This window comes from Corythoichthys intestinalis, chromosome 13 (genome assembly GCF_030265065.1).
Source record: "Corythoichthys intestinalis isolate RoL2023-P3 chromosome 13, ASM3026506v1, whole genome shotgun sequence".
In the NCBI taxonomy this organism is placed as follows: domain Eukaryota; kingdom Metazoa; phylum Chordata; class Actinopteri; order Syngnathiformes; family Syngnathidae; genus Corythoichthys; species Corythoichthys intestinalis.
Window position 1 is genome coordinate 27896512 of NC_080407.1, and position 144179 is coordinate 28040690.

At 40.7% G+C, this 144179-nt stretch overlaps 5 protein-coding genes across 8 annotated transcripts in view; 2 read left to right on the forward strand and 3 right to left on the reverse strand.

The window, feature by feature from the left end:
• Positions 1-10790: 10790 nt before the first annotated feature.
• Positions 10791-55517, forward strand: LOC130927912 (zinc finger and SCAN domain-containing protein 2-like). Of its 3 annotated transcripts, XM_057854034.1 has the most exons (4): positions 10793-15539; positions 27311-27688; positions 30383-30433; positions 30507-30888. In XM_057854034.1, the coding sequence occupies exons 1-3, from the start codon at positions 15533-15535 to the stop codon at positions 30385-30387; spliced, it is 390 nt and encodes a 129-aa protein (XP_057710017.1). In that variant the 5' UTR covers positions 10793-15532; the 3' UTR covers positions 30388-30433; positions 30507-30888. The 3 variants fall into 3 exon arrangements, with proteins under 3 accessions (XP_057710015.1, XP_057710016.1, XP_057710017.1); XM_057854032.1 differs by lacking the exons at positions 30383-30433; positions 30507-30888 and adding an exon at positions 42016-55517 and having other exon boundaries at positions 10791-15539; XM_057854033.1 differs by lacking the exon at positions 30383-30433 and having other exon boundaries at positions 10791-15539.
• LOC130927913 (uncharacterized) lies at positions 19902-21807 on the reverse strand. Its single transcript, XM_057854035.1, has 2 exons — positions 21464-21807; positions 19902-21383 (listed from the first exon to the last, which is right to left on the reverse strand). The coding sequence occupies exons 1-2, from the start codon at positions 21480-21482 to the stop codon at positions 20482-20484; spliced, it is 921 nt and encodes a 306-aa protein (XP_057710018.1). The 5' UTR covers positions 21483-21807; the 3' UTR covers positions 19902-20481.
• Positions 55518-56740: 1223 nt separating the features above from the next.
• On the forward strand, positions 56741-79613 carry LOC130927900 (gastrula zinc finger protein XlCGF26.1-like). Its single transcript, XM_057854012.1, has 2 exons — positions 56741-57620; positions 72430-79613. Exons 1-2 carry the CDS (start codon positions 57587-57589, stop codon positions 74175-74177), a joined length of 1782 nt encoding a protein of 593 aa, XP_057709995.1. The 5' UTR covers positions 56741-57586; the 3' UTR covers positions 74178-79613.
• Positions 79614-112093: 32480 nt separating this feature from the next.
• On the reverse strand, positions 112094-115388 carry LOC130927894 (uncharacterized protein K02A2.6-like). The gene has a single exon (XM_057854002.1). The coding sequence runs from the start codon at positions 114969-114971 to the stop codon at positions 112098-112100; it is 2874 nt and encodes a 957-aa protein (XP_057709985.1). The 5' UTR covers positions 114972-115388; the 3' UTR covers positions 112094-112097.
• A 13135-nt stretch (positions 115389-128523) lies between these two features.
• LOC130927906 (zinc finger protein OZF-like) overlaps positions 128524-144179 on the reverse strand; it is a 37912-nt gene continuing 22256 nt past the window's right edge. The window contains exons 1-3 of one of the 2 annotated variants that reach the window (XR_009066541.1): positions 140888-144179; positions 140712-140795; positions 128524-134459 (exon numbers count right to left, since the gene is read on the reverse strand). The exon at positions 140888-144179 is cut by the window's right edge and continues 1199 nt beyond it. Coding sequence is in view for 1 of the 2 variants with exons in the window: in XM_057854022.1 (XP_057710005.1) it covers positions 133132-134459; positions 140712-140795 (1412 nt within the window). In the remaining variant the exon portion in view is untranslated. The remainder of the gene's footprint in view (positions 134460-140711; positions 140796-140887) is intronic. The other variant, XM_057854022.1, reaches the window with a different exon arrangement.

Here is a 144179-nt window from a genome sequence, read left to right on the forward strand (position 1 = left end):
TCATCACACTGGAACTGAAACTATTTACAAGTTCTTCCACTGGAGCTATTGTAGGGGTTAATGGTGAGGCATAGGCCTGTGTGAATAACGCACAAGTGTTATCACTTATGTAACGCTTCCTAATCACCTCTGTTTCCCTTTTCAGAGGATGGACAGGGGTGGTCATTTTAAACATAATGCAGTAATGATCAGACAGAGCAACATCATTCACTGTGACCTCAGAGATGTTAAGACCTTTGGATATTATTAAATCCAGTATGTGCCCTCTGTTATGTGTTGGAACTGTGACATGCTGAGATAAACCAAATGTATCCAAAATATTTAAAAGCTCTATAGCACATCCTTCTTCAGGATTATCAACATGAATGTTAAAGTCACCCACTAGAACAACACAATCAAAGTCCATGCAGACAGAAGACAGCATTTTGGTAAACTCATCAAAAAACATTGTGTTATACTTTGGTGGTCTGTAAAGTGTTACCAAGGCAGCTCTGCAAGGGCTTTTTAGCTGAATGACAATATATTCAAAGGAATCAAACTGACCACATGAAATATTTGTGCATTGGAAACTGTCCCTGATCAGACTGGCAACCCCACCTCCTTTCTTATGGGTTCTTGGCGCACTAAAGAAATTAAAGTTTGTGGGGGTTGCCTCAATCAGAACTGTCGAGCTCTTATCTTTATCTAACCAAGTTTCTGTTAGGAACATCATGTCAAGGTTATGTTTGCTGATAAAATCATTAATTAAGAAAGATTTGCCAGCTAAAGATCTTATATTTAGCAGAGCCAATTGGAGATGCCAGACTGGATTCACTGGTGAGTTTTGGGAATGACATACTATGCTTAACAGGTTGGCAGAGTTGATTGAACGTTTTTTATTTCTCACCAATCTAGCCCTTTTTGTGTTGTTTATCACCACTGGGATTGTTGAGCATACAGACTGTACTCCATAGGGCCCCGGCTTTTGCTGGGACAGAACAGTCTTTGTAATGTTGTCACAGCCTGGACCCGGTGCATATCATATTGGTGTCGCAAACATGGCTTCCTCCATAGAAGGATAATACCGTGTAGTTCCAGAGTTGTAGTGCTTTGGCTTTGCCCCGAGAGAATTCCAGGGGAGGCTGGTTGGTTTGTTGCCATCTTCCCCTGGCACCTGTCGGGTGTGACAGGTACAGGGTGGAAGCGAAGACATGAACTTGAGGAGATCAAGAGACTGGTTAACCTTGCTATTTAGATCCATGGAGTCCAGACCAGGTTGACTCATTATTCCATCCAAACTAAGTCGTCGGCGGGGTGGCTTCCGGGACTGTGGGGATTTAGGCCTTGATGAGGCCTTAGCCTGACTGAGTCGGCGGAGTGGTGGCGTCTTGGAGTGTGAGGATTTGGTGCTGGATGGGGCCTTATCCTGGAGTCGGCGGCGTAGTGGCGTCTTGGAGTGTGAGGATTTGGGGCTGGATGGGGCCTTATCCTGGAGTCGGCGGCGTGTTGGCGTCTTGGAGTGTGAGGATTTGAGGCTGGATGGGGCCTCGTCAGCAGAGGATTGCACGGTCAGGTGGTTCTCCTCCTGTTGAGCTGATGGAGCCGCTTCTTGGGTCTCGTCTGAAGGAGGTCGATCACCTGCTACCAGGGTCTCCTCCCGTTGAGGCAGTGGAGCCTCAGCAGAGGGTTGGTCACAGCCTGGCAGTGCTGGCTTAGTCACTTCTCCTTCAGCGATTGTAGGCTCCATTTTTGGAGGAGACGATCCTGCGTGCTCACCAGCCTCAATGTTTATCAGATGTTTTGGGACAGCTTGCCTCCTTTCCTCGAGATAAGCAGACTGTCTGTGCCTCAAGAGATAAAACATGCTGCTGCTTAGTAACCGCACTCCTGACTTATTTAGGTGAAGGCCATCATTTTTAAAGAGATGCCTGCGCCCTGAAAATATGTTGAAATTGTCAATGAAGTACATCGATTGTCCAGCGCATGTAGCTTTGAGCCATTTGTTGAGCATCATCACTCTGATGAAACTTTCATCCCCCAGCCTGGGCACGGGTATGGGTCCACTGAAAAACACCTCAGTATTTAAAGTACTGACTTTGTTTATCAGTTCAGTGAAGTCTTGCTTTAAAAGCTCTGATTTTTGCTTCACAATATCGAGTGCTCCTGTGTGTATTATCAGAGTAGTGGCTGTTGGATGCTGAGCAGCAATGCTCAGGATACTAGCTGTGATATCAGACACAGTTGCTTTATTAAAACAACATACTTTGGTATTGTTGCTACAAAAGTGTTTTATCCCATTCACAGCAATGTCGCCCACTATCAGAGTGCGGGGCCCAGTGGGTCGCTTTCTCTGTAGCCTGTTAGCACATGCATTAGCATCGTACCTCTCTTTCGAGCTGGGTGTTCCAACTTTCCCGGGTTCAGGAGTCTCGGAGAGTGGCGTAAATCTATTTTCCAGTAGAATTCCAGCAGCTTGAGGCACTTTGCTTTGACCCTTTGTTGTTGCCTTGATCTGTGATAATTTATTTTCTGGTGCCGGAGTAGATGACGCAGTTTTCTGCAGAGGTGGCCATTTCTTTTCATCGTCAATCTGCCAGTGCTGGGTTCTGCCAGGGTCCCGTTGAGTCTCGATGGTGTTTGTTTGCATTCTGTGGGTCCGCTCCCACTCGCTGTTTTGGGAGATCGGCAGAGTGGTTTCATTCCCAAGTTGTCCATTTACCTCCATATTCACTTCAAGCCGGTAGATTTTTGTTTCCAGTACTGCTATCTTCTGGAGCAGTTTGTGGTAATCATCCATTGACAGGGGAGGCATGTTGCTACTTAGCTTCCGTTAGCCGAATTCCTCAGTTCCAGTCGCGATAAGGCAGACTTGTGTTCCAGTAACGACAAAAAAGCACTTTAAAAGGCTCAAAAATGCTCAAAAAGCCTTTGTTTCAATATAAACAAGATTAAAAGAAAATCCCAAGACTTGCTGAGTAATTTAGAGGTGATTAAAAATGATTAAAAAGATGATTGAAGCTTGAGAAGCAGGAGCAAAGCAGAGAGACGTCTGCACAGTAGTGAAGCAGCAGGACATTGAACACGCACAAAAAATGGGGGGGGGCTACTTCGCGGTTTTCACTTATTGCGGCGGGTTCTGGTCCCCATTAACCGCGAAAAACGAGGGATCCCTGTATTTCTGAAAAGCTTTAAGAAGCAGGACTCATTCCCACCACTCGTCGGGCCGGTGTTGTGCCGACACCGGCTGTCAGCTCAAATCCAAGCCGAAAATAACGCGTCTCCGGCGGACGACGGGAGCGATGTGAGGCGCCACCTCCATCCGAGAGCATGCCGCTTAATTTGACTCAACAGTGTGTTTCTTCGTTTATATTACCGCTAAATACACAAGCTTGACGCCAATTTAATGGGAGCTATTTTTTTTCATGGGAGATTTGGCTAGCTCTGACAGTGTTCAACGCAAGCTGCAACGAATGGCAGTAACTTTTTTATATCGCAAAATGTGAAAACGATTGAAACCATTAACCATTACTCACCAAATTCAATCTGCTGGCAAATACAGGCAAGTGTGTATGCTGCGCTCTGGTCTGCCCCGGTGTGGATAAGGCCTGCTTTTTGTTTTCGCAGCTATGCAATGCCACCCAAAGGCTCTCCGAGCACTCCATGTACAATAAGGAGTGCGCGCGTTTGGAATAATGGAACGCACCTTGGGCCGATGATTGGTTCTCGTCAGCGAAGCATCTAGAAGGATTTGCTGACTGTCCAAGTGTGACATTTTTTAAAGAACCGATTTCTTAAGTGCTCAGTTTACGTACTAAGTTAATCACATGATGATAATAATAATGTAACGTTGATAATAGTCAACCGTTTTATCAGATTGAAATTCTTTATTTGTGGAAACTTATTGACAACACGACTGCTATCTGCCGCAGCCAACGCACATATCTCCACCGCCAGAACAAACGTAAACACGGAAGGCACGTCCCTCGCTCTCCCGCACCTCCCTCACCCCTCTACGTCATGCGGTGCATTCAGGAACACATGCTAACACCCTCGCCACATTATAACTCGATTCGTTACAATAATAATAATTAAATAAAACCTCCCGACCCCCCCCTCCTCCTCCCAAAAAGAATTTCTCCTCGGATCTACGCAATTCACGTAGGTCGCCATTTTTGACTTCAAAACGGCGAATTTCGCCGAAAGGTGAGAGATTTTCATGCCTGTATATTTTCAAAAGAAAAATCACTTCAATCAAAAATAAAAAAAGATTTAAGTCGTAGAAAAAAAGGTTTGAATGTGAAAAAATATTTGAGACTCACTTCATTTTTCATTGAAACTGTTTTCTTTGATCGGAGCAATCTTTTTTGTGTTTGAGCCATATTGTGGGTAGGACATTTGTGTCTAAATCATTCAATCCCAATAAACGTTGCTTCAATCAAACACATTTTTAATCAAAGAAAAAAAACTTTTGCAAAAATATTTTTTTTAAATATTTTTTTATTTGAAATATATATAAATATATTTTTATTGACGTGTCACTTTTTTTTGAAAAGCAAAAGGTTTTAAACTTTTTTTTTTTTAAAGTGGAAAAAGTTTTGAACGTTTTTTTTTTTTTGAAGTGGAAAAAGTTTTGAAGGCACATTTTTTTTATTGAATCATTTTGACACAAAGAGCCAACTTCCATGCTACTTCCGACATGTTTGAGTGGCTGGTGACTAAGCCAATGGCATAAAAGCAGGAAGTAAAAATAATGGCACTGCTACGGGGGTGTGACAACGGTGAGTGCCCGCGATGGTACAGTGCCCTGTCGCGGGGAACACGGGGAACTTCACCCGCTGCCCTGATATGACGGTTGGCAATCGGGGTCCAACCGCAGTGTCGCGACGCGCCGGTACGGGGATGGTCGGCCAGTGGCCTGACACTAGCCTGCCCAGTAAGCGACTGGACTACCGGCGAGTCACTGGCGTCCGCGCTTTGAGCCCCATCGGGAGCCCCGTCGCTTCAGCATTGAATGGGTGTTGTGTTACCCGCGGGCTGTCCACTCGACAGCCGGCCTCCGCGGCTGGGTGGTGATATCGGGGTCCACCAGTGTGCCGCGACGGCACCGTACCATCACGGGCACTCACCGATGTCACACCCCCGTAGCGGTGCCCTACTTTCGGCTAGACTCCATCAGAGTCCGATGGCTGGATGGAGCCCTGGTGGCCATTATTCTTACTTCCTGCTTTTATGCCATTGGCGTAGTCACCTGTCACTAAAACATGTTGGAAGTAGCGTTGAAGTTGGCTCTTTGTGTCAAAATGATTCAATCAAAAAAAGTGCCTTCAAAACTTTTTCCACTTCAAAAAAAAAGTGTGCTCAAAACTTTTTCCACTTTTAAAAGAAAAGTTTAAAACTTTTTGCTTTTCAAAAAAACTGACACGTAATTAAAAAAATTGCAAAAGGTTTTTTTTCTTTGATTAAAAATGTTTTTGATTGAAGCAACTTTTCTTGGGATTGAATGATTTTGACACATTGTCCTACCCATAATAAGGCTCAAACACAAAAAGGATTGCTTCGATCAAAGAAAACAGTTTCAATGAAAAATGAAGTGTTCAAATGCGAATTTCTGAGTCTCAAATATTTTCTCACATTCAAACCTTTTTTTCTACAATTGAATTTTTAAAATTTTTGATTAAAGTGATTTTTCTTTTGAAAATATATATATATTTTTTTGTTTGAAGCAACTTATTTTTTGATTGAATAATAGAGACACAAATGTCCTAGCCAAAATGTGGTCCAAACGCAAAATTACATTACTTCAATCAAAAAGTTGTTTCAATCAAAAAAAAAACTTGACTAAGTTAAAAAAAATCAATTAAAGAAAAATAGTTTTCAAATACATTTTTTTTTGTTTCAGATTTATTTTTGCATTCAAACACATTTTTTTTTTTTTTTTTTTTTGATTGAAGTGACCTTTTCTTCGATTGAAAATATATATTTTGATTGAAGCAACTTTTTATTTGATTGAAGGAACTTTTTTTTTGATTGAATAATAAAGACACAAATCTACCTCCATGAAAAAGCAGCACACATTTCTTGTTTCTATGCGAGGGCGGGTATAGACCCTACCCACCGATGTCACAAAATCACGTGATCGCTGTATTGTTCCGCCCACTTGTCCGTCATTTTGTGTCTGTATTATCAATGGTCTCAATTGATCGAGCAATTTATAATGCATTTCATGGAAGACCCGGTGCTTTCGGATGACGTAAACTCACTTGATGCGTTGCATAAAAGGCGTTATGTGGAAAAGCTTCAGTTTATCCATTCGCCAGATCCATATTTGATGCCTAAATCGATGTTTTTCGACCCGCTGTCTCTGCTAGCTACCCTGATATTTACAACTATCTTGTCCACACAAAATCAGCCTATTCTCACGAAAGTTTGAAAAACTTTAAGAGCTTGAAGGCTTATAAATACTTCGTTGCTGGTTGGGTGAAACAGGTCCTCGTCCACGAAAATTCGGCAGGAATCTATCTTGTGCTTGGAAAGGTGAGTTACGAAATTTTCAATTCAAAATCTTTTGTTCTTGCTAACATCCACTGTCAAGTCTAATGTATTTCATGTCATTTGTCAATGGAGCTAGGGCTTTTAATGTTTATATGGTTTAGCGATAGCACTCTCACTACATACATACGTGTATGTTGTCGGCGATTAGCCTAGCAATGATCTTAATTGTGGTTGTCAGCCCAAAACCCTCTAAATATATATTAAATGCATCTTACCAGATATAAAATGACTACTACATAATCTGTGGTAATCGTTTGGAGCCCAGTTTTCTCGTCGAATTGCAGCAGCCCATCTCGCTCTCTCCTCTCCGGGTCTCTCGGAATCCGGTAGAACTTCAAGTCTCTCCGTCTGTCTTCTCTGTTATTGCAACCGACCGCCACACACGCCTTCACCATTTTGATAATTAATGTTAACGAGCAGAAAAACACGCCGTAAATAGGAGGAATGTACGTAGCCGTAACAGGTAAACACGATGTGTTGACGGACAATTGGGCGGCACCAGTCAGGAGGGCGGAGTTGTGACGTCACGTGGGGTCTATATAATAGTGACGGGATCTGTCGTTCACTTGAGTAAACGAATCCATTCCGGTTCGTTCAGTAAAAAGATTCGTTCAAACGAATCGTTCAACGAATCGTTCGCCCCCCTCATCTCCCTCCCTGCCCAAATGAATCGTTCGGTTAGTGAACGGGAAGTGACGTTGCCGAACGAATCACCAAAGACCGCTTCGCAGTATAACTGAACGGGAAGTGACATTGCTTGGTCCCTCCCTCTCTTGCACATTGACCACTCGTCGTAGTTTCAGAAATGAGTGACAGGCGATATCATTCTGCTTTCACAGACAGCCTCGTCTCCCTGCCGCTGCTGCAAAAGCGAGGGAGAACTTCCGCGTCGTCTGTCCTAGTTCTATGGGCTCAAAGTCATGGCTCGTGCTTGCATTTCGATTTACGACACGGTTAAACATTTTCCTTTTGAGGGGGAAGTGGGGGTTTGGGGTCGGGGGCGCACGGACTTTCTTTAGCATGATCTTGCTCACATATACAATGCTGCTGCAGTGCTGCTACCAGCCAACGCGGCATGCTTGCTGTCACGAAAATAAAAATAAATCGAAAGTTTAATTTCTAAATATGGAATGACCAACACATCATATTTACCTCTCGCTCTGTTGTATTTTTGTTTTTTATTATTAAGATGATCGTATTGAATTTTTGCACTGGTATTAATAAATAAAATAATCCGGTCAGCTCCCCTGTCGTCCCCGCATCTCAGATCGTCAAATGCTGACGAGAAATAATTGTTTGCTCTTTATGATGTCGCCTTTCTACTCTCATTAGTCTGTTAAGAAAAATGTAGACATATTGCGACATCTCCCGTGTCCGTGCGCTTTGTTTTTGGGTGCTTGAGTAGCACATGATGGACGGATTGACATAATTTGTCAAACCAACCGACACCCTCTGACACGAAAAAAAAATAAAACACTCGGAAAAAATTGACATGTATATACAGTTTCATTGCAAATCAGTATTATGGTGATCATACTAAATATTCTTTTTTTTCTGTGCACATATGAGGTAAATATCGCTGCCATGAAGCCTCCATATAGTGACAGTTCTCTGCCCGCTTCACTGCCGTCACGCGACCGCAGCTCAGCTTTTGCTTGCCTCGTAGCTACGCATGTTTTAAATTACTGTAAATTTGATAGTATATAGTCATAGGTACAGTCCCGAGTTTGTTGAGAAAAGTAGAACACTAAACCATGCTCGCTAGATTTGTGTGGTGTTTTTGTCTGTTTGAGCAGCATTTGATAGGCTCCACGTTAACAAATATGTGACAAAGTCATTTCCTTTCATTTTATGACTCGTACACCGCATAGTCATTACTGGAAAGTCAAGTTAGCAGCAAGCTAGGTCAGGAACCGGAGGACCGAATCACTGAACGGGAAGTGACAAAACTCAGTCTTTCCCCCCTGCCTGCACGCTGGCTGCTTATTGGCCACACGTGGTAATGAGTGACAGACGCCTTGATTCTGTTTCCGCTCCCTCCCCTGCCCGCGATGAAGCTGGCGTCTGATTGGTCGTGTGCAATGTCAGAAGACGCTGCCGCTTGCTCAACGCCCTCCCACGCAGCGAACAAGCGCCACCAACTAGTGACGAGATTTGTCGTTCACTTGAGTAAACGAATCCATTCCAGTTCGTTCAGTAAAAAGATTCGTTCAAACAAATCGTTCAACGAATCGTTCGCCCCCCTCACCTCCCTCCCCGCCCAAACGAATCGTTCGGTTACTGAACGGGAAGTGACGTTGCCGAACGAATCACCAAAGACCGCTTCGCAGTATAACTGAACGGGAAGTGACATTCTTGGTCCCTCCCTCTCTTCCACATTGACCACTCGTCGTAGTTTCAGAAATGAGTGACAGGCTGTATCATTCTGCTTTCACAGACAGCCTCGTCTCCCTCCTGCTGCTGCAAAAGCGAGGGAGAACTTCCGCGTCGTCTGTCCTAGTTCTATGGGCTCAAAGTCATGGCTCGTGCTTGCATTTCGATTTAGGACACGGTTAAACATTTTCCTTTTGTGAGGGGAGTAGGGGGCGGGGGCGCACGGACTTTCTTTAGCAGGTTCTTGATCACACATACAATCACATATACAGCATGTTTGCTGTCACGAAAATAAAAATACATCGAAAGTTTAATTTCTGAATATGGAACGACCAACACATCATATTTACATCTCGCTCTGTTGTTTTAGTATTAAGATGATCGTGTTGAATTTTTGCACTGGTATTAATAAATAAAATAATCCGGTCAGCTCCCCTGTCGTCCCCGCATCTCAGATCGTTAAATGCTGACGAGAAATAATTGTTTGCTCTTTACGATGTCGCCTTTCTACTCTCATTAGTCTGTGAAGAAAAATGTAGACATATTGCGACATCTCCCGTGTCCGCGTGCTTTGTTTTTGGGCGTTTGAGTAGCACATGATGGACGGATTGACATAATTTGTCAAACCAACCAACACCTGACACGAAAAAAAAAAAAAAAAAAAAAAAAACACTCGGAAAAAAATTACATGTATATACAGTTTCATTGCAAATCAGTATTATGGTGATCATATTGTTTTTTTGCACTGGTATTAATAAATAAAATAATCCGGTCAGCTCCCCTGTCGTCCCCGCATCTCAGATCGTCAAATGCTGACGAGAAATAATTGTTAGCGCTTTACGATGTCGCCTTTCTACTCTCATTAGTCTGTTAAGAAAAATGTAGACATATTGCGACATCTCCCGTGTCTGCATGCGTTGTTTTGGGCGCTTGGGTAGCACATTGACATAATTTGTCAAACAAACCAACACCCGACACGCTGACACGAAAAAAAAATAAAACACTCGGGAAAAAATTGACATGTATATACAGTTTCATTGCAAATCAGTATTATGGTGATCATACAAAATATTTTTTTCTGTGCACATATGAGGTAAATATCGCTGCCATGAAGCCTCCATATAGTGACAGTCACGCGACCGCAGCTCAGCTTTTGCTTGCCTCGTAGCTACCCGTGTTTTAAATTACTGTAAATTTGATAGTATGTCGTCATAGGCAGTCACGAGTTTGTTGAGAAAAGTACTACTCTAAACAATGCTCGCTAGATTTGTGTGGTGTTTTTGTCTGTTTGAGCAGCATTTGATAGGCTCCACGTTAACAAATATGTGACAAAGTCATTTCCTTTCATTTTCTGATTCGTTCACCGCATAGTCATTACTGGAAAATCAAGTTAGCAGCAAGCTAGGTCAGGAACCGGAGGACCGAGTCACTGAACGGGAAGTGACAAAACTCAGTCTTGCCCCCCTGCCTGCACGCTGGCTGCTTATTGGCCACACGTGGACGTGAGTGACAAACGCCCTGATTCTGTTTCCGCTCCCTCCCCTGCCCGCGATGAGGCTGGCGTCTGATTGGTCGTGTGCGATGTCAGGAGACGCTGCCGCTTGCTCAACGCCCTCCCACGCAGCGAACAAGCACCACCTTCATAGAACGAATCAGTGCAGATGATGATTAGTTGGGTCTCGTTCACCAAAACAATTCGTTCAAAAAGAACGAGTCGTTCGCGACCGATACAACACTACCACCAACTTCATTGAACGAATCAGTGCAGATGGTGATTAGTTCGGTCTCGGTCACCCAAACAATTCGTTCAAAAAGAACGAATCGTTCGCGACCGATACAACACTACTATATAATGTCCCTGTCATTACCCGATCGTGACGGGTGCATCGATTGTGACGGTTGCTACTGCGCACGCCCAGATCGACGCCATTTTCTCCCGAGCGATGACGGGAGATATAGACATATATGTGAGAGACTCAATGATCGAAATACATTTAAAATGTATTTTTTTTAATCGGTAGGGCATCTGAGGTACACCCTGATCCAAGCAATTCATGTGTACACAAAAAGAAAACCTTAAGACTTTATTTAATCATGAATAAATCTTAGGCAAGCCGCGATTGGTTCTGCGCATGCGCGTAGAGCACCGCCCCCACTTGAGTCACGATGCCGCAAGAGTGATTTATGTGGTAGATTCTGACATAAAAAAATATTAATCAACCTAAAGACATCGAAGAATAGTGAATTTTTATGTCTGAATCTCTTGCGTTTATAAGCGTAAAGCCTTTGAAGGAAGTGACGTGATGCAGTCACGTGAGAGACGGTCGCGATCGGGTAGCTATCTGCGCATGCGCGTTAAAGTTCTTCGTTTGTTTTTTTTTTTTATTAATCGCGAATTTTAGTGCATACTGCCATCTACTGTATAAAAATGTACATCATCTACAGTTTGCCTCCACCCTTATCTGTGTATCAATATAGTAATAATAATTCTTTAAAAGAATTGAAAAAGTGCTTCCCTTACATACTTAAATGTCTTCCCCTCCCCTCCCCTCACCCCCAGTAACCCCTTCAGAGACCATTCACGCTGGTTAAATTTAAAAGAAAAACTTTAAACCTTACGGACTTTGTTATAACATACGTTTCTCAATGGTATTACAAATAGAAATTGTTATTGTAATAATGTACGAAGGCTTCAGAGTCCTAGATTTATATGGTGAGTATAGTTTAGTCCTTAACAGTAACAATTAAAAAGAGCCTCTATTTTGACTTTTTTATATTTAGTATATATACAAAATTTTGTTAAAGCCCATGCTTTGATTTAATTCTGCAGCTAAATCCAACAATAAAATGTTTTTGTTTTGTATATATTTTGGTATATTCGTAGTTTCATGTAATTTGCTGTGATTATAAAAAACAAAACATTATCACTGTCAAATTTATTGTTGTAATATTTCGACCATTTTATAAGGATTCAAGGATTTTTATTGTCTCATCAGTTCACATTTACATGTTAATGGTGAGAAATTAGAACTCAGGTCCCGTTTTAAAAGCAAATATAAATGCAGAGTGAGTATAAAAGAGCAAAATTGTAAGGTGCATACAAAAATAACAAGCAAGAAAGACAAAAACGCTGGATAGAAGTATAAAAATATGTAACTACTAAAACAATTTAGCAGTTGGCTGACTTGAGCTTGTTAGGGGCTAAGATGTGCGTGAGGTATATAGACATGATCATAGTAGTCCAGTAATATTGGGGGTCTACGGAGCATGGCAAGAGTTCAACAGTCTGACAGCTTTAGGGAAGAACAACAGAAAATTTATGACAACACTGAAAACTATGTGGCAGTCATTCTTTAGTCCAAAATACATAATACAAACCTACAAATGCATAAATATAATTAGAAATACTCTTGAGGATAAACAGTAGAGAAGGTGAATAAACAAATAAAAGCTGTAAGGTGACATTTATTGCTGTATTAAATTTAGGGGGAAAAAAAAAGTTTCATAGGAAAGCATCCAATGATTATGCCGTAGATTGAAGAAAACAAAATGCCTTAAGCTGAAACAGTTTTAATGTGCATGTGTAGAACAAACTCAAACAAAAACATTACAGTTTAATGCATTGGACAGCAGGAACAACTGCAGTATCCTGTAGGTGTTTCCTCCTCGCAGTAAAACGCCGTTACTTTACCCCTTTTCTCCTCTCCAACAAATCCTATAAAAGAACATAAAAACACTGAGAAATACCGTTTCCAAGCACTGTGGCTTTTCCACCATGTCTATGCTTTGTTGAGATATTAAGTGTCTCTAATGACACCAAGATAAGCTTACACAGTGCAACTCACCTCGTGGGGATTGTTTGAACTGCTCCCCATACCCATGGCAGATCTCAATGGTGTACATGTTGTAATACTCTCTCCTAAATTCTGCACAGAACCTGCTCCATGTCCAGACACCTGTGGGATAAAAAAAAAATCACATTTACATATATAGCTTGTAGACAAATGTGACAACAGCACAAAAAAAGTACATGTCATTGCATTTTACTGAAGTACTTACTGTTAAGCCATTTAAAATGTGGCCGTCTTCTGAAGGAGTCTGGAGAACCAAGGTCTCTGATTCTGGACCACACAAGCGCCAATGTGCATATAGCACGGTCACCTTCCCGAAGGACAACTTTTTCATGTATGTTGGCAGTCAATACTTCTGGCAACTGTAATATAGGTGAGCCGACAATGAAAAAGTATCAAATTTATTAAAAAACAAACGTTTAAAATGTAATTGGCTTCTCATGACAATTACTAAACTCCCTGCGCAATACTGCCTCATTGGGCCCTGTCTCTAATTATAATTACTAGTATAGCAGTTATGTCCTCAATTTAGATCAAAGGAAATTATGTCCAGGATTAGGCAGCTGTCAGTGTCATCCTCAACCTTTCAAAGAAGACATAATTTACACATGACATGCAGGTGAACGTTATGACCAGGTAAGCAATCAATTGCAGTGATGACCATTCCCCTTATCAACATTGATTGATTATCTTGTAGTTTTCTTTTACCTGTCTGATTGAAGTTTAGTAAGATATAGAGGGGGTTGCCTTTGGAACCCTGAAGACAGGCTGTAGAGATCCCTGAAGAAGAGGGGACGCTTTCTCTGTCCAGAAGGCAAATCTGTGCCCATGCCTTTAAAAAGAAATGCAAATAAATCCATGCCCAATACCTCCCAATGTTCTTTGACACAAGTGTCACAAAATGAAAAACAGACCACCAAAAAGGCTTTAAAAATGTGACAATATTTGATAATTTTTCAGAAATTAAAAAAAAAAAAAAAAAATTATTTACAATATTTCTACAATTCTGAAAAGGAGGATGGTCTAATATCGTAATGTCTGTTGAGAAGTGAAAACAATCCATTTGTGCTTCAATATAAATCATTACTTTAGATGAAATAAATTTCATGTAACGCTTCTGATTTAACTTAGTTGCTCAATTAAGGCATTTACCCATTCATTGATGTCCTGAATCATTGTTGGCCAATAGAAGCTAGAAATGGCCTCGACGCCGCTCTAGTTCCCAGAGTTATTTTGACACTCCATGAGGATAGTCTGCTTCCCCTTTGACTTGATGACCAGGCGCATATATTTCATTGGGGGGTCTTTTATCTGTTGGACGAAAATTAAAAAAGCAAAGAGATTCTTAAAATTCAGTAGATTAAAATGACCACCACCTGACAGAGATCAATAATAATAAATAAATAAAACTCAGCTCTGGACCTTCTCCCACCTGACATTCACAACAGTTTCACTTATTTTTATTATAACATCTCATATCTTTCTCATTTTCTACTTAAAAAACAAAAATAGAAAAAGTGCCTCTTTTTTTCAATGATTTCAATATCTTTATAAATAGTTTATGGAGCTGCGTTTTTTAAATGGCATAAAAAATAGTTACTTGGCCTATAAAGGATTAAAAAAACGTAGAGGCTCATATATTCATGACCCTCTTTTCAGACCTATAACACAAATTGCCAGTATAACATCAGTTTTACTTACCTTTAACAATGAAATCACGCACCATTCGTCGAATCTTACGGCGCCCACTTGAGTAGTTGGAAGCGTTCCGTCGACCAGGTACCTTGGAAGATGCTAGGTATCCACATTCATCTTCTCGGATCACTCGAAGTATCTATTAAGACATATTCAAGCATTTCATGCTACTCGAAGATAGCGGCGTACACACACGCATAAAAAACCCTCAATGTCCGAGCCTAACGCATAAATCTATATCTCCCGTCATCCCTCGGGAGAAAATGGCGTTGATCTGCGCGTGCGCAGTAGCAAACCGTCACAATCGATGCACCCGTCACGATCGGGTAATGACAGTCCCACTTCGGCTTTACTTCCGCTTTACGATGCGACGTCACGGTCTAAAAATAGCATGCGTGCGGTGCACCATTGGATATGAATTGTAGGATGAGATACATTTTGAAAACTGCGTGAACGGTAAATTTTGGGGGTGTCATTCGGAAGATTCCCTTCGTTGCACAAGAATTCCTGTCATTTTGGTATTTGAACGGTGCCTATGGACTGTGCGGGGCGCCGAGAAACGCCTTTAAAAAAAAAAAAAGAAAAAAAAAAAGAATAACGTTGATGGTTGCTTTTGCATTACATGCAAAGCTACCATGACCATTGTTCAATGAGGTCCATCAAAAGCAGCGTTCCTGTTTCATGTTGGACGATGAAAAAATGCTTATAAAAATAAAATATGCGGTGTCGTATACGTGTACGTCATGCGTCATGACGTAGACGATGTGAGTGGCCGGGGGAGGATTTCCCGTCCGATTGCTTAGCAAGATATTCCATTTTTCATCTCTGCTTTGCCCCACGACGGAATGTAATCTGCTGAAAGGTGGCAGAAAATTTCGCACACACCAAGAATCCGTTTAATCTTGCTTCTGCTCTGAGTCGTTTGGGTGCACGTTTAAACTTCGGAGAGGGGATGGAGAGGGAGAGGAGAGGAACTTCGAGGCCTGCTTAGGTTAGCCTAGCCGTATTTAGCCGCTACAAAGGGAACAAACACCGCGCCTGGGATTGACACGTCGCCGAGTAAACGAACATCAAGTCCCAAAATGTCAGGTGAGTAAGTTGACATTTGACTCAATGGTCTCGCAAATGATATACATTACAACTGGAATGTTTAAAGACACAAAATGTATGACTAGCGTTGGCGTTGGCTCTCGACCTCGTACCTTCAACGCCGCGCATTCTTTTTCTGTTCTGGAGGCTTTAAACGGAGTCGACAGACATACTGAGAGTCTCAGGTTGCGGTCAAACAACAAACACATGTTTTAATGAATGAGGCACACACATTACAGCATACGACTCCAATGTATACAGAACATTTTACAATCTAGTGGGCACAGTTCTGGGGGATGTCTTGTGACTTCCCCTGATTAGATGAACAAAGACTTAAGTAGACTGAGGGGGGTTCATGTTACACCTTCATGGTCTTCAAAGGACTAAAATAAATGAGCTTACTCTTATGACAACAAATGGTATATATATGTTAAAACTAACCAGAATGTGAATGTATGATTGCTTTGACTAAGAATAAAAGTACATTAGGTAAAAGGTACATTATGCATACAAGTAAACATATAAATGTAAGGACATAACACAAGTGGTGTCACGGAGCACACCATTTGTGGTCTTTATTCTATCTGTACTGTTTTTGTTTTTTAATGTGACGTGGAGTACTTGAATTAAATTATTCTCATGTAACAATTCTGCATGTTTACTAGGGCTGTCCCAAACGACTAATTTCCTCCCGATTAGTCAGCCGACTATTTTTACGATTAGTTGACTAATCTAATATATATATATATATATATATATATATATATATATATATATATATATATATACATATATATATATATATTTTACTACTTTATTAATGAAAATTTTGTTGAAGCTTATTAATTAACAAAAAACATTTTGGAACACCTAAATTCTTTATTAACGTTTAAATAAATAACATAAATATCAATAATAAATCACAAACAATGACGTCAAATGCTGCTGGCATTAACTAGTGCAAAAAAAATGTAAACGGAAACACTAAGGGCCCAAGTACAACAGATGCATGACCGTTGCGGTTCCGGTCCGACTCCGGTATAAAAAGCGCCACAGCCAATCCGTTCCCATTATATCCTATTGTTCAACGTATACTGGCCGCGTCAGTGCTCCGGATTGACTGCGAACCATCTCCGGCGTGCCGCATGCCCGCCAGATGGTGTAGGCTATTTTCTATTTTTACCGGACACGCATCCGACAAAATGGGCGGAGCTGGGCCTGGACGTAACAGCCCAGTTGCATATTCACGGTTTAAACACCAGCGAACATGGACGAAGAACGTTTCATCATGGAGGTGGAAAGTCACAAAGTGATATACGATGCAGCAGATCGTTATTATAAGGACAGCATTAAAAAGCGAAGCTGCAAGGTGTCCTACTATGTGTGTTTTTCAATGATATCAAACACACGACGTGCTGACAACTTTGAGCGGGGAAAAAAAAAAAGCAGCGTCTCTGGAAGTGCTGCACTGCAGAAATTCTCGTGCCCGGCGCACATAAAATGTCTGTTTGTATACAGAGTCGAGGGGGAAAAGTACGAAAGAGAATAGAGACACCCACAAGTTTCGACCTGGTGGTCTATTCGCGATGTTTCTCTTTCTTTCCTACATTTTACTTGACTTAGAAAAACCAACAGTTTGCGCTGGGCACAGGAATCTGCAGTGTTGAGTAGAGCTGGGAATCTCTGGGCACCTAACGATTCGATTACGATTACGATTCAGAGGCTCCGATTCGATTATAAAACGATTATTGATGCACCCCCCTCCTTTTTTTTTCTCTCTTTTTTTTTTTTTTAAAAAATGTTTTGTACATTATTTCCAAAATTGTTCAAAAATACTCTCAGGCTAAACCACACTACTATTTCAGTATCAAGTTAAGATAGAGCAGTAAACAAATATACAAAAATAACATTAAATAAAAAACTCCAGTCCCCATTCTGTATCAGCAGCTTTAAACTACATTCAGTTAATTTAATGTTGTGAATCAACCGTTAAATTTGTTAAAATTGCTCCCGTTATTCCATAATTTCCCTTTTGTCTACTTTCAACATGTGAAAGTTTTAAAACTATTTTAAAGATAGATTCAAGTCAATATTTTACCGATTTAGGAGTATTTTAGATAAAAAGTTAATTAGGTTTGCTTGGAAGGTTCGCTACAACAGCCTTGCAGGGAAGTGTACTGCTTTAAGATGGCGGCCGTTTATAACGCCCGCATCTTAGCTTTTTGTAGATGTGCTGCTAACACTACCAAATCTATATTGTATCTAGTCCTATATAAATGATATCCACCGAAACATTACATGGATGTACTTGTAGCAGCTTTTCGGCAGCAGTCAGGTATGTTGTTGTGTTTTTTTATCTCGTTGCATGAGTTGAGCTAGAGCCGTGAGTTGAGCATTGGCATTACCCGAGGGGCCGGGTAATGGGAAGCATGATGTTTAGCTACTCTCGCTCCGTTCCGTCCCGAAGACCGCGCGGCGCGCTGAGTGTTGTGTACTTCCGCTTTACTTCGCATATTTCAATAATCGGAATTTGGATGTTTGTGAATCGTTCTCGAATCTTCCACGGCCGAATCGCGAATAATCTAAGAATCGGAAATTTTGCACACCTCTAGTGTTGAGATTGCCTGGTACACCAGACTCACCGCTGCTCCAGCTATTGAGTCTGGCCACCATTCAGCGGATACAATTTCCAGGGCGGAGCAAGCCACAGCAAACAGACAGCGGAGTGGACCAAAGCATCGACGGGCAGACGTGACGTTAGTAAAACGACGAGGGCAGGACGAGGGACTTGCGCGCGGAAGTAAACATACGAGGAGAGCGGAGTTTATTCAACATGGCTAGCGCGAGACAGACTGTTGTCAATGACTCGTGTCGATGTGTTTTTGGTAATTTAAAACTGATTTTACCGTGGATTGGAACGTATTCTCGGCTCTCCTGTTCACCATCTGTGTTGTTGTGGAGACTACTTCCGACGCGCAAGAGTGACGTTGCTCGTTAAGAACACGTCACGCAAATACACGAATCTGATTTGTCGATTGATTTTGTACCTGCTCGAGAGGCCGTTAATGGGCTGGTTCCCAGACTTTTCTCTCAGTGTTTGAAAAATACAGGGAGAACAGTCTGGCCGTGCCAGGCAAGTGTTGAGACACCAATTCCAAGTACGCTGTTTTTTTAGCTCGTGTAGTATATAATTCGCTATCCATTTTATAAATATTGCAGATTATTTAACAGTTGTTTATAACAGCTCTATGAGATGTTATGTGCCATAATTTTTAAATGTGCACAAAGATATAAACCCACCGACACAACCAAGGGCATAATAGAGCCCCGCCCCCTTCCCCCCACACACGGAGCCCTGATCTCAACATGATGCAGTCAATCTGGAATTAAGAGACAGACATAACTAAAATATCAATATGCAAAGAAAAAATGTGGTCTCTCTCTGCTTCTCTGATGAGTATAGACTCTGTGTGCTTTTCGTTGTTTTAAATGGCACATTATAGCACGCGATCACGCGAGCGCTCAAGATGAACGGAGTTGGCGGACTGCAGCCGTGCCAGCCGGTATGATTTGCCTGATTTTGACGTGCTGCGTGGCACGCAGTCAACACTGAACCGGACCGGAACCGCAACGATCATGTATCTGGTGTACTTGGGCCCTAAGACCACCTCTTTAACAGGAGTCAAAACAATTCTTACTCTTTTTGTGGTATGTCATTGTCTATATTGTTCTAAATGTTAAAATGAATTGCAATGTCCCAGACAACCATTTTCAGAATACTTTGTGTGTGAGTTCAGATGCTCTTTCTGGTGCGCATTCCGCATTTTTTTTGGGGGGGGGGACTGTTCAACTTTTGTTTGTTTTAACCTGAAAATAGATAAAGTAGAGGGCACACCGAAATATTACCACAATTATTTTGAATGAGAGGCACACATACTCACAGTAACAAAAATTAAATATATAGTATTAATTTTATAGCATATGTATATACACAATGGTACTTTATAATATAAAGCAACTAACATTAGTGCAGTCATGGATTACAGTAAGCAGGCCATTGCTGTTTCCATATATATTTTTATTATGTTATGTATATACAGGATATATGTATATATTTTCCCCAAGTGGGAGCTTACATGATCCTAATAAATGTAATAATTAAAAAAAAAAAAAAATATATATATATATATATATATATATAATTGTATAATATATACCGGTATATTAATTATTGTATTAAATAAAAATGCATGTTGATACGACGCACATAAAGGTAACTTCCATTTTAAAAAACATCGTTAGAAAGTTGTTTGGACTTACAATCCACTAGCTTGTTGTTTCTTGTTGTCTTCAAAAATTACACTTGGGTGACGGCGCTTCAAGTGTTCGTTCATAGCCGACGTTAGGGTGGTCCTTATATTGGGTCAAAATTTTTTGGGGGGAAATGTTCAACTCTCACCCCCTCAATGTGTTAGGAAATAAAAAAAAGTAAACTGTGCAAATTTTCAAAGTAATTATGCAATATTTTGAGGTTGCTCACAGCCTTTGAAATTTCCAAAATGTTCGTATTTTTAGAAATTTTACCGTTATCGGTTATTTTGGAAAAAATGCTTTCAATTTCTTTATTATCAACTGAATGTAGTGAAACTTCACAATGCATACACCAGATACAAATCTAAAAATTAAAGCATAATACAAACAACACATGGTTACATGTATATTTGTGGAATCGTAAACCTAATTTGCAACCGCCTTATGATTACAGTCATTGTTACAGAATACCGCTGGTGTCCTCAGGTTCACAGCTAGTGCAAAACTGTGAGGAGTGCTTCAAAACAAGAAACAAATTGATTTGAACCAAACTATTGTCAAGATATTTTGACTGATTAATAAACTAAAATGTATGGCAACATACGAAAGGTTCACTATCAGTGACTGATGATTATTTATTGATTTCACTAGTCTGGAGCAGTATGGCCTTTTTTGCATCGGGGAAGCTCTTCCTGTGGTCCTGTACGACTTGCAGCGAGTATTGTTTCTGTTCCTCATCATTAGTTAACAAAGGATTGTACTCTTCGATGAGTGCCACTCCCCTTTCAGCTAAATCGTTAACAACCTTCAGACTGTGCACGATGGAAGATGCTGCCTTGAAGTCGTCTCGGGAGTCCCATGTTTCTGGTTCAGCCTGGAGAAATTCTGCAGCTATGTCCAAATTTGTGAAGAAAATCTTGGTGTTTCGGTTCACACACCCCACAAGGGACATTTCCTGGATGGACTTCTTGGCAGCTTGTATGCGCTTTGGACCTTTTGGCAAACTATCAGAAGCAGATCCTTCCTCCAACATAGCTTCCACCATGGCTCTCTTTGTATCATTGGTTACTGCTGGGTCGAAGAGGGCCAACGCTACCAACTCTTCACTTAAATACCAAAGGTGTCCTGAAAACTTACTGACTGCAGCTTTGGAAATTGCTGGGTTGATGTCCTCATACATCTTCAAACTTTGCAAAAACCACAGATCATGACGAGGAGCAGAGACGGCATCAGGAGCAGTGAACCAGACTCGTACGTACAATGGGACGATGAACACACAAACATCACGAATGCCTTTGTTTTCATGAGCAGTGAGCTTGAACTGTTCTCGAAATAGATAAATCTTGAGAGCATACAATGCCTTCGCCATCCAGCGTGCGTGATGTATAGCTCCAGGAATCCTGAAATGAACACCACGAGGAGGACTACCGCCGAGAAAAATTATGACGAGTTCCAGGAGCTCTCTGTAATCATCTCTTGGTTGAAAACAGTTGAGGTGTTTCATGACAAAATCAGTGGTATCATCTTTGATGTCTGCAATCAAATCATTATCATCAGTTGTCACAGCCGGCCTGAAATCTGTGCGGTCAATGTACTCCCAGTGCTTCTGAAACCTTTTGAAAATCTTAACATCAGGACCAGAGGTTGGACCCACTGGAATCACATGCTGGGGCAGAATAGCACTCGTCATCACTATCACCTTCTGTGTTGTCTTCGGAACCAGTCAGTGACGCTAGCTCATTCGTCATGGATTCCTGACTGGATAAAACCACTGAATGTGACAAACATGAATCAATATTAATTCACGGCTGTGTTTTTAAGAATAGCCAAGTCAATTTCAACATAAATGTATGATACAAAATACCATAATCTGGCACACAATACATCTTACAAAACTCAAAAATACGGAAAAACGACAATATCTGCCGTTTTTTAAACGTCTTGAGCAACCTCTAAATATTCTCTAATCTCCCCAAAAATTTTTCCTAATTATTTTTACATTGATTGTAACATGTTGGTGGGGTGATAGCATGAGTATTTGAAAGTTGAAAAATAAGGACCACCCTAGCCGACGTGCTACCATGGTATGCGAGCTCAGCTTAGCAAAGAGTACACACCGTGGCACCCCCCATATCTTCCTTGAAATAATTCCAGGCTCTGGCTATTCTGGTCCGCTTTTTTCGCTTTATGCCACTTTCACGTGTCACCAATTCTGCCCTTTTTGGTAATAGGCGGTGTTTTCAACTCCTCGCCGTACTGAGGAGTGAACCGGCGATTCACTTGGCTTGTTGTCGTCGGTCCGTCCGATTTCCTCCTCAGGAAGGCGGCGGCGTATATAAAAACATCGAGAGGCGTCGGATGGCTCTTAAAACCAAAATGTGAGGGACGCAGCAACTGAAGTCCGCGCTACCCGCACACTTTCCCAACTCACCGATCTGGCTCCCTCTCTCTCGCTCGCCCACTTTCTTCCTCTTTGCTCAATCTGACAATGCCGGTCACATTGAAATAACAGCGGCCCCCTTGGGGGTGCCAGTAACAACCGCTTGCATTGCGAGCGCCCGCCATTCTAAACTTTATCCGCATGTAATTTTTTTTTTAACCCGTCATACCCTGTTGACGGTATGTTTTGCCCGTCGACGCTTTTACGTCATCGATGACGTTGACAACGTCGACTAGTCGGGACACCTCTAATGTTTACCAATCGAAAAATGGAGAAACGACCTTTCAGTAACGTCCGATCATAGTTGCTGGACACAAATCTGTAAAAATACATTTAAAACGAAATAGAATAGCAATCTGCAATTTATCCAATTTAAAATACTGCATGGATGGCATACAACTCAATTTAAAAAGTACAAAATGGGCTTTCCCAATCCACTAAATGTCCAAACTTTCAGAAAATACTCCAGATACATATTTGCATGGTATTTGGCAGTGTGAACCTGTATGACAGCTATGGCTGCGGGAAACGAAGAAACGCTCATCCCTTTCGAACTGCAGGATTCCACTGTCTTCAAATCTTTGTCTGTTTGGCGATCTTAATGCTGTTAATTTATCATGTAGTCAAATTCATCTGCTTCTGTCGTCTTTAACGATAGCTGAAAACCAAAAACAATCTTGCTAAATTGGAAAAATGAACAAAACATTAACACGAACTAATGGCTAAATTTAGTCATGGAACATATAACACTAGAGCAAATATCTGCAAAACAAATTGTACAACTACGAATAACAATGGTCAACATTGGCCAAAATGCTGAAGCTAGATTAAGGATTCTTTCTTTCATGTGAAGTAGCCACATACAAAAGTGGCTCAGATCAGATTTGAAATGGTCCACTACTATGCGACTTGTCCCGTTCAGATCGTCAAGTTAAAGCAGTAATGTGAAGTAATTTCATAACATGCCAAATAGGGTCACAATTAAAGTAATTAAACATTGTCCAACAAATAAAGCATGAAAAAATAATTTATATGTTGTATATTTGAGGAAATAATCGCGTTTCCGAAGTTCGAGCCTGAAAGGGGACGAACCCGGAAGTGATACGTCACGCCGGGAACAGCGATGGCAGCTCCATACATACGGCCGCCATACAAAGCCCTTCAAATAATAATTCAAACAGCGATATAAGTGATAGATCGAGGGCAAGGGAGGAAATCCAAGTTTTTGAAGAGTTGGAGGAAGAAGAGGAGGTTGGAATTTTATGTTGGACCTAACATGTATTAGCCAGACGCTAATCAGGATGCAAACAATGTGCCTAGACTACCTGACATGGAATGGATACAAGACCCATTGAGATTACAAGATTGTTAAGATATAGGCTGTTATTATTTTCATGATTTGAAGATGCAGGCATTGGCACATAATTTTATGCTTTTGTCTATCTGATGACATTGTTAAAAAAAAAAAAAAAATCAGACTTCATGTTCATTTTGGCAGATCCTGCAGCTCTCGTGCATATAAAATAATAATATAAAAACGTTGGGGGGGAAAGAAGAGTCGTTGATGGCTTTCTCCACTTTATTGTGGCAACAATAAGAAAACAAAATAATAGCGGACTGCCGCCACATTCGACCGCAAAGTTTTACTTCTCGCTGATCTCCTCCTCGCCTCCTACTACTCCAGCGTCTCTTAAACGGATCGTGCATAGTGTCTTGTTATGAGCTTTTTGTTTACAAACGTATCGAACAAACGACGTGCTGACAACTTTGTTTCTTTGTTAACACATGGAGCTAACCGTACAACACGGTTCGGGGCTGAAGTGGCGTCTAATGGCGTGAGGAAATGTAGTTTTTCACACAAGCGAACAGATTTCAAAGCACCACTTCAGTGTTGTCCCGAGACTACATTTCCCATGATTCACTGCGTGACCTGCGCGCTCGCTGATTCGCTGCCAAACATTAAAAGCAACTTGTCACCTGTCAGCGTCTCCGTAAAACACAAACTAGAAGGCTATCAAGCGATCACCGTGAAAGAAACGCCGAACTGTAAAAATGCAATGCAATGCTTGAAGCATGAAGGTGGATACATAATCCAAATACAAATAAATGTTCACAAACTCACCGGCGGTGTGTGTCTCTTACTGCAACATGACCGTGAATTACCGCGACGCCGACCCGCTTATGTGCACATCCACACCCCTTTCCCGATTGACAGTGGATTAACCCTTTCGGACAAGATCGTAGATGACGCACAATTTGAACACGCTTAACCTAGCGAACGCAACAACAGTTGGCAACTCTGCTTTGACAAAGTCATCAGTCATCTATCCAAAAATCACACTTACTTTTTGGCAAATCCTTGATCATAAGCAGACCGGTTAAGGAAGCAGGCATCTTCGAAGTGTTTGCAGCAGAGAACACTACTCGATGATGGCGTGAAATTCATTCACTTCGTGCGAACGAAAGATGTGTCATTTACGTGCCCTGTTATCCTTTGGCCACTCATACAACTTTTCGTTTGAGTGAGAACAAAACATCGCCACACACCGCCGCGGCATCTTACCGAGAAGCAATGCAACAAACAATACTGTTCTATGGCGGACTTCCCTCGCACTTCTCGGTGTGACGTAATTTCCGAAGATTGCCGAAGAAAAGCATTTTCGTTGTCAAGGGCGTTGCTATGGGTTAAACAAAGAATCTGGAAGGGTTGTGTTAAAAAAAATAACGAAAATATGCTTATAACTGTTTGGCCATTGATATTATTCAAAAACATGGTTGGCCAACCTTACTTCACATTACTGCTTTAATGCTTTACTCCAGTCGGGAAAAAAATCGGATTTGTGCATTAACAAATGCGGTATTAACCTAGCCTTTTTGTTCATTTTAGGGCATTTTCAGGTCACTTTCTGTTGAGTTTGGGTCACTGCCTATTAGGCATGTGCCGGTATGATATTTTGTCGGCATGATAACCGTGAGCAAAAATACCGCGGTATCACGGTATCACGGTATTGCAATTATAGCTCCAAAAAATTTTGAGATGTATGGGTTAAAAAAAATAACTTTTTTTCCATTAAACAGGATTTTTTTTTTTCCAGACCATAGTTGAAAATTGGAACATGAATATATTGTTAAAATAAATAAATTATCCATTAAAAAAATATTTTAAATAACATTAAACTAAATATAACTTGTAGACTATACTCACAACCAGAGCTCAAGTTGCTCAAGATTAAAGCAAGAACAAAATAATTTCTATAAAAAAGTAAAAACACTTCTGAATAAAATTTTTAAAAAATTTATACTGCATGACTTTTTTTTTTTTAGGGTGGAAAAGCTTAAGTGAAGTTTCGCCATTTTCAGCCACAGTGTCAACTCTAGTCTACATGATGTCATGCGTTTGTGTTAAAAAGAACATAAAGAATTCATAAGTTAAAAATGTATAAGTTACTTAAAATGTCAATATTGTTGTGGAAAGGTTTCATCTAAAAAAATTAAAAAACATTGTGAGTGAGACCTCTCCTTGATCCAGCGAACGTGGATTTGTGCTTAGGGCAAGATCATCTTTCACAATTAGCGATCTTTGACGGTATCACTTTTTCCCCTTCATTCAAGCGAATCAAGCTTGTTTTCTCACTCTGCGGCTGTCACACTCAACGAAGTTGCTCTCCCAACTAAGCCTAGGCTAACATTCATCTTTGTAAGCTTTTAGTTAGTTTGTATATTGAATTTGAAAGGAAAATGTGTGTTTTGTTTTTGGCGAACTTTTCCATGGTGCTAATCTGTTGAAGCTACTCACATGGAAAAATCTAATTGTACAACCATTTTAAATGTATTCGTTTTTTATATTACACTTACCACGATTTGAGAGCTCAATAAATTGAAGAACAGTACGCCTTATATTTGGAGTATTTGTTTTTGGGTTAGCTAGCTGGCTGGCTAGCCGATAGCGTCACTTTCACACACAGCAACAAACTGGAGGGGGTGAGCGCTGCTGCGCCAAGCCGCTTCTGGCTGCATTTTTGACACAAGAAAAATAGCGAATACCGTACTACGGTCTGACGGAAAATTTTTGTGGTTTTAAAACTGCGACGTTTTCACACCACGGTAAACCGTGAAACCGGTAACCGGCACATGGCTACTGCCTATTCACTTGGGGACATTCATGGGTCACTTACTGTCCTGTAACCCAAAATCAACAGGACGTGACCCATAAATGCCCCAAAATCTTAAAAAAAAAAAAAAAAAAAAAAAAAAAAAAGTGACTAAAAATCAACAGCAAATGGCCTGAAATGCACCCAGATTAAACTCATTGATTGCCATAGACATCCAATCCGTTTGAAGTGGCATTCGCTGCCACCCTCCCAGTTAAAATGGATTGGACATCTACTAGTGATAAACTCACAGCAGAAGGATGACAATAGATTGCTTTCCTGTTTATTAATGGTTAATTATTATTTCTCTGTGTATTATTTCATAGAATATCCTAGAATGATTTTCTGACCAATGTATCGATAATTGTCGTATTGCCGTATCGTGAGATTATCGTTATCTTTAGCTTTGCATCACGTATCGCTATCGTACCTTGAGGTTCCCACCCCTAATGTGTAGGAATGCATTAATATTAATAATTAGGGATGTTCTGATTGCGTATTTATGCACCTGAGTCCGCGTCACCTGATTTTGAGAATGTGCCAATACAGAGTCCAGAATAGGGTGAAAAGGATCGGGATTTTAATTAGAAAATAATTTTTTTCTGCTTTATGCTTGTACAGCGCCACAGCTTCTTAAGGTCCCTGCTGCCAAACATTCAGCTTGCGTTTAGTCCTGAAAGTTAACGATGATTGACAGTTTTGTAGCTTTGATCTCGCCAGAGAACCTTGGTAGCTCAACAACAAGATACAAATAAATACAAAATCGTCACGGAGGAATATTTCTGAAGCGGTAAATATTTCAGGGACAGAATATGGCAAATGAAGAAATAAAATTTGGCCTATGTGTGATTATGGTCTCGGTCTTGCAGATGTCAGTCAAACAAATCGTCCTAAAAGCCAGGAGTCTACTCGCATGGAAGAAGAGGAGGAGGAAGCATCGCTATACGTCAAGAAGATGGTGGAAAAATTCGTCCACATTAAAGAGGAGCCGGAGGAGTATTTCATCAGAGTGGAGAACCCCCACATTTTGGAGCAGCAGCAACCTCATCCCCTCAAAAAGGAGGAGGAGGACCCTCCATATGTTAAAGTGGTGGTAGTAGACATCCCCAAGTGGATTGGTGACCCCTTGATGGGTGAAGATAGTGGTCCGAATGAAGCCAGCAGCAGCAGTTCAAAAGGATTCCAAGCAGACTACCTCTTTGCTCGACCATCAGAGAGTGACGACTTCACATCACACTCGCTGTTCCGTGAGTATCTCATAACTCACTTTGGAAGGAGCGCCGGCTCTTTCTGAAGAAGAAGTAGCCGGAACTGTCATTTGGTGGCATTCGTTCAGTCCGTTTAGTCTTTAAGCGATAGTGTGTCCAATCCGTGTTGTTTGACGATATGACTGACTCATTTTGACGTCGGCACATCAGCGTGACTTAAAGGTGCAACACATGTACATCCAAACTTAGAAAACTGAAGCATGTGTAGAAGAGCTGTCCCGACAAGTTGACATCATCGATGACGTAAATGTGTCGACTTGCACAACATCCCGTCGACGGTTAATGAAGGGTTAAAAAAATACATGCGTGGAAAGGGGAATGTAGGGCGCTCGGTATGCAAGCGGGGAAAGCGGCACAAAGCTAAAAAAGCGCACTGGAGTGGCCAAAACGTGAACTTATTTCAATGAAACAAAGGAGGGTACACTGTTGTGCCCTGTCTCTTCAATGCCAACCTTGCACACCAGGCTGCACGTGGGCTGTGAATCAACGCCTAAAGCGCCGTCACCCAGTTGTAATTTTGGAAGACAACAGGAGACAACAAGCTGGCAGATCGTTGTCCATCTAACTAACTAACGACATGTTTTATTGAAGTTGCTAAGCCTGTAGCGATATGCAATGAGTCCATTTATCGCGCGGTAAATACAAATGAGGGCGGTAATTTTCATGGCTGCATTTTATCACCGCGTGGGTGCGTGCATACATTTGTGCGTGCGCGTACTGTAGATAACATATGAGACTCCAGTTCATTTCACAGATGTTTATTGGTCATCAACACGCCGTATACGTAAAGTTCAGATATACAATATATCAAACACTGTAAATGTTAGCATTGCGACAGTGAGGCTAATGGGGAATAAAGACAACCTACTTTAGCTTGCTATAAATCATTGGCAGTGTTCTCCAGAATACAAACTTGCGTTTAAAAGGTGACACTTCAAACATGAAAATTAGCTGGTTAACAGCATTTGCAAATGAAAAAAAAAGGTAAAAATAGGCCTGTCGCGATAACAAATTTTACTGGGCGATAAATTATCCACATAATTATTGCGATATGCGATATTTGTGCCCCCCCCCCCCCCCCATTTTTTTTAAAAAACCGATTTACAATGGCACAGTGAGAATACAGTATATATTAATAGATCAAGTACACCCATTTACACGCAACAAATGTTTACTCTTAAATTCAAAAATACTTTTTAAGAAATAACAACGAAAAACAATAGACCATGTAAAAGACAATATTAATACCGCACAGAAACACATAATAAAATGTTTTTTTTCAAGAAAAAAGTAAAATTGCACTTACTGTAATAACTCAAGCATTTAGGCACAGAGGTATAAAGTTGTAGTAACAGTAATTGCACTTCAACAACAGAGAAGAAATAGAGTAATTAAGTAGCAGTAACAAAAATTTGGCTTCAATAAGTATCAAATAACATTAAACATAGGTAAAACGGTCTCGTTTCTTCAGCGATGTAGCGGACTTCACTTTCTGTGAGGGAACGCTTGTTTTGTGCGGTGTGGTTTGTATTTCTCACATCAAGAGAACACCTCTAATTGTCAATTGACGTGAGCAGTGAAAACTGAAGAGGGTGATAGTGTTTCAACTTTCAAATGAGCATGTAGATTTATTCTGTTGGCCATCTTTGTTGAAACAACCTCTAAACACATTTAGCAGACTGGTTCGCTCTTTTTGGTTGCCATTTTTATTTGGTTTCAAATCAAAATTTTCCCACACCGAGGCTGTAGTGTTTTCCGTCCATTTTCGTATTCCTGACATCGCTCGCTCATTGCTATGCGCCGACAGTGCACTTGGCCCCGCCTCCCTCCATTGAATGATGGTCACTCAAACTAAATGTATAAAACGAACATACCCAGAAGTCAATAAAACGGAGCAAGTCGTCATCGCAGTATGTTGCGTAGTTGGCAAAAGGAAGCCGAACTTTGAACAGCAAGTCTCAGCCACACATCTGCCGCATGCACGTGAGGCACGCACGCACGCACGCACGCACGCACATGCACGCGAGGCGATAAATAGCAGCGGGAAAATTACAGCCTTCATTTTTATATACCACGCGATAAATGGAATTATTGCATATTGCGACGGGCTTAGGTAAAAATTACTGTTACTAAAAAAATCACTATTACTATTATTATTATTTGGCACTATTTGCATATATTGGCTATATATACTATATTGGCATTATTTGGCATTATTTATTACTATTAGTAAATTACTATTACTGACACCACATTCACTGACGAAAAATGCGTTTTTTGTGAAGCTTACGGTTAGCGGTTTAGCGAACGTACATCCGGTGAACATTTCAAAATATAAGCATGTCATGTTCGTCATATAAACAACGACTTCTGGAGTAAATCCCACATACTTCAGAATTCAGATTCTACACTAAGAATAGCTTTAAACTGACACTCTTTATGAAAAATCTGATTAGCAATGAATAATTATAATAATACTAGAGCTGTCCCAACTAGTTGACGTTGTCGATGTCATCGATGACGTAAATGCGTCGACAGGCAAAACATACCGTCGACGGGTAAAAAAAATTACAAGCGGATAAAGTTTAGAATGACGGGCGCTCGCGATGTAAGCGGTTGTTAGTGGCACCCCTAAGGGGGCCGCTGTTATTTCAATGTGACCGGCATTGTCAGATTGAGCAAAGAGGAAGAAAGTGGGCGAGCGAGAGAGAGGGAGCCAGATCGGTGAGTTGGGAAAGTGGGCGGGTAGCGCGGAGTTCAGTTGCTGCATCCCTCACGTTTTTGTTTTGGTCAATAGACAAATCCATCCATAAAGAGCCATCCGACGCCCCTCGATGTTATTATGCACGCCGCCGCCTTCCTGAGGAGGAAATCGGACGCACCGACAAGGAGCCAAGTGAATCGCCGGTTCACTCTTCACTACGGCAAGGAGTTAAAAACACCACCAATTACCAAAAAGGGCAGAATTGGTGACACTTGACAGTGGCATAAAGCGAAAAAAGCGGACCAGAATAGCCAGAGCCTGGAATTATTTCAAGGAAAATATGGAGGGTGCCACAGTGTGTACTCTTTGCTAAGCTGAGCTCGCAAACCACGGTCGCACGTCGGCTATGAACGAACACTTGAAGCGCCGTCACCCAGTATAATTTTCGAAGACAACAAGAAACGACAAGCTAGCAGATTGTAAGTCCATACAACTTTCTAACAATGTTTTTTTAAAATGGAAGTTACCTTTATGTGCGTCGTATCAACGTGCATTTTTATTTCATACACTAATTAATTTATATATTATATAATTTTATATATATATATATATATATATATATGTTTTTTTTATTTTTTTTATTATTATTAAATTTATTAGGTTCATGGAAGTTCCAACTTGGGGAAAATATATACATATATCCTGTATATACATAATAAAAATATATATGGAAACAGCACTGGCCTGCTTACTGTAATCCATGACTGCACTAATGTTAGTTACTTTATGTTATAAATAGAGCTGAAATGAATACTCGAGCTTAAAAACTGATCCGAGTAATTTTATTCACCTCGAGTAATCGTTTATTTGGACAGCTCTAAGCATCACGTTTTGCTCGGACTACTTTTAATGCGGGACAACGCTCTGATGTCACGTGCGTAGAGGAAGAAGCAAAAAAAAAAAAAAACTTACTGCAGCCGACAACCGCTACAAACGAGGCGGACGTTGCTAAATACTAGCCCGCACTTGCTACGTTAGTTGCAGGTAGCGTTTGATGAGTCTCATAGAGATCACATGTATGTTGAACTAGATGCACAATGACAGACTAGGCCGCGTCTGGGCAGCGTTAGCAAACAGCCGCCATCTTAAAGCAGTAGAGCGCTAAGCGCTAATAAAGAGCGCTAAGCGCTAATATATAAGATTAACGTTACTGTCACTACTAGCTCACTTTACGTTAGCCCTGCGGAGGGCTAGGTTTCAATTAATTAAGACCACTTTCGATGCGTGGCTAACGTGTCTTACATACAGGCTTTAACATAACATAGCGTTGTGGAGTGATGAGGGTGTCAAATAAAAACTCAATAATGCTAACTGTCAATTTTAGCTCAGTAGTCATTGCTGGATAAAACACCAAGTAGCACTAGTCCCTGATGTGCTCCAATACAGCCTGTATCATACATTTATTTTGAACAGTGTAAAAACTCAAAATCCGATCAGGACTTACAGTTTAGACTAACTTAAAACTTAACTAGAACTTAAAAATGGCTTGACACAAATAGAAATTCAGTTGAAAAACGTGGGGAAAATCCTAACTTTTAAGTGATGTGTGTTATCAAGCGTAAAGGCATTTTTAGGTGTATATATATATATTATATATATATACTTTTTAAAAATAAGATCTAAAGGTTTTTTGAGTGAAAGCAGTGAATTAGTCTTTTTTAAAAAAAATTCTAGTTACATCTGAGATGCAATTGTTGGCTGTTTTCAACAATATACATCAAAAATAAAGACATTGGTTGACTGAAAATGATAAAATATCTTGTTTTCTCATGTATATCAAATAATTGCTCTTCACCTAAAAATATATTTGTTTTATCCGATTACTCGATTAATCGATAGAATTTTCAGTCGATTACTCGATTACTAAAATATTCGATAGCTGCAGCCCTAGTTATAAAGTATCATTGTGTATATACGATTACTCGATTAATCGATAGAATTTTCAGTCGATTACTCGATTACTAAAATATTCGATAGCTGCAGCCCTAGTTATAAAGTATCATTGTGTATATACTAGGGCTGCAGTTGTCGAATATTTTAGTAATCGAGTAATCAACTGAAAAGTATCGATTAATCGAGTAATCGGATAAAACATTTTTTTTTAGGTACGAAGAAATTATACATATAGATGAGAAAACAAGACATTTCATGTAATATTGAACCATTTTCAGTCAATGTCTTTATTTTCGATGTACATTGTTGAAAACAGCCAACAATTGCATCTCAAATGTGACACAAAAAAAAAGACTAATTCACTGCTTTCACTCCAAAAACGTTTAGATCTTATAAAAAAAAAAAAAAAAAATGTATATATATATATATATATATATATATATATATATATATATATATATATATATATATATATATATATATATATTAGGGCTGTCAAACGATTAAAAATTTTAATCGAGTTAATTACAGCTTAAAAATTAATTAATCGTCATTAATCGCAATTAATCGCAATTCAAACCATCTATATAATATGCCATATTTTTCTGTAAATTATTGTTGGAATGGAAAGATAAGACGCAAGATGGATATATATATATATATATATATATATATTCAGCATACTTAAGGACTGTATTTGTTTATTATTACAATAAATCAACAAGATGGCATTAACATTATTAACATTCTGTTAAAGTGATCCATGGATAGAAAGACTTGTAGTTCTTTATGAAAAATGTTAGTACAAATTATAGAAATTTTATATTAAAACCCCTCTTAATGTTTTCGTTTTAACAAAATTTGTAAAAATTTTCAATCAAAAAATAAACTTGTAGCCCGCCATTGTTGATGGCAATAATTACTTACACTATAAAATCAGTCGCACCCAAGCGCCAGCAGAGGGCAGCAAAACTCCGCAAAACACAATTAACAAGTGGGCCTTTCACTCCTGTCATTTAAATCTGTCTGAGCTGGGCCAAGTTCTTACCTAAAAATGTCTTGATAACACACATGGCTTAAAAGTTAGGTGTTTTTTCTACGTGTTTCAGTTGAATTTCCACTTGTGTCAAGCTATAAATTCTAGTTAAGTTTAAGTTAGTCTAAACTGTAAGTCCTGATAGGATTTTGAGGTTTTGCAGTGTTCAAAATAAATGCTGTGCTGTATTGGAGCACATTAGGCACCAGTGCTACTTGGTGTTTTATCCAGCAATGACTACTGAGCTAAAATTGACAGTTAGCATTATTATGTTTTTATTTTACACCCTAATCACTTTACAGCGCTGTTTTCACAGATTAAATAAAGCCTGTATGACAGTGGTCATAATGAATAGAAACCTAGCCCTCCGCAGGGATAACGTTACGTGAGTGAGTGAAAGTAATGTTTATCTTATTTATGAGCGCCGAGAAGTGTACTGCTTTAAGATGGCGGCTGTTTCATTAACGGCGCCGAGTCGGTCATTTCGCATCTAGTTCCACGTACGTGAAATATCTATGACACGCATCAGACGCTACCTGCTAGGCTGCTACCACCATAGCAACATTTGGGCGTAGTTTTTAGCAACGTCGGCGAAGTTTGTAACGGCAGTCGGCTGCAGTAAAGTATTTTTTTAAATTGCTTTTTCCTCTATGCACGTGACGTCAGCGCGTTGTCCCGCATTAAAAGTAGTCCGGGCAAAACGTGATGCTTAGAGCTGGCAAAAATAAAAGATTCCTCGAAGTGAATAAAATTACCCGGATCAGTTTTTAAACTCGAGTTACTCGAGTTGCTCGAGTATTCGTTTCAGTATGAGGGGCCGTACAAGACATTTTTCATTCTGGCCCTCTCACACACATACATTCTCCTTTCACATACATATATATTCACTCTCACACACATTCTCCTCTCACATGCATACATTCTCCTTTCACATTCATACATTTTTACTTTCACATTCATACATTTTCACTCTTACATTCATACATTTTCACTCTCACATTCATACATTTTCACTCTCACATTCATACATTTTCACTCTCACATTCATACATTTTCACTCTCACATTCATACATTTTCACTCTCACATTCATACATTTTCACTCTCACATTCATACATTTTCACTCTCACATTCATACATTTTTACTCTCACATTCATACATTTTTACTCTCACATTCATACATTTTTACTCTCACATGCATACTTTTTCACTCTCACATGCATACTTTTTCACTCTAACATTTATACATTTTTACTTTAACATTTATACATTTTTACTTTAACATTTATACATTTTTACTTTTACATTTATACATTTTCACTCTCACATTTATACATTTTTACTTTCACGTTTATTCATTTTCTCTCTCACGTTTATACATTTTCACTCTTATATTCATACATGTTTACTCTCACATTCACACATTTTTAGTCTGTGAAATGTATGTTTGTATAAATAAAATATATGTGTATAAAAGTGAATATATATGTATGTGAGGATTGAAAGTATGTATGAACGAGAGAGGAGAATGTATGTATGTATGAGTGAAAGTATAGTGAAAACGGAAGGAGTCTAGTTGAAACGGAAGCCAGCTCTGATTGACTAGCTCTGACTGGTAAGCTCTGATTGGCTGAGAACCTGACGCGGGTTACTGTTCATAAAATAACTAAGGGTCAGCTTGGAAAAGGACGCACAATCACTTCGGCAAGCAGTTGGACTTTTGCAAAACATTTTGTCGACCCCAGAAACTAACTTCTTTGGCTTCCTGTCTCGAGCGGCGGCAAAGGACACAATCAACTGCACCCAACAGTGCTAATTATGACGCAGTTGAAAGTGAAATCAGAGACATTTTTAGACCGAGCAACTCTCGAACCTCTTCAACTGTCCAAGCGGAAGCTAATATGACCCGCTCCCAGACTACTGCGGTCAAGCCACCCTCCACTCGTAAAAACGAAGTCAAGCTAGCCGCCCCTCATTTAGATCATTGTTTGCATTGTGTGCATTATGGTACCGCAACGCGCTGACTTCATAATGGAACGGGGTGGCTTCACAGCGCAAGTCCCCCGGTGGCTTCACAGCGCTAGTCCCTTTATTGAAAAAAATAAATATGAATAAATAAAAAACGGGAAGCCATCCAAGAACGGGTCCACTTGAGAGAGGCACTCGAGCACCCCGAGACCCAAACTAAAGTATTATGATATAAAAAATAATTTAGGAATTCCGAGTAATACTACTTAGAAAATTGCTAGTTATTTCTGTCATTTACCCTTATTTCAAATTTTAATTTAAAAATATCTGGCTGATATCCCGGGATGGGTCCACTTCTGAGGTATACTAGACCAGGGGTCTCCAACCCAGTCCTCAAGGCCCACTGTGGGTCCTGGTTTTTGTTCCAGCCGATCCAGCAGAGACAGTTGAACCAATGAGGCTTCTGCTAAAACAAGCCACACCTGACTGCAATCAACTGATTGCACTTGTAAAACACCAGATTGGGGAAAAAGTGTTGTCATGGTGTTTGGTAGGAATGAAATCCTGCACCCACAGTGGGCCTTTGTGGAATAGGTTGGGGACCCCTGTACTAGACCACCCCAAGACTCGAACTAAAGTACTCTGATGAAATTCTGATGTATCATTTCAAAATAAAAGTACTTTGAAAATTGCCCATTTTAGCTGTCATTTCGCCTGATTTCAAAAATTGATTAAAAAAAAAATCTGGTTGATATCCTGGGACGGTTCCACTTCTGAGGTATACTAGACGACCCCAAGACTCGAACTAAAGTACTCTGATAAAATTCTGATGTATCATTTCAAAATAAAAGTACTTTGAAAATTGCCGATTTTAGCTGTCATTTCGCCTGATTTCAAAAATTGATTTAAAAAAATCTGGCTGATATCCCGGGACGGTTCCACTTCTGGGGTATACTAGACTACCCCAAGTAATGAACTAAAGTACTCAGATAAAATTCTGATGTATTATTTCAAAATAAAAGTACTTTGAAAAATAAACGTGAAATTAAAATAAATGTATGAATGTGAGAGTGAAAATGTATAAATGTGAGAGTGAAAATGTATAAATGTGAAAGTAAAAATGTATGAATGTGAAAGTAAAAATGTATGAATGAGAGAGTGAGAATGTATGAATGAGAGAGTGAGAATGTATGAATGTGAAAGTGAAAATGTATGAATGTGAGAGTGAAAATGTATGGATGTGAAAGGAGAATGTATGCATGTGAGAGGAGAATGTATGTGTGTGAGAGGGCCAGAATGAAAAATGTCTTGTACGGCCCCTCATATTTCAGCTCTAGTATATACACATAGTAGTATACTATAAAATTAATACTATATAATTTTTGTTACTGTGAGTATGTGTGCCTCTCATTCAAAATAATTGTGGTAATATTTCAGTGTGCCCTCTACTTTATCTATTTTTAGGTTGAAACAAATAAAAGTTGAACAGTTTTTCCCCTCCCCACACCAGAAAAAGCATCTGAACTCACACACAAAGTATTCTAAAAATGGTTGTCCGGGACATTGCAATTCAGTTTAACATTTAGAACAATATAGACAATGACCAGGGGTGCACATAATTTTTTTGCCCAGGTTCTCAGAGGAGGACCTGGAGATGTGACTTGGTCCTCATTGAGTTTGAGAGCCAACCCGCCTGATGCGATAAATTTATGACAAGCTTTACTTAGAGCCAATTAACTTTAATTAATTATATTAACAATTAATGCTTGATTAACATCAACTGGCACAACAAAATTGCCATTACTTTGAAATGTAAAGAAATAAAAAGCACCAATTCAAAATAAAGGGCATTATGCGGCTCCCACATTAACTCCAAGCCTTTTTAAAAGTGGGATGTCCTCCTCATAAGACCTCATTGAACGTGCATGTTTAGCTTTGTAAAATGCGAGCAAAAACACGTTTGTCAGCGCATGTCGCTGTTCATTACCTTTATTCCGCCACTTGTCCATAGGGCGAGCGGGGTCCTGTTTGACATCGATAGTTTGCTTAATTGCCACATGCTCTCTGTTTTTTTCGTGCTTTTCAAAGTTTGGATGGCTGAAATTCTTTGACCCTACATAAAATGCGCTGCTCTTATCGGCGACATTGGGATTCTCACAGCACATTTTGTACCGCATTTCCGTGCGAGCATCATTTGCTTTTAGCCATGGTACCTCCTACTTTTCAGCAAAAGTCCTTTTTTTCGGTAGCTCCGGTGACGTCTCTGTCGTCTGTCTGTCTTTTGACGGGGGTGGGGGAACACGGAAGTAATTACTCAGTGTGGCCTGCCTCTTTGACATTTTGAGAAGTTATTTTCTCGTGTCCGCCGCAAATACGGTGGTCAGCCATCGGTACGCAAAAGCGTATGGAAGTCGTTGAGGGCCAGCGCGTTTGTCTACGTCCGGTACGCATGCACGCATGCGTACCACTTATGTGCACCCCTGACAATGACATACCACAAAAGAGTAAGAATTGTTTTGACTCCTGTTAAAGAGGTGAAGTCTCAGTGTTTCGGTTTTCATTTTTTTGCACTAGTTAATGCCAGCAGCATTTGACGTCATTGTTTGTGAATTATTATTATTTATGTTATTTATTTATACGTTAATAAAGAATTTAGGTGTTTCAATTTTTTTTTTTGTTAATTAATAAGCTTCAACAAAATTTTCATTAATAAAGTAGTTAAAAAAAAAAAAAAATAGTCGACTAATCGTAAAAATAGTCGGCTGACTAATCGGATGGAAATTAGTCGTTCGGGACAGCCCTAAATGTTACTATTATTTATTGTAGTATATCATAATATTAGTGCTAGATATTTTTTTAGGAATTGTTTTGAATCATGTTGGAAAGGCGAAGTCAGTGTTCTGAATCTGTTTACATTCCACTTTTTAACACTAGTCAATACTATTAGCATTTGAACTCATTATTTATTTGTTATTTATTGTTTTTATTTACGTGTTGTACTTAAAGAATTTAAGTGTTCCAAAATGTTTTTGTTAATTAATAAGCGTCAACAAATGTCATTGCTAAATAAGTGGTTGTTACTGGCACCCCCAAGGGGTCCGCTGTTATTTCAGTGTGACCGGCGTTGTCAGATTGAGCAAAGAGGAAGAAAGTAGGCGAGCGAGAGAGAGGGAGCGTGTGGCTTCATCCTCCACGTTTTTGTTTTGGTCAATAAATGTATCCATAAAGAGCCATCCGACGCCTCTCTGTGTTTTTATGCACGCCGCCGCCTTCCTGAGGAGGAAATCGGACGAACTCAGACGAACTGACGACAACGAGCCAAGTGAATCGCCAATGAGGAGTTGAAAACACCACCACTTTCCAAAAAGGGCAGAGTTGGTAACACGTGAAAGCGGTATAAAGCCAAAAAAGCGGACCAGAATAAGCCAGAGACTGGAATTATTTCTAGGGAAATATGGAGGGTGCCACTTTGTGTACTCTTTGCTAAGCTGAGCTCGCATACCACGGTCGCACGTCACCTATGAACGAACACTTGAAGCGCCGTCACCCAAGTGTAATTTTCGAAGACAAGAAACAACAAGCTAGCGGATTGTAAGTCCATACAACTTTCTAACAATTTTTTTTAAAATGGAAGTTGCCTTTATGTGCGTCGTATCAACGTGCATTTTTATTTAATAAAATAATTAATATAATTATATATATATTTTAAAATTATTATTACGTTTATTAGGATCATGGAAGCTCCCACTTGGGGAAAATATATACATATATCCTGTATATTCATAATATAATAAAAAAATATATGGAACCAGCACTGGCCTGCTTATTGTAATCCATGACTGCACTAATGTTAGTTATTTAATATTATAAAGTTTTACATATAGTAGTATAGAACAGTTTTTACCACCCACCAAAAATGCGGCATGCACACCAGAAAAATCATCTGAACTTGCACAAAGTATTCTGAAAATGGTTGTCCGGGACATTGCAATTCATTTTAACATTTAGAAATATATAGACAATGACATACTACAAAAAGAGTAAGAATTGTTTTGACTCCTGTTAAAGAGGTGAAGTCACGGTGTTTCCGTTTACATTTTTTTGCACTAGTTAATGCCAGCAGCATTTGACCTCATTGTTTGTGATTTATTATTGGTATTTATTTATACATTAATAAAGAATTTAGATGTTCCAAAATGTTTTTTGTGAATTAATAAGCTTGAACAAAAATTTCCTTAATAAAGTAGTAAAAAAAAAAAAAAAAAAAAAAATTAATTAAAAAAAACATTAGATTAGTTGACTAATCGTAAAAATAGTCGGCTGACTACTCGGGAGGAAATTAGTCGTTTGGGACAGCCCTAGTTAACATAGTGGAAAACACATACAGAAGGACACTTCTACTGTACCTAAGCAGCTTCCTATTCAGGTTAGCAAGTTCACGCAGTTTCTTGTAATGGTAATGCCAACTCTTATCACTTCCATTACTTATAGTGGCTGCTGTCCGAAAAAAACTTCTAATATCCCTCCTCTTCGAAGTGGGCAGAGGAGGGAATGCAGACATCCGTGCAATGTAATGCTGAACTGTGAGAGTGTGCGCGTGCACGTATGTGTCGGAGATGGGTCAAGTCATTAGCCAATCAAACATGCGTTTGAGGGGAAAAAATGGAGCAGCACATTCAGCAAGCTAAAAAGGGGTAAATGTAAGTCTGAACATAATGAAAATTCATTTAATAACGGTAGGGTCAATTCTATCCTTACAACACATGGGAAGACAATCTAAAATACCTATATAACAACACATTATATAATGTAAATAAGGTTGCTTAAAAGTTGGGACATTTTCAGCATCCTGAAAAGTTGGTAGTGTTTTGTCCTTACCGTCCCTATGCAAACCTACGCCCTTGCATTCAATATATCCCATATACCTTTAATATTATTTTTGTTGTTATATAATAATTTGCTATCGTATTCTTTCCTACATCCCCTTATGATATTGGTCAGTCTATTTAATTTTTAAGTTTTCCTCATCCCTTCGTGAACCATGGTATTTGTGCTTTTCTGTTGTACTGTTGTAAGAGACAGTTTTTATCATATAATGATGTGAATATGTTCAATAATGCGGTGTTTCCAAATTATCTTTTTGAGGGATTTTGGTGAGTGATGCCACTCCAGCTCCACTGTTGTTTGGGTTAGAAAACAGGTAAAATGGAGGTTGCAAGCAGAAATGCGGTCATTCGTCCTGGTCCCTTTGCAGAAAAACAGCCCCAAAGCATGATGTTTCCACCCCCATGCTTCACAGTGGGTATGGTGTTCCTGGGATGCAATTCAGTATTCTTTCTCCTCCAAACACGAGAACCTGTGTTTCTTCCAAAAAGTTCTATTTTGGTTTCATCTGACCATAACACATTCTCCCAGTCCTCTTCTGGATCATCCAAATGCTCTGCAGCGAACCGCAGACGGGCCTGGACGTGTACTTTCTTCAGCAGGGGGACACGTCTGGCAGTGCAGGATTTGAGTACCTGGCGGCGCATTGTTTTACTGATAGTAGCCTTTGTTACTGTGGTCCCCGCTCTCTGTATGTCATTCACTAGGTCCCCCCGTGTAGTTCTGGGATTTTTGCTAACCGTTCTTGTTATCATTTTGACGCCACGGGGTTAGATCTTGCATGGATCCCCAGATCGAGGGAGATTGTCAGTGGTCTTGTATGTCTTCCATTTTCTAATAATTGCTCCCACAGTTGATTTCTTTACACCAAGCGTTTTTCTTATTGCAGATTCAGTCTTCCCAGCCTAGTGCAGGTCTACAATTTTGTCTCTGGTGTCCTTCGACAGCTCTTTGGTCTTGGCCATAGTGGAGTTTGGAGTGTGACTGACGGAGATTGTGGACAGGTGTCTTTTATACCGATAATGAGTTAAAACAGGTGCCATTAATACAGGTAACGAGTGGAGCCTCGTTAGACCTCTTTGACAGCCAGAAATCTTGTTTGTTTGTAGGTGACCAAATACTTATTTTCCACTCTAATTTGGAAATAAAGTCTTTAAAAATCAAACAATGTGATTTTCTATTTTTTTTCCTTATTCTGTCTCTCATGGTTGAGGTTTACCCATGTTGACAATTACAGGCCTCTCTAATCTTTTCAAGTAGGAGAACTTGCACAATTGGTGGTTGACTAAATACTTATTTGCCCCACTGTATATGAAATTGAATTTTTCTATCCAGACAGAGGAGGCACACTTTAAATATATTTGGGTGATAAGGCATCTTTGAGTGAACTTAGAGCTTAAAATTTAAGTATTTCGAGGCCGGGGTGAGTGTCCTCTTTTTTTTGGAAATCAAAATATGGTCATCCTAGTTCATATATATATATATATAAAGCAACTTTCTAAAAATGTTGAGATAGAGCTTTAAAGTCAGTGTAGTTTTATTTTATATTTAGTATTATTTTATATTTAGTAATATTTTACATCTTATTTAGTAGGGTCTTTTTTTTTTTTTTTTTTTAATTGAAAATAATTTTAGGTCTAACACAAGTGCTTCAAATTGGAAAGGAGCCATTTAATCAGGTGGAAATAATTGCCATGATTTTTTTTAAACGTGTTATTGATTTTTTTGAGTTCATAATTTGTCTCTACTGTGTCTTACAGGTTTCAGAAAATATCTTAGTCCTGAGCGGCAGGAGTCAGAATCTCCTGATGTTAAAGAGGAAGTGGAGCACCCGCAAATGAAAAAGGAAGAGCCAGATGACCCTCAACAGCAAAAGAGAGAAGAGCAACTTCCAATCAAAAAGGAGGAGGTAGATCTTACGTTGGAGGTAGAGCCATACGTTAAAGAGGAGGACGATATCACTGGGCCAACTGGTGAGCCTTTGAAGAGTGAAGAGGGCCTAAGTGAGACCCTTGGAGCGGAGCCTCCAAGCGGCAGCAACAGCAGATCAACAGAAGGGTGGCAAGCAGACAGTTTCACCGCTCCACTCTCAGATGGTGAAGATGCCATGTCACATTCGCCTGACGGTGATGATGAAGGTCATGAGAAAGCTGACAGTGACGACAAATGCAAATGCTCTCAGTGTGGGAAAACCTTTTTCAATAAGTCTACTTGTCGTAGGCATATGAGGAGCCACACTGGAGAAAAACCTTTTCCCTGCTCAGTTTGTGGCCATAGATTTAGTGTCAAGAGTTACTTAAAAATACACGCAAGAACCCACACTGGGGAAAAACCTTTTTCCTGCTCAGTTTGTGGTCAAAGATTCGCTCAAAAGCAACACTTGCAAACACACACAAGAACCCACACTGGAGAAAAACCGTTTTCCTGCTTAATTTGTGGCCAACGATTCAATTGCAATAACACCTTAAAAACACACACAAGAACCCACACGGGCGAAAAGCCTTTTTCCTGCTCAGTTTGTGGTCAAAGATTCAGTCACAAAAGCGCTTTAAATATGCACACAAGATCCCACACTGGAGAAAAACCTTTTTCCTGCTCAGTTTGTGGCCAAAGATTCGCTCAAAAGCACTACTTGAAAAAACACCGAAGAACCCACTCTGGCGAAAACCTTTTTCCTTGCATCAAAGATTCACTCTGAAGGATTGGTTTAAGAGGCATGTTTGTGTTTTGGTGTAAGAAGCAGTGGCAAATGACTGTTTTGCCTGTCATCCATGCTGGCTTCTTCAGATTTTGAATTAGATTTTCAATATTGATTATCACCTGCTTCGTCCTCGGCGATGAGCACTCCCGCCGGACACATACTGACATTGCCCTGGGTCTGGCGGGACTGCTTGCCAATGTCGCAGCAGGGGAACGATGAGCCGTCGTAGTCCACTGAAACTTGCTCGCCGCCGGAGGCTGGCAGATCAGTAAAGGCAATCACTCCCGCCGCCGGGTGTGACGGGGGAGTTTTGTGTGATTTTCCATTTTCTAAAGGCGAGAAGAGACTTGGAAGAGCCGCTCGGTTTCGGTTAGCATGTAGCATAACTTTGATACTCTTCTTTTGTTTACGCTTTTTCCTTCTCCGAGCCTGCGGCAGGGAAATGACAATGAGTCAGCTCAAACTCCTGTGGCATGAAATATCGTTCAGGAGGTGCAAGTTGTCCATTTTGACCATTATGCACTGACTTAGCCCTGTCATACTTAATAAATGTATTTTTAGCATTTCATATTCCATTTAGCACAAGACTGTGATTTGTCATGACCATACCATTTATTTAGCAATGGGGAAAAATTCTTAGATACAAATAATATCCTGCAAAAATATTGGAGTAGAGAGATAAAAACTACGATGACATTTAGTGTTGCCCATGCAGTCTGCTCAGTCATCAGCTTCGTGTTTGTTGTCACTGTCGCCTTGTTCTTGTTCTGAATCCTTCTGAAAAAGCTCGGCTTCTTCCATATCCTTTTCGAGCTACGTGTGTTTGTTTGTATGTATTTATTATTTTTTTGTTATAATCAACATTACTGTTATTATTGGTATTTATTTGTCCCCCCCCCCCCCCCCCCACTCTTGTTGTTTTTGTTATTACTGTAATTTTCGGACTATAAGGCGCTACTTTTTTCCTTCATTTTGAATCCTGCGGCTTATAGTCCAGTGAGGCTTAGTAATTGATTTATTTCGGTTAATAGGTAACACTTTACATCGGCGTCATAAGACCGTCATAATCTTGGCATGACATTATCATGGTCATTACTGAACGCAAATGACAAATGTCATTAAGTGTCATCCGGCAAACTATGTCACTAACTCCATTTATGTCCAGCTCGGATCTTTTACATCCATTCAAAAGTGAGATAATTTGGCGGATAACATTAAATGACATCTGTTATAAGCATTCATTAATAATCATGGCAGTATCATGTCATAATTATGATTGTCTAATGACAGTCTTATGGCGCCACTGTCAAATAAAGTGTTACCAAATACCATAACTAGCAATTAATGAAACAACTTATACAGTTGTAGCACTGCAATGCATGCTAGGAGGCATGTTGGACAACAACAGTGTTGAAAGCAGATGGAAGAAGAGGTTGACTGCGGAGGTTGATGGCTAAATTAAGCTTCTTGAAGCAATGACGCTTTGCAGCCAGTTGGTTCAAAGCTTCATTGATGGTTCATTGGGTCTTATGACAGTCGTATGATGCCGCTGTCAGATAAAGTGTTACCGGTTAATATCTTTTGGTATAATTATCCCATAATACAGTGAGGACAGCTGCGGCTTATAGACCAGTGCGGATTATTTGTGAACAAATGTCGTTTTCGTGTCAAATTTGGTGGGTGGCGGCTTACAGTGCAAAAATTTCGGTAATGCTCGAAATCAAGCAATCTTCCTCCTCCTCCAAACACGAATCAAACTTAAATGGCTGTATGTCACATACTTCCTCTGGATTGTCAATATCATTTGAAAAATCCACACTTGAACTAGAATCGCTGTAAGACGCTTCATCCTCCATTGGGCTCAATGCTAAATCCGCTAAAATTTTCTGACATCAATACCAAGATGGAGGCGCCAGCGTGCAAAAATGTGAGGAGGAGTTAAACGGCAAATTTAAAGACTCACTTCTCGTCATCTACGCTGTGCCAAATTGTTGTCTATCGTTGAATTGTGTCAAAATATGGTTCCAACATCAATAATAATGCTATTTAAGATATTTTTGGTCATGTCATATACACTTTAAAGACACCACGTGATTAAACAGGCCACTGTGAACATAGGGCTTCCTTCCACTTTTCGCAAGTTCTTTAATTCCAATGAACAGAAGATGGTGGCACACAATTCAGGAACAACAAGAAAGCAATCATCACCTCAGCCATTTGTCAGTAAACCCAAAATGTTGAGCCATATTGGACCCAAAAAAAACCGGAAACAAATATGTCTGGAGGCATATCAATTAAAAGGCTTCTATCAGCCTTATAATGAACCCAACATATGTTGTATGTAACTATATTAGCCTGCTATCAAAATGACTAAGTTGGCTACAAATACATAATGAGTCTTTTTGATTAAATATTTATTTTCCTTGCAGTGCATCCTATCGAGAAGGACGCACCACATGACTACTCTTGTACGATGCCACCTCAGTTTGAACTTCATTACAATATTAATGAAGAGTTATAGACGTAGATATCTTGCCTCCTCAGGTGTAGTTTTGACAAAGCAAAGAACCATCTCTCAGGCTCTTGTCACATGATCTGTTCGAAAAATAAATTTGACCCACTATGAAATACTTTTTCGGATTATGGTTTTATTACTTTACAACTTATATACAACATTTTACCGGCGAGGTCAAGTATTTGAAATTAAGATATATGTATGCAATGACATAATTTGGTCACCAGAGTGAGCACTGCCCTGCCTGCCCCCATCAAACTCTGGATAGTTTGGGGGGCCTTCGTGTGGAGTCGTGCTCTCATAAATGTGCATGATCAAACCTGAAAGGTCCTCATGCTCGTGTCTGATGAAAAAAAAAAAAAAAAAGCCAAATGTACAATATATAAATTGATTGGCTAACTGAACCCCTATATAATTATTTCTTTTGCTTTGCTAAAATTATATAACTGTTAAAAAAATAAATACAGTGATACCTCAGCTCACGAACTTTTCGCCTCAAGAACATTAAATTCGCGAGCATATAGCCTCTGCTGACGAACTAGTTTTCGGCGGACGAACCAAACCACTCGGTCGAACAGCGCCACGGTGGCGGCCACGAGAAGCTGACGCACGCTCACGGCGTCCCAGTTCGTCCCCTCCCTTTCGTTGAGTGCGGACGTGGTTTGTGTTTGATAGACATTTTGGACCATATTGAGTGTACTTTTGCTATTATGGGACCGAAAAAGAGTTACCTACAGTCCTTGTGGAAGGTGACTCGTGTTACCAATTCGCCCTTGACTGGTAATTGGCGGTGCTTTCAGCTTCCCACCGTCGTGAGAAGTGGACCGGCGAGTCACGTTGGCTCGTTGTCGTCGGTTGTCTTCGGTTCGCCCGATTTCCTCTCCAGAAAGGTGGCGGCGTGCATACAAACACCCAGAGGCGTTGGATGGCTTTTTGTGGGCACTTTTATTAACTACCAAAAGCATGTGGGGGGCACAGCAGTGGAGTCTACGCTAACTGCGCACTTTGCCGGTAACACTCTCCTTCCAAACAGTAACTCCCTCCCTCCCTCCTCCTCCCACTCCATTCCATCAAGCCATCAACTACCATCACAAAGGTAAATAAAACGACTTTATTATACAGTACAGTTTATTTCTTTAATTATAATACAATAGCACATTTATTATACATAAAACAAGGTATATTTTTGTGTAGTTTTAAGGCTTATTTAGTAGAAAATTATGTTTTATGGGGACCTGGGAATGGATTATTCTCATTTTAATGGTTTCTTATGGGAAATAAATGTTCGGAAGACGAACTTTTCGCCTCACACACACTTTCTGGGAACCAATTATGTTCGTGAGCTGAGGTATCACTGTAAAGGGTGTGGTGACCACTTCCATTTTGACAGAATTCACCTAGGGAACTTATAAGAGGCATGTTGTGTTCCGGGGGGGGGGTAACACGTGCGCGTTTCCGGCAACTAGTGACGGGATCTGTCGTTCACTTGAGGGAACGAATCCATTCCAGTTCCTTCAGTAAAAAGACTCGTTCAAACAAATCGTTCAACCAATCGTTCGCCCCCCTCATCCCCCTCCCCGCCCAAATGAATCGTTCGGTTAGTGAACAGGAAGTGACATTGCCGAATGAGTCACCAAAGACCGCGTCGCAGTATAGACCCCAATCACGTGACGTCACAACTCCGCCCCCCTGACTGGTGCCGCCATATTGTCAGTCAGCTCATCGTGTTTCCATATTACCGCTACGTACATTCCTCCTATTACTGCGTGTTTTTCTGCTTGTCTAAGGAATCACCGCCTAGTATACGAACCCAAAAACCTTCCTGACAATCGGTAACATTGATTAATCAAAATGGTGAAGGCATGTGTGGCGGTTGGTTGCATTAACAGAGAAGATAAACGGTCATTTTAGTAGTTGCTGTGTGCCCATTGCAAAGGGCAAATCTCGAAAGCAGCACGGTTTGTTTTAGGTCCATGATGCGTTTGTGTCGACAGCTGTTAGACAGCGGCGAAAACATCAATATGATGCCAACACGATCGCAGACATCATCAGACGGAGACTACGAAGCTCGTCGCCACGGTCGCGCAGCAAGAAGGTGAGCGCAACAACAGGTGTTGTGCCGAAAAATAGCCGCCCTGCGTGAAATGTCCCCCCTGACAGGAGCGCCCACATGGAAACTTTCTTGTACCGTGAATACATATTATTTTACTCCGCTTGTACTAATAAATGTCATACCTGTGTGATTGTCATTGGGATATGGTCGTGAAAACCTGTAGACTAATATATTTCTGTTCAAAGATGGTTATGTGGCCCAGTCCACGATTTGTTACTAAAATACAGTACTAATATTTTGTGTAATTTAATTATTTAAAACTGATCTTACAGTCGTAAATCCATTATTGTAAGGCGTCCATGAAAACATTTGATGTTTTCACGTCAATAAAGCGTTATAAATAAGCGCTTCCATCAGGGAGGACATTTCATGCGGGGCAGCTATTTTTCAGCACACGCCAGCCCGTTGTCGATCAAGTTCCATTTTACAATCAAATGTCGGTTTATATTCGGGCCGGTGCCGATTTTGGGTACCTGACTCCTCATCGTGACATAAACTGGAGTATGATTGGAAATTTTGTGGTCTCGGGACGAGCTCTGACGCACGGGACCGGACGGGAGGAAACATCGGTTTGGGCATCAAATATGGATCTGGCGACTGGATCGACCAAAGCTTTTCCAAATAACTGCTTTTATGCAACTCATCCAATGAGTTTACAGCGTCTGAAAGCACCAGGGCTTCCATAATTTGTAGTGATGAACGATAATGCATTTTTCAACCGAAACCGATAATTTCCTCCTCATTCCAACCGATAACCGATAATGTCAAGCCGATAATTCTATTAAAAGATTTATGTAAAATTTTAAAGTATACACAAAAGAAAATATTACTGTGCAAAAATATAATTTATTGCTCTTTTTTTCAAAATAAATTATGAACAAGTCGTCAATTCAAACATCTAAATAATGACAGATTGTCTGACATTGTGTAATGGTAAACCTTTGGCAACAATTACTTACAGAGTACAGGTAAATACTAGAGCTGGGAATCTTTGGGCACCAAACGATTCGATTAGGATTACGATTCAGAGGCTCCGATTCGATTATAAAACGATTATTGATGCACCCCCCTCCTTTTTTTTTCTTTTTTTTTTTTTTTTATGTTTTGTACATTAGTTCCAAAATTGTTCAAAAATACTCTCAGGCTAAACCACACTACTATTTCAGTATCAAGTTAACATATAGCAGTAAACAAATATACAAAAATAACATTAAATAAAAAACTCCAGTCCATATTTTGTATCAGCAGCTTTAAACTACATTCAATTAATTTAATGTTGTGAATCAACCGTTAAAGCTGTAGTGTGAACTAATTTCTTCACATGCCAAATAGGGTCACAAGTAAAGTAATTAAACATTGTCCACCAAATAAAGCATGAAAAAATAATTTATATGTTGTACATTTGACAAAATAATCGCGTTTCCGAAGTTCGAGCCTGAAAGGGGACGAACCCGGAAGTGATACGTCACACCGGGAACAGCGTTGGCAGCTCCATACATACGGCCGCCAAACAAAGCCCTTCAAACAATGATTCAAACAGTGATATAAGCGATAGACCGAGCGCAAGGGAGGAGATCCAAGTTTTTGAAGAGCTGGAGGAAGAAGAGGAGCTTGGAATTTTATGTTGGATCTAACATGTATTAGCCAGACGCTAATCAGAATGCAAACAATGTACCTAGACTACCTTACATGGAATGGATACAAGACCCATCAAGATTACAACATTGGTAAGATATAGGTTGTTATTATTTTTATGATTTGAAGATGCAGGCATTTGCACATAATGTTATGTTTTTGTCTATCTGATGACATTGTTAAAAAAAATAATCAGACTTCATGTTCATTTTGGCAGATCCGGCAGCTCTCGTGCATATAAAATAATAATATAAAAACGTTGGGGGGAAAGAAGGAGATGAGTCTTCGATGGCTTTCTCCACTTTATTGTGGCAACAATAAAAAAACAAAATAATAGCGGACTGCCGCCACATTCGACCGCGAAGTTTTGCTTCTCGCCAATCTCCTCCTCGCCTCCCACTCCAGCGTCTCTTAAACGGATTGTGCATGTCTTGTTATGAGCTTTTTGTTTACAAATGTATCGAACACACGACGCGCTGACAACCTTGTCTCTTTATTAACGCATGGAGCAGTTCTTATGGAAAAGTTAGAACACAGCTCGGCACAGCTCTCGGTAGGAATTGGCGTCTAATGGCGTGAGGAAATGTAGTTTTTTCACACAAGTGAACAGATTACAAAGCACCACTTCAGTGTTGTCCCGAGACTACATTTCCCATGATTCACTGCATGACCTGCGCGCTCGCTGATTCGCTGCGAGATTGACTCAATGGCTACGCTAAACCAACACGCTATTTTTCAGCTGTCACCTGTCAGCGGCTCTCATAAAACGCAAACTAGAAGCCTATCATGCGATCACCGTGAACGCTGAACCGTCCATAAGCAATGCAATGCTTGAAGCATGAAGGTGGAAATACATAATACAAATACAAATAAATGTGCACAAACTCACCGGCGGTGTGTGTCTCTTACAGCAACGTGACCGTGAATTACCGCGACGCCGACCCGTTTATATGCACATCCACACCCGTTTCCCGATTGACAGTGGATTAACCCTTTCGGACATGAACGTAGATGACGCACAATTTAAACACGCTTAACCTAGCGAACGCAACAACAACTATGATCGGGGATTTCCACGAGTTAACTTTTGGCTAACGTCGCTAGCTTATACTGTTCAATTCCACAACAGTAGGCAGCTATGCTTTGACAAAGTCATCAGTCATCTATCCAAAAATCACACTTACTTTTTGGCAAATCCTTGATCATAAGCAGACCGGTTAAGGAAGCAGGCATCTTCAAAGTGTTTGCAGCAGAGAACACTACTCGATGATGGCGTGAAATTCATTCGCTTCGTGCGAACGAAAGATGTCCATTTACGTGCCCTGCTATCCTTTGGCCACTCATACAACTTTTCGTTTGAGCGAGAACAAAACATCGCCACACACCGCTGTGGCATCTTACCGAGAAGCAATGAAACAAACAATACTGTTCTATGGTGGACTTCCCTCGCACGTCTAGGTGTGACGTAATTTCCGAAGATTGCCGAAGAAAAGCATTTTCGTTGTCAAGTGCGTTGCTATGGGTTAAACAAAGAATCTGGAAGGGTTGCGTTAAAAAAAATAATGAAAATATGCTTATAATTGTTTAGCCATTGATATTATTCAAAAACATGGTTGGCCAACCTTACTTCAAAGTTCCCCTTTAAAGTTGTTAAAATTGCTCCCGTTATTCCATAATTTCCCTTTTGTCTACTTTCGACGTGAAAGTTTTAAAACTATTTTAAAGATATATTCAAGTCAATATTTTATCGATTTAGGAGTATTTTAGATAAAAAGTTAATTAGGTTTGCTTGGAAGGTTCGCTACAACAGCCTTGCAGGGAAGTCTGCTGCTTTAAGATGGCGGCCGTTTATAACGCCCGCATCTAGCTTTTTGTAGATGTGCTGCAAACACTACCAAATCTATATTACATCTAGTCCTATATAAATGATATCCACCGTAACATTATATGGATGCACTTTGTAGCAGCTTTTCGGCAGCAGTCAGGTATGTTGTTGTGTTTTTTTATCTCGCTGCATGAGTTGAGCTAGAGCCGTGAGTTGAGCATTGGCATTACCCGAGGGGCCGGGTAATGGGAAGCATGATGTTTAGCTACTCTCGCTCCGTTCCGTCCCGAAGACCACGCGGCGCGCTGAGTGTTGTGTACTTCCGCTTTACTTCGCATATTTCAATAATCGGAATTTGGATGTTTGGGAATCGTTCTCCAATCTTCCACGGCCGAATCGCAAATAATCTAAGAATCAGAAATTTTGCACACCTCTAGTAAATACTAGGGTTGGGAATCTCTGGCATGAAGCCGATTCGATATGTATCTAGATACACAGGTTACGATTCGATTAAAAAACGATACATTTTTAAGGCCCAGCGATTCGATACGATTCGATACAGGTTAAGAACGATACGGTTCGATACAGAGTGAAAACGATACATTTTTAAGGCCCAGCGATTCGATACGATTCGATACAGTTTAAGAACGATACGGTTCGATACAGAGTGAAAACGATGCGATAGTAAACATTTGTTGTGTGTGTTCGTACAGTATTTTAAAAATATAAAAAAGACCATATTTTTTAATAGCAAAATTTACAAAATTTGATACCAATGTTAGGTTTTATTTTTTATGAGAAAATAAATAAGGCTTACTATATGACCGTCATTTTGTTGGATGGGACTGATAATACAATAAAACTCCAGTCACAGACAACAATAAAGTGCAGTAATTCAATTACTGTATTTCCTGGTGTTTTTAACACAAGAGGTAAGTAATTTAAGTGCAAACTTTCAATGTAAACATCTTACAAACAAAAAATATTAATTATTTGCAGCAGCTCTTGAAAAAAAAATTAAACCTGCTAGTGTTATCATAAATAAATAATAAATTATGCTTTACGGCTGGTATAATTGGGGGAATAAAAACATAGCATTTTAGACAGGTCAATAATCATTACTTTAACCTAATACACAGCAAAGTCATTCACTTATGCCTGTGCTTCCTCATTTTTTATTGCTCATCACTGTCCATCTTTTTTGAAGGGCAAATTTTTCTTGAGGAAGATCAACTAATCCACATGTTCATATTTAAGCAGACTGCGTTTCATGGAAACAATATGCCGCCCTTTCCAGCATTGTAGTGGGTTATTTTTCAGGGTTAAAACTCACGATTTCTGTACCGCTCCACACTTCACACAAGCTCTGTCCCATGCGAACAGATCTGGCTGCTTTCATCACTTAAAAGTCCGACTTTTGTTTTCCTGGGTGCGTTGAAAATCAATCACAGCACGTCGCTGCCGTCAGTGATCACACTGTCCATTGTTTTAGCATGTTGCTTCGTTGCCACTACTAGTTTCGTTTTCGTTTTGGGCTGTGAAGAAAACGCGACGCTGCGTGCGTTACAGTGGTTTCGTTAGCTCTCGCGTTGTTATGACACGCCCGTGACGATCAGGTAATGACGGCGACTAGTAGCGGTTCTGCCGAAATGCATGGGATGTAACTTGTGGCAACCACGACTGTGAGTAGTGCTTGTCCATATTATATCATGCGTGCGGTCTCGATCTAAGTGTCCGCTGTGTGGCGAATGACGCGCACTTGTGTCATTCACTGAAAGACACAAGCGTAGCATGTGAAGTAAAAGCTAAATTATCATATTAAGCAATGCATTGAACTAGGCATTAGAAGCCGATTCTTGTGCTCGCGATAGCCGAATTCTATCTCTACTATCGGTTCACTGAATCTTTAATGGCTAATTACTGTCGAATGGTAACTTTACAATCGATACATCTGTATCTCTCACCTGGAAAACCGGATATCCGGTCGTATCGGTTTATCGTTCTCAAGCTTAGTAAATACCTAAGTTGCACAAAAATGCGTTTAAAAGTAAGCCATTCCTAACATATATAACACTAATCCGCTGCAAAACACACCTCCTTAAAACTAGTCAGTTTTAAGTGAAATTATCTGCCATTGCTTCAAGTGTATTTCTCTCAGATTTCTTGGAGGAAAAATAGCTAGCTGAAAATAATCTTAACAGCCTTGTTTTAAGCAATACATTATTATATTTAATCCTAAAAAAAAAAATAAAAAAAAAAAACTTGAAGGAGAGATTTTGAATATTTGTGGCTACAGAATATTGATTTAAGAATTTGATTATCTACTGTGACTGTAATTGAGCAGAGAAATAAGTTAAATAATTTGAAAAGTGATTGCTAATGTTATATGCTTTGTTGCACACTGTGAAAATGATTACCTCAAAAGAGCGAGATGTCATGTACCCATTCTGCAGCGCTTTGTTTACATTTGCGGCTTTCACGACATTTGCCTTACAGCAGCTAAACTGCTACACGGCAGTACTATTTGGACGGAATTGGAGCTCGCATCCGCGTGCGTGTTGTTTTGTGCCTGAGTTTTATTAAGCCGAAAATAAAGGCAGCATTACAAAGTCATCTGACCGCTCGTCATTTCACATTCTGAATGCATTATTGACTGGCTGACTTCGTTTTCTCCATGTTTAAATTATCTTATAACCACTGTGCCGTCATGATAAGCTTGCTTACCGGACATCACTTTTTCATGAAGAATGGTGGTCGTATAAACTGCATTATTTCTTTTATCCAGGGCTTTGGTTCTCGGGTCATTAAGTAAAAAAAAAAAAAAACGTGTCTCGTCTCGGTGGCAGCTACATTCGTACCGGATAATCCGCCCGCCTCGGCCGGTTCGCCGCGGTGTATTCGGGTCCTGGCTCTGCTCGCACGCCGTGGGGGAACGCTCGAGAAACCGGGGTGTTCGCCGGAGGTCCAGAGGCCGGGGAACCGGGCTCGGCCGGACTGGCCAGAGCAGCGGGCTCCGGCGGAAGACGGCTACTTGCCGACTATCGGTCTCCAGTAGTGCCGGTGTTTAGCCTTAGATGCGAATTTACCACCCGCCTTGGGCTGCATTCCCAAACAGCCCGACTCTGTATCGTCACAAGCCCTGTAGTTTAACTTAGTGTTTACAATAGCTTTAGCATTCCTGCTAGCAGCAGCCTCGTATTTGTTCCCAAATTCTTTGTGATGCAGTTTTAAATGGCTGCTGGGTTAGTGGTTTTTAATGAGGACGCGTTCTTTCTGCCTCGTGGAACTTCTACGGTACATGCTTCGCAGATGGCGGGAGCGTCGTTTTTTTAGTAACAGCCGCCATAATATTCAACTACTTCTTGTCTTGTAACTCCGCCTCCTCAACCCCTCCTCCCTCAGGGGCTTCAGAGAGGGGAGGGGTTGAGGAGGCGGCATGCTGAATTCTTCGGTTGCGCACATTTGGAGGCAAAATCAAGTATATAATTATAGGATTGCATTATCGGTTGAATTTTTTAATTATCTGGATCATCTGTGTGACGTCATAATTGCCATTATCGGCCGATAATTATCGGTGACCGATATTATCGTGTATCTTTAATAATTTGCAAGTGAATCCACCTTTAGAAACTACGATCAATGACAATACGGACACACAATGACGGACAATATGGCGACACAATAAAGCGATCACGTGATTGTGTGACGTTGGTGATTGGGTCTATAGCAGGGGTCAGCAACCTTTTTGATGTGGAGTGCTACTTTCAAATTTTCTTGTCAATCAGTGTGCCACACCAAGTAATGACGCACATCCGAATTTTTATATCCAACAGAGCTGTAATTTTACTCCAAACAAAACAACATGGACATATATTGAAATTGAATAACTACGAGGGGTGCAGTGCAACTGTACACAAAAACCTCTGTTTGGTACGTACCTCGGTTTTGAGGTCACGGTTCGGTTCATTTTCGGTACAATAAGAAAACAAAATGCAAAATATAAATGTGCTAGTTGTTTATTACACACTTTTGTGCTTTCAACAATAGGAACCTTAGCCTACGGAAAGCTAGAATTCTGCTCAAAAATAGAAAATACAATATTCTGAAATGTAGATATTATGAAAAAAAATAAAAATTACTTTGGCTAAGACTTTTTCTTTAAAATAAATATCTGATGTGCAAAATTGAACAGTTGCAACACTGAAGTGAAGAGTTGTTCCATCTATATTCTTTTTTAAATTGAATTCCCCATCCAGAGGGCCAACCTTCTTCCATGTTAACATTTAACCGGTACCCACGCTGCTCACTGCACTTCTGAGTGGTGTGACGGCCCTGGCCGTTTAATTGTTATCTTTTTTGAGACTGTCAGTCATCTGATCGCCGCGACCACCAGCTGGCTGCCTCCCCTCCCAACGTGGCGTACTCTGATTGACGCCGGACGGGCAGACGACGTCACCGCCGCTGACGGGCCACCCGAACTAGCCGCTGTCTGACATGTATCCATTATGCAGCGCTTTGTTTAGATTTGCGGTAATAACGACATTTGCTTTACGGCAGCTAATCCAATACAAGGTAATACGGCTTTGGGTAATACTATTAGGCCGTTGTTTGAGCTTGCATGTGTGTGTGTTGTATTGTGCCTGAGTCTTCTTAACCAAGTAATGGCAGCGTTAACAAAAGTCAGCTGACGGCTCGTCATTTTACAGTCAACACTCAGCGTTCGCAACTTCGCATTTGACAGCATACGTGCCGCGTACCTCCTCGCCAGCTGTTTGCTCGCAATTCATTCACCTGTGCATTTGATCGCTATTTTGTTACACTCCTGCTTTTCGGTGAGGTATTTTGTGTTCATTCGTTATTGGATCGTTTTTGTTCACCACTGTAAATAAGAGCACCGCAGCAGTAGAGGTAAACTGCCATTTTCGTTCAACCCGTTTTGTTTAGTGTAGAAGCCAGGGTAGTGGCTGTTTTGTTTTTTCTTTTTTACGATCAGGGTTTACTTAGCGGGTGGGGTTCACGTGTAGTTTCATTTTGTTTGTTGTTTTGGCCTGGGCTTACGCTGAAGCCAGCTTCTTCCTCATTTTGTATATTTTGTTCATTGCGAGTTCGACTTGTGTGAATAAATTTGTGTCCACTTGCAACTTGTGTGCGTGGCTCGTTTTATGTTACGCCCTTAGCAGCTGTCCGTAGGACGTAACAGTGGGATTATGGGAAGCATAAACGGGCATTCCGCGCTTGTGTTAAACGTGTCAAATATTTTAATGTGATTAATTCCAAAAAAATTAAATACCGCCCGTTAACGCGCTAAATTTGACAGCACTTTACATTCTGTCAGAAACTCGTTCGGTACATCCCCGTACCGAACCGAGGACCACGTACCAAAACGGTTCAATACAAATACATTTACCGTTACACCCTTAATAAGTACCATTCTTTTTCATCAGTTAACTAAAAAATAAATCCATATTGTATAAAATATCAAAACTTGAAAATAAGTACAACAGTAATAACTGCTTTACAGCAGCAGCATCTTTTGTAAACATATTACCCCCCCCCCCGCACCCCTGATATATAGAGATAAATTGTGTATCTCACATGTTTTAATAATACTTGAAAATATGCTAAATAACACTGATATAGCCACAACAGAGTACTTTCTTAAAATTCCTCATCATATTTATGTGACAGTACGTTAGTTGGAGTCCTGGCATTTACTTGTCACAGGTAGATTTGCCTCAGCATTTGACACCAATCCTTTGAAAAATTGTTCTCACAATGCACTTTGAACTGGCTCTGGAAAATATTGTCAAAGTTCTACTTCTGCAGTGATTTGTATTGACAATTATGTAATTTATATATTTAATAATGAATAATTCCGTCTGATATTCATTATTGTATTTCTTGAAATGAAAATAGTACAATCGTTCTCCTTCATCCCTGCTGACCGCCAGAGGGCGTGGCTGAACGCAGTGAATGATTCCTGTGAAAAACTACATCTCCCGTGTTTCTTATAGGAGAAATGATAACGCTACGGTCCCACTGTTGTTGTTGTTTTATTTTTCATTCATGTCAAAATATAAATTGAATTGTATAAGAGAAACATTTTTATCTTAAAAGCGAGGTTGTAATTTGGGCTACACCGGTGTGATTGGGTTGGAGACTGTGTTTCCCATCATGCAATGCTGGCCGGAAATTCAAAAGATAAAGACTGACCAAGATGGAACATTGTTCTCTTTGTGCGCGTCTTGTTTTTTTCCCTCGATTTCAGTCACTTAACTAAAACGAAGCCTCGACTAGGTGTCCGGCATTAGCCACATTACGGAATCAAACATCAGTCTTCAAGTCTCAGCACTCGTTGAAGGTTTGCGACCTACTTTAGCCTAGCCTAGCTGGCTAACCGCTGTACAAAGCTGCAAGTAACGTCGTCAAGCGTTCAGAAAATGTCTGGGAGAAGGACAGCGGCTGCAGTAAAGTTCTAGGAGGAACTTTGTGGAGTAGAAGAGGAGCCCCCACGTCACCAGGACTCGACTGTGTGCAAAATAATGCACGCAAAGGTTGTTCTTCACAGACTAGAAGGTTGGTTCACTTTCGATGATACGTATGCTGCACAAAACAGACCGATTCCGGCATAGGCAGAGTTTGACTTTTGGGCCGGGGGGGGGGGGCACAACATGTTGATGACCCCGAAGCGCAGTGTCAGCAATAAAATTATCTTTCAAAAATGTTTATAATTATAAGTTGACAATTATGGAGGTGGATTTGTGTTATTATTATTCAATCATTAAAAAAAAAGTTGCTTCAATCAAAATATATATTTGCAACAAAAAATGTCGCTTCAATAAAAAAAAGTGTTTTAATTCAAAAACAAATTTGAAATAAAAAAAACTTGCATGTCAAAACTATTTTTCTTTGAATTTGACACCCAAAGTACTACAGTGTGCTTTCAGCTTGTTTTGTTGAGATGCATACAGGCAGAACATGCTAAAAAAATGCCTTAACAAAATACTTAAATGTAGTTACAGTGGGGAGAACAAGTATTTGATACACTGCCAATTCCCATTGGCAGTGTATCAAATACTTGTTTCTCTCCACTGTATATCAAGGACGGTTTAAATACACTACATGACTAATGTGGTCAACAGATCAACACTGCTTTAAAGTTACCACAAGAAAACGCAATGGTTAAAAGTATGAAAGTGAAATGCATTCAAAAAGTGTTTTTGAGGCAATGAAAAGGTAATAAGAAAACTCAATAAAAACCAAAGTAGTGAGTACTTGGCGCTTTGACCCGATGTACCCATGGGTGCGAATGCTTGCGCAACAGCACTGCGTATTGTGTAGGACGTCTCGCCGCAAGGAATTGCGGAACACTTGTCGACTCTTAGGCTAGGTTCATACCACATGGTCTTAATGCACAGTTACGATTATTTTTTTGTCATATGTTTTTCTGGCATTGCCGTTCAGACTGCCTTTGTCTGTTGAGCCCGTTCAAGTAATAATAATAATAATAATACATTTTATTTATAACGCACTTTACATTTGAAAACAAATCTCAAAGTGCACATCGCCAGAAAAAAATAAAATAAATAAAAAGACTAAGAATAAAAGAGGAAAAGCAAAACAGGCAGAAGCACAGATAAAATCAGATACCAATCAGATAAAAATAAGATAGTCAAATAAAATTAGCTAGAATAAGCTTTTTTAAAAAGGTGAGTTTTTAGTCCTTTTTTAAATGCATCCACCGTCTGCGGGGCTCTGAGGGGGTCTGGGAGGGCGTTCCACAGACGGGGAGCAGCAGCTGCAAAGGCCCTGTCGCCCATAGTCTTGAGCCGAGTCCTGGGCGGGAGTAGACGGTGCTGTTGGCCTGACCGGGTTCTAGCTGAATTATGTGATGTGAGGAGTTCGGTGAGGTAGGTGGGGGCTACACCGTGTAGACAGTGATGGGTGTGAAGGAGGATTTTGAATTCAATACGGAGGTGAACAGGGAGCCAGTGTAGGGTGTGAAGGATGGGGGTGATGTGCTCGTGTTTACGCACCCTCATCAGGACCCTGGCAGCGCTGTTTTGGACATACTGAAGCCTTTGTAGGCTCTTGCCAGGGATCCCGATGAGGAGTGCGTTACAATAGTCCAACCTGGAGGAGATAAAGGCATGGACGAGTCTCTCTGCAGCAGGACGGGAGAGAGATGGCCGGAGTTTGGCAATATTGCGGAGGTGAAAGAAGGAGGTTTTGCAAATGTATTGATGTGATTGTTAAAGCTAAGATGGGGGTCAAATCTGACTCCCAAATTAGTCACAGAAGGGGAGAGGGAAAATTTGTGGCCGAAAAAGGAGACTGAGGAAATGGGGGCGGAACGGAGCTGGTGAGGAGTACCTATGTGAATAGCTTCTGTTTTGGAGCTGTTCAGCTGCAGGAAGTTTTCACTCATCCAGGCCTTTATCTCCTCCAGGCAGGAGTCAAGGTGAGAAACTGAGGAGGAGGGGGTGGAGGACGAAGTGACCTTGATATATAGCTGTGTGTCGTCAGCATAACAATGGAATTGTATTCCATGCCTGCTGACGACACGACCGAGGGGTAACATGTAAATGGTGAAGAGGGTTGGACCGAGCACAGAGCCCTGGGGGACTCCGCAGATGACAGTGTTAGGGCGGGATTTAGCATCCCCCAGGGCTACAAACTCTGTCCTTCCCGTGAGATATGAGTTAAACCACTGAAGGGCAGTGCCAGAGATTCCTATATAGTGTTGGAGGCGGTGAAGGAGGATGTGATGATCAACAGTATCAAATGCAGCAGAGAGGTCAAGAAGGATAAGGAGGGAAGTAGAACCGGAGTCGGAGGTCATCAGAAGGTCATTTGTGACTCTGATGAGCGCTGTCTCGGTGCTGTGGGATGGACGAAAACCAGATTGGAATTTTTCATATAAACTGTTTGATTTCAGGTGGTTGTGAAGTTGGATGGATACAATTTTTTCAAGAATTTTGGAAATGAAGGGGAGATTGGAGATCGGTCTATAATTTGACAGAGGATCTGGATCAAGAGTGGCTTTTTTGAGGAGGGGCTTGATGATAGCTGTTTTGAGGGTGGCCGGAACATACCCGGTTTGAAGGGAAAGATTGATAATTGTTGTTATTAAGTGACTGACGGAGTGACAGTGTGCTTTAAGCAGAGGGGAAGGGAAGGGGTCTAGGGAGCAAGTGGATGGTTTGGATTTACTGATGACCTTCTCGACCTCCTGCTGCACTGTGGGGGAAAAGTGAGACAGATCGTGGGTGACGGGTGCAATGTCACATAATGTGACAGAACTGTAAGTGTGGGGGAAAGACGCGCGAATATTGTGTATTTTGGAAGTGAAGAAGTCCATGAATTTGTTGCACTGTGAGCTGTCTGGTTGTGGTGTGCTGTAGTTTGAGGTTTGAGGAGGTGTTTGACGGTGGTGAAGAGTTGTTTGGAGTTACCTGGGTTACTGTTAATAATGTTGGAGTAGTGTGCTAACCGGGCCTTGGAGAGTTCTTTGGCATATTTCCGTTGATGTTCCCGGTAGGCCAACTTATGCACCTACAGCCCTGATGTAACATAGGCCCGCTCCAGGACTCGGCCAGTCCTTTTTAGTGATCTCAGCTCCCCTGTGAACCAGGGAGCTGAACGGGTGAAGGTGACTGTCCGGTTTTTTAGTGGTGCATGAGTGTCAAGGATAGACAGGAGATTGTGGTTGTAATAATCCATGAGTCCAGTGACTGATGTATTTGGAGGAGGAGAAAGGAGCTGCAGGTGCTGACTGAGGGATGTGGAGTCGATATCCTTGAAATTCCTGAAGGATATATGACGATGTTGTTTGGTGAGGGGGGCAGAGAGAGGGATTTGAAGGTGACTGAATGGTGGTCAGAAATGCCAATGTCCTGGATGTGAAGATCTGAAATGTGAATGGAATCTGTAATGACTAAGTCCAGAGTGTGGCCCTTGGTGTGGGTGGGACCATCAACAGATTGGTGGAGATTGAGACAGTGCAGAACCTGTTTGAATTCTGTAGCCAGTCGACAGGAAAGTGAGTCCATGTGAATGTTGAAATCGCCCAGTACCAGTATGTTAGAGTGTGTGGTGCAGAGTGAAATGAGAAAATCATGAACTTCAGAGAGGAACGATGGATGTGATTTTGGGGGGCGATAAATAACTGCTATGGTTGCAGAAGTGGTGTGATGAGAACTGATGTGTTTACAGCTGAATACCAGGTGTTCAAAAGTGTTGACGTGTGGGACAGACAGTAATGATGTTTGGATGGTGCTATGGTGAAATACAGCAAGGCCACCCCCCCGGCCAGTGGTGCGGGCCTTACTGAGGTAGTTATATCCAGGGGGGCAAGCCTCATTGAGGGCAGAATAAACATCAGGCTGCTGCCAGGTCTCAGTAAGACAGAGAATGTCTATTTTCTTGCCTGTGATATGATCTTGGATGAGTCCAGCTTTGTTAGACAGTGATTGCACATTGAGTAGTTCCAGTGTGGAATGGCTTGTAGAGTCCGGTCCAGTTAGTCGGCGAAGGACGCTGTGATCCACTCCGGATTTTCTCGCCGTCGAGCCGCACGAACCCCCACCTACAGCATTCGAAGCGATGGCGCGCACTGCCGACCAGAGGGATGTAATTTGTCCGGCATGGTCACCGAGATTTGACAAAACAAACCGGCGACCCGATCCTCTATGGATGTAGCGGGGTCGGCATGGCAGATGGAACTCTGTATCACGCATGCGCACAAATTCGCAGTCCAAGATGCACTGAGCAAACTGACCCGCATGTGCAGGAGCATCAAAACAAATGACCACACAGGCTTGCTCAACGTCATTCAAGGGTGATCATATTTTGATTTCCAAAGACAGGACACAAATAACATACATAAATCATGCCCGTTTAGTATTATATTGAAATTTATATGGATTGATGGCATGCACGCACTGTCCCTGCATGACACACACACTTACGGACTCTTTGCCCAGACTCTCGGCCGTGTAAGCGATCTTGAAATGTTGTTCATTTGGAGCAGAGAGAAAACCGAGAATTCTCAGGCTTATCCTCAACCCATTTTATTTTTTTAATGACTGTTGTCAAGCCCGGTTCTTTGCCAAAAGCCGTGTTAAAGCTAGGCGCTAATGCACAGCTACACTGCTACCGGAGCGCCCTGTCTCTATTGCTCTTTGCTGATGTAATTGCTGCATGAATTCAAATTTGGGGGACTTGACAGTTCAGACCGCATCAACGTTCTGGAAAAATGTGCCCCAGATCGGATTTTAGCCACATATGAAAGTGACCTAGATCAGATTTGAAGCGGTCCACTTTTATGCGACTTCTCCTGTTCGAACCGTCAAGTTACTACCTAAAAAAAAATGAAAAAGTCGGATTCTTGCATTACGAGCTGCAGTATGAACCTGGCCTTATTTTGTCTACAAACACGCACATGTACTGATACATTCGTGCATACACACACCCCTCCCTCCCGCCCTCCAATCCGCTTCCATCGCCTTTAATTAAAGTGCATGTGACACGAAAAAGCATGTTTATTTCATAATACACGCGGTATTTTATGCCCCTGAATGATATGGGCCGCTTGGATGTGTGTGGAAGCGATCGCTATTTTTATTTAGTTTTTTTAATCCCGCGCCATAAAAATGAGTGACTTCCGGATTCGGTCTTCCATTGAGGAGGAGGGCGCTGTGACGTTTACGGTAGAAGACGTCCTCTTCACGCTACAGTGTACTGTTGTGTATGAGGACGAAGGATTCAGCTGATTTTGCGGATTAATACGTTTATTTTTTGCATCACGCCAGCCAAACGGCTGCAGAAAAATCATTCTGTATGAGGGAGAGGCATATGCGCCTTTTTGGAGTTTCAAAAGGTTCCTATTCACCGTGGATATTTACTGTGGGACCATTGGACTTACGAGGAAGTGAGTAAACATCTTGTTTTGTATTATGTCAAATACGAATACAGCGATTACAAAGTAAACACTACAAACTTCTTTTAAATGAAGGACTACTTACGTTTGATCATTGATAGGCATGTAAAAAGCTCTCCTAATGTTCATTAGCAGCAGCACGTTAGCTGCACAACAACTCCAGCCGCCGTCCTCCGGGGAACGAACTGTAAATTGCTCTCCGCCGGGCGGTTTGCCGATCCGCGAAGACAATCGACAACCGGGTCGTCATGTCAAATAATCCAGGATAGTTATGTGTGATTTTCCGCTTTGAAGACTTTGAAACATCACTCGGTTCGGGTTAGCATGTCGGCTAGCTGTCACGCCTTCTGGTTTGTTTACATTCTCCGAAGCCGGGGAAGGGAAATGACATATGTCCGATTTAGGTGTCATAAAATATCGTTCGGGAGGTGCAACAGTAAAGGTGAAGTCGACAGTTTTGACCATTATGGAGTAATTTTGCCATGTCGTCCTGAATAAATGCATTTTTATTATTTCATATTCCATTCAGCACAAGACTGTTATTTGCCATGACCATGCCATTTATTTAGTAATTGGGGAAAATACTTGGATAAAAAGAATATCCTGTAAAAATATTGACGTAAAGAGACAGAAAAAATGACATTTTGCCGCTCTCTTCGTCGCGTTTTCCTCGTTGTGAATAGTTCCCCCTCGACGGGCTGACTGGTCCTTCTCAAGCCATTTATATAGCTATTGGGGAAAAATACTTGGATAAAAAGAATATCCTGTAAAAATATTGGAGTAGAGAGACCGAAACAATGACATTTTGCGGCTTTCTTCATCGCGTTTTCCTCGTTCTGAATAAATCCCCCTCAATGGGCTGAATAGTAAAATCGATGAGCCCAGTCTACCGCTGACGTCATCCACCTGTTGGGGACGCTAAAGCCCTATAATGGTAGGCGTGGCTAACCGGCAGATTAAAAGACTAATTTCTCGTCATCTGCGCTTTGCTAAATTGTTCTATATAGTCGAATCGTCTCAAAATATGCTTCTAATTCACATAATAATGCCATTTAAGACTTTTTTTCTCGTGTCGTATGCTCTTTAACTATCACTAGGGGGTTAAGGCGGGGGGTGTTGGTTATATATGTGAAAAGCAACACAGGCCTTCACAACTTTTTAACAGCTTTATCTGTGTGGAATTCTATATGGCTACATCAGAGTCGGACAGTCCAAACGTGTCATGCTGCGGCGAAATTGCTTCATACCATGACAAATGAGTTTTGTTTTGTTTTTTTTCACAATTATTTTTTTCCAGGAAGAAACAGAGCAAATATCTATTTGAAATATTTGTTTAGCCAGGCTAATGTCATCGCTCTCAGCTACAGTACATGTACGTAAAATGCGTAGCTGATTACAGTTACTTACATCCAATATAGGCCTGTCGCGATAACAAATTTTAGTGTGCGATAATTTATCTAATATTGCGATATGCGATATTATTGCGCCCTAACCCCCCCCCCCCCAATTTTTAAAACCAATTTACAATAACACAGTGAGAATACATTTAAGCGCGATAAATGTTTTCTCTTAAATTCAAAAATACTTTGTAAGAAATCACAACTAAAAACAATAGACCATGCCTCTTAAGTAAAAGAACAATATTAATACCGCACAGAAACACAGAAGAAATAAAATGTCTTTTTCAAGGAAAAAAAAAATTGCACTTAAAGGGTATGTAGTGCCCTGGGAAAATTTTAATATTCCATCATTTATCCATAAACGCATGCCTTTTGTATTCATATCATGCCACTTCGTGTAATTACACACAAGAAAATGAGAGAAATTTGGCTCGATTGTCAAGCTAAAACGACCGGCGCCCGAGATCTGGCAGATTGTGTGCGTGACGTCACGACAAGTGAAGAGAGTGCCACCGGCCACTAGGGGGGCAGCGCCTGTCTGCATCAATATAATTCCTTCTAGTGAGGGGAGAATTAGCGGTGTTTTGAGCTGTTTATGCTGATGCATTGTGTTCGTCCTGCACATATTCCAGGTTCCCTCATGAAGAAACACCCCTCGTTGTCAATAAAAGAGAATTCAGAATTGACAGTGAGGGGTGTTTCTTCAACAAAAAAAAGGCTCAGTGCTTTGATACTGAATGGCGGCGATGATGGCAGACAATTTCGTTTCTAGTTTCAGCAACGAATCCGACGTAGAAGGACGTAACGAATGTTCATCTAATGGTGATGAGGAGAGTTACAAAGCTTTAATCGGTGTTTTACGTTACCAATTTGAGCCCAAACGAACGCCAATGCAGCGTAATGAAACGGTCATTGAGGGGAGCAATGACACTGATGAAACATCGGCAGCAGATCGTGTGGGAAACACCAATGATTTGTTTTGCATTTCTTTTTGTGAAGCTGATATACCGTGACTGCAAAATAAAGGAATGCATAGAATAATTATCATTTATTGCGCTATCATAGCTTTTCGCTCTGCCACCAGACACAAATATGAATGGGATCAGAGGATTTGTTCTATATATTTTACGAGCGATAATTTATACATGTGTCCAGTCCTGCATCCAATGCGTGATATTTTTTTATTATAAAAGAGTACTCACTCTGGCCATTTCGAGCTTGGCTGCTCCCCTCCTTTGCTTAGCCTTAGCCTCCTTTGCTAGTCCTCTTTCTTGATATCTCGGGACATTTAGGTGGCTGGTGTAGGGTGGGCACCGCATCTGCTTTGAGCAGCAATCTTGCAGCAAAACCCGATTTCACTTGTCCATAGTTCGAGAAGCTTTCAGGTGGAAAATAACAGAAAACCGTGCCGGAGGCTGGGTCTAGAAAATTAGCCCTCTTTGCACGGACGAACTTTACCCATTGTCGGCGTAGTCCAGCTTTTTTTTTTTTTTCGCGTTCAGGAACTCATGGATACTATATTCCGATAAATAACTATTTGTACACCACATAGCACAGCAGTTTTGAACCATTTTTGTGATGTTTTGGTCAAACAAACCCCAACGCTTCTCTCTAGTCATTAAAAAACAATGGCACCTGGCTCCGCCTCGACTGTCAATCACTTGTCGTGACGTCCCCGCCCCATTCGGCTGTTTCCGGAACACTTTCGGAAATGTTCGTCATTTTCGATCTATTTTCAATAATTGTTCATTAATGTGATTGATTTTTTTGTTAACTTTATCAGTATTTGTTATCTTGGCACATAACGGTTCTATTGATGTCTCACACCCCCATTGCCGCTACATACTCTTTAATAACTTGGCAAATGAAAACTTTTCCCCTCATAGCTTCTGCTATGGCGTTCCATGTGTAATATTCTGATTGGATGTTTTCCGAGGCACCCTGAACATATATTCTGATTGGATGTTTTTCGAAGCACCCTGAACGCAACGGTCACGGTGATGTTTTGTTCATGTTACGCGGCACAGCCTTCATACAGTGCAGAGAGCCACAGGTTGAGGAAGTGTTTGCGCCGTGTGTTAATAAAAAACAAAGTTGTCCGCACGTCGTGTGTTTGATTTGATTGCCAAAAAAACGCGCATAATAGGACACTTGCCTGGCACCGCCAGACTATTCACCTTGTATTTTTCAAACACTGTGAGAAATTGTCTGGGACCCAGCCTGTTAACGGCCTCTCGAACAAGTACAAAATCAACCGTCCAATCAGATTCGTTCATTTGCGTGACGTGTTCTTAACGAGTAACGTCACTCTTGCGCGCCGAAAGTCATCTCTACAACAACACAGATGGCGAACGGGAGAGCCGAGAATATGTTCCAATCATAGGCGGAGTTTGACTTTTGGGGTGGTGGGGCACAAAACGAGATGAACCCGAAACGCAGTTTCAGCAATAAAATTAATTTCCAAGAATAATATAATAATAAATTATTATTTTTTTGTTTGTTTCCCATCATTTTTGAGGGGAATTCTAAATCAGGCTTCTTAGGACAGCTATACTTTTCACCAAGATTGTCATCCACTCAATATGCTTCGCCTGACGGTGTCAACAGGTGTACTGTCAAATTTTGCACCCCATCAGAAATTACAACTTTGTGTTATAAATGGCCGCAAATACAGCAGTTACAAAGTAAGCACTACAAGCTTTTTTTAAAATAAAGGAATATTTACTTATGTTTGATCATGGACTAACATGTAGAAAAAGTTCTCAGACACATTCTGCCATGTTAGCTGTACACGACAACTGCACGCTGCTCTATCCCTGTTTATGTCTTCGCCGTGTAGTTAAGCATCAACTTACGCCATATTCGTGTGGAACATGTATGTTTACGATGTTACTTGTTTACTTAGCACCTGTGGATAGCATTGAGAATCCAATTGAATGTGAAAGAGGGCTTATTCACCACCACAACAGCTGTGGGAGCAAAATATTATAAGGGTGCAAAATTTGTTGTACAATTAGAGTCTTTAGTGGGGCAAATTGAAACTCCGCTCACCATTTTGGCGGTGCTCTCTGGCTTTTCATGGTCCACATTTTCAATCCTTGGTTCCTGCTCAGTAGTTTTTGTCGCTTTTGAAAGCTTAGATATACGTAATTTTTTCAAACCTATCTTGCCTCTTCATTCCTCAGGTGATTTTAGCTAAGAAAAGCAAATGACCGTCGAAGGTGCTCGCTGTGTTACCTTGTGGGTTTCTTGTATAAGACAACTTACTGAAAGGTTTGACTGACAGATCTTTAGTTAGAGAACAAAAGAGAGGCATCATGGCCTGGCTCAGTGTTAGAGTAGTTGTCCCCCAACCCGGAGGTTGTGGGTTCGATTCTTCGCCCTGATGAACTCGTCTAAGTGTCCTTGAGCAAGACAAAATGGCGCTCAAGAAAACGTATTGAATGATAACACAATAATGAAGTAAATCAAGTTCATTCGAGACGCCATGTATTTTTTTCTCATACAGTGAATTATCTTTGTTGTGCTATGTTTTTATATTGACGATCAGCAAAGGATGTAACTAAAAAAAGGCAGTTTACAGTGTGGGCAATAACGCAGCCATCGTTTTTCCTCTACTATTTGATCGCTTATAGGAAGGCAGGTTAGCTGGAGGTCAAAATGTCTTTGGATGGCCAAAATTTTTTAAAAAAAAAACCTCGTCGCGATCAGCCATCTGTGTTGTTTACATTTGCTTGGAACGCTTTGAGGTCGGAACTGGTACCATCCGAGTGGGATAAATCCGATTTCCCACTTCTCTGGAATGCAGCATAAAAGTGTTGGATGGTGCGTCTTTACTCACGAGAGATAATGGCTGTTCATTCAGAATGAATTCTTCGGCAATGACTCTTGTTATTCCCTGGGCTTTGGGACTGTCGAGTGCCAGTTTGTCACGCATAGCAAAAGTTTCTGCCAGTGTTAGTTGCGTAGGACCTTTTTTTTTGTTTTCAGTTTTCTTAACATACTCCTTATATTGTTTGTGGTGGTATGTCGCTAAATGCTTGATTAGGTTGGTTGTATTAAAACGTCTTACAGCTTTACCACCACGCTTGACTTTATTGTGGCATATGTTGCACTCTGCCTCTTCGTCTTTGTCGTCCTTTAAGGTGAAATGATCCCACACAGCTGACATTTTTACCGATAAGGTCTCTCAGTAAATTGGGAGACGGTAATGTAGTGTGGTGAAGGAGTGCCGTAAAATGCGGACCGGATTTTAGGGAAACCGAGGCAAAAACTGGAATGGATTATGTATATCGGTGCGCTGGAAAACCCGGACCGGATTTAAAAAAAAAAAAAAAAAAACTGGATCGGAAGTCTGGATCGGAATTTCTCCGTGTCAGCCGATCCAATACCGATGCGCATTTTTTTGCCCATATCGGTGTCCGATCCGATCCAAATATCGGATCAGGACATCTCTACCGTAAACTGACAATATGTACGGTAGTAATATGATTTGACAACTTCTCCAACTTACCAGAATCCAGGAGAAAACAAAACAGATGTGGCTTTTCTTTTAAAGGCTGCTGTATAACTTGCTTGTTTTATCATGATGAATTAATGTTTCTTCCATGCATAGATACCTTAAAATAAAAGTGAGGCTAGAAGTCGGAAAACCGAAAGCGCGCATCGCTGTTGAGTGACAAGAGGAACTATTGTTATTTGGGTTTGAGTTTCCCGAGGGACAGATATAGTTGACGGACACAGAAATAATAATAAACGCAAATAGCAACAAATGTTGACTCAAATGAGTTCAAGAAACTAAATTCTGTGCTCTATGAAGAGTGAAAAAAGCAGAATTGAACACAGACGAAATCATTCGACCAATCAGAGCGAAGTATTACCGTGTAACGTGTTATAACAGAATTTACCAGCGGAACTTATGTTGGCACGTTGTATAGTTCCCGGAGGGAGGTATTTCGTTGAGGGAACAGCCGGAAAGATAGTTATATTCCGCGGGTTGCATGTGAGACAGACATTGCTACCGTATTTTGTTGCAGCCTAAATGTCAATAAAGCAACGTGGATAAGTTCCGTTGTTTGATACACCGACTCCTTCCCTAGCTCACCACGACCGAAACAAAATGGTGACGTCGCGTACCGTAATGGTCGGCAACGGATCGCCTCATACGTTTGTTCAACACAACATGGCCATGTCAAAAAAAAAAAAAATCGGTCTTTATATATATATATATATATATATGATATATTTATATTTTTGTCTCCATCCCTGTACCAGTTTATAATGCGCACCATGATTTTACAAGTTGATTTTGGGGGAAAAAATTGCGCTTTATACTCGGGAAATTATGGTATTTGGTCAGTACCAAAAGTTCATCTCAATACTTTGTTATGTACCCTATGTTGGCAATAACAGAGGCCAAACGTTTTCTGTAACTCTTCACAAGCTTTTCACACACTGTTGCTGGTATTATGGCCCGTTCCTCAATGCAGCTCTCCTCTCGAGCAGTGATGTTTTTGGGGCTGTCGTTGGGCAACACGGACTTTCAACTCCCTCCTCACCCTGTGGCGTCAAAATGATAACAAGAACGATGAGCAAAAATCCCAGAACCAAACTGGGGGACCTAGTGAATGACCTACAGAGAGCTGGGACCACAGTATCAAAGGCTACTATCAGTAACACAATGCGCCGCCAGGGACTCAAATCCTGCACTGCCAGACGTGTCCCCCTGCTGAAGAAAGTACACGTCTAGGCCCGTCTGCGGTTCGCTAGAGAGCATTTGGATGATCCAGAAGAGGACTGGGAGAATGCATTATGGTCAAATGAAACCAAAATAGAACATTTTGGTAGAAACGCATAGAGGTGTGCAAAATTTCCGATTCTTAAATTATTCGCGATTCGGCCGTGGAAGATTCGAGAACGATTCACAAACATCCAAATTCCGATTATTGAAATATGCCAAGTAAAGCGGAAGTACAACAGACTCAGCGCGCCGCGCGGTCTTCAAAACACAATGAGGAACAGAGCGACAGTAGCTAAACATCATGCTTCTCATTACCCGGCCCCTCGGGTAATGCCAATGCTCAACTCACGGCTCTAGCTCAACTCATCCCACGAGATAAAAAAACACAACAACATACCTGACTGCTGCCGAAAAGCTGCTACAAAGTACATCAACATAATGTTATGGTAGATATCATTTATATAGGACTAGATGCAATATAGATTCGGTAGCGTTAGCAGCACATCTACAGAAAGCTAGATGCGGGCGTTAGTAAACAACCGCCATCTTAAAGCAGTACACTTCCCTGCAAGGCTGTTGTAGCGAACTTTCCAAGCGAACCTAATTAACTTTTTTATCTAAAATACTCCTAAATCGGTAAAATATTGACTTGAATCTATCTTTAAAATAGTAAAACTTTCACATGTCGAAAGTAGACAAAAGGGAAATTATGGAATAACGGGAGCAATTTTAACAACTTTAACGGTTGATTCACAACATTAAATTAATTGAATGTAGTTTAAAGCTGCTGATACAGAATGGGGACTGGAGTTTTTTTATTTACTGTTATTTTTGTATATTTGTTTACTGTTATATTTTAACTTGATACTGAAATTGTAGTTTGGCTTAGCCTGAGAGTATTTTTGAACAATTTTGGAACTAATGTACAAAACATTTCAAAAAAAAAAAAAGGCGGGTGCATCAATAATCGTTTTATAATCGAATCGGAGCCTCTGAATCGTAATCAAATCGTTAGGTGCCCAAAGATTCCCAGCTCTAGAAACGCAGGTTCTCGTATTTGGAGGAAAAAGAATACTGAATTGCACCATACCCACTGTGAAGCATGGCGGTGGAAACATCATGCTCTGGGGCTTTCTTTCTGCAACGGGACCAGGAGAACTGATCTGTGTAAAGGAAAGAATGAATGGGGCCATGTATCAAGAGATTTTGAGAGAAAATCTCCTTCCATCAGCGAGGGCATTGAAGATGAGACGTGGCTGGGTCTTCCAGCATGACAATAATCCCAAACACGCAGCCAGGGCAACAAAGTGGCTTCTTAAGAAGCATTTCAAGGTCCTGGAGTGGCCTCGCCAGTCTCCAGATCTCAACCCCATAGAAAATCTGTGGAGGGAGTTGAAAGTCCGTGTTGCCCAAAGACAGCCCCAAAACATCACTGCTCTAGAGGTGATCTGCATGGAGGAATGGATCAAAATACCTGCAACTGTGCGTGAAAAGCTTGTGAAGAGTTACAGAAAACGTTTGTCCTCCGTTATTGCCAACAAAGGGTACATAACAAAGTATTGAGATGAACTTTTGGTATTGACCAAATACTTATTTTCCACCATGATTTGCAAATAGATTCTTTAAAAATCAAACAATGTGATTTTCTGTTTTTTTTTTTTTCCACATTCTGTGTCTCATGGTTGAGGTTTACCCATGTTGACAATTACAGGCCTCTCTAATATTTTCAAGTGGCGGAACTCACACAATTAGTGGTTGACTAAATACTTATTTGCCCCACTGTATTAGTACACTGTATATTGAAATGGAAAAGGTATATAGGTATATATAATATAGGTGCTTCCAGGAGTTCAAACAACCACGCACAGCACAGAAAGTGCCGGAGCCTCATTTACATTGTGCTAAATCAATTTTTGGAGATTCCATGGATTCCTCTGTTTAGTTTAACTGTGTCTAAAGACTGCTTACTTCAGCCGCAATTCATGTTGTTCAGTCTAAACCAGAAGTTTGTAGTAGAAAATGTCAGATGGCGTGCCCATGTTTCGCTAAGGAAACTTGTCCATAATTGGTTTAAAGATCTCCAATTAGGTGATAATTGGCTTGAGAAAGTATTTGTTTTAATTTTATTTTTTAGCAGGCAGCTATTGTTGTTTATATATGTTTGAGTCAATCTGCCAGTTTATTATTTTGCTTATTTATTATTATCAATCAACAGTTTTACTGTGAGGATAAGGAGGACCACATGGCAGTGTGATTTGATTTCAAGTCCATAAAATATTTCAATGGTTTTTTTGTGTCTTGCAGGTTTCAGAAAATATCTTGTTGATGAGCGGCATGACCCAGAATCTTCTGGCGTTAAAGAGGATGTTGAGCTCCCCAGAATCAAAGAGGAGGAGCCAGAGCCCTGTCAACAAAAGGAGAGAGAAGAGCAACTTCCAATCAAAAAAGAAGAGGAGGAGCTGCCATGCGATAAAGAGGAGGAAGGTATCACCTGGTGGACTGGTGAACCCTTGAAGAGTGAAGATGGTCTGAGTGAGACCAGCAGAGGGGCGGAGCTTCCAAGCGGCGCCAGCAGCAGCTCAATGCAAGGATTGCAAGCAAACATTTTCATTGCTGTATCAGACGGAAATGGCGCAACGTCACACTCACCTTCCAATGATGTCGGTCATAAGACATCTCACAGTGACAGCAAACTCTGCAAATGCTCTCAGTGTGGCAAAACCTTTGCTAATAAGTATACTTGTCGTATGCATATGAGGAAGCACACTAGCGAAAAACCTTTTGTCTGCTCAGTTTGTGGTCAAAGATTCACGAGGCAGGGATCCTTAAAACGACACACGAAAACCCATGCTGGTGAAAAAACATCTTCCTGCTCAGTTTGTGGTCAAGGATTCAGTTGCAAGAGCTCCTTAAAAATACACAAAAGAACCCATACTGGTGAAAAACGTTTTTCCTGCTCAGTTTGTGGTCAAGGATTCGTTCAAAAACAACACTTGCAAAGACACACAAGAACCCACACTGGCGAAAAACCTTTTTCCTGCTCAGTTTGTGGTCAAAGATTCGCTCAAAATCAAGACTTGAAAATACACACAAGAACCCACACTGGGGAAAAACCCTTTTTCTGCTCAGTTTGTGGTCAAAGATTCCGTTCCAATCGCACCTTAATAACACACACAAGAACCCACACTGGAGAAAAACCTTTTTCCTGTTCAGTTTGTGGTCATAGATTCACTATAAAGGAAAACTTGAGAATACACACAAGAATCCACTCTGGGGAAAAACCTTTTTCCTGCTCAGTTTGTGGTAAAAGATTCACTGTAAAGCAACAGTTAAAACAACACACAAGAACCCATACTGGCGAAAAACCTTTTTCCTGCTCAGTTTGTGGTCTAAGATTTAGTTGCAATTACACCTTAATAACACACAAAAGGATCCATACTGGCGAAAAACCTTTTTCCTGCTCAGTTTGTGGTCAAGGATTCATTCAAAAGCAACAATTGAAAAGACACACAAGAACTCATACTGGCGAAAAACCTTTTTCCTGTTCATTTTGTGGTCAAGGATTCGTAGAAAAGCAAAACTTGAAAAGACACAGAAGAACCCATACAGGGGAAAAACCTTTTTCCTGCTCAATTTGTGGTCAAGGGTTCAGTCAAAAGAGTGCCTTACAACTTCACACGAAAACCCACACTTGCGAAAAACCTTTTTCCTGCTCAGTTTGTGCTAAGCGATTTACCGAAAAGCAAACCTTAAAAAGACATGTAAGAACCCACACAAGAGAAAAACCTTTTTCCTGCTCAGTTTGTGGTCAAGGATTCAGTCAAAAGAGTGCCTTACAAGTGCACATAAGAACCCACACTGGCGAAAAACCTTTTTCCTGCTCAGTTTGTGGTCAAGGATTCAGTCACAAAAGCACCTTAAAATTACATTCAAGAACTCACTCTGGAGAAAAACCTTTCTCCTGTTCAGTTTGTGGTCAAGGATTCAGTTGCGAGAGCTCCTTAAAAAGGCACACAATAAAACACACTAGCGAAAAGCCTTTTTCTTGCTGAGTTTGTGGTCAAGGATTAACCTGGAAGAGACGCATGTGCTGGGGTGAGAAGCAGTGGCCCGTGACTGATTGGCCTCTCATCCATTCAAGCTTCATTAGATTTTGCAGACAGAACGATTGTATTCTGTAGAGCAGTGTTGTTTTTGACCGCGTTTAATTTTCGTCTTAAGTATTTACATCCAAAAGACTATTAGTCTTAGTTATATTTGTCATTTGAGGTCATCTTCATCTAATTTTAGTCGACAGCTACTTAACCTTTTTGTCTTAAAAATTCAAAAGTTTATGTCCAAAAATAAAGGTTTTCATCAATTTTGAATGAACATAGACAGACAAGCACATACTGTAGCGTCTAGAAAGGAAAAAAAACAACTTTGTGATGATAATACATACTCAGCAGGAAAATAAGATTAGTACATTAATGTCACTCAAACCGACTTACAAGCCACGAACTGTATGTAAAAAAAAAAAAAAAAAAAAAAATTTTTTTTTACAAGTGATTATTTTGGAGGATGCTTGCGACCCTAAAGCTGATTGTAATGCAAAACTGAATGCTATGCTAATGCAACAAGTTCATTTGGTGTGTGGTTATTACGCCATACAGACTTTAAAAGGCTAAAGCAACACTGAATATTCTTTTCTTGCCAAAATAAAACTAATCTTACCACGTGTTTCCAAATTAGGGAGATGGAGCGCAGCCCAGCTTGAAACACATAAACTCCAGTGAGGAGCGTGAGGGAAAGGCGCAGCGTGACTGACACGACCTAAACACTGCTACGATGCAAGCTGACGTACTCCACATACAATATGAAGTTGTCACACTGACTCAAGCATTGTGAACATATTGCTGAAACTATGTGGCATTTTGGTCTCATTGTCTTCTCGTCAGACGAAAACTGGCATCCGTCTTGTTATGTTGTAGTCTCCCAAGCCACGTTCTTAGCTCGTCATTGTCATGACATCGTCATGATAATATCGTTCGTCGACTAAATATTTTCGTTATTGTCTTTGTTAACGAAAACGACACTTGTAGAGCTTCCTCAAATCCTGTTGAGGATTGGTACTTTTGGTGCCTTACACATTCTTTTTCCAATCTTTTTATGATGTGAGTTCACACTATTGCCAAAAGTATTGTCTCAGCTGATTTAACGCTCAAATGAACCCTTGAAAGTCATGGAACGCGCCCACGCGTCCTGCGCGCATGTCATCTTTGAAGCTTTGTCACATTGTAATGACGTCACCCACGTGCCGGTGGTTGGTCTCATTTAAAAGTGCGGAAGTTGAGGTTCACTTACGTTTTTACTTTAAATCCACCCACCAAGTAAAAGGGGAAATAATGTCATTTGAGTTTTATAGTTTTATTGGCCTCATAAATAAACATTAAAACGCTGCATGTACTGCATGTTAATCACCATATTTCCATCATTTCTTACCTTTTCTAAACCGAAAGCACCACGAAAGACCATAAATACCAGGAGCCGTTGTGAGGTCATGAAGGACGGCCGTAATGTCAACATTTTGAATAAATTGCCGAGTGAGGCACCACCGAAGGAGAGGGAGTCGAGGTAGCGAGCGAGAGCCGGTTGGATTGAGGGAGCGACTATAAAACGTGCGGAATGAATCAAAAACCAAATTTAGGGTTTAGCTGATGCATTATTTCATCAACTCGAAGAAGAGGATGGGCCAGATTTGTCGTTGGTTTCGTCTAATGAGTTTGCGAGCCAAGAAGAGAGACATGTTGACACGAGTGTGCAAACGGAGCGCGGTAGAGATTTTACTTTCTCTTTTAATGTGTTGTTGTCGGCATCAACTGCGGCGGATAGTAGGCTTGTTGTGTTGCACAAGTTCTGAAATGATTAATAACCTGATGAAGCTGACCATTTCTTTGTCGATATGACCACAATAACAATGGTCTCCTTATAAAGACTGGGGATAGGAAGTCGAAGGAGGACCGTCGAGATCGTAGACATTCAACGGCCGTATTGCCGAGCCAGTTCACGGATGCGCACACCACGCTCATTTTTTTCCCTTTCATTCCATATTCATTTCAATGGTAAGCGTTACATTTTTTTCACCGCCTGCGCTAACCTTCTTGGAACCAGTGTTGATTTCTCTCCCAAGAAAATCCGTCTTACAGCAAAACAAACTGCGGTGCTGTCATAAATCGTATTTCGAGCATGTCATCGGATGTAGAAACAAATGAGTCAAATTTTCCATCTGATGTTGAAAAGATTGTGTGTCGAAGCGATCGTATATCGAAGTACAGCTGTACAGTGGTACCTCTACATACGAATTTAATCCGTTCCAGGACCTTGTTTGTAAGTCGAAATGGTCGTATGTCGAGCAGGATTTTCCCATAGGAATACATTATAATTCCATTAATTCGTTCCAAAGCCTAAAAACATACACTAAATTCTTAATAAATACTGCTGGCACTGTTACAAATGGCAATTAAACATAGAAAAACAAATAAGTTATAAATAAATAAGTCAGAATAATATAATAATAAGAAGAAGAATTAATAATTATTCCTGTAAATAATGTAACGAATTGGATTCTAATATGGCGGACACTTTTTACTGTCCCTGAACGCACCGCGAAGGTGACGTCACAGTGAGATAGGTCGGTGCGGTAGAGATAATACTTTCGTTTTCTTGAGAGCAGTCAACTGCTTAAGACAATGGGCGTTTTGTGTTGGATAAGTTCTTAAATAAATGATAAAAACGTGACGAAGCTGGCGATTTCCTTGGCAATGTTACCACAATAATAATTGTCACCTTAACTTATAAATAGTGGCGAACGGTGGTCGGAAGAGGACCATGGAGCTGTATTGTTGAGCCAGTTCAGGGACGCGCACCCCAAGCTCATATTTTTCTATAACTTGCATCTTCATTTCAAAGGTAAGCATCACTTTTTTCCTTGTTTCTCCAACTGTATCAACTTTTTTTGAAAACTGTGTTGATTTCTCACACAAGAAAATCCACCGTGTGTTCGTTTGCAGTGCTGTCATGTCGTCGTATTTCGAGCAACTCGTCGGATGTAGAAACAAATGGCGGCTCAAATTTTACGTCGGATGTCGAAAAGATCGTGTGTCGAAGTGATCGTATGTAGAGGTACCACTGTATATATATATTTTTTTTTTTCACTATTTTGTACTGTTGGTCGGCTGTATATAACATGTTTTGACCATAACGTGTGACGGCAAAAAACTATGATTTCTGTTGAATTATCAAATATAAAAGCATTTGTATTATTTTTCTTTTGGTTGTTTATCCTAAGAAGTTGAATAAATATTATCACACTACAAAACATTTCGTTGAGAATGTTTGGTTGTCAATGGGACATCAATATTACAAATGTTCCAAAATGTTGATTATAAATGGGTGGTTAAGAAAACAACAGCTTGGACGTGAAAGTTATGGTGTCCTGTAAAAAAGGACCTACCAGACCATTGTGAACAATTTTTTTCTTTGAAGGATAAAGGCAACATCAAAGGCATGCAAAATTGGACAAAATGGGACCGGACCTGTAAAGGGTTTGAGTGCCATTATATATAATACACTCCTCCTTTCAAACTACACTTTTTACATATTTGAAATAGTAGACCCAAAATTACAAAAATTACAAATCTTTCATAAAGGATGTCATTAAATAACTATGGACAATTATGATATAGACAAGTTTCCTGAGCAAAACATGGGCGGCGCCATCTTTGATCATTTCTGCTCCGAACTTCTGGTTTAGACAGAACAACATGAAGTGCGGCTGAAGTAAGCAATGTGTTGCGTAAAAATGGCAAAATTAAACCAGAGGAACCCACAGAATCACCAAAAATGGGTTAAGCACGACGTAGATGAGACTCTGAGACTTTGCTGTGCTGTGCGTGAACTCCTGGAAGTGCCTATATGTATGGTTGGAATTGGAATGTTTTAAACGGCGTCCAGCTTTAAAGAGCCAGTATGGATCTACCTCGCCGGCCACTTGAGTGACCAAAATGAGGTGAAATTACAAATAATATTACAGTTGCCGAATGCAGAAAGGGTGACACGGATTTTGTTGTTACAAGGTGTGGTGGCTACCACTACCACCACAATTTAGTATTTCAAGATTTAGTTAATGACTTATGTGATATTTTTTGGGCATATATTTTCGAATGGATGCACACTTTAGTTAATATTTGAATGTTTAGTGGATTTTGATTTCTAATTTGAGGTAACGACCGCAGCTGGGTGGGGAGAATACTTCGAAGACCTCCTCAATTCCGCCGACACGCCTTCCTTTGAGGGAGCATAGTCTGGGGACTCCAAAGTGGGCTCTCCGATCTCTGGGGTTGAAGTCACTGAAGTGGTTGGAAAGCTACTCGGTGGCAAGGCCTCGGGGGTCGATTAGATCCGCCCAGAGTTCATAAAGGTTCTGGATGTTGTGGGGTTGTCATGGCTGACACGCCTCCAAAACATCCTGTGGACATCTGGGACAGTGCCTCTGGATTGGCATACCGGGTTGGTGGTCCCCCTTTTTAAGAAGGAGGACCGGAGGGTGTGTTCCAATTATAGAGGGATCACACTCCTCAGCCTCCCTGGTGAAGTCTATTCAGGGGTACTGGAGAGGAGGGTCCGTCGGGAAGTCGAATCTCTGATCCAGGAGGAGCAGTGTGGTTTTCGTCCCGGCCGTGGAACAGTGCACCAGCTCTACACCCTCGGCAGGATTCTCGAGGGTGCATGGGAGATGGCACAACCAGTCTACATGTGTTTTGTGGATCTGGAGAAGGCGTTCAACCATGTGCCTGTGGGGGGTGCTCCGGGAGTACTGGGTACTGAGCCCCTTGGTCAGGGCTGTTCGGTCCCTGTACATCCGGTGTCAGAGTTTGGTCCGCATTGCCGGCAGTAAGTCGAATTCGTTCCCAGTGAGGGTTGGACTCCGCCAAGGCTGCCCTTTGTCACCGATTCTGTTCATAATTTTTATGGACAGAATTTCTAGGCGCAGCCGACGCGTTGAGGGGTTCCGGTTTGGTGACCTCCGCATTGCATCTCTGCTTTTTGCAGATGATGTGGTGCTTTTGGCTTCATCAGGCCATGGCCTCCAACTCTCACTGGAGCGGTTCGCACCTGAGTGTGAAGCGGTTGGTATGAAGATCAGCACCTCCAAATCCTAGACCATGGTCCTCAGTCGGAAAAGGGTGGAGTGCCCTCTCCGGGTCGGGGATGAGATCCTGCCCCAAGTGGAGGAGTTCATGTACCTTGGGGTCTTGTTCATGAGTTAGGGTAGGAGGGAGCGGGAGATCGACAGGCGGATCGGTGCAGTGTCTGCAGTAATGCGTACTCTGCACCGGACCGTAGTGGTGAAGAAGGAGCTGAGCCGAAAGGCAAAGCTCTCGATTTACCAGTTGATCTACGTTCCTACCCTCACCTATGGTCACGAGCTGTGGGTCGTGACCGAAAGATACATGTGGCCGAAATTAGTTTCCTCCACAGGGTGTCCGGGCTCTCCCTTAGAGATAGGGTGAGAAGCTCAGTCATCCGGGAGGGACTCAGCATCGAGCTGCTACTCCTCTGCGTTGAGAGGAACCAGCTGAGGTGGCTCGGGCATCTGGTTAGGATGCCTCCTGGACGCCTCCCTGGAGAGGTATTCTGGGCATGTCCCACTGGCGGGAGGCCCTGGGGAAGATCAGGACATGCTGGAGAGACTGCCGGCTGGCCTGGGAACGCCTCGGGATCCTGCCGCAGGAGCTCGGTGAAGTGGCTGGGGAGAGGGAAGTCTGGGCTTCCTTGCTAAAACTGCTGCCCCTGCGACCTGACCTTGGAGCAAGCGGAAGATGATGGATGGATGGATGGATGAATGGATGGATGGATGGATGGCTGTTTAGGATGTGGCACTTACCATTCTGAAGGGGGGATATTTAAGTTGATTTAATTATGACATTTTAGGTCAAATTTTCATTAGTTGATTATTGATTGAAGTAGGGCTGTCAAAATTATCGCGTTAACGGGCGTTAATTAATTTTTTAAATTAATCACGTTAAAATATTTGACGCAATTAACGCAGATGTCCCGCTCCGACAGATTTAAATGACAGTACACTGAAACGCTCACTTGTTGTTATGGAGTTTTGCCGCCCTCTGCTGGCGCTTGGGTGAATGACCATCTCGCATATTGCCTCAAAAAGTTTGCATCATATGAGGCCGTTTATGGACATTAAGAGTGAAGAGAATGCCACCGGCCGCTTGGAGGCAGCGCCGTTCCATATCCACTGTAAGTTTCGTTTAGTGAAAGCACAACAAAAATAATATTCCTATCTCTCCCCCAAAAATAATGTTCACAAAAAGAAAAGCACTTCAGTCTATATTAATGAGGCCCTATTCTGACACACAGTTAAACAACAATGAAAAATGAACTGGCATTCCATATCAAAATAGCTATGCAAAATACACGTAAAACTTAGAATTTGGTCACTCTATTTTTATTATTGTTATTTTTATTCCTCTTATTATTATATTAACTCTACTTTTGATTGAAAATTTTACAAATTTTATTAAAACGAAAATATGAAGAGGGGTTTTAATATAAAATTACTATAACTTGTAACTGTAACATTTATCGTTTAAGAACTACAAGTCTTTCTATCCTTGGATCACTTTAACAGAAAGAATGTTAATGCCATTTGTGGATTTATTGTTACAATAAACAAATACAGTACTTATGTACAGTATGTTGTATGTATATATCCGTCGTGTGTCTTATTTTTCCATTCCAACAATAATTTACAGAAAAATATGGCATATTTTAGAGATGGTTTGAATTGCGATTAATTGGGATTAATTAATTTTTAAGCTGTAATTAACTCGATTAAAAATTTTAATCGTTTGACAGCCCTAGTTTGAAGTTAATGTATGTATGTAATGTATTGTTTGAAGTTAATGTATGTCATTGTAATTTTGTCATACCTTCCTCAGGTGGTCGTTAGTAGTCTGTCCTTATTTAAGCAGTCCCAGAGATGGGTCTGGAGGTCAGTTTGGTTGAAGCCTCTTGTTATGTTAACCTCTTTTATGTTGGGCCCAAGACATTTTATTAAATTGGTTTTCTTAGGAGAAAATTCAATTTAATAAAGTCACCAAAGTTTAAACACCAGTTTCCATGTGTATGTTTGGTTCACTACTCAAGGAAAAACTACAATGTATGTACATATAAACAAAAATAGTACGTCATTCTTTTTTTATTGCAGATATTGATCGCAATAAAACATTTGGACAATATGATTCCATTTCTTGTTTTATTTAAAACGATTGGCGCATATGCAAAGCGGGTCAACATTGAACAAGTATGATGAGAGAATTCCTCCCTGTCTCACACCATGACTTACTTTGAAGCAACCAGCGACCAATCCACCCCATTTAATGTGAATACGTTGATTTGTATACCAGAAGGCAAGAATACAGATGATATATTTAAGCACCCCGCTTTTCGTCAACATAAGAAAAAGTTTGCTATGATTAATCCGATTAAAGGCTTTCGCTGAATCACTAAAGCATAAAAAACATTGTTGAGTTCAGGCTTTGATACTTAAGTAAGAGTTCCTTCAACGCAAATATGCATGTCGGCTCCATATTTCCTTTTAAACCCGAAGTGATTTTCACTTGTTGAAATAAATATAGCTCTTCTACTCAGTATAATATATTGTCTCTATAACTTTAGAGAGCACGCTGGCCAGGGCAATTGGTCTGTAATGATCTTTCCTGTTGATTTCACCAGTCTTGTCTTTTATGATAGGCACAAGCTGTACTGCCATCATAGAATCAGGTAGAATGCCATGCTTAAAGAAACCATATAAACACAAGGCAAGAAGAGGGATTACCTTCTGACTGGCATGTTTTAAAGGCTCGGCTGACACCACCAGCCTTATTGTTTTCTATATTAATAATAGCTATGTGGATTTCACGTTATCACTAAAATCTCACTGAGATCAACATTATCAAGCATGAATGTATCACTCATAATACAGTTAAACTGCTCGTAGTAGTGCTGTCTCCGTAATTCCGCAGTGTTATTCGATCCACATATTCTGTTCATATTAAATGGCAAGGGAGCTTATTCAATACTTTCACCTCCATTCAAAAGTCTCAATAGCTATGATCAGTGTTGTCACAGATTACATGAAAAAATAATTTAATTACTAACTGATTACTTTATGTATTAAATGAATAAGTTACTTTAGATTAAATTTATTTGTTACTTTTAACTAATTTTTCCTGATTTGCTGCTACAACATCAGAATGACAACAAAAAAATGTCATTGCATGTAATTGACTTTCCGACAATTTAATTTAAAGGGAAAGATGAGAATTTTTCACATAAGGGTTCAAGTTTGAGTTGGCGGGGGTTTAATTGGTTGATGGAGTTGATTTCAACCACCATTGACTCGCACTCAAAGCCCTGAAACTAACAAGTAACTGACAAACTGCACAGAATTTGTTGAAATCAACTCCACCGACTAATTAAAACCCCACTAACTCGAAGATTAAGCCTAATGTTGGATCCCTAACAAAGTCTAATGTTAGATTAAATTCAACATCAACTTTCACTGTTACGCCAATGACACCCAGCTGTACCTCACTTCAGAATGTCCTCCTCTTTCCCGCCCACCTTCCTGACTGACTGGATCACCGAAATAAAAAAACTGGCTCACCCACAATTTCCTCAAACTCAACAGAAGCAAAATAGAGGTGCTCCTCATCGGCTCCAAATCCACCATATCCAAATACCATAGCCTTCCCCTCACCATCGACTGCTCCCCCCTCCCCCCAAGCCTGGGTGTCATCCTGGACAGTGCACTTTCATTCACACATCAATAATATTACCCGGATTGGCCACTTCTACCTATGTGCCATCAACTGCCTCTGCCCCTCCGTCACCCCCCATTCTGCTGCCATCCTGGCTCATAGCCTTGTCACTTCCCTCCTGGATGACTGCAATTCTCTTCTCTTCTGCCTCCTTCAAAAGGCCCTCCATAACTCCAACAGGTCCAGAATTCAGCCGCTCGCATCATAACCCGTACCCCATTCATCCACCACATCACTCCAGTCCTCCGCCAGCTCCGTTGGCTCCCGGTCCACTTTCGCATCCAGTTCAAAGTTCTCCTCACATTCAAGGCCATCCACAACCTTGCCCCATCATACCTGTCCAACCTCCTGTATGGGAATTTTTTGGTGCCCTTTTTTAGTTTTTTCAAGTTTACAAAATATAGATAACTGGATTGGTATGTTTGATATTGATTGCTGTTCAATCTTTACCCATGGGGGAGGAGAGTCTATGTTAAAGTAGTAGGTAGCTGATGTTAATTGTGCAGCCATATAGAACCATCTAAGGTTTGGGAGTTGTAGGCCTCCTCTTTCATAAAGCAAGTAGAGTAATTTGAATCGAAGTCTCGCTTTTCTCTTATCCCAGATAAAATTTCTAAATAACTTATTCATATTGTCGGGAAAAAAAATTGTGGTAATGGCAGAGGAATTGTTTGGAAATAATATAAAAATTTGGGTAGTATTGACATCTTTATTACATCATGGAAATGGGTAAAGTTGACCAGTGATTTAAAGTTTCGGTAATTTCATCCACCAGTGGGTGATAATTTGATTCGATAAATTTGTTTAAATTTGGAGTAATCTTGATACCCAGATATTTAAAGCCATTTGTTGCATTTGTAAATTGGGTATTTATTGGGGGATTTCTTTGGTCTTCCTCATTCAGGAACATGAGCATTGATTTATCATTATTGATTTTGTATCCTGTAAAGGTACCAAAGTCCTCCAATAAATTAACCAGGGTTGGGATAGTATTTTTCAACTCAGACAGAAAGAATGTTATGTCATCTGCGAATAGAGATATTACATGATTTATTCCTCCTAGAGTGATACCAGATATTCCAGGATGTGATCTTACTGCCATAGTCAATGGTTCCATTACCATAATAAACAAAATAGGGGACAAAGGGCACTCTTGTCTAGTTGAACGTTGCAAAATGAATGGTTTGGATGTATTGGTGTTAGTTAGGACTTGAGCAGCAAGGTTTGTATATATCATATACAAACAATACAAATACAAATATCCATTTTACAATTTCCCCCCCTAATCTGTATCTTGGATGTAGTTTTAGAAGATAATTCCACTCTATCCTATCAAATGCTTGACATGTATCCACTGCTAACATTGCTGTATCCTTAGCATTTTGTTTCTCATATAATTTGTTTAGCACTGGCCTAATATTATGATAGTTTTGTCTTTTTTTAAAAAAGCCTTGTTGATCATCCAATATTAGTTTTGGAATATATTTTTCTAATCTTCTAGCAAATATTTTACATAATATCTTCATATCACATCCCATTAAACTAATTCCAAACACATTCTGTTTGTGGCTTGTTTGGTTTCAAAATCAATGTAATTGTGGCTAATCTCAATGTATCTGGAAGAGTCCCTGTTTTGAATGATTTGTTATACATGTCAAGCAGTGGCTGGGTCAACTTGTTTTTAAATATTTTATAGAACTCTATCGGTATTCCGTCTGGCCCGGTGTTTTCCCACTGATTATGTTACCAAAATTTCATTTCTTGACTGCGGGCTGTCAAGTATTTCTTTGTCATCCTCTGATAATGATTGAAATTGTATTTGATCAAGAAATGCATTTTGAAGAGCATCATTTGCCACGCATTCTGATGTATATAATTTCTTGAAAAATTCTCTAAATTTTTCATTTATTTCAAGGGGATCGTTCTTAATGTGGTCGTTTTCCGATTTTAAACTTAGTATAGCTCTATCAGCTTGTTGTTTTTTAATCCTCCAGGCTAACAGTTTGCCTGCCTTTTCACCTTGATCGGAAAATGCTTGTTTTGTCCACATTAATTGTTTTGCCACTTTATGTGTTAAAGTTTTGTTGTATTTGCCTCTCAAAATAGTTAAACTGTAATTTAGTGGGGTTGTTACTTTTGTATAGTTCAGTTTCCAATGTCTTCTAAAGATCTCATCTCTTGTTTTAAAAAAAAAAAAAAAAAAATTATGAGAGCTCGTATAGCTAATAATCTTCCCTCTAATGTATGCTTTAAAAGCTTCCCATCTAATATTAGCAGACATGTCTTCTTCATTGTGTTCAAAATAGGTTTCAATATTTTTGATAAACGATTTATCTTTTAATAGAAAAGTTTGTAATCTCCACCTAATTGACTTAGTGTCAGTATTACCCAATTGTATTTTTATTGATACACGTGCATGATCACTCATCACAATACTATTGTACCAACATTTTTCCACATTGTTTGGTAATGTATTCGATATTAAAAAATAATCGATACGCGAATGGCTTTTAAACCTACTTGAAAAACAAGAATATTGTCTGATGGTTGTGTTTTTAGCCCTCCGTATGTCTTGTAATGCAAGGTCATGCATGTAATTGTGTAATAATTTTCTAGATTTTATATGTGTGTAATCATTTTCAGTGGACCGGTCTAATACTGGGTTGAGAGTGCAGTTAAAATCTCCCCCCACAATATATTTTCCATCAAGAGCAGAGATTGTCAAAAAGAGCTTATCAAAGAACGATGGGGAACCTTCATAAGGGCCGTACAGATTAACAAGATTTATTTTTTGTGAATAGATTGTGCCTTGAACAATAATATATCTTCCCCCTGGATCAACAATAAGTTTAGATTTTTGAAATGGTATTGATTTATGGATCAAAGTAATTACCCCTCTAGCTTGGCAAGGGAAGGGAGCATGAAACACATGACCTGGCCATCTTTTTGTTAACATTTGAATATCTGATGTTGTTAAATGAGACTCTTGTATAAAAAAACATTTTTGATTTAATGTCTTTAATTCTATTCAATACTCTCTTCAATTTTGTTAAATTTCTTATGCCCCTGACATTCCAACTAGTTATTATATTACATTGAAATTGTTTTCTTGGCTTATTCTCGCCATAAAATGTTTAATTTACACATAAGAAGAAATAATATACGTTTTTTTTTTTTTTTTTTTTGCAAGCTTACACATTCATCCACACTCTCACGCCTACTATAATATAAATACAGTGCCTTGCAAAAGTATTCGGCCCCCTTGAACCTTGCAACCTTTCGCCACATTTCAGGCTTCAAACATAAAGATATAAAATTTTAATTTTTTGTCAAGAATCAACAACAAGCGGGACACAATCGTGAAGTGGAACAAAATTTATTGGATAATTTAATTTTTTTTAATAAATAAAAATTGAAAAGTGGGGCGTGCAATATTATTCGGCCCCCTTGCGTTAATACTTTGTAGCGCCACCTTTTGCTCCAATTACAGCTGCAAGTCGCTTGGGGTATGTTTCTATCAGTTTTGCACATCGAGAGACTGACATTCTTGCCCATTCTTCCTTGCAAAACAGCTCGAGCTCAGTGAGGTTGGATGGAGAGTGTTTGTGAACAGCAGTCTTCAGCTGTTTCCACAGATTCTCGATTGGATTCAGGTCTGGACTTTGACTTGGCCATTCTAACACCTGGATACGTTTATTTTTGAACCATTCCATTGTAGATTTGGCTTTATGTTTTGGATCATTGTCCTGTTGGAAGATAAATCTCCGTCCCAGTCTCAGGTCTTGTGCAGATACCAACAGGTTTTCTTCCAGAATGTTCCTGTCTTTGGCTGCATCCATCTTCCCGTCAATTTTAACCATCTTCCCTGTCCCTGCTGAAGAAAAGCAGGCCCAAACCATGATGCTGCCACCACCATGTTTGACAGTGGGGATGGTGTGTTCAGGGTGATGAGCTGTATTGCTTTTACGCCAAACATATCGTTTTGCATTGTGGCCAAAAAGTTCAATTTTGGTTTCATCTGACCAGACGACCTTCTTCCACATGTTTGGTGTGTCTCCCAGGTGGCTTGGGGCAAACTTTAAACGAGACTTTCTATGGATATCTTTGAGAAATGGCTTTCTTCTTGCCACTCTTCCATAAAGGCCAGATTTGTGCAGTGTACGACTGATTGTTGTCCTATGGACAGACTCTCCCACCTCAGCTGTAGATCTCTGCAGTTCATCCAGAGTGATCATGGGCCTCTTGGCTGCATCTCTGATCAGTTTTCTCCTTGTTTGAGAAGAAAGTTTGGAAGGACGGCCGGGTCTTGGTAGATTTGCAGTGGTCTGATGCTCCTTCCATTTCAATATGATGGCTTGCACAGTGCTCCTTGAGATGTTTAAAGCTTGGGAAATCTTTTTGTATCCAAATCCGGCTTTAAACTTCTCCACAACAGTATCTCGGACCTGCCTGGTGTGTTCCTTGGTTTTCATAATGCTCTCTGCACTTTAAACAGAACCCTGAGACTATCACAGAGCAGGTGCATTTATACGGAGACTTGATTACACACATTTGGATTCTATTTATCATCATCGGTCATTTAGGACAACATTGGATCATTCAGAGATCCCCACTGAACTTCTGGAGTGAGTTTGCTGCACTGAAAGTAAAGGGGCCGAATAATATTGCACGCCCCACTTTTCAGTTTTTTATTTGTTAAAAAAGTTTAAATTATCCAATAAATGTTGTTCCACTTCACGATTGTGTCCCACTTGTTGTTGATTCTTGACAAAAAAATTAAATTTCATATCTTTATGTTTGAAGCCTGAAATGTGGCGAAAGGTTGCAAGATTCAAGGGGGCCGAATACTTTTGCAAGGCACTGTATATGACAAAAAAGAAACAATCCCTTGCCCAACTCCTGTATTCCATCCAGTGGAATACAAAGCCCACCCAAAGTGACATAATAATGTATAGGGATGCTGATCCACAAAACTGGGGAGCAGCTAATCAACGTGGCCCTCACCAAATTACCTACAACAAAATGGCTTCCGTACAGCCTCCTAATGTTTATGCATTTTAGCCCTTGTTGGTAAATAAAAAGAAAATAGAAAAGTCTCCCAAACATAACTGCTCAGAAGGAAAAAAAAAAAGAAAGGTAAATACAGAGCAAATCTATACTGCCAAATTTAGAGTCACCTGCTATGTGCATTCATTTGAATGCGTTGGTTCGACTCAAGTCACACGCATCCATCTTCTGTCTTCACAAAGATCTATCCTCTCTTGTCGAAAGGAATTGTTTGCAAAATTCCTCGGCTTCCTGTGGTGCAGAGAAAAAAACGGAGCTTTCCATTGTGGATAACTCTGAGCTGGCATAAGTTATATCTAAATCCACGAAATACTCCAATCTCAATCAGCTTTTGGATAATGGGTTGGAATCCTCTCCTGAAACGGACCGTCTCGGTGCAGAAGTCCTGGGAAAAGGTCAGTTGTTGTCCTTCGTGTGTGATTTTGAGCTTCCTTGCCTCACGAAAGACGAGCTCTTTATCTTGGAATTTCAAGAAGCGGACAAGAACAGCTCTATTTTGACCTGGTCTCACTGTTGCAAGTGTACGATGAACATGGTCAAGTGTGAATGTCTTTTGAGTTGGAAGGTTTAGCCATTTAGGTGGCATTTCGGTGATGAAATCAATTAGTGGCCGACCTGCTTCCAATCCTTCCCGTAGTCCAAAGATACAAAGGTTTTTTCTTCTTCCCCGGTTCTCGAGGTCCTCGGTTTTTTCTTCCAGATGCACAATTTGCTTCAAAGCTTGTTTCAATTGTTTATCCATCTCATCTTGTGCGGATTCACTCCTGGCAATGCGTACCTCTGTTTGTTCAATGCGGCTCGCATTAGCAGCCATTTCCTGTTTAGTAGCCATCAGCTTACTTTCCAGAGCAGTGAGTGCTGTTGTTATTTTGGGTAACCCTTGATCGATTCCGTCAAGTCTTCCTCCAAATTCACCCCGCATGGAACGGAGTTTAGACAAAATCGCGTCCATACTGGAAAATATCTCTGTGTTGCTGACTTGCCTGGCACAGCCAGACTATTCTCCCTGTATTTTTCAAACACTGTGAGAAATAGTCTGGGAACCAGCCCATTAATGGCCTCTCAAGCAAGGTACAAAATCAACCGTCCAATCAGATTCGTTTATTTGCGTGACGTGTTCTTAAGGAGTAACGTCACTCTTGCGTGCCGAAAGTCATCTCTACAACACAGATGGCGAACGGGAGAGCCGAGAATATGTTCCAATCTGCGGTAAAGCCAGTTTTAAATTACCAAAAACATATCAAAAAAAGTCATTGACAACAGTCAACATGGCTCGCGCTAGCCATGTTGAATAAACTTCTCCATTCTCCGCTCACGCTAATTACTTGTTGCTTTAACAACGTCACATCTGCCCATCGCTGATTAGTCCTTTCCACTGTCTGTTTGCTGTGGCTTGCTCCGCCCTCGGAATTTGATCCACTGGACTGTCGACAGACTCAATCGCGGGAACAGCGGTGAGTCTGGTATAGACCCTACTCACCAACGTCACAGAATGACATGTCGCTGTATCCAGCCGCCATATTGTCCGTCAGTGTTTATCCGTATTCTCAATGGTTTCAATTTGTCGTGCAATTTATAGTGCAATTCATGGAAGCCCCGGTGCTTTCAGACGCTGTAAACTCATTGGATGCGTTGCATAAAAGGCGTTATGTGGAAAAGCTTCGGTCTATCCGTTCGCCAGATCCATATTTGATGCCTAAATCGATATTTTTCGACCCGCTGTCTTCGCCCTCTCTGCCTGACATCTGCTACCCTGACATCTACAACTATCTTGTCCATACAAAATCAGCCTATTCTCACGAAAGTGAAAAACTTTAAGAGCAGCACTCCAAGCAACATTACCCCGTGTGACCCTTTACTTCCAATTTTCTAAAATGGCGACAATCAATAAAAAAAAAGTTGACTGCGATGGCTGACGCCTCAAGGATAGGTGGATATTGGACTATTTCTTCAATAAAACACGCAACAACTGTGTCTGCCTCATTTGCAAAGAGAAGGTCACTGTTTTCAAAGAGTTCGATGTGACGCAATATTACCAAACATGACACGCTGACATGTACGACAACATTACAGGGAAGATACGCAGCGAGAAATTATAGCAACTTGAAGCTAGTTTAATTTCAAAGCAGCAGTAATTCGCAAGAGCCCAAGTGTCGAAAGAGAACGCCACAAAGACGAGATTGTTGAAATTATGAATTATAAAAAATTATAAAACAAATGTGACACACAGAAGGGCTTGCTTAAATTTGTTTAAATATATTGTTCTATGTAAATCAGCCAAGGTAGCCCCCCGCATTTTTACCACACCAAATCTGGCCCCCTTTGCAAAAGGTTTGGACACACCTGTTTAACTTCTTTCACTTGGTACCAGCTAAATATTATTCAAAAAATAATGAAGGTGGAAGAAATAAGCATCTTGAATTTGAAACTGTATGTTGTCGGCGATTAGCCTCGCAATGATCTTAATTGTGGTTGTCAGGCCAAAACCCTCTAAATATATGTTAAATGCATCTTACCAGATATAAAATGACTACTACATAATCTGTAGTGATCGTTTGGTGCCCAGTTTTCTCGTCGAATTGCAGCAGTCCATCTCGCTCTCCTCTCCGGGTCTCTCGGAATAAGGTAGAACTTCAAGTCTCTCCATCTATCTTCTCTGTTATTGCAACCAACCACCACACACGCCTTCACCATTTTGATTATTGATGTTAACGAGCAGAAAAACACGCTCTTATAGGAGGAATTTACGTAGCTGTAATGCTTAAACCCGACGAGCTGACGGACAATATGGCGCGGAGGCGTCATGTGAGTAGGGTCTATAGTCTTCTTTGTATTTAGCATTTCTTTCCATTTTTGCTTTCAACTGTTTCACTCGCGTTATTGCAAGCTGTTTGTTATTTGAAAGCTGTGGACGTTCTCTGAAAGGCAATGGCATTTCCAAATGACCTTCCTCGTTGAAGTGTATTTTTCCATTCAGGATCTGCAAAAACTGAATGTCCTCTTGTGATATAGTTCCTTCTTTAGGATTTGTGTCCAGAAAATCTGTCTCCAATGCTTTAATCATAGAAGAGGGAGTGATGAACGGCAGTTCTTTAACAGAAATACGATGGCATGCTCCGGTCACCTCCACTGAATTTGTCCAAGGCTTGATGGATCCTACTATACTCCAACCTAAGTCTGTTTTAATGGCATAAGGATCATAATCATTGCCTGGGATCACTTTTCTTGGTTTAAGAGCTCTTGCACAATCGTTTCCAATCAGAAGTGCTGCAGGACAATCTAACAATTCTGGCATTTCTTTTGAAATATTCTGAAGATGTGTCCACAGTTTTGTTGTTTCACGAGTGGGAATGCTGTTTTGTTCAAGGGGAATGTAATCTCGAGTATATGTGGTTGGTAAATCAATGTATTCTTGTGAAAAGTAACCTCTTACTTTAAGCCCATCCACTCTTTGACTCTGTACAACCCCTGTCTGTCATTGTTGTCAATTTCAGTTTAACTGGGTCTGTTACTGCTTGGATTTTTTTTCACAAATATCTTGGACAATGAATGTATTTCTACTTTGTGTATCTAGCAGTGCATAAACCAAGATTTCATGTCCATTATTATTTGCACCAGATAGCCATACAGGAACAATCATTGACGTACGGTCAATATTGTCAACTTTCACATTATTTGACACTGCAGAAACATTTTCTTCTTCTGGTGGCTTTTCATGTCTGTCCACTTGTTGACGATCTTCATGAAGTGTAGTAGGATGATTTCTTCGACAAATATTAAAAAGTAGCCTTTTGACGACAATTTTTGGCAATGTGACTAACTCTTAGGCAACTAAAGCACATATTATTCTCAATGACGAACTTTTTCCTTTCCTCAAGAGACATTTCAGCAAATTTTTCACACTTGTAAATCAAGTGGCTTTGCTTACAGCAGATGCATTCAATTTTTCGTTTGTTTAGCCCAGTAGAAGGGATAACTCTGGGTTCTTCGTTACGCCGAGCTGTGCTTGTAGTCTTCGTACTTTTGACCGCCTTTGTCGTAGTAGTTAGAACACTTGCCTTTATAGGCTGCTGTTCTTTGTCTGGTTTGTCAAATGTTCTCAATGCAAACGGGATTGCATGCGATGCGTGCTTCTTCAGCCACAAAATCAGCAATTTCTGCAAAACTTGGATATTCTTTTCCTTCATCTAGTCTTTTGGTTACATATCTCTTCCAACGTGTTGTTGCCCAGTCTGGTAGCTTGAGAAATATTTTTTGATTTTCCTCACAATCATCTAATACCTTAAAGGGTATGTAACAGCAAAGGGGGTGTGAGACATCAATAGAACCGTTATGTGCCAAGATAACAAATATTGATAAATTTAACAAAAAAATCAATCACACTACTGAGCAATTATCGAAAATAGATCGAAAATGACGAACATTTCCGAAAGTGTTCCGGAAACAGCCAAATGGGGCGGCGACGTCACAACAAGTGATTGACAGTCGAGGCGGAGCCAGGTGCCATTGCTTTTTATCGTTGAGAGAGTAGCGTTCGGGTTTGTTTGACCAAAACATCACTAAAATGGTTCAAAACTGCTGTGCTATGTGGTGTACAAATAGCTATTTATCGGAATATAGTATCCATGAGTTCCTGAACACGAAAAAAAAAAGCTGGACTACGCAGACAATGGGTAAAGTTCGTCCGTGCAAAGAGGGCTAATTTTCTAGACCCAGCCTTCGGCACGGTTTTCTGTTATTTTCCACCTGAAAGCTTCTCGAACTATGGACAAGTGAAATCGGGTTTTGCTGCAAGATTGCTGCTCAAAGCAGATGCGGTGCCCACCATACACCAGCCACCTAAATGTCCCGAGATATCAAGAAAGAGGACTAGCAAAGGAGGCTAAGGCTAAGCAAAGGAGGGGAGCAGCTAAGCTCGAAATGGCCAGAGTGAGTACTCTTTTATAATAAAAAAATATCACGCATTGGATGCAGGACTGGACACATGTATAAATTATCGCTCGTAAAATATATAGAACAAATCCTCTGATCCCATTCATATTTGTGTCTGTTGGCAGAGCGAAAAACTATGATAGCGCAATAAATGATAATTATTCTATACATTACTTTATTTTGAGGTCACGGTGTATCAGCTTCACAAAAGGCAATGCAAAAAATATCATTCGTTGTTTCCCACACGATCTGCTGCCGATATTTCATCAGTGTCATTGCTCCCCTCAATGACCGTTTCATTACGCTGCATTGGCATTCGTTTGGGCTCAAATTGGTAACCTAAAACACCAATTAAAGCTTCGTAACTCTCCTCGTCACTATTAGATGAACATTCGTTACGTCCTTCTACGTCGGATTCGTCGCTGAAACTAGAAACGAAATTGTCTGCCATCATCGCCGCCATTCAGTATTAAAGCACTGAGCCTTTTTTCTTGTTGAAGAAACACCCTTCACTGTTAATTCTGAATTCTCTTTTATTGACAACGAGGGGTGTTTCTTCATGAGGGAACCTGGAATATGTACAGGACGAACACAATGCAACAGCATAAACAGCTCAAAACACCCCTAATTCTCCCCTCACTAGAAGGAATTATATTGATGCAGACAGGCGCTGCCCCCCTAGTGGCCGGTGGCACTCTCTTCACTTGTAATGACGTCACACACACAATCTGCCAGATCTCGGGCGCCGGTCGTTTTAGCTTGACAATCGAGCCAAATTTCTCTCATTTTCTTGTGTGTAATTACACGAAGTAGCATGATATGAATACAAAAGGCATGCTTTTATGGATAAATGATGGAATATTAACATTTTCCCAGGGCATGACATACTCTTTAAGGCCTAGTACATGGGGCATAGTATTTTTACATGAAATGAGGAAATCACTAAACTCTCGCAATTTCAGAGACTCTTTTGACCCAATTTTTGGCCAACTGCTCAATTTTCCTCTGAAGGCTCTCTGGACAACAAAAGAATGGCCGTAACGTTTATTCAAGGCATCCCAAGCTTGATGGTAGGCTTCTTCATCGCTTCGGTAAAATGTCCCCTGTAGTACAGTAAGTGCTTCTCCACTTAAGTATTTTTTCAAATAGAACAGTCTGTGTGCTGGATTAATACAGCTGGTCTCTATGAGAGGCTTAAAGCAGGTGCTCCGTTCGATGAACTTCAATGGATCTCCACCGAATATAAATGACTCTGGGGCTGGTAGTCTAGTCATAGAAAGCGATTCTTTTAACGCTTGAACTAGCGCTACCTCACTGTTCTTTAGCATCATATTGCTATCATGAATTTGTGGGACTGACACATTTTGGGAAATCTGTGTAATTTTTACATCAGGTAAGGTTGCTAGCGCTGGATCATGAAGAACTTGTGGGCGCGGGACAATGTTATGTTGTATTGAAGGCTGACTTGCAGTGACTTTTATTTCACTAGCGTTTATTTCAACATTCATCTTTGATTCCTCTTCAACATATGCATTGTATTCTGCCTCTATTGCCTCAAGATCTCTTCGGTTTCCAACATTTTCAACCTTTCCTGCTGAGCTACTATCTCCTGCCTTTGGACGGAGATTTTTTTCTCTTATTATTTCTGCTCGTTTTGAAGCTAAACGTGCTGCTGCTTCGGCTTTTTTGGCAGACAATTGACTTTCATGCTCACTAGAACTTTTGTACCAACTTTCAAGTCTTGACACTGTTAAGCCGAATATTGACTTCGCATCTTCTCTTTGCAATAGCTGGGCTAGTGACGCTTTTGCAGCTTGTGGATCAAATTCCTTGTCAACATCAGCATAACGCCTTTTAGAAGCATTGTTCTTTCTGTGGAGACTGAGCTACAACTGTAAATTTTCCTTCTAATGTCTTGACATGGTGTGATCAGTGCACGTAAAGCAAAATAATCTTGTCCTACATCTGACTCACATTTTGCAACCCTTTGAATCATATCACTTAACTCAATAGAGCATGCCACTTTCAGTTTGGATCTTGTTAATTGAACCTCTGCTTTAAATCGCAAGTAGGTTGAAATAAAATGTCTTTCTTTGCTTGTTAAGTCATCTTTTTTCCCATTCTAACATTTTGTCAGTGAGATGTTTTTCTCTCTCTGAACGCCTAACTCCTGTTTCAACTTCAAATGCAGGTAGTATTGGATGTTGACCAAAATTTTGTATTTCAAGGTCTGCATGGATTTCACTTAAACCTTTAACACCTAAGCCTATTTTGGCCGAATTTGCATGCATTTGATGTTGCCTTTATATTTCAAAGAAAAAATTGTTCACAATGGCTAAGTTGGGTCCCTTTTTTAAGGACACCTTGAACTTTATGTCCAAACTGTTGTTTTCTTCACTGACCAATTATAATCCACATTTTGGACCCAAAAAAACAAAAAAATCCCAAAATATTTTTTCAAAATTTGTAATGTTGATGTCCCATTGACAACCAAACATGCTCGACCAAACATTTTGAAGCTTGATAATATTTATTCTACTTGTTAGGATAAACATTCAATAGAAAAAAATAAGATTGAATAGTTTTATGTCTGACAATTCAACACAAACAGCAAGTATGGTCATAGGCGCTTTTGGCCTTTACACATACTATGGTCAAAACGGGTTATATACAGTGCAAAATAGTGAGGAGAAAAAAATATTAGGGCTGTCAAAATTATCGCGTTAACGGGCGTTAATTAATTTTTTAAATTAATCACGTTAAAATATTTACGCAATTAATGCTCTAGGCCCGCTCAGACAGATTTAAATGTCAGTACAGTGAAAGGCCAACTTGTTAATTGTGTTTTATGGAGTTTTTCCGCCCTCTGCTGGCGCTTGGGTGTGACTTGCATATGTTATGTGGCGTAATGTCGCCCTCTGCTGGCGATTCAGCGCAGCTGATTATTTGGGTTTCGGCGCGCTTTTCTGACGTGATTATATGTCGACGCGAACTCACACTAATAGACAGTGCTATTCAGACCAGCTAACGTCCGCATCCAGTATTCAGTGGCAGTTCTCATAGCCCCATCACACTGTTTGTGTCTAATACATGCATCGCTTGTGAGTTATATTCCTCCTTTGTTTATATTCATGAGCATTAGATAGTCATTGATGATGTGTATTTGAATTTGTTCACATATATGGTGAAATGCAGTTACATTGTTAGATGCTTGTGAGCTAATTGGCTAGTGCTACTGCTCAAATGGACACGTGTGTGTACATTTTATGTTATTTTGTGATTTATGCAAGTTATTGACACATTGCCTTGTTATTTTCAGTTTTACAAAAATACAAGAAACGTGCTCCTGTCAAAAAGAGATGACTTCAGTAAAGCCCATGCAACTTTGCCACACCGTCTGATTTCTTTTTGGAACTTATGTTCGCTATCTGTCAATCTGTGTACTCACACACATTGAGGACAGAATAGGGCTACTAGTTTATTTTTTGATTGAAAATTTTACAAATTTTATTAAAACGAAAACATTAAGAGGCGTTTTAATATAACATTTGTCAAGTCTGGAAGGACGGCCGGGTCTTGGTAGATTTGCAGTGGTCTGATGCTCCTTCCATTTCAATATGATGGCTTGCACAGTGCTCCTTGAGATGTTTAAAGCTTGGGAAATCTTTTTGTATCCAAATCCGGCTTTTAACTTCTCCACAACAGTATCTCGGACCTGCCTGGTGTGTTGCTTGGTTTTCATTATGCTCTCTGCACTTTAAACAGAACCCTGAGACTATCACAGAGCAGGTGCATTTATACGGAGACTTGATTACACACAGGCGTATTCTATTTATCATCATCGGTCATTTAGGACAACATTGGATCATTCAGAGATCCTCACTGAACTTCTGGAGTGAGTTTGCTGCACTCTGTAAAGGGGCCGAATAATATTGCACGCCCCACTTTTCAGTTTTTTATTTGTTAAAAAAGTTTAAATGATCCAATAAATGTTGTTCCACTTCACGATTGTGTCCCACTTGTTGTTGATTCTTGACAAAAAAATTAAAATTTTATATCTTTATGTTTGAAGCCTGAACTGTGGCGAAAGGTTGCAAGGTTCAAGGGGGCCGAATACTTTTGCAAGGCACTGTACATACCTGTCTGGAACTTTCCTGTAGGGCAATATGTTTGGCTTTTCAGATAGGGTTTGAACTGCTAGATTGTTAGTATATTTATATGCTACATATGAAAGTGTAAAAAAAAATTGTATTGTCTTTTTTTTTTTTTTTTTTTTTTTTTTAAAGCAAGTTATTTTTACTCAGATTTCAGGAAGGACTGAGGACACTTGGTGTATTAGACAAAATCCAGGCTCACCCAGAGAGTTTTCGCCCCCTTTTATGCTGTTCTCCTACAACCCTCACAGCTGACCTGGTTGATGGCCCGTTCCCCATCCACCTATCTCCAGTTGGCAGCAACAGAAGGCATGCTGAGGAAGTTGTTGTTCCTTTCTGGAGAGACTACCTAACAGATGCAGAAGGTTAATGTTGAAGATATTTTGTAGGGTTTTAGCATTAGCGTAGTCTTACTTTAAAGTATTAAATTAGACCTAGTAATGCGTGCAGTTTTTTTTCCTTTCTTTTTAAATAATTTACATTGTATTGCTTTCTCTAGATCAAGAGGGATCACACAAGCTGGGGGCCATTCTCGCCTTTGCCACTGGTGCCAATGCTTTACCACCAATAGGCTTCACTCCACCACCATCAATCGAATTTCTTCATGAAGAGCACCATGCAGGAACCATTTCTAAACTGCCCATTGCAAACACCTTCATCAATTGTTTAAAGTTACCAATACACACCTCTTGCAGAGACTTTCACGCAAACATGGACTTTGCATTGGGCAATACCCATGGTTTTGGCATGGCTTAACATGTTGACAAGCTTCCTTAGTATTGTTTAAAGGTCAAGTTCAGACTGGGATATATTTGATGTGGCTATTATCACACATTGATTTTGTAATGGGGTCAGTTTGTGTGCTTGCTGTTGTTTTTCTTTCCCCCTGTATGTTTCACTGATGTTATCCCATAGACTGCAACTATCAAAGAAAAACGTAACCGCAAGCACACAAACTGACCCCATTACACTTTGTTCCGAAAGTCTACATTTTTGCAAATAAAAAAAAGGAAACTGCAGATGCTTGTTTTTATTGTAAGCAGGATTTGTGTACAATTCTTATTATTTAATTACAGGTATTTTGTCTCATTTCAATTTATTTTCTTTATGTGGGCTATTATTTATTAAGTATTTGTTTTTCAAATGTGATGTGTTATTCATTTATATTCTATATTTTATGTTGTATAATTTTACTTCTTATGTCAATAGTAGTTCCGACTTGTTTGCTTGTTGTACGATGGTTTTGTGTTGAACACGGGAGTTACTGTTGCGCACTGTGTCAAGAATAAAGCAGAGTTGTTGTTTTTTAAGCATGGATCAGTGAGTACACACTTTGAGTATTTTTTATTTTTGACCGAGTCAATTGAGTCCACCAAATGGTAATGTCTGTCCAACTGTTACCTTTATTATACCCTATGGGTAGAGTTTTAGGATTGTGTTGCTTGAAGAAAATTCACAAGATTGCAAAACTACTCAATCCCATGATTTCCATCATCTTCAAATGGATCAAAAGTCTGCTGAACAGCATCCATTGTTGTCTCACTAATGTAAAAGTTGACTGACTGAACAACAACAACATTGTTTGTCATTAATTCTGTTAATGATCTGTCTGCATCAATACCAAAGCCACTTGTGCACTTTGAGATTTGTTTTTCAAATGTAAAGTGCGTTACAAATAAAATGCATTATTATTAAAGCCACTATGTACTGTATGTCACGAATACCATTCATACTCAGATTATGTAATCCTGCATTAATGACTATACCCTTTTGCCCCAACTGAAGAGGCGTTTGCCCCCCTTGTGTTGAAAGTCCATGGTTATTCCACTGGTTCCGAAATTCAGCGGCAGCTCTTTGAATTCGTGCCTAATAAATATAATGGAGACAAAATAGATGGAGCTCATTAAGTGAATCTAATACACCATGCTCATCCATAAAGTTGAACAGATTAACATAGTAAAATGACACAACTCGATTTAACTCTGCCCATAATCGTTCTATTCTTTGAATATGCACTGACCTGCCAGCAATAACACTACGTCTGTTGAGTCCTCGACTGTAGAACATGAAACGAGAACATCAGTGTTCTCCATCCCATGATCACATCTTACTCTATAGGGTAGTCCAAAGTTCTGAACACCAGCAAAAAATAGTGACAAATCACTTGAGGCTCTATTGTTGTGAAGACAAGCAAGGTAGATGATGCTTCGACTGAAACAATCAACGCAGCTGTGGAACACCATCCTCCACCTCACAAGTTGGTGGTTCCCATCAATGTGCCTAAGAAAATTTAAACCCTCGTAAATTGTGTGTGGGAAACTGGAAAAAGTATTCAAAGCCTTTATCTAAGTAAAATTAAAAAGAGAGTAATGCATAATAACATATATAATATCCAGTATATATATATATATATATATATATATATATATATACAGTGCCTTGCAAAAGTATTCGGCCCCCTTGAATCTTGCAACCTTTCGCCACATTTCAGGCTTCAAACATAAAGATATGAAATTTAATTTTTTTGTCAAGAATCAACAACAAGTGGGACACAATCGTGAAGTGGAACAACATTTATTGGATAATTTAAACTTTTTTAACAAATAAAAAACTGAAAAGTGGGGCGTGCAATATTATTCGGCCCCTTTACTTTCAGTGCAGCAAACTCACTCCTGAAGTTCAGTGAGGATCTTTGAATGATCCAATGTTGTCCTAAATGACCGATGATGATAAATAGAATCCAAATGTGTGTAATCAAGTCTCCGTATAAATGCACCTGCTCTGTGATAGTCTCAGGGTTCTGTTTGAAGTGCAGAGAGCATTATGAAAACCAAGGAACACACCAGGCAGGTCCGAGATACTGTTGTGGAGAAGTTTAAAGCCGGATTTGGATACAAAAAGATTTCCCAAGCTTTAAACATCTCAAGGAGAACTGTGCAAGCCATCATATTGAAATGGAAGGAGCATCAGACCACTGCAAATCTACCAAGACCCGGCCGTCCTTCCAAACTTTCTTCTCAAACAAGGAGAAAACTGATCAGAGATGCAGCCAAGAGGCCCATGATCACTCTGGATGAACTGCAGAGATCTACAGCTGAGGTGGGAGAGTCTGTCCATAGGACAACAATCAGTCGTACACTGCACAAATCTGGCCTTTGTGGAAGAGTGGTAAGAAGAAAGCCATTTCTCAAAGATATCCATAAAAAGTCTCGTTTAAAGTTTGCCACAAGCCACCTGGGAGACAGACCAAACATGTGGAATAAGGTGCTCTGGTCAGATGAAACCAAAATTGAACTTTTTGGCCACAATGCAAAACGATATGTTTGGCGTAAAAGCAACACAGCTCATCACCCTGAACACACCATCCCCACTGTCAAACATGGTGGTGGCAGCATCATGGTTTGGGCCTGCTTTTCTTCAGCAGGGACAGGGAAGATGGTTAAAATTGACGGGAAGATGGATGCAGCCAAATACAGGAACATTCTGGAAGAAAACCTGTTGGTATCTGCACAAGACCTGAGACTGGGACGGAGATTTATCTTCCAACAGGACAATGATCCAAAACATAAAGCCAACTCTACAATGGAATGGTTAAAAAATAAACGTATCCAGGTGTTAGAATGGCCAAGTCAAAGTCCAGACCTGAATCCAATCGAGAATCTGTGGAAAGAGCTGAAGACTGCTGTTCACAAACACTCTCCATCCAACCTCACTGAGCTCGAGCTGTTTTGCAAGGAAGAATGGGCAAGAATGTCAGTCTCTCGATGTGCAAAACTTATAGAAACATACCCCAAGCGACTTGCAGCTGTAATTGGAGCAAAAGGTGGCGCTACAAAGTATTAACGCAACGGGCCGAATAATATTGCACGCCCCACTTTTCAGTTTATTTGTTAAAAAAGTTTAAATTATCCAATAAATTTTGTTCCACTTCACGATTGTGTCCCACTTGTTGTTGATTCTTGACAAAAAATTAAAATTTTATATCTTTATGTTTGAAGCCTGAAATGTGGCGAAAGGTTGCAAGGTTCAAGGGGGCCGAATACTTTTGCAAGGCACTGTATATATATATATATATATATATACAGTGCGGCAAATAAGTATTTAGTCAACCACTATTTGTGCAAGTTCTCCCACTTGAAAATATTAGAAAGGCCTGTAATTGTCAACATGGGTAAACCTCAACCATGAGAGACAGAATGTGGAGATAAAAAAACTGAAAATCACATTGTTTGATTTTTAAAGAATTTATTTGCAAATAATGGTGGAAAATAAGTATTTGGTCAATACCAAAAGTTCATTTCAATACTTTGTTACGTACCCTTTGTTGGCAATAACGGAGGCCAAACGTTTTCTGTTACTCTTCACAAGCTTTTCATACACTCTTGCTGGTATTTTGGCCCATTCCTCCATGCAGATCTCCTCTAGAGCAGTGATGTTTTGGGGCTGTCGTTGGGCAAGACGGACTTTGAACTCCCTCCACAGATTTTCTATGGGGTTGAGATCTGGAGACTGGCTAGGCCACTCCAGGACCTTGAAATACTTCTTACGAAGCCACTCCTTTGTTGCCCTGGCTGTGTGTTTGGGATCATTGTCATGCTAAAAGACCCAGCCACGTCTCATCTTCAATGGCCTTGCTGATGGAAGGAGATTTTCACTCAAATTCTCTCGATAAATGGCCCCATTCATTCTTTATTTTACACAGATCAGTCGTCCTGGTCCCTTTGCAGAAAAACAGCCCCATAGCATGATGTTTCCACCCCCATGCTTCACAGTGGGTATGGTGCAATTGAGTATTCTTTCTCCTCCAAACACGAGAACCTGTGTTTCTACCAAAAAGTTCTATTTTGGTTTCATCTGGCCATAACACATTCTCCCAGTCCTTTTCTGGATCATCCAAATGCTCTTTAGCGAACCGCAGATGGGCCTGGACGTGTACTGGCTTCAGCAGGGGGACACGTCTGGTCGTGCAGGATTTGAGTCCCTGGCGGCGCATTGTGTTACTGATAGTAGCCTTTGTTACTGTGGTCCCAGCTGTCTGTGGGTCATTCACTAGGTCCCGCCGTGTGGTTCTGGGATTTTTGCTCACCATTCTTGTTATCATTTTGATGCCACGGGGTGAGATCTTGCATGGAGCCCTAGATCGAGGGAGATTATCAGTGGTCTTGTATGTCTTCCATTTTATAATAATTGCTCCAACAGTTGATTCTTTTACACCAAGCAAAGAGTGAAGAGTTACAGAAAACGTTTGGCCTCCGTTATTGCCAACAAAGGCTACATAACAAAGTATTGAGATGAACTTTTGGTATTGACCAAATACTTATATTCCACCTTGATTTGCAAATAAATTCTTTAAAAATCAAACAATGTGATTTTCAGTTTTTTTATCTCCACATTCTGTCTCTCATGGTTGAGGTTTACCCATGTTGACAATTACAGCCCTCTCTAATCTTTTCAAGTAGGAGAACTTGCACAATTGGTGGTTGACTAAATGCTTATTTGCCCCACTGTTTATATAAATACATACAGTGGGGGTGGAAATATCATGCTTTGGGGCTGATTTTCTGCAAAGGGACCAGGATTACTGATCTGTGTAAAGGAAAGAATGAATTGGGCCATGTATCAAGAGATTTTGAGTGAAAATCTCCTTCCATCAGCAAAGGCTTTGAAGATGAGACGTGGCTGGGTCTTTCAGCATGACAATGATCCAAAACACACAGCCAGGGCAACAAAGGAGTGGCTTCGTAAGAAGCATTTCAAGGTCCTGGTTTAGCCAGTCTCCAGATCTCAACCCCATAGAAAATCTGTGGAAGGAGTTGAAATTCCGTGTTGCCCAATGACAGCCCCAAAACATCACTGCTCTAGAGGAGTTCTGCATGGAGGAATGGTGCCAAAATACTAGCAACAGTGTGTGAAAAGCTAGTGTTATATTTTCAAGTGGGAGAACTTGCACAATTAGTGGTTGACGAAATACTTCTTTGCCCCTCTCTCTCTCTCTCTCTCTCTCTCTCTCTCTCTCTATATATATATATATATATATATATATATATATGTGTGTATATACACTCACCGGCCACTTTATTAGGTACACCATGCTAGTAACGGGTTGGACCCCCTTTTGCCTTCAGAACTGCCTCAATTCTTCATGGCATAGATTCAACAAGGTGCTGGAAGCATTCCTCAGAGAGTTTGGTCCATATTGACATGATGGCATCACACAGTTGGTGCAGATTTGTCGGCTGCACATCCATGATGCGAATCTCCCGTTCCACCACATCCCAAAGATGCTCTATTGGATTGAGATCTGGTGACTGTGGAGGCCATTTGAGTACAGTGAACTCATTGTCATGTTCAAGAAACCAGTCTGAGATGATTCCAGCTTTATGACATGGCGCATTATCCTGCTGAAAGTAGCCATCAGAAGTTGGGTACATTGTGGTCATAAAGGGATGGACATGGTCAGTAACAATACTCAGGTAGGCTGTGGTGTTCCAACGATGCTCAATTGGTACCAAGGGGCCCAAAGAGTGCCAAGAAAATATTCCCCACACCATTACACCATCACCACCAGCCTGAACCGTTGATACAAGGCAGGATGGAGCCATGCTTTCATGTTGTTGACGCCAAATTCTGACCCTACCATCCGAATGTCGCAGCAGAAATCGAGACTCATCAGACCAGGCAACGTTTTTCCAATCTTCTATTGTCCAGTTTCGATGAGCTTGTGCAAATTGTAGCCTGTTTCCTGTTCTTAGCTGAAAGGAGTGGCACCCGGCGTGGTCTTCTGCTGCTGTAGCCCATCTGCTTCAAACTTCGACGTACTGTGCGTTCAGAGATGCTCTTCTGCCTACCTTGGATGTAACGGGTGGTTATTTGAGTCACTGTTGCCTTTCTATCAGCTCGAACCAGTCTGGCTATTCTCCTCTGATCTCTGGCATCAACAAGGCATTTCCACCCACAGAACTGCCGCTCACTGGATATTTTTTCTTTTTCGGACCATTCCCTGTAAACCCTAGAGATGGTTATGCGTGAAAATCCCAGTAGATCAGCAGTTTCTGAAATACTCAGACCAGCCCTTCTGGCACCAACAACCATGCCACGTTCAAAGTCACTCAAATCACCTTTCTTCCCCATACTGATGCTCAGTTTGAATTGCAGGAGATCGTCTTAAAGGGCAACTGAAGAGCTTTTCGGATTTCGCTCTTGAGTGTTTTACTCAGTTGAATTGTATTAAATGCATCATTCGCTGTCTCAAAAAGTCACATAAAAATAAATAAATAAATAATTGACCGCGTAGTTTTTGAGTTATGGCCATAGCAACACCATAGCAACGAGGGACGCGCCGCCCTGCCGACCGCTACCTGATGACATAACTTCCAGGAAGCCTCGCCACCACTCTGAACACGGAAATATAGCCCCACGCTATCCTCGCCATATATTGCATACAATTTCTGGGTTTTACTCGCGAGATTCGTCATGCCATTTCGATGTGTAGCGATGAATTGCTCACAGGAAGACTCGAGACTCTATGAATGGTCCCCAAAAACCTCTCCTGCAAAGGTTTGGACTGTTTTTGTGAGCATGCATACAGGTCCCCAATCGGCTCATTGTTTTCATCATTTCAGCGACGACAGCTTTGAAAACCTACAACAATGCAACATTGGTTTTCCAAAAACGTAAGTAGAGACCTTTACTGGCTTTTATGATTCTAAAATTTGATGCACTTCTGTTCATAAACGAGGGTGACTCCTACTGCCTGGTTGTTGAAGCGTGACATTTTTTTTTTTTGAAGAAGGAACAATAGCATCAAATAGATGCTGATTTGACTGGGGCATTATTATTTGATCACCAAGAAATTATTATTAAAAAATATTAAATTAAAATTCGGATTCATCCAATGTTTTCATGCTGCTGTGAATTTTTTTTCCCCCAGGAAGCCAAACATAAAAAATTAAGCAGCGGAAACCCTCAACACGATGAAAAAAGCGTTGCAAGTCAGTCGCCACCAGGTTTCCCAAAATCAACAGAGAGTGGGTCAAGTCATATAGTGACCCAAGTGATGCGGTGTTCAGCGATGACGACTGAAGAGATCCTATGAGGCCTGCCAGATGCTGAATTTCTTCCGTCTGCGACTTATGATACAAATTACAGACCTCTACATGCTTTGCAAGTGGGAAAACCAGCAAAATCGGCAGTGTATCAAATACTTGTTCTCCCCTCTGTATGTTTTATTTGGAATGAGAAAGGCAGTTCAATAGCGTAGCGTTCGAATGCTATTTTTAGACCTTGGCGTCGCCTTGGTAACGCGGAAGTGGGACATTAAAGACACGCCCTCGCAAACCATGTTATTTCTGCTTGTTTTCTACGGTAATCTTTCAAAAAAGAACACGCCGATCAAACATTGCTGCTATGGAACTAGTAGAAACGACATTATGAGATAGGAAGGATGTTTTCTTCGTACGTTTTCCGAAACCAAAAACTCGGAGGAAAAAATGTGAAGAATGGATCAACTTGCGTGGACGTCCAAAAGACCAGTTTAACGCCAGCAAGGTGGAGCCATTCACATTTTATATTAAGTAAACATTTTGTCGGGGGCCATGGTCTCACAGAGGATGAAAAGTTAAGCCATTTTGATAGTTTTACTTATATCAGGCATGAAAATGGGTCGGGGGTTAAAAAGGTGAGAAGGGTGTGGCGGAAATATGTTCCGGCATTCTGCTCAAATGTCCTACATCGGCGAAACGTCTACATGAGGAGAATTTGACACCCAAAGTACTACCGTGCGCTCTCAACTTGTTTTGTTTAAATGCATACAGGGAGAACGTACTAAAAAAATGCCGTAAGAAAACACTTACAGTAAATGTTGTTATATCAATTAAGGACGATTTAAATATGCTACGTGACTAATGTGGTCAACTGCTTTAAAGCTACTACAAAAAACACAATGGTTAAAAGTATGAAAGGGTAATACATGCAAAAAGTATTTTTAAGGGAATGATAAGGTAATAAAAAACTCAAAAACAAAAATAGTGAGGACTCGCCACTTTTAACCATTGTGCGCATGCGTGTGAATGTTTGCGCAAGCGCGCTGAGCATTATGTATGACGTTTCGCCGTGTAGCAAGGAATTCCCAAACACCAATACACTGTACAACCCAACAAAATATTGAGCTCTGTTAACCCACACTGTGTTTCAGTAATCTGCAGGAGGCATCACAGACACACATACACCTTGTGCTAGCCATGTTTTATTTAGAAACAAAGTTTACTTTCACAGAAGCTAAACAAGTTAGGTGTTCAACACTGTACACGAATGTCGCGCAAAAAAAAAAGGGGCCACACATCCCTGAAATACCAATTACAGCGATATTGGAAAGAAGCTTGTGTTTCTTCTTTTATACAGTGTTGTCACAGATTACTTGAAAAAGTAATTTAATTACTGATTCCGGTTCAAAAAAGTAGTTACTTTAAAAGTAATCTGTTAGTTACTTTTTACCAATTTTTCTCCCTTTGCGGCTTCAACATAAGAATGAAAACAGAAAAATGTCTGCATGTAATTGAATTTTTCACATAAGGCCTAATATTCGAGTTAGCGGGGGTTTAATTAGTTGAAGGAGTTGATTTCAACCGCCGTTGAGTCGCGCTAGCTTAGCCACTCCGGAACCCTGAAACTAACAAATAAGTGACAAACTGCACAGAATTTGTCCAAATCAACTCCAACGACTAATTAAACCCCGGCTAATTTAAAGATTAAGCCTAATGTCAAAAATTCTGAACTTCCACTTTAAAATAAAGACCTTAGCCAAAACCACAGCTGAGGAGGCAAGATGGATATTTAGAATTTCTTTAAACCTAAGCTTTCAAAACCTTCAACAACAACTGAGCTTGAACCGAGGATTGCGCACAAGCAGTATCAAAAAGTACTGGCTGTCTCGTTACCTGCAGCCTTCGTTTCAAGTTTTGTCGCATTGTGCTGCAATTTCAAGTGGTACCGGAATTGGATGCTTTTAGCGGTCGACAGTCTTTTTGAGTTCGCAACGCACGGAGATATTTTTGTCATCTTTACTGGACAAAAATGTGAAGTAATGGGTGTGTTTCCAGTGGGCAAATGCAGCCATTTGTAGTATATCTCCTGCCTCTTTCATTGCATCCTGGCGAGGTAGCAAGGCTATGTTGTTTTGGCCGCAAACTCCCAGCGCTCACGGCTCATGAAGCATGGTAATACACGTGACCCTTTTTTTCCCCCATCTCCGATTAGAAAATGTGGCATGTGATGTCACTTCCATGACTACAGTATTCTTCATTCTACATACATTATGAGCCAATAACAAAATAGTGAAGCACAGGCATGAAGGAAAGTAACTTTAATCAGATTACTGATTTAGCAAAATGAACGTATTAGATTGCGCTTTACTGAAAGAAAGTAATCCGATTACATTTACGCATTACTCAGTAACGCGTTACTGACAACACAGCTTTTATATTACCGTTAAATACACAAGCTTGACACTAACTTAACGGGAGCTATTTTTTCACTGGAGATTTGGCTAGCTCTGGCATTGTTCAAAGCAATGTGCAATGAACGGCAGTAACTTTGTTATTCCGCAAAATATGAAAACGATTGAAACCATTACTCACCATATTAAATATGCTGGCAAATGCATTCATATAAAAATTAGGGCTGTCAAACGATTAAAATTTTTAATTGAGTTAATTACAGCTTAAAAATTCATCGTAATTAATCGCAATTCAAACCATCTCTAAAATATGCCATATTTTTATGTAAATTATTATTGGAATGGAAAGATAAGACACATGTTGGATATATACATACAACGTACTGTACATCAGTACTGTATTTGTTTATTGCAACAATAAATCCACAAATGGCATTATTAACAATCTTTCTGTTAAAGTGATCCACAGATAGAAAGACTTGTAGTTCTTAAACGATAAATGTTATAGTTACAAGTTATAGTAATTGTATATTAAAACCCCTCTTCATGTTTTCGTTTTAATAAAATTTTTAAAATTTTCAATCAAAAGTAGAGTTAATATAATAATAATAAGAATAAAAATAACAATAATAAAAATAGAGCGAAAAGTTTTACGTGTATTTTGCATAGCTATTTTGATATGGAATGCCAGTTCATTTTGCATCGTTGTTTAACTGTGTGTCAGAATAGGGCCTCATTACTATAGACTTAGGTGCTTTTCTTTTTGTGGACATTTATTTATTTATTTTTTTTTTTTTGAGAGAGAGGAATATTATTTTTGTTGTGCTTTCACTAAACGATACTTATGTTTGTTGTGAAGGAGAAGCTTATGCCAATAAATGGCGCGGTCCAAAGAACGCCTGTGTCCACTCGCCTTTACTGTATAACATATACTGCCAATGGGTTTTCCCATAGGCAGTGTATCAAATACTTGTTCTTCCCACTGTATCTGTACATATCTTACCCAAAATAAAACAAGAGACACATAATTGCCACTAAAAGAAAGAAAACTTACCGGAATATGTGTGGAGGACAAATAGCAATTTGCATTGCATTGTGAATACGGCATAAACGTCTCACAACTACTAATTCTCCCACGTTTAGAAGACATGAGTATGAAACGGCGCTGCCCCCAAGCGGCCGGTGGCATTATCTTCACTCTTAATGTCCATAAACGGCCTTATTGTAATGTTTGAGGCAATATGCCAGCGGGTCATTCATTGCATGCGTTAATTGCGTCAAGTATTTTAACGTGATTAATTTAAAAAATTAATTAACGCCCGTTAACGCGATAATTTTGACAGCCCTAATAAAAATACATTGGGAGTGAGACCTCTCTTCGTCCAGCTAACGTGAATTTGTGCTTAGGGCAAGATCATCTGTTGCAATTAGCGATCTTGGACGCTCTTTTTTTTTTTTCCCCTTCACAAGCTTGTTTCCCACTCAGCGGCTGCGATTATAACCTCAACGAAGTTATAGGTTTAGTAAGTGTAGTCTAACATTCGTCTTTGTAAGTTTTTAGTTAGTTTGTACATCTATTTTGAAAGGAAAATGTGTGTTTTGTTTTTGGCGAACTTTTTCATGAAGCTAACCTGTTGAAACTACTCACATGTGGAAAAATACTATTCTTTTATACTATAACTTATAAAATACTATAACTTTTTAAATGTATTCATTTCGTATATTTCAGTTACCACGATTTGAGAGCTCAATAAATTAAAGAAAAGTACGCCTTGTGTTGGGAGTGTTTGTTTTTGGATTCGCTGGAATAGCGTCACTGACACACGCAGCATCAAACAGGGGAAGGGGTAAAAATGAATGAAAAATAGCGAATATGCACTACTGTATGACGGAAAATGTTTGTGATTTTGTAACCGCGACGTTTTCATAACATGGTAAACCGTGAACGTAACCGGCACATGCCTACATCCGACTCCCCCCCACCCCTCTTAAAATTTTTCTCCTCGGATCTACATGATTCACGTAGGTCATCCTTTTTGACTGAGAGGTTTTCATGCCTGTTATATTTTAGTGTGGTGTTTTGCTGTGTTGCTTCAGTCTGACAATGAATGACCTGCAAAAAAATGAAGTGGTATATGACTGCCACCGTTGTTACCTTTTTTGTAAAGAAACAACTTTAGTAGGGGAAAGTGTAAATAAATTAATAGAAATAAGATTTGTTATGAATGAAAAAATAAAAGTGTTCGTTAGCTGTCACAGAGTAGCATTTGCGATCGCCACACAAAACTAACAACATAAATTACCCCCAGGAATGGTCAGAGACGTAAGACAACCAGAGGGTATAATATATAAAAAAGACAGGGCATATGGTGGTAAAGGATAGCTTGTTGAAATAGAAGAATGTCATTGTCAGTGGCGTAAGGAAAAAGGTGTGGATCAGCTCGGCTCTTTTTCAGCTTTCGACACTGAAGCCATCTCTTTAACTGAACATTTGTATGTTCTTCCACATCTTTACCAGTGAATTTGGCACCAGGGACATCATTTTCAGACAGAATTGATAGGTTTAGCTCAGTAAACATCTCCTTCTTACACTATTTACATGCATCTAGCATGAGGGATGAACGCGAGCGTGTCACACCTTAGCAACAGTTGCTAATATCGTAAACATATTTGATGTGAAAGTTGTTATAAAATGGATCACATAATAATGTAGAACAAGAAAAGTACCTTGTTACTTTGCCGAGTAACTAATTACTCTCTGTAAAATGACGTGCGGTCAAGTAACATTTTGTGAACGTTACCTTTTATTTTGGCTCAACAAGACTGAACACAATACGGCACACGCGTGGGAATGCGGGCTTCAACTCCAGCCTCCTAGTACTTGCCGGTTATCGCTTTAGCTGCCGTAAAGTAGGTGAAGTGAAGTGCTGCAAATGTAAACACAGCGCTGCACAATGGATATATGACACTCTCACGTTGAGGTAACTGAGTAACTAACTTTTTGGGAGAACTAATTTGTAACTAACTAATTACTTTTTTAAAGTAAGATTAAAAACACTTGTGTTGTTTTGTTTTTGTGGGTTTCTGGAATAATACAACTTGCTGAAAGAGTTGACGTTTTTTACTCACAGATCTTTGATTACAGAACAGACATGAGGCATCAACATTTGCTGTACACTCGCGGGCTTTCTGTCAGCTGACTCGCTCCTGCGTATGCTCCAACTTCCGTGTACTGTCACTCGCAGACATCACTAATCGAACATGCAAATACGATTTGCTCATATCATTACATCTCCCTTTCTTGAAACAAAAGCTTTTCTTTTGATCACTGACATGAAATGACTTGATGAACATTCTCAAGTTAAATGACCTTAGTTATTGCACTCTACATTTTAACAGTAACATTAATAATCAAAGGCAGTTACTTCCAATGAACTTATAATCTCTGAATATACCACAAGATGGCGGCAAATATTTCTTTGAATATTCACAACTATTTCAACAACTCACAGCCTAGTCACAGTATGTTTTGTACTCAGATAACAATTAACAGGAATTTGAATACACATTATTATTTCCAAATTTTCAAACATTACAAATTCTTTCTGCATTTCTTATATATATCACTGCAACAGAAAATAACATTAAATGTTCTCAATCAGTCTCTCAGGTGGTTTCACCTTCCTTGAGGACTTCCTGATCGGTTGTTCTTGATTCCGAGCAGTCTCAAAGGATGGACTTTCAACTGCGTGAGGTGCTTCAACAGTCTCTGCTCCAGGACTTGCTATAGCAGGTTCCTTGAGAAGGTCTCGGCGGTTCCTGCGTAGTACAGCGCCATCCTCTGTCTGAACAGTGTATGATCTTGGTTGGACCTGACTCAAGACAGTCCCCCTTTGTGACCATGTTTTGGATTTGTCTTTGAACCACACCGGGTCCCCAGTGTGTAGCTCAAGTAGGTCACGGGTTCCTTTGTCATGGTAGAACTTTTGTTTTTGTTTCTGTAGTTCTTTGAGTATCCTCACATTCTCCCCTTCCTCCGTTTTGAGCAGCTTTTCAGGAATGGGCAAGTTGGATCTCAGTATGCGTCCCATGAGGAGCTGGGCTGGGGACATGCCACATTCAAGCGGCGTAGTGCGGTACACCAGTAGGCTCCGGTAGAAATCCGTACCACTGTCAGCTGCTTTGTGCAACAGCCGTTTCACCATTTTGACAGAACTTTCCACCAAGCCATAGGACTGTGGAAAGTGTGGACTAGATGTTACGTGCTCAAAATCCCATTCCCTGGCAAAGGATCGGAACTTGTCGTTGGAAAATTGTGGGCCGTTATCTGAAAAAATCTGGTTAGCGATCCCGTTCCGAGAGAATATAGCTTTCATGCAAGTTATCACCGCATCCGCTGTGGTGGTATGCAGCCTACAGACCTCTGGATACAGGGAGAAATAGTCTGTGACAATAAGATAGTCTTTACCTTGACATGTAAACAGGTCAGCACCCACTTTCTGATATGGTCTGTCCGGTGCTTTGGTGTGGGTGTAGTGGTTCTGCAGGTTGACTTGCTTGATATTTGAGGCATATTGTACATGTTGACACTTCCTTAGTGACATCTTGATTTATTCCAGGCCAGAACATCAGTTGTCGTGCTCTTTTCTTGCACTTTTCAATTCCCAGATGTCCTTCATGAATCTTTTTGAGCATTTCGTTTCTCAGGCTCTTTGGAATTACAATTTTGCTGCCTTTGTAAATGATGTCACCGACCTCAGATAGTTCAGCCCTGTAGTTCCAATACTCCGCTATGTCAGGTGAGCATATTTGTTTCACGTCAGGCCATCCATTTCTGATTATTTGCTGCAATTGTCTCAGTGTCTCATCTTTGATTGTCTCTGTCCGTATGAGCTCCATTTTCGCATCTGCTACTGGCAGTGCACTTGTGATCATATGTACATAAGCATGCACATCTTCATGCAGCTTAGTGTTGGAACACTCCTTTGGGTCAACAGCTCTGGATAGCGTATCAGCTGTATACATCAGGTTACCTGGGGTATATGCAACTTTCAGTGAGTAGCGTTGAAGTTTAATCATCATTCGTTGGATACGAAGTGGACAATCATTTAGTGGCTTTTGAAACAATGCAATCAGGGGCTTGTGATCAGTCTCCACGCTGATTTCTTGTCCTGACACAAATTGATGAAATCTTTCGCAAGCATATGTGATGCTGAGCAGTTCTTTTTCAATTTGTGCATAGCGCGTTTCTGGATCTGACATCGAGCGTGATGCGTATGCTATGGGTTGCCAGTCCTCATGCTTTTGCAGTAAAACAGCACAGAGCCCACTCTGTGACGCATCTGATGATATTTTGATTGCTTTTTCTGAATCATAGAATTTCAGGACCGGTTCTACTGTGAGCAGTTTCCTTAGGACATTCCATGCATTTTCATGTTCATGGTTCCATTGCCATTCAATGTTTTTCTCTGTTAGTTGTCTCAGTGGGGCCATTTTCTCCGACAGGTTGGGTATGAATTTTCCCATGAATGTAATCATCCCATTAAACCTTTGCACATCTTTTTTGCATTGTGGCCTTGGCATGTTTTCGATTGCAGACACCTTTCGTGGGTCTGGTCTGATACCATCACTGCTCAGGATATCTCCCACGAAAGTTAATTCTGTCACACCCAGCTGACATTTGTCTTTATTCAGCTTCAGGTTTGCGTTTCTTGTAGCTTTTAGCACGGCTTTGAGTCTCTCATCATGCTGAGCTTTGGTGGCACCCCAAATTATGATGTCATCCATCGATGTATCAACTCCTTCCACGTGCTCGTAAATCATGTTGATTGTTTTGTGATATACCTCCGGGGCTGAAGCAATGCCAAACGGTAATCTCAGGAACCTATACCTGCCAAAAGGGCTGTTAAAAGTACATAATTTGGAACTTGGCTCATCCAGTTTCATTTGCCAAAAGCCAGAAGAAGCATCCAGTTTGCTAAAATATTTTGCATTTGCAAACTGAGCCATAATGTCTTCACGAGTAGGTAGCTTGAAGTGTTCTCTCTTAATAGCTCTGTTTAGATCTCTGGGATCCAGGCAAATTCTGAGTTTCCCATTCTTTTTGTCCACTACTACAAGGGAACTCACCCACTCAGTTGGCTCATCTATTTCCTTTATCACGTTCAGGCTCTCCATGTTGTCCAATTCCGCTTTCAGTTGCTTTTGTAGGGCGAATGGGACCTTTCTGCAAGGATGTATGACTGGTGGCACACTTTTGTCAACTCTAATAGTGTGTTCTCCTGGTAGGCAGCCTAAACCCTGAAACAGGTCTTTGTACTCCTCCATAAGTTGCTCATATACAGTCTCTTTTTGCCTGTCCACGACAAACACTCTCTTCACCAGGTGTAGTCTTTCACACGCTGACAATCCTAGTATGGCCTGCACATCCCTAGGAACTATGATGAATGATAGTTTGTGTACTATATTTTTGTGTGTCACATTCACAATGCATTTTCCCTTTTTTGGTATGTCTGCACCCGCATATGCAGTCACTTTCAGGTTTGCTCTATGTATTTTTGGTCTGGGCCTTATTTTCATGAAATCAGTCTCTGACATTACATTCACATTGGCTCCAGTATCCAATTTGAATTGCAAATGTATATCATTCACTTTCAATGTTGTGATCCAATCTTTTTCTCCCTTTTGATCATTTACAGCATCCACGTAGAACTCTTCTTTTCCATCATGATCATCTACTGCATCAACTTTGCCTTTCCGTGCATTGTTTTTGCAGCAACGAGCATAGTGATTATCTTTATTGCAGTTATTGCATTTTTTCCCATAGGCAGGACACTGCTTCGGAGGGTGATGCGTACCACAGCGACTACAAGATTTCTGACTGGACATTCTATTTTTGTTTGGAAGTCCGGTTGTCACGCCTGCGGTCTTATTTTTGTGGAAACCAAGTGTGTGTTTTTTCACTGCATCCACATTGCAAGCAGCATCATTTAACAACTCTTTAGCTTGTGATTTTACAGTCTCTGCAGCTCTACACAGTGCTAGAGCTTTCTCCAAGTCCAGATCCGACTCTCTGAGCAGTCTCTCTCTCAAGCTATTATCTGTGATGCCACACACAATTCTGTCCTTTATCAGTGACAGCTTCATTTTATCAGCTTCAGCAGCAAATGTAAAATTGTTGTACACTTCCAGTGCTTCCTCTCCCACGACATGCAAAAACAGAGATGCTTTCATCTTAGCGCTCTTTTCATCAGCTCCAATTGCAGCCAAATACAGTTCAAAACGCTGTTTGAATCTCTTCCAGTTTTCAGCCACATTACCTGTAAGCTGAAGGGCAGCAGGCGGATGTAGAGCTTCCATTTTTGCTTTTTTCACTTTTCTCCAAAGTTAGAAGTTAACGTCGTTTTTCTGGCACGGGATAGCGCACTTTCACTTTCCTCCGCACTTTCAATTTCCTCCTTGGAATCTGCCGTTCCACTTCTTATTAACGTCCTCTTCTCTTTCAGACCACTTCTGACACCATGTGTTGTTTTGTTTTTGTGGGTTTCTGTAATAATACAACTTGCTGAAAGAGTTGACGTTTTTTACTCACAGATCTTTGATTACAGAACAGACATGAGGCATCAACATTTGCTGTACACTCGCGGGCTTTCTGTCAGCTGACTCGCTCCTGCGTATGCTCCAACTTCCGTGTACTGTCACTCGCAGACATCACTAATCGAACATGCAAATACGATTTGCTCATATCATTACAACACTGGCCACAACAAGCACAGAAATAAGTCAATGTGCACTTCACGTGACGGACTGAAGACAAATGATGATCTTGGCCCATGAGAAGTCCATAACAATTTGGAAATAAATGACTGTGAGTTTTTGCAACAAAGGGAAGTAGGAGACTTGTTGTCGAGTGGAGGGAGATTTTTTATCTGTTTGTTTGCTAACAGAGATTAAAAAAAAAAAAAAAAAAAAAAAAACTCCCAAAAAAGATATACTGTTCTGTTCTATAGCTCTTGTTTTTTAAATTAGTTTGCAAAGTATTTTTATTTTTTAGCCCCAATATTATTCATATGACTACTTTTAAATTCTCAGGTTACACTTTATCTGAGAATTAGGTCATCCAGTTAAGATATCGGTTGTTAGTTGATAAAATCTGGATGGAGGATACTTTATTTTATTGTTCAGTTTCCCCTTTGAAGAATTGCCACCTTAAAGGGGGGGTTCAGAATTTTTGACATCAGGCTTAATCTTCGAGTTGGGGGGGGGGGGGGGGGGGTTAATTAGTCAGTGGAGTTGATTTCAAAATATTCCGTATTGTTTGTTAGTCTTCTATTATTTTTCAGGGCTCCGGAGTGGCTATGCTAATGCAAGTCAATATGGCCAATTAGCATACTAATAAAAAAAAAAACGCTGGAGAATCATCGATGACGCATGCAATCAATAGTGTTGGCTATGTTTTCAGGATAAAGTTATTAAAACTTACCATTGCATGTCAATAACTGCAGTAAGAACAGCAACATTAGTAATTCAGTTGCTTTGCAGAGAAGAGAACAAGCTGGCTGGGCAAGCAGGGCGGAGGGATATCACTTTGGTCTTTTCACCTTTTTTTTTTTTTTTTTTTGTGGCAACGAAGCAACTTCCCCCCCCCCCCCCCCCCTCAAAATGCAGGGAAGAATTGGAGCCGAACACGAGTTTTCAGGAACTCAATAAACCGTTGCATGTGAACACCAGGACTTTTTACCACTTCTCAACAAAGGTGTTCTTCAAACTTTTTTGTAGACAAGACCAACTGGAAAAAAAAAAACATGCAGCTATCAATGAGGTAAGTGGATTCCTGCATGCTTTATTTGCCGCTGGGCGAATATTCGTATACTCTAAGCTTAGTTCTACTTCAGGAAAGCAGCTATATCATCTCAACAGTAATGCATTGTGAGCGTAAAAGCATTTCAATATAAAAAGCAGTAGCAGTATGGCAATTATTTACAAAAAATTGCCTAAATCATCACGCAATACGTCAAAAATGAAAAACATTATAAAACTGATATAGGCAAATGTGTTGAACATAATTTCAAGTATTATTTTATGGATTTCAAGTGCCGGCGATGGTCACCTTAGAGCACTTGATTTAAAAACGTACGTAATTTGTGGACTATAAGCCGCTACTTCCCCCCCCCTCATTTTGAATCCTGCTTCTTATAGTCAAGTGCTGCTTATTAGTTGGGAATATTGAACATGTGTCCAAGCTAGAGTTCTGTAACCTTTTTAAATTATATACTTTTGATCTATCACATGATGATTTTGGCACTTTTTTAATAAGCTTGTATTATGGTTTTCTTGTTTTAGGCAACTCCGATTGTTGACATATAGGGTTGTTCTTGAGTGGGCGTTGAAAGGCAGACATCTGGGAAGAGGCCAGCGACGTGTTCTTCCATCGTGTGTCGTCTCCTTCATCCGTGACAAGTACACTTCTGTCAGTGGGAACTACAATGGTTTTAGGGAAGCTGAAGATGCTCTGCAAAAGTACAACTCCTACATACCCAGAAACATTTGATCTTTTAAACCTTCACATTTCACATACAAAACAATATGTGTGTGTTTTTTTTTTATTGTAGTACATTCAAAAATATCTATTTAAAAAAAAAAAGAAAATGTCAGCCTACTTATTTTTTAAATCTACTGACATCTTGTAAAATGACTTATCTTTATCAGGCCTTTCGATGCGTGCAATGTTTTGGGGAATTGTAGTTGGAGGCTTGAAATAAAAGTCTGGATCAGCAAACTTTACTGATGAATCCTGCAATCTTTCCAGGACACGCGCCACCAATTTCTGTCAGAATGTCTGCATTGTTGGCTCGTAACTCCTCCAGGCAACCCATCTTTTTGTTTGCTTTGGAAACTCCAAGCTGTATCTCAAAGTCCCTAATAGAGTAAATTTGATTGAGATATATACACATAAGAAAGGTACAGTGCAATTGTTAATGGGACAAATGTCGATAGAGCCTACCATCAGCATTCCTCGCTTGCTGGCGCCCTTGCCTTCATGGAGTTGAAAACAAAGTGGAGCCTCTTCTGGGTGTACCTTCAGCATCTCCAGGTCACCTAAAGATCACAGTAAAAAGTAGCTTGTTAGATGTGTCATGATAATATGCCTGTGTTGTAGACACAACCGCACCACGGAATAATGTAAACCCTAATATCTAAAAAAAAAAAAAGTATCACGGAATGTCATGTGCAGCAAAAAAGTTTTAGAATTATTTTTTAAATAGTATTTAGGAGCGCTGTTCAACGCTTTCCCAGAGACCAAATCGGAGATTACTTCTTGGTTTATTCCTTTATTTATTACAAGCTAGGTAGGTGTCACTTATCTAAGGACATAGAAAACTAAGTTATCACTCAGTGTACGCTCAAAAGGTTTCTTCTCAATTTTTCATGAAAGTGATAAAGTATTCCAATATCCCCCAGTTTACTCACAATCCTTATTATAAATAACCCTTCAATAACTGATTGGGCGAGGTGTCTGGGGCAAATAGTAAAGGTAAAAAAAAAAATGGTGTGATTGACATATTGATTACCGGTATTTACATACTACCGACTACAAGTCCCAATTAGGAATAGTCAGTGTACGTGTCTGTGTGTGGGAGTGTGCAAAAAACAGCGGTTGCTCATGCACATAACCTACAAACAATTCGTAAACCGAATCCAAACCCGAAGTGGAAGGATTTACTGTATTCGGGATGGTGATCTGGAAATTGACTGTACTGTTCCCTTTGTGTGTGGGGGTGTGTGTGTGTGAGTGTACACAAGTGTACAGTCAGCCAAACTCCATTCAAAATGAATACGGGAGTGGGGAGGTAGCGTCCGAGCTCTAGGTGCTTTATTGTGCTGCACTGTCGCATCCAAAAATGAATCAGAGTGAAAAGACTATGCCTTCCAAGGTGCAAACAACACAACCAGCTCTCACCAAACGACAGACTGACTAAAATACTACAAAAATGACCGCCACAGTACTTCATTCCTGTCAAACGGCTGTTAAAATAATAGCACGAAGGAAAAATTTGGACAGAACATTGACCATCATTTCCCCCAATTTAAAAACGCGAACCATAAATATGCATGGCGTTATAAGCCTCACTAACGCGAGCTGCGATATCGAGGTGTGCATGCACATATATGTGATATATTTTCATATATGATTTTTTTTTTTTTTTACCTGTTTATCAGAAGCTCTTGCAGACGTTAGGACACTCGATGGCACGGCATTTGGTTTCAGGAGAGGATACTGATGAAAATGGGCGCTGCAAATACTCCAAAGCAGTACTTTTTCCTCTGGTGTGTGTGTATGTCATATCCAGCAGAGTAACCACATTTTATATCTTTCCTCGTTCTTCATAGGCAGGCGGTGGAAACTTTCCTTTGTCCATTTCTTCTGTATGTTTCCACAACTTCTAAAAGCACATTTCACCATTTTGACGTCCTTCCGTGAACGCTCTGCATAGTAAACCAAGGTGAATACGAGTGGCCACAGCACTCCCCTCTATTGTGGTGCCATTACGCATAGAAAAAAATAGTCCCGCAGAATTAAATGAATTACGGCAGTTTGGTGAGACATTGTTTTGGCTGCAGGGGTTTTTTGAACATTGGGCTGCGTTTTTAATTTATTTAACTATGTTAGATCTGTGAATATCGGTTTTTATTAGCATGCTAACTGGCCATATTGACTTGCATTAGCATAATCACTGTGGAGCCCTGAAAATAGTAAAAGACTAACAAACGATACAGAACTTTTCTCAATAAGCTCCACTGACGAATTAACCCCCCCTAACTCAAAGATTAAGCCTGATGTCAAAAATTCGGAACTTCCGATTTAAGGCCTTTTCAGAATTACTGTATTGGCCCGAATATACGACGGCCCTGATTATAAGACGACCCCCGCTTTTTCAAGACTCAAGTTTGAAAAATGACCTTTTGAAATCTAAATTAATTTTTATACAGAAAATAATTACAGTACATCTGAAACAAAGGATTATAACAATATATTTAAGAGAAAAAGCATGTTATTTTGCCCCATTTAAATGTTAATATTGGAACATTTAAATATGTAAACTAAAGTGCAATTACATTCGTAAATGAATGGTGTTGAGAGAAATGGTGGAGGAAATGTTTTGTATTCATAAATGTGTCCTCAGTTGATGTTGAAATAATGTTCCTATTGCTTGTTATTATTGACATATTATCTTTTCGCCACAAGATGGCAGGATGGGACTTAATTGTCTAAGGTGCTACATTTATTACTTCTTTGAGTTTGACTTTGATGACTTGGATTTGTGGGATTGCCTGTGAAGACAGCAATGAGAGAGGAGGGAGGTATCCGCATGTCAATGGAAATTAAATACGCCGAGTTTTTGCTAAAAGACAACTTATTCTCCGTCAATTCTTCCTACGAATGCAACGTTGAGCTGCAACCACCTCAACAGGTTATGGGCCCAGGGGTCATTCGAAGGTAAAGTCAGTTTCCACCGTGTAGAAGGTCGCGAAGGACAGCGTGCTCACGGACTGCTGATTAGCGGAAAAAGCTAACAAGCAACATGGATCCACGAGGAACAAGTAGGTTACCTCGACTGGCATTTGACGGAGATGAAGCTAAATATGAACTCTAGGAAACTAAAATGTTGGGACATTTTCATCTGATCGGGCTAAAGAACACAGTGCTGGTAGGACCAAACACTGAAGTCGAGAGAGAAAATGATGAAATGAAAAATGCGGATGCGTATGCTGAAATGATACAACTTCTTGATGATAAAAGCCTTTCGTTAATAATGAGAGATGCGCCAAATGACGGAAGAAAAGCTCTGAAAATATTAAGAGAATATTATGCTGGGAAGGGAAAACCCAGGATTATAAACTTGTACACCATGCTAACATCTCTTCAAAAGGGAACCAAAGAAAGCAGAGTGGACTACATAATAAGAGCTGAGACCGCCATCACAGCATTGTGAAATGCAGGTGAAACAATGGCAGATGATCTACTTATAGCAATGGTCTTGAAGGGGCTGCCAGAAAGTTACAAGCCATTTACAATTCATGTGGCGCATACTGATGACATTTGCAGAATTCAAAACCAAACTCTGAAGTTTTGAAGAAACTGAAAAATTAAATGCAGCAGAATCAAGCGACAGAGTGATGAAGACTCATGCAAGAGCTTCAAAGCAAGCCACAAAAGCAAATGCTCGTGACCGGATCAAAGAAGATACAGAGTTGGTGTGTTTCAAATGTGGGATCAAAGGCCACCATGCAAAATCATGTCAACAAAAGACATGGTGTAGTCGGTGCAAAACGGACACGCACAAAGACACCACTTGCAGACGCAAGGAAACACCGGACGGAGTGAGAAAAATTGCTGAAGATGGAGATCCTAACTTCGTGTTCAAGGTGAGAGATGAACAGCCCGACACCAGGCGGCAGGATACACACAGCATCCGGGAACGAGGCCTGATGGTGGACACGGGAGCGACATCTCGTATCATCATTGACGTGACCGAGTTCAAAAGCTTCCAGGAGACGTTCAAACCAGAGAACCACAGCGTCGAGTTGGCAGATGGTACCCGGTGCAGTGGAGTCGCACTAAAAAGAGGAGATGCAGAGTGCTACCTGATTGACAACAGAGGACAGCAGCGCAAGGCAACACTCAGAAACGCACTCTTCATACCATCGTACCCACAAGACATATTTTCGGTGAAAGCAGCAACATCGAGTGGAGCCACGGTACTTTTCAAAGAAGGTGAAGATGCACTGATAACCAAAGACAGTACGAAATTCAATATTCATGTGTATGGCAAGCTGTATTTTTTGCATACAAATGGTGAGTCTGACAAGTGCAATGCATGTTATGATATTCACACATGGCACCAAATATTAGGCCACTGTAATTATGAGGATGTGATCAAATTACAGAAAGTAGTTGATGGAATGCAGATTAAGGGAAAAGAAACAAGACCTGAACAAACGTGTGAGATATGCATACAAGGAAAATTTATCCAGACTCGAAATAGAGACCCAGATACTCGAGCAGATACACCCTTCAACTTGGTACACTCAGATCTTGCGGGTCCTATAACTCCAGAATCGATTGATGGTTACAAATATGTGCAGTTGTTCACAGATGATTACTCTGGTGCAATTTTCACATATTTCCTGAAAAAGAAAAGTGACACTGTTCTAGCAACAGAAAAATTTCTCGCAGATATAGCTCCTTATGGGAAAGTAAGGTGCATCCAATCTGATAACGGGACTGAATATACTTGCAATGAGTTCCAAACATTGTTGAGAAAAAGTGAAATAAGACACGAAACATCAGCGCCGTATTCCCCACACCAGAACGGGACAGCTGAAAGAGGATGGCGTACACTATTTGAAATGTGTAGGTGCATGCTAGTCGAAAGTGGGCTACCAAAAGACCTATGGCACTATGCAGTACAAACTGCAGCAATGGTACACAACAGATGCTATAATAGACGTACAGGGCAAACTCCTTACCAGATGTTGACAAACAAGAAACCAAATATTTCCAGAATGCAAAAATTTGGGTCTGTATGTTACACATACAAACAAGACAAGGGAAAATTGGATTCTAAGTGTGGCCAAGGACATTTTGTTGGCTATGACAAAAATAGTCCAGCATATCCAGTCTACTATCCAGATACAAAGAAAGTACAAAAACATAAGCTGGTAAAGTTTGTGAACAAGGAAGTCATAGAAAAACAGACACAGACATGTGATATGGATCAAGATGAAGAATACAACATGATGGGGTTGCCAAGGGCTGATCGAGCAAGTGTAGAGGCAAAAAACAGAACTGAAGATCCTGTAGAACCAAGTGCACATAGTGAGAGTCCAAAGGAAGTGACACAATGTGAACTTGAGAGTAGAAGATATCCCTCAAGAGAGAGGAGAAAACCAAGTCATTTAGAAGACTTCATAACAGAAGTCAGAGGTATTGATGGAGTTCATACCACTGTAGACTACTGCTACAGGATGGTAGTTGGTATACCTCAAACATACCAGGAGGCCATGAGTTCCAATAACTCAAAAGATTGGTCAAAAGCCATGGATGAAGAAATTCAGTCACTAAACGAAAATAAAACATTTACCTTGGTAACACTGCCAAAAGGCAAGAAAACAGTGGGGGGTAAATGGGTTTATGCACTCAAAAAGGATGAAGATGGGAGGGATAAGTACAAAGCACGATTTGTGGCTAAGGGATTTAACCAGAGAATGGGAATAGACTATGGAGAGACATTTTCACCCACAGCAAATTTGACAAGAGTGGTGTTACAGAAAGCGGCACAAGAGAGGCTGTTGTTACATCAGATGGATGTTAAGACAGCATACTTACATGCTCCTATTGACTATGACATATACATAAACCCACCTGATAGCTATGAAGAAAAAGATGGTCTAGTCTACAAACTTGAAAAAATCACTGTAAGGGCTCAAACAATCAGGCCGGAATTGGAACAGGGTTTTACATGAATGGTTAACTGACAACAATTTCACACAAAACCAAGCTGAACACTGTGTTTATACAAAAGAGCAAAAGGATGAGAAGGTAATCATCGTCATATGGGTCGATGACTTACTTATTGCTGCTAGCAATGACTGTATTCTGAAGCAAACAAAGGAGACGTTGGCAGAGAAGTTCAGAATGAAAGACCTGGGACAGCTTAAACATTTTCTGGGCATCGATTTCATTCAAACTCAAGATTGTGTAAAAATGTCACAGGAAAAGTACTCAAACAAGATACTAGAGCGCTTTGATATGCTTGACTGCAAAATCAGAGAAACACCCTGTGAACAAAAACTTGACTATTCCGAGGATGCAATAAAAATGAGCAACGTGAGGATGTATAGGGAAGCAGTTGGTGGCCTTATATATCTAACTGTTTGCACAAGACCTGACTTAAGCTATGTGGTAAGCAGGTTATCGCAGTACTTTAATGAACCCACGGAGGAGCAGTGGACTACTGTGAAACATGTCTAAAAGGTACTTCCGAAAAGGGCCTTAGTTTCAAAAGAGACGACAATGCAAAACTTGGTATTCAGGCATATAGTGATGCTGACTGGGCAGCTGATACTAGCGACAGGCCCAGTACTTCAGGATACTGTGTTTTCTTGAGCAAGAAGAGTTCTCCAATTTCTTGGAAAACAAAGAAACAACCTACAGTCGCACTATCTACCTGTGAAGCTGAATATATGGCACTGGCTTCAACCATACAAGAATGCCTATATTTAGAACAACTACTAGGTAGCATTGATCATTATCAGTACACTCCAACAATTGTACACGATGACAACCAAGGGACAATCGCTCTTGCCAAAATCCTGTTAACAGACAGAGATGCAAGCACGTAGACATAAAATATCATTTTATTAGATCTACTGTGAATCAGGGAAGAGTAACATTGACGTATTGTCCAACTGGTGACATGATAGCTGATATCATGACAAAACCTGTAACAAAGTTAAAATTGAAGAAGTTTGACAGTGCTATTCTTGGAATTTGAAATGTAAAATTTCATTTGGTTGTTAAAAAGGCATCAACATGAGAACAAGTGGGGGTGTTGAGAGAAATGGTGGAGGAAATGTTTTGTATTCATAAATGTGTCCTCAGTTGATGTTGAATTAATGTTCCTATTGCTTGTTATTATTGACATATTATCTTTTCGCCACAAGATGGCAGGATGGGACTTAATTGTCTAAAGTGCTACATTTATTACTTCTTTGGAGTTTGACTTTGATGACTTGGATTTGTGGGATTGCCTGTGAAGACAGCAATGAGAGAGGAGGTATCCGCATGTCAATGGAAATTAAATACGCCGAGTTTTGGCTAAAAGACAACTTATTCACCGTCAATTCTTCCTACGAATGCAACGTTGAGCTGCAACCACCTCAACAAATGGCTTCTGGTTTTTGAAATGTAAATAAACCTATTGTGATAAAACAACTAAATTGCAATAACTGCATTAACCATCAAAGTGGGGTCTAACTGTAACTGTAGTCTTGAAACAAATCTGGATAAGGAAAAACATTGCAATTTAATAATGCAAACTGGTTAAACTTAAAGGGGAACTTTGAAGTAAGGTTGGCCAACCATGTTTTTGAATAATATCAATGGCTAAACAATTATAAGCATATTTTCATTATTTTTTTTAACGCAACCCTTCCAGATTCTTTGTTTAACCCATAGCAACGCCTTGACAACGAAAATGCTTTTCTTCGGCAATCTTCGGAAATTACGTCACACCGGGAAGTGCGAGGGAAGTCCGCCATAGAACAGTATTGTTTGTTGCACTGTTTCTCGGTAAGATGCCACGGCGGTGTGTGGCGATGTTTTGTTCTCACTCAGACGAAAAGTTGTATGAGTGGCCAAAGGATAGCAGGGCACGTAAATGGACATCTTTCGTTCGCACGAAGCGAATGAATTTCATGCCATCATCGAGTAGTGTTCTCTGCTGCAAACACTTCGAAGATGCCTGCTTCCTTAACCGGTCTGCTTATGATCAAGGATTTGCCAAAAAGTGTGATTTTTGGATAGATGACTGATGACTTTGTCAAAGCAGAGGCTGCCAACTGTTGTGGAATGAACAGTATAAGCTAGCGACGTTAGCCGCGGCTATTCCCGATCATAGTTGTTGTTGCGTTCGCTAGGTTAAGCGTGTTTAAATTGTGCGTCATCTACGATCTTGTCCGAAAGGGTTAATCCACTATCAATCGGGAAAGGGGTGTGGATGTGCACATAAGCGGGTCGGCGTCGCGATAATTCACCGTCACGTTGCAGATAGCCTTCTAGTTTGTGTTTCGCCGCTTTGCGAGAGCCGCTGACAGGTGACAAGTGTTGCTTTTAATGTCTGGCAGCGAATCAGCGAGCGCGCAGGCCACGCATGGGAAATGTAGTCTCGGGACAACACTGAATTGGTGCTTTGTAATCTGTTCGCTTGTGTGAAAAAACTACATTTCCTCACACCATTAGACGCCACTTTGTTTTCTTATTGATGCCACAAAAAAGTGGAGAAAGTCATCGGCGACTGTGATATGGTGGATATTATTTAGTTGTAATACGGGAGTTGACCAGTAGAGTGTACGCATGTCATTTAGATGTGTTATTGTTTGTGCCTTACTCCTTCACTAAGAGAAAAACGTTATTGTTTAGAGTCACTTGGCAAGACGTTGAGTAAAGTTGTAAAAGCCAATAAAGGTGTCGTGTGGGTCACTCGGTCAAGATATAACAACGACTCATCTCCTTCTCTCTCCCCCCCCCCCCCCCCCAACGTTTTTGTTTTATTATTTAATATGCACGAGAGCTGCCGGATCTGGCAAAATGAACATGAAGTCTGATTTTTTTTTTTTTAACAATGTCATCAGATAGACAAAACCATAAAATTATGTGCAAATGCCTGCATCTTCAAATCATGAAAATAATAACAGCCTATAGAGCCTACCCACGTACCACGTGCTCGCTGTATGGTTCCGCCCACTTGTCCGTCATTTTGACTCTGTATTAGCATTGTTTTCAATTGATGGCGGAATTTAAAGTGCATTTCATGGAAGACCCGGTGCTTTCTGATGCTGCAAACTCACTGGATCTGTTGCATAAAAGGCGTTATGTGGAAAAGCTTCGTTCTATACAGTCGCCAGATCCATATTTGATGCCTAAATCGATGATTTTTGACCGGCTGCCTTCACCGTCTCTGCCTGACCCTGATATTTACAACTATCTTGTCCACACAAAATCAGCCTATTCTCACGAAAGTTTGAAAAACTTTAAGAGCTTGGAGGCTTATAAATGCTACGTTGCTGGTTGGGTGAAACAGGTCCTCGTACACGAAAATTCGGCAGGAATCTTGTGCTCGGAAGGTGAGTTACGAAATTTTCAATTCAAAATCTTTTGTTCTTGCTAACATCCACTGTCAAGTCGAATGTATTTCATGTCATTTGTCAATGGAGCTAGGGCTTTTAATGTTTATATGGTTCAGCGATAGCACTCACTACATACATACGTGTATGTTGTCGGCGATTAGCCTAGCAATGATCTTAATTGTGGTTATTTGTCAGCCCCGTAGACGAGGCCAGTTTCTTTCACTTGGTACCAGCTAAATATTATTCAAAAAATAACGATGGTGGAAGAAAGGGAAGTCACAAACATCTTGAATTTGAAACTATGTCGTACTACGTCGTATGTTGTCGGCGATTAGCCTCGCAATGATCTTAATTGTGGTTATTTGTCAGCCCCGTAGACGAGGCCAGTTTCTTTCACTTGGTACCAGCTAAATATTATAAAAAAAATAACGATGGTGGAAGAAAGGGAAGTCACAAACATCTTGAATTTGAAACTATGTCGTACTACGTCGTATGTTGTCGGCGATTAGCCTAGCAATGATCTTAATTGTGGTTATTTGTCAGCCCCGTAGACGAGGCCAGTTTCTTTCACTTGGTACCAGCTAAATATTATTCAAAAAATAACGATGGTGGAAGAAAGGGAAGTCACAAACATTTTGAATTTAAAACTATGTCGTACTACGTCGTATGTTGTCGGCGATTAGCCTAGCAATGATCTTAATTGTGGTTGTCAGGCCAAAACCCTCTAAATATATATTAAATGCATCTTACCGGATATAAAATGACTACTACATAGTCTGTGGTGATTTTTTGGTGTCCAGTTTTCACGTCGAATTGCAGCCGTCCATTTCGCGCTCCTCTTTGGATCCCTCGGAATACGGTAAAATTTCAAGTCTCTCCTTCCATCTTCTCTGTTAGTGCAACCAACAGCCACTCACGCCTTCACCATTTTGATTATTAATGTTAAGGAGCAGAAAAACACGCCGTAAATAGGAGAAATGTACGTAGCCGTAACAGGTTAACACTATGTTTTGACGGACAAGTGGGCGGAACCATACAGCGAGCACGTGGTACGTGTGTAGGTTCTATATCTTACCAATGTTGTAATCTCGATGGGTCTTGTATCCATTCCATGTCAGGAAGTCTAGGCACATTGTTGGCATCCTGACTGGCGTCTGGCTAATAACATAAAATTCCAATCTCCTCTTCTTCCTCCAACTCTTCAAAAACTTGGATCTCCTCCCTTGCGCTTGATCTATCGCTTATATAGCTGTTTGGATCATTGTTTGAAGGGCTTTGTATGGCGGCCGTATGTATGGAGGTGCCATCGCGTTCCCGGTGTGACGTATTACTTCCGGGTTCATCCCCTTTCAGGCTCGAACTTCAGAAACGCGACTATTTTGTCAAATATACAACATATAAATTATTTTTTCATGCTTTATTTGTTGGACAATGTTTAATTACTTTACTTGTGACCCTATTTGGCATGTGAAGAAATTAGTTCCAACTACAGCTTTAAGAGTAGCAGAGATCTGTCATGACATAACATTACTCAAGTTCAGCATTCGCATCAATGATAACTGGCGCCATCTAGCGTCGTGAATGGGTATAATGTCTAGACCCCGAATATAAGTCGACTCCCACTTTTTCAGTCTTATTTCAATGAAAAAACACCGTCTTATATTCGGGCCAATATGGTATATCTCGGTAAATTCCTGTGTAAGGTGACGCAGATTTAGCCGTGTCACAGGTTTCACACGTTGGGGAAATGTCCCAGGAATAAACCGCGTTGTGTGATTGTGGCGGGCATGATATGAACATATGATGCCCCCTACACATTTCTGACTACCCTCTTACATGCCTGCCTACAACCGGCCCTGTAAGTGGCTGTGTTCATAATAGTCCAATGTGACAAAAAAATAATAGTTTTGAGTTTTTGTACAGGTGCAAAAAAGAAAAAAAAATACTCAAGTACAAAAGTAATGGCTTTAAAATTTACAAAAGTATATTCCCCCCAATGCAAAAATTTAATATCATTGGCCAAGCCTCTCTTCAAATGATCCTTCCGAGTGAATCCTTGCAGGTGAGCTTTACCAAATGTAAAACGGGAATATGTTCTTGTATGTCTGCAAATCTGTCTTGTACTGATTTACAGTATGTTGGTGCCAAGCATGCGAGAAAGTGATACTGAGATGTCATCATGTACATTTTTATTATTTTCAATTATTTCTATGTGTGATGTGTATTTTCATATTTAGACACACAACCATATTTAAATAAATTTTGTACACCATACTTGTGAATGATTCCAACCTTTGCGTACATATTTTTTGTCTAATTCCATTTTTGCCATGATTCAGATTTAGGAAGTGTGGTAGCGAATTGGTTGATATTCAGCCATTTATGATCATGGTGTGCATTTTTTATTTTATAACTTACATTGCATAGTAGGTTGTGATATTTTGAATAAAAGACACATAAGCTTTTAGCTAAATTTTATATTTTATTGTGCTGTGTACAAAAAACATAATGAAGCGTTTCAAGAAATAAGCTACATTTCTCACTCTGAATTCACCTATGTGTAGACCAGTACTTCTCAAATAGTGGGGCGTGCCCCCCTGGGGGGGCGCAGAGCGATGCCAGGGGGGGCGCATGTGACCTCGGGGAACATGCATTTTTTGTTTTTTTGCCGTACTGGAATAAAGTGTACTTGCACATCCACTCAGTAGGTGGTAGTGGCGCTCTCATTTTCAGAGTGCGCGCAGTATTTTTGAACTAAGGAAGAGCACTCAGCGCACACAGAAAAACAGATATGAAGAGCAGTGTGCCACCGCCGTTTTCGAAAGCCGTTTTCCGACCGGACTCACTCACGCAGCGACCCACTGTCTTGTCCGGTTCTCACGTCGCCGCCCGAGAAGTGCCATTTTCGGCTTGGGATCGGCACGACGACCGCCCTCACCTACGGTTCTACCTCGGCCGCCGAGAATGCGCTTTTTTCGTGCCGTTTGCCTTTTAGCTTTGACTTTTAATATAGTGGGTGATGAGGAAAGACCACTGTTTACTGTGTCTAAAAATAATTATAGCGGACAGCCAGAAGCCAAATCAATTAAGACGCCACTTAAAGACATTAGACCCCAATCTCATTGATAAGCCGCTTGATTGTTTTTCAGCGAAAACGTGCCGAATATTGCCAACAATTGTCCTGCTTTGTCAGTGTTATATCAGTAATCCACTGAGCATTGTTAGCATGCTCATTGAAAAATAACTCCACACCATTGCAAAGGAGGTAAATACTGTGAGCCGCAAAAATAAACGCTGTCCTGTCGAAGGACACTTTTTTTTCCTTTTATTCAGTTTTGTTTTTTCGGTCAAATTTTTTGGCATATTGTCCTCATGAGTGAATGTTTCTAATCAATTTTAATTTGTTATTATTTACTGATTTTATTACATTTTATTTTTCTGTATGGTCAAAAATGTACCTTGAGTGTATTTTTTACAGTTTGGATGTGACTTTTTTTTAAATTCAGGCAAATTGATGCACGTCAAGTCTTCTCTGTTACAAACAAAACAATGTTAATAAAGTTATACTTTATTATAAGTTGATCTATGTTACTTTTTCTCTTTATTAGAAAAAAAAAGGAAACAATGTTAGGCAGATGCGTATTTATAATAGTAATTTTATAGACAAATGATACTATTTACAGTGGCGGCAGAGAGTTTGGGGGGGCGCGAAACATTTACGTCTTCCTTGGGGGGGCGTGACAGAAAATAATTGAGAAGCACTGGTGTAGACTAAGGCATCAATACTTGTTTCAAATTTTTGGTAGATGTGTTTATGACATTTGATAGAGTTTGTGTTGCCAGAATTAATATAGCACTTAAAAAAAGCAATAACAGCAGCACCAGATATGCAGTTATGTGTATTCAAATCAAGAGACATTTCTGGCTGGGGATAAAAGTTCGGACAAATATTCTGAATAGAACTTTTAACTCAGAGTTTAGATGGGTATTGGCTATGAAAAAAATGCATTGAATGCGTAGCTCCAGCGTAGTGGAACGAAATCCATTTTCTAAGCACTTTTTCCATGGTGCCTATAGGCCCCAATCACATGACGTCACGACTCCGCCCCCCTGACTGGTGCCGCCATATTGTCCATCAGCTCATCGTGTTTACGTATTACCGCTACGTACAGTCCTCCTATTAATGCGTGTTTTTCTACTTGTCCAAGGAATCAACGCCTAGTAAATGAACCCAAAAACCTTCCTGACAATCGTTAACATTGATTAATCAAAATGGTGAAGGCATGTGTGGCGGTTGGTTGCAGTGACAGAGAAGATAAACGGTAATTTTAGTAGTTGCTGTGTGCCCATTGTTAAAAGGGCATATCTCTAAAGCAGCACAGTTTGTTTATCTTGGTCCATGATGCGTTTGTGTCGACAGCCGTTAGACAGTGACGAAAACATCAATATGATGCCAACACGATCGCAGACATCATCAGACGGAGACTAAGAAGCTCGTCGCCACAGTCGCGCAGCAAGAAGGTGAGCGCAACAACAGGTGTTGTGCCGAAAAATAGCCGCCCTGCAGAAATGTCCCCCGTGACGGGAGCGCCCACATGGAAACGACTTTCTTGTACCGTGAATATGTATTATTTTACTCTGCTTGAACTAATAAATGTCATACCTGTGTGATTGTCACTGGGATATGGTCGTGAAATCCTGTAGACTAATACATTTCTGTTCAAAGATGGTTATGTGGCCTAGTCCACGATTTGTTACTAAAATACAGTACAAATATTTTGTGTAATTTAATTATTCAAAACTGATCTTAAGAGTCGTAAATCCATTACTGTAATGCGTCCATGAAAACATTTCATGTTTCCACGTCAATAAAGCGTTATAAATAAGCGCTCCCGTCAGGGGGGACATTTCACGCGGGGCTGCTATTTTTCGGCACACACCGGCCCGTTGTCGATCAAGTTTCATTTTACAATCGTGACAACGGTGACGCTAAGCTGACCAAATGTCGGTTTATATTCGGGCCGGTGCCGATTTTGGGTACCTGACTCATCGTGATATAAACTGGAGTATGATTGGAAATTTTGTGATCTCAGGACGAGCTCTGACGCACGGGACGGGACCGGACATCAGTTTAGGCATCAAATATGGATCTGGCGACTGAATCAACCAAAGCTTTTCCTAATAACGGATTTAATGCAACTCATCCAATGAGTTTACAGCGTCTGAAAGCACCGGGGCTTCCATTATTTGCAAGTGAATCAACCTTTAGAAACTACGATCATTGACAATACAGACACACAATGACGGACAATATGGCGGCACAATACAGCGATCACGTGATTGTGTGACGTTGGTGATTGGGGTCTATACAGTAATATGTCAACGAATGTCTTTTGTATCTTATTCATTCGCAGCACTTCCTGGTCAACTATAATCTTTTGATGGTCACTTACAGTTGTAGCTGTAAGTGAAGGCCGTTTCAGTATTGAAAAACACGCACACACACCCAAACAATGTTTGAACCATTGTGATAAATTATCTAGGCCTGTCTATTGCGCCAATTTTTCCTGAATGAAATTATCAAATCGGTTTTGGGAACTATAGTTAAACTGAAGACTATGTTGTTTGTCAATGCCTCAATACTATACATGTTGTACCAACCCCCTCCCAGTTATTTAATGGCAATGCTATACAAGTCTCAAACTAAACCTTTTGTTCAATGTAAAACAATCTAACGTATTAATGGTGACTTCTTAAAATGAGCATCAACAGTTACAGCCCTGAATTCACATTGTAAGTCTTAATAAAGTCTTATATGTGATCTGACCTGAAGCCCCCTAGCCCCCCCTTAATTAACAACAAAAGGCGTGTGTGTGGCCCCCCCTTAATTAACAACAAAAGGCGTGTGTGTGGCTTACTTGTAGTCAATGTCAATGTTGTTAAAAAGCCACGTCGACGCAAGGTTTATAATTTTTTGCAACGTCGTTGGACGGACCCTGCAGAGAAAGCCATCGCCTGACGCAGGCTCTGTAAATTTCCCACAGTTTTTGTCTAAATTGCATGTCTTCGCCCTGAACACATAAACAGATGCATATAGCATCGTTTTCGATGTCTTTTAAAGGCTGTTTCCAATGTCTTTTGTTAATATTTGTTCGTGTCGGCGCTGGATGCGGTTGACGCCAAGTTGTTTTCTTTAAACCATGGCAACAATCCTTGTCTCCTATTGGTGCACATGACGTAAAACCACTTCACTCACTGACTATGCTACTACACCGTCTAAATATCACTGCACCAGTTTATTATTATTTTTTTAAAGTGACAAAAAGGCTAATTATCAATTTTTTTTTTGGGGGGGGGGTATTTTCTTGGGTACTAATTAGCAATATATATTTATAATAAAGCGGAGTTCATGTAGCCACTTGAGTGGCACGAAATCCATTTTCTAAGCACTTTTTCCATGGTCCCAATACAGCCTAGTTGGCTGTTGAGTGACTCCTTTCTCACAAACTGAGCAGGAAAAAGCTTTTTCTCCGGTGTGGGGTCTTTCGTGTATTTGTAAGATTTTCTTGTCACTGTATCTTTGACCGCAAAAAGAGCAGGAAAAAGATTAGTCTCTAGTGTGGGTTTTTTCGTGTCTTTTTTCATGTCTTTTTGAGGTGCTCTTTTGACTGAATCTTTGACCACAAACAGAGCAGGGAAAAGGTTTTTCACCAGTGTGGGTTCTTGTGTGTATTTTCAAGTGTTGCTTTTGAGCGAATCTTTGATCACAAACTGGGCAGGAAAAAGGTTTTTCTCCGGTGTGGGTTCTTTGGTGTGTTGTTAAGGTGTTCTTGTGACCGAATCTTTGACCACAAACTGAACAGGAAAAAGGTTTTTCTCCCGTGTGGGTTCTTGTGTGTGTGTTTAATTGACCCTTTTGACTGAATCTTTGACCACAAACCGGGCAGGAAAAAGGTTTTTCTCCCGTGTGGGTTCTTTCGTGTGTTTGTAAGGTATTCTTGAGACTGAATCTTTGACCACAAACTGAGCAGGAAAAAGGTTTGTCTCCAGAGTGGGTAGTTTCGTGTATTTTTAAGACGCTCTTGTGACTGAATCTTTGACCACAAACTGAGCAGGAAAAAGGTTTATCCCCGGTGTGGATTCTAGTGTGTATGTTCAAGGTTTGCTTTTGAGCAAATGTTTGACCACAAACTGAGCAGGAAAAAGGTTTTTCTCCCGTGTGGGTTCTTATGTGTAAGTTCAAGTGATGCTTTTGAGCAAATATTTGACCACAAAATGAGCAGGAAAAAGGTTTTTCACCAGTGTGTGTTCTTGTGTGTAAGTTCAAGTATTGCTTTGCAGCAAATCTTTGACCACAAACTGGGCAGGAAAAAGGTTTTTCTCCAGTGTGGGTTCTTTCGTGTATTTCTAAGGTGTACTTGCGAGTGAATCTTTGATCACAAACTGAGCAGGAAAAAGGTTTTTCACCAGTGTGGCTCCTCATATGGGTACGACAAGTAAACTTATTAGCAAAGGTTTTCCCACACTGAGAGCATTTGCAGAGTTTGTCATCATGGTGAGATTTCTTATGACCATCATCATTAGAAGGTGCGTGTGACTTGGCGCCATTTCTGTCTGATGGAGCGATGAAAATGTCTGCTTGCAATCTTTCTATTGAGCTGCTGCTGCCGCTTGGAGGCTCCGCCCCTCTGCTGGCCTCACTCAGACCATCTTCACTCTTCAAGGGCTCACCACTCGATCCGGTGATACCTTCCTCCTCTTTAACATATGGCAGCTCCTCCTCTTCCTCCTCCTTTTTGATTGGAAGTTGCTCTTCTTTGACCTGTTGACAGGGCTCTGGCTCCTCCTCCTCTTTGATTTGGGGAAGCTCAACATCCTCTTTAATGTAAGGAGATTCTGGCTGCTGCCGCTCATCATCAAGACATTTTTCGAAAGCTGCAAGACACAAGAAAACAATTGAAATTTTTTATGGACCACCACCGCGTCAACGGCCAGTCTTTCCTTTGTGCAAAACATGGAGAAGTCAAGTACAGTGATCCCGTGCGACTTCGATGTTCAGGTTGCAAGGATTTATCATGCGGTTTTAAAGTTTTCATGATAAAAAAGTGAGAAAAGACATGCGGTTTAATTTTGAGGTGCAAGATACATTATTAGGCATAGAGAGAGAAAAAAAAAGGTGCTTGTCGCTTTTAACCGATGTGCACAAGCGCACTGGGCATTGTATAGGACGTCTCGCCGCGAAGGAAGGAATTGCAGAACACCAGTGAGTAGCGACATGAATGATACGGCCAAACACTGCTAAGATGCGTGCCAACTACACACACGATAAGAAAATATCACACATTGTGAATTTATGACAGCTCCTCCGTTGGCATCCCAAGGCGTTCCCAGGCCAGCTGAGAGACATTGTCTCTCCAGCGTGTCCTGGGTCGTCCCCGGGGCCTCCCGCCGGTGGGACATGCCCGGAACACCTCTCCGGGGAGGCATCCGAACCAGAGCCCGAGCCACCTCAGCTTGCTCCTCTCAACGCAGAGGAATAGCGGCTCGACGCTGTGTCCCTCCCGGATGACCAAGCTTCTCACCCCATCTCTAAGGGAGAGCCCGAACACCCTGTGGAGAAAACTCATTTCAGCCGCTTATATCTGGGATCTTGTTCTTTCGGTCACGACCCACAGCTCGTGACCATGGGTGAGGGTGGGAACGTAGATCGACTGGTAAATCGAGAGCTTTGCCTTTCCGTTCAGCTCCTTCTTCACCACTACGGACCGGTAGAGTCTGCATTACTGCAGACGCTGCACCGATCCACCCTTTTCCGACTGAGGACCATGGTCTCGGATTTGGAGGTGCTGATCTTCCTCCCAACCGCTTCACACTTGGCTGCGAAGCGCTCCAGTGAGATTTGGAGGTCATGGTTTGATAAAGCCAACAGTACTACATCATCTGCAAAAAGCAGATATTCAATGCTGAGGTCACCAAACCGGACCCCCTCAACGCTTTGGCTGTGCCTAGAAATTCCATCCATAAAAATTATGAACAGAATCGGTGACAAAGGGCAGCTTTGGCGGAGTCCAACCCTCACTGGAAACTAATTCGACTTACTGCCGGCAATGCAGACCAAACTCCGGTCGTACAGGGACCGAACAGCCCTGACCAAGGGGCTCGGTACCCCGTACTTCCAGAGCACCCTCTACAGGACTCCCCGAGGCACACGGTCAAACGCCTTCTCCAGATCCACAACACATGTAGGCTGTTTGGGCGAACTCCCATGCACCCTCGAGGACCCTGCCAAGGGTGTAGAGCTGGTCCACTGTTCCACGACCACACTGCTTCTCCTAAATCCGAGATTCGACTTCCCGATAGGCATGTGCCGGTTACCGGTTTCAAGGTTTACCATGGTATGAAAACGTCACTGTTTCAAAACCACTACAATTTTCCGTCATACCGTAGTACGGTATTCCCTTTTTTACAAGTCTCAAAAATGCAGCCAGAAGTATCTTGGAGTGGCAGCACTCACCCCTCCCTCTCCGGTTGTTGATGTGTGTGTGTCAGTGACGGTATTCTGCTAAACACCAAAAAAGAAACACTCCCAACAAAAGGCGTACTTTTCTTGAATTTATGGAGGTCTCAAATCATGGTGACTGTAATATACAGTTTTAAAACGTTGTACAATAGTATTTTACACGTGTGAGTAGGTTCATTAGCACAAACACAACAGAATGTGAGGAAGTCATCCATGAAAAAGTTCGCCAAAAACAAAACACACATTTTCCTTTCAAATTCAAAATACAAATTAACTAAACACTTACAAAGACGAATGTTAGCCTAGTCTTAGCTGGGAGAGCAACTTCTTCGAGGTTATAAATCTCACGGCCACTGAGAAACAAGCTTGAATGAAGGAAAAGGAAAAACATCAAAGATCGCTAATTGCGACAGATGATCTTGCCCTAAGCACAAATGTACGCTCGCTGGACAAGGAGAGGTCTTACTCCCAGTGTTTTTAGATGAAACCTTTACACAACAACATTCACATTTTTTAACTAACTTATCCATTTTTAGCTTATTAACTTATGAATTCTGCGTCTTTTTAACACTTAACACAAAGGCATGACATGTAGACTAGAGTTGACACAGAGGCTGAAAATGGCGAAACTTCCCTTGAGCTTTTGCCCCCTCAAAAAAAAAAAAAAAAAAAAAAAAGTACAGTCAATATTTTTCAATTTTATTTAGAAGTGTTTTTACTTTTTTATAGCAATTAATTTAGTTCTTGCTCCAATTTTGAGCAACCTGAGCTGTGGCTGTGGGTAGTCTATAAGTTCTATTTATTTTAATTTTATTTAAAATATTTTTTTGTTTATTTATTTATTTTAACATAATATTCATGTTCCAATTTGCAAATATTGTCTGAAAAATAAAAAAATCCCGGAAAAAAAAGTTTTTTTGTTGTTGTATTTTTTTAACCCATAACTCTCAAAATAACACATTTTGGAGCTATAATTGCAATACCCTGATACCTTAAAACCGCGGTATTTTTGCTCACGGTTATCGTACCATCAAAATCTCATACCGGCACATGCCTACTTCCCGATGGACCTTCCTCTCAAGCACCCGTGAATAGACTTTACCAGGGAGGGCTGAGGAATGTGATCGGTCTGTAATTGGAACACACTCTCCGGTCCGCCTTCTTAAATATGGGGACCACCACCCCGGTCTGCCAATCCAGAGGCACTGTCCACACGATGTTGTAGAGGCGTGTCAGCCACGACAGCCCTACAACATCCAGAGCCTTTAGGAACTCTGGGTGGATCTCATCTAACCCCCCGGTTCTTGTCTTGAGGAACTTTCTAACCATCTCAGTGACAGTGACGAGCCCACCTCGGAGTCCACAGACTCTGCTTCCGCAAAGGAAGGTGTGTCGGTGGAATTGAGGAGGGCTTCGAAGTATTCTCCCCACCGACTCACGACATCTCGAGTCGAGGTCAGCAGTACCCCATTCTCACTATACACTATGTTAATGGTGCACTGCTTTCCTCTCCTCAGACGCCGGATGGTGGACCAGAATTTCCTCGAAATTGTCCGGAAGCGCAGCCTATCCCTCCTCCCGCAGCCCTGCAAAGGAGCCATCGGGATCCAGGGTGGTCCCCTGGGCCACCAGCGCACCCATCAACCGGCCTTCAGGGATGGTAAGAGGGGACGCACCACCACCCCCATGCCCACCCCCAGACCCCCCCGCCCACTTGGCCCAGGAGCCACAGCCCCCCAACCGGCACGTCACGCCACGGGACCCCTAGCAGCCCACAAAGGCCAGGGAAGGGCAGGGTCCCTCGCTGGAGCTGCAACATCCAGCGGATACACCGCCGCCCAGCCAGCGACCCGCGACGGAGCACAGGGCGGGCATCCAGTCGGAGAAGAGAGGTAAAGGCGGAGGCTGGAGGACGCCGAGCAGCCACCGCGGGGCCACACGAGATCGGACCCCCGACCTCCCCCACTCCCGCGGCCGGCAGCCCAGGCAGAGGAGAGGCCACGCCCCGGGAGCCACGCCACAGAGAAAAAATGAGGGACCCACCTACCAACCTATTACTGTATTACCCAGCACCGTGATGGGATTGTGAGGGGAGGGTAGTGCAATGTATGCATTAGAATAGGAGAGTTACGCTTGGGGAAGTGGGACCGCAGCATGGAATTTCTACCCAGCCGGCCGCCCCACCGCCCTTTGCCGGAGCTCTACTGTGGAGTATGATGTGTGTGGTGCTTTTAAAAAAGGTGCGGGGATGGCGGGGCCTGTCGTGAGGAGGTAACCATGAGGCACCCCCCCCCCCCCCCCCCCCAACAGGTCCCAACAATCCCACAACCTTTGTGTGTGATGCATTAAAAACAGAGGGGAGCCGGGCTGTATGGCCCCGTCCCAACTCTCCCCGGAGATATGAATGAGTATGTAAGTACCAGGGTTAAAGATATTTACAGTGCCGAAGTAAGAAGTGCGTGACTTAAGAGGCAGGCTCCCGTGGGCGTGGTCTCGTCGAACCACCGGTCGCAGGATGAGAGAAGCACCTGGGCCCCAATCCACCCCCACCCCAGACCACCCACGACACACCCGCAACCGTCCACCCCTCCCCACGCCGCCCGAGCACCCACCCCACACCCCGAACAGGCGCTACGCAACGCGCCGGAGACCAAGTGACATCCACCTCACCGGCATGGGACAGTAAGCCTCACCCAAGGCCCCACGGGCCCCAAGAAGCCCCGCTGCAGACCCCTCTGGCAAGAGGGCAGCGGCAGCCGCCGTGGTCCAGAGAGGCAGACAGGGCTGGAGACAGACCGAGGGGACGGAGGCGCAACCCCCCCCCCCCAACCCACCCGAGGGCCAGGAGGGGTGCGCGGTATGACACCAGGGGGCACCTCCCCGGCACCCGGTACAAGAAGACGCGGCTCTGGTCGGGCCGACCCGGGAGGGAACTATGGGCTGCCGCATACACCACCCAGCCCCCACGCCACTCCTCCCCACCCCGGCCGGCCAGGGAAGGGCCGCGGCCCCGGCCCAGCACCCCCACCCGCCTGTTTGTTTTTAATTCTATTAATGGCCAGGCTCCTTCTTACTTATCGGAAATTTTAACCATCCGGAATTCCGGCAGGACTCTTTCTTCTACTAGCCAACTTCATTTGCACGTTCCTAGGTCCAAACTTAAACAGTGGGGAGACTGATCATTTGCGGTTGCTGTCCCCAGGTTGCGTAATAGTCTTCCCCCTAAAAGCCGCACCACTACAAATTTAGGCATTTTTAAATCTCGGTAAGACACACCTTTTTAGACTCACCTTTCCCCCAGATTAGTGTAGCCTGGTTATATTTCTTAATGGGTTTTTAATGTTTTCGGATTTTATTTGTTTATTTGCTGTCTGACTTTTATCGTGATGCGTTGTTTTGTTTTGTATCACACTTTCCTGCCTTTTATTTACCATGAGCCATGTTTTTGTTGTAAAGCACTTTGGGGACCTTTCGGGTTTTGTAAACAGCGATATATATATATATATATATATATATACATATATATACCGTAATTTCCGGATTACAAGCCGCTACTTTTTTCCCTCATTTTGAATCCTGCGGCGTATCCAATGATGCGGCCAATTTATCAATTTTTCTAACGACCGCCAGGAGCGCTAGAGCATAAAATGTAAGCATAAGACACGTGCAATATATGTGTCGAGGAAGACGCTAGTTTGCACTCTTACCCGTATCTTAATTTTGTGCTTTGTGCACGAATAAAAGTAGCAGACCCTCATCATTGTGCATTAGTAAAATTAGCATACCCGCATGATGGAAAATGCTAGAAGGAATGGATATGACGTGCCGAGTTGAATTGAAGGCTTGGATGGCCAGCGGCGTCAGATCGTTTACAAAAGTGGCCGTATGCGAAGAGCAACTTTTGCAAAAGTCTGACAGCGTGGAGCAGCATGAAAAAAATCCACCATCACCAGTGGGTTTCCAAAAGCCGGTCTGCTGCGTGACGAAGAGGACGACACACGCTTATGAGTGAGCTTGAGGAGTCAGCTAAGTGCCGTGTTGCTGGCGCTGATTGGAAAGAAAATTTAAGGTAATGTAACAATGACAAAGAGTAACCCGCTAAGTTAGGTTGCAATTCTTTATTTTGGAAAGTCGTCGAACAACACACGACTGCTGCCTCTAGCAGCCGACGCGCACACACAGACACACCCGCAACAACAGCACGTCTCTTGCTCTTCTGCACCTCCCTTACCTGTAAGTCACGCGCTATATCATAACCCGATTCGTTAAAGTATGGTATTAAAACTTAGAAAACTGTATTCCTTTATAAATATTTCAGTTTACTATGTGGGCACACGCGGCTTATAGGCAGGAGAGGCTTATGTGTGTACAAAATGCTTTTTTCTTTAAAAATGTACTGGGTGAGGCTTGTAATCAGGGGCGCTCAATAGTCCGGATTTTACGGTATATAAGAATTTGATTTTTTTTTTTTTTTTAAATTCCGTGGCTCTATTAGCTGACTCAGTCCCTGAACAAATCGACTTCCTTTTAATGGCGAACAAAGGGTAGTCATGGCAACGGACAGAGAAATGTGGACATGGACCTAAAATGTATTCTAACATTATCTAACATCATCTAAATGATTTCTGCTTCATCTGAAGAAAAAAAAAATCAACGCTGAGATTGACCTTGGATGAGTCCATACTCTTCCTCCTCTTTGATGCATGCAGACTCCTGGTGCTTTGGACAACGGGCTTGGTTGACATATAGATCTGCAAGACAAACACATGGGCCAAATCTTATTTCTTGATTTGCAAACTTGTGTCCCGAAATTTGTTTTCTGCTGGAGAAAATTCCTCCTTACCATATTTATGGTTAATTCATGTTTTGTTTTCATCCAATCCAACTGAAATGAATTCAAAGGGCTTGACATTAGAGCATCCGCTGTGAACGAACATCTGAAGCGCAGTGACTCAGGTATAATTTTGGAAGGGAAGAAGATGACAGGAGAATTTTTTAAATTGAAGTTACCTTTATGTGGCTCGTACAATAAAGTATTCGGGGCTAATGTCGGGCTAATGAGCTGAAAAAGCAGCTAAATTACTTAACGTAGCGCATTGTCGCCTCCGTTAAAATCCTTACTATTTTGCTTCATCTACATCAAATTATAATAAATAGAATTTATACTCATGCTTCATCATAGCTCCCAGCGAAGGTATATCAGCATTGTGCATCATTCAGTCTTTTTTCACGCACTTCACTCCAGTGATAAGTGACATTTATCTACTCTGCTGGTGCTCAGTCTAATGCCGAGAATGTAGACACGACACAAAAAGAATAAGAATTGTTTTGAATCCTGTTGGAAAATTGAAGTTAGTGTTCTGAAACTGGTTATATTCCATTCTTTCACACTAGTTCAGGGTTTTCCCTACATAAAAAAGATTGTGGCGCACAGTAAAGATAAAATCTAATTTCTAATTTTTATAATTACATATATAGCGAAAAACACAGACAAGACTGAAAAAGCAGTTTCTGTTCTTGCACTGCTGTAGAAACTGCTGTATTTTAAGCCAAAAGAACTGTTGTGTTTGATAGAACAATATGTCTATATGCTGCCATAGCAGAATCATGGTGCATTAAGCGCCCGAACTATTTTTAACTTGTCCGTTTTACCCTGGAAACCCCCGCTTACAGACGTCGCGCAACCGCTTTTGTTTCAACCCAGCCGTTACGGATATCTACCTCAAAACCATTGCTTGATTATACTTTTTTCAGTTAATGTCGCATTTTGTCCCATATTTTAGATAAATAATTGATCCAAGCAAAGATAATTTTAGTTGCCCAACCTCTGACCAGAATGAATATCATTGGAAAGCCACTCGAAATGGGGGGTGCCCTAGTCGCGAAGTCAGAAAAAAAGTACCCGGACTTCACGAGTTGCTTCAATCAGACATCACGACAAAATGTGCTGCCCATCGAAAAGAAAACGAAAACCGTCAAGAGTAAAACTAAGGCAGGCAGTTTACTGTGTGATCCATTTACCTCAGCCGTCTTTTTCCTCCTCTATTTGATCGCTTACGAGAAGCCATGTTTGCAGGAGGTCAACATGTCTTTTGATGGCCAAAATAAAAAATGAGAAAAAAATAAAATAAAAATTTACAAAAAAAATAGTCAATTGACTCGAGTAATTCAATGACAAAAAAAAGCTTCAATTCAAATTTTGCTCCTTCGAAGCTTCGTTGAATTAGAGTGGCGTTAAAATGGTTTGTTTTGAAAGTGTTTACATCTAGTTTTATTGATTTGGGTGGCATCACTGCCCTGTAGCTGCAATAGAGAATGACATATTTCACATTTCTAACATGGCTGAATTCAGTGGCTTCTTGTTAAGCCCAAAATAGGACACGTTTTTGTTTGAGCTAACATATATGTTTATGCATTCGTTATTTAGTTCAGAAGAATGTTTACCATTTTTGTTTGAACGATTTGTTAAAACCTTTGTAAAAGATTTTATTGCATTTTAGGTCGCGATTTTTTGCTCTGCAAGTTAGCCAGTTCTTTTGTTTTATTTAGACCCACATATTTAGTTTTATTTTTAATCATGTTTGAGGCTAAGCTCACATATTTCAGTGTATCTTTGTTACTTATTGCTTTTGTGAAATAAATGTGCAATTCTGCATACTTTGAAGAAACACTCAGGTATTTTATTTTGTATTCACATTTGTTGCTCTTTTGAAAGATCTGAGCAAGCCTAAATAAATTATTGCAAGCATGAACACTTTTTTTTTGTTTTACGTCTCCTAAAATTAACTCTGCAACGCATTAAATGTTTGTAATCAAATTACACGATTATTCAAACCAACTAATCGATATATTGATAGATTAACTGAATAATAAATAGCTGCAGCCCTTCAATAAAAAAATATATATATATATTAGTGCTGCAACGATTAATCAATTTACTCTAGTATTCCATTAAAAAAAAGATTCAAATTAAAATTTGCTACTTCGAGTATTCGTTTAATTTAAGTGGCGTTGTAATGGTTTGTTTTTGTAAGTGTTTGCATTTAGTTTTATTGATTTTGGGTGGATACACTGCCCTCTACTCTGGCTCATTTTACATGCCCAAATGCAACTGCTCCCTGTTAAGACCAACATAAGCAAGGTTTTTGTTTGAACTAATGTTTTTTAATGCATTCGTAATTTAAAGGTATAGTTAGCCAATTTTTGTGGGATATGTGTCAACCATTTGTTAAGAGCATTGTTAAAAAAATGTATTTTATAGCATGTAAGCTAGCGACTTTTGCTATGTAAGTTAGCCAATTGTTCTTTTGTTGTACACAGATCCGTATTTTAATACCGTTTGAGGTTCAGCTCAGGTATTTTAATTTTTTTTATGTTTATCCGACTGTTCGATTAATTGAACTAACTAGTTTGTCGATTAATCGACTACTAAAATAATCGATAGCTGCAGCACTAATATACAGTGGGCAAAATAAGTATTTAGTCAACCACTAATCGTGAAAGTTCTCCCAATTGAAAATATTAGAGAGGCCTGTAATTGTCAATATGGGTAAACCTCAACCATGAGAGACAATGTGGAAAGAAAAAAAAAACAGAAAATCACTTTGTTTGATTTTTAAAGAATTTATTTGCAAATCATGGTGGAAAATATGTATTTGGTCAGTACCAAAAGTTCATCTCAGTACTTTGTTATGTACCCTTTGTTGGCAATAACGGAGGCCAATTGTTTTCTGTAACTCTTCACAAGCTTTTCACACACTGTTGCTGGTATTTTGGCCCATTCCTCCATGCAGATCTCCTCTAGAGCAGTGATGTTTTGGGGCTGTTGTAGAGCAACAAAGACTTTCAACTCCCTCCACAGATTTTCTATGTGGTTGAAATCTGGAGACTGGCTAGGCAACTCCAGGACCTTGAAATTCTTCTTGCGAAGCCACTCCTTTGTTGCCCTAGCTGTGTGTTTGGGATCATTGTCATGCTGAAAGACCCAACCATGTCTCATCTTCAATGCCCCTGCTGATGGAAGATTTTCACTCAAAATCTCTTGATACATGGCCCCATTCATTCTTTCCTTTACAAAGATCAGTCGTCCTGGTCCCTTTGCAGAAAAACCCACCACCCACCCCCACGCTTCACAG

Coding starts and splice junctions, on each gene's coding strand:
- LOC130927894 (XM_057854002.1), bottom strand. CDS start 114,971: ATGGAAGCTCTACATCCGCCTGCTGCCCTTCAGCTTACAGGTAATGTG.
- LOC130927900 (XM_057854012.1), top strand. CDS start 57,587: ATGCACGCAAAGGTTGTTCTTCACAGACTAGAAG. Junction 57,621..72,429: donor TGTTCTTCACAGACTAGAAG/GTTGGTTCACTT, acceptor TGTGTCTTGCAG/GTTTCAGAAAATATCTTGTT.
- LOC130927912 (XM_057854032.1), top strand. Junction 27,689..42,015: donor CACATCACACTCGCTGTTCC/GTGAGTATCTCA, acceptor TGTGTCTTACAG/GTTTCAGAAAATATCTTAGT.